This window comes from Eimeria necatrix, genomic scaffold, assembly GCF_000499385.1.
Source record: "Eimeria necatrix Houghton genomic scaffold, Enh_scaff5, whole genome shotgun sequence".
In the NCBI taxonomy this organism is placed as follows: Eukaryota; Apicomplexa; class Conoidasida; order Eucoccidiorida; family Eimeriidae; genus Eimeria; species Eimeria necatrix.
Window position 1 is genome coordinate 27501 of NW_013654378.1, and position 134003 is coordinate 161503.

The window sequence follows — 134003 nt, forward strand, 5'->3', positions numbered from 1 at the left end:
TATAATATTATAAAACAAATGCTTATATTTCTGTACATAACATATATGTATATATATATATATATATATATTTAATATATATAATATATATATATAATATATATATATTATATATATAATATATATATATATATTATATAGAATATTATAAAACAAATGCTTATATTTCTTTACATAAGATATATGTATATTATATCTATTTTTGCATTTATTAATTAATCTCCTTATGTTGAGGTGTTTTCGATGTTTGCGTTTGCTGCTGCTTTGCTGCTGCTGCTGCTTTGTTGCTGCTGCTGCTTTGTTGCTGCTGCAGCAGACACGGCAGTGGCGAGGAAGGCAGCAGGAGGGGCTTGGGGATCTCTGAAGCAGACGCGCAGCAGCAGCAGCAGCAGCAACAGCTGCAGCAGCTGCAGCAGCTGCAGCAACACGAGCTGCTGCTGCTGCACGCCCAGGAGCAGCAGCAGCAGGCTCAGGCCCATCGGCTGCACCGAATAGAGCCGCGGCCCCCGCCGCTGCTGCAGCAGGAGCTGCAGCAAGATGAGCAGCAGCAGCAGCAGCAGCAGCAGCAGCAGCAGCTGGCCACCAAATATGACTTTTTAACAACTCCAGAAGGCGTCTGCTGCTTAAAGACCCCCGCCAGCACCTGCGACAGCGACAGCATCCACCCCGAGGATGAAGCAGCAGCAGCAGCAGCAGCAGCAGCAGCAGCAGCAGCAGCAGCAGCAGCAGCAGCAGCAGAGGGCGAGGGCAGCAGGCTACCAGCAGCAGCAGCAGAGCAGCTCCTGGCCCCAGCAAGACTAAGACATCTTTCACCTTCTTGCTGGGTACTGCCCCTTCACAGTCCGGGGGCCCCCGAGGGGGCCCCCCTGAGGGGCCCCCTAAAGGGCCCCCTGGGGGCCCCCCTGGAGGCCCCCTTGGAGGCCCCCCTGGGGGCCCCCCTGGGGGCCCCCGCCCAGGGGGGCCCCCTGGGGGCCCCCCGGGGGGCCCCGCTGGGGGCCCCTCGGGGGGCCCCCTTATCTCTGCCGCCAAGTAAGAAAGAGACTCTGGCTGTAGTTTTGGTTCTCTCATCTTTCGGTTTTTGTCTATTTCGAGTTTGCTGCTGCTGCTGCTGCTGCTGCTGCTGCTGCTGCTGCTGCTGCTGCTGCTGTTGCATTTAATGTTTTTAGTCTCCTGGGGAGTTTGCTGCTGAGGCTTCTTTGCTCTGCTGCTGCTGCTTTCTACTCGTCTCTTCGCTTCTGCTTCGCGGTTGCCGCTTGCTGCTTCTTTAGTTTCTGCTGCTGCTGCTGCTGCTGCAGGTGCTGCTGCTCCTGCTGCTGCAGGTTCTGCTGCTGCTGCTGCTGCTGCTGCTATGGGATTCTGACGTGGCTGCGATTGCGGGTTTTGCTGTCATCGCTCTTACAGGTTGCGTTGCTGCTGCTGTAGACTTTGCTGCTGCTGCTGCTGCTGCTGCTGCAAGCTGTGCTGCTGCTGCAGACTGTGCTGCTGCTGCTGCTGCTGCAGGTCCTGCGGCTTCTTGTCTCTTCTCAGTCTCAGAAGACGGGGGCCCCCCCTCGGGGCCCCTAGGGTCCCCCTTGGGGGCCCCCGGGGGCCCCCTAGGGGACTATAGGGATTCAGGAACTCTACAAAAAGAAGTAATTAATTAATTAATTAATTAATTAATTAATTAATTAATTAATTAATTAATTTTTAATTTCTTTTTGTCTCTTCTCCAGACTTAAATCCATTTAATGCATTTGCTGCAGCACTTTTGACTCAGGCCAAACAGCCCTAGCGAAAGATTAGCAGCATTGCTGCTGCTGCTGCTGCTACCGCCCCTGCTGCTGCTACCACTACTAGTGTTGCTGCTGCTGCTGCTGCTGCTGCTGCTGCTGCTGCTGGCGTACTGTTGGCTGCGTGAGCTGCTGGGGTGTACGTACAGCTGAGGGCCCGTGTGGGGTGTCTTGTGTCTGCTGCTGCAGCAACTTTGCTGGGGCCTCCCCAGGGCCTCCTCGCTGCTGCTGCTGTCCCCCCAGGGGCCCCCCAGCCCCTGCTGCGGGGCCCCCGGGGCCCCCGGGGCCCCGGGGGCCCCCGGGGCCCCCGGGGGGCCCCCCGGGGGCCCCCCTGATGGGGAAGAAAGTTCAACAGCATTTTGTGAGTCTCCATTATCTGCTGCGACGCGGTGTACGTACAGTCCACCGGACACGCCGTTGACAGCAGCAGCAGCAGCAGCAGCAGCAGCAGACGAAGACGCAGACAGCAGCATTTTCTCTCCCTTTTCCCCCCTAGGGGACGCAGCAGCAGAGGGGCCCCCAGACCCTTTTCCATTCTCCAAAGGGGGCCCCCAGGAGGGGGGCCCCCAAGAGGGGGGCCCCCAGGAGGGGGGCCCCCAGAAGGGGGGCCCCCAGGACGGGGGGGCCCCCGGGGGGCCCCTAGAGGGCCCCAAAGGGGCGCCTTGGGACCTGCTGCAGCAGCTGCAGCAGCTGCCTGCTGCTGCTGCTGCTGAGAGCGGCGAGGAGCCGACGGAGACAGAAGAAAAAGCTGAAAAGGAAAAAGAAAAAAAGAAAATCAAAAAAACAAAAGGAGAGACATTTGACCCTCTTCTAGCAGATTTAGAGCTCGCGGTCCGCCACATGTGCTGGAGTTGGAGGCCCCAAGGGCCCCCGGGGGCCCCGGGGGCCCCGGGGGCCCCGGGGGCCCCAGGGGCCCCGGGGGCCCCAGGGGCCCTGGGGGCCCCGGGGGCCCCGGGGGCCCCGGGGGCCCTGGGGGCCCCGGGGGCCCCAGAGGTCTTGGGGGCCCCAGAGGTTCTGGGGGCCCCAGGGGCCCCCGCGGGAGATGGGGGGCCCCTTCAGTTTCAGCGGTGCGCGCCTGCCAGCTGTACAGACACCCCAAGACATTGCTGGAACCAGCAGCAGCAGCAGCAGCAGCAGCAGCAGCAGCAGCAGCAGCAGCAGCAGCAGCAAAGACAACTGAGCGGTTTTTTCTCCGCGCCTGCTGCTGAAGCGTGGCCAGGGGCCCCCCCCTCCCAGCCTGCTGCTGCTCCCGTGTGGGGCCCCCGTTTGCTGCTGCATGCAAAGGGGGGGGAGGGGGGCCCCCAGGGGCCCCCATTGAACTCGAAGTGGCAGAAGCAAATGTTGGCGGACTGCACATCTGCTGCAGCTGTGGGGCTTTGAAAAAAGCGGCCAGCAGCAGCAGCAGCAGCAGCAGCAGCAGCAGCAGCAGCAAAGCGGCAGCGGCAGCAGCTGCAGCCGTCGCAGCAGCAGCAGCAGCAGCAGCAGCAGCCGCAGCAGCAGCAGCCGCACTGTAGCTGCAGCAACAGCAGCTGCTGCTGCAGCAGCAGCTGCTGCTGCTGCTGCTGAGAATGGGACAGGAAGAAATGAACAGCAAAGGAAAGGAAAGGTTTGTTGCCTTAGAGTTTGTGTCTCTTTTTAATCAAAGACGCAGCAGGTCTTCGTGCTGCAGCAGCAGCAGGGGCCCCTGTGGGTTCGGCAGGGACGGACAGCAAAGACTGCTGCTGCTGCTGCTGCAGCAGCAGCAGCAGCAGCAGAAGCGGCGCGGGCCGCCACAGCAGCGGCGGCGGGACTTTTTCTTTTTGTTGTCGGGGCTGCTGCTGCTGCTGCTGCTGCTGCTGCTGCTGCTGCTGCTTCTGCTTTAATCTCTTTAGTTATCTTCGAAAGTGGCGAGCTGATGTTTTGTTTAGTGCGCTGAGGTGTACGTACACCTGGCGCCTGCGGGCTGCGCCCCGCGAGCCCCCAGCAGCTGCCTCTGCTGCTGGCCCCACACTGCAGCAGCAGCAGCAGCAGCAGCAGCAGCAGCAGCAAGCAGCAGCTCGGGGGCCCCCGGGGCCCCCCGCCCTCCAAAAGGAGCGGCGAAGGGAAAGAAGGCGGAGGCGAGTTGGGGTGTATAGACAGGTCTGGGCGAAGGTCGTTTTTTGAAGTTTTGTGTCTTTTAAATATTTCTGAAACTCCAATTAGTCTTTTTATTCTTCTTTTCCTTTTCTTTCTTTTCCAAAACCCTAAATTAGGGTTTCTCTTTTGCTGCAGTCTTCTTCGCTTTCTCGTTTCGTGCGTGTCTTGCTGGCGGCTCTTGAGCAGCTGCTGCAGCAGCAGCTGCTGCTGCTGCGCTGCTCCCGTAGCAGCAGAAGGGGCAGCAGCAGCTGCTGCTGCTGCGCTGCTCCCCTGGCAGCAAAAGAGCAGCAGCAGGTTCTGCTGCTGCGCTGCTTCTTCGGCAGCAAAAGAGCAGCAAAAGAGCAGCAGCAGCAGCCGCTGCTGCTGCAGCAGCTGCTGCTGCAGCAGCAGCAGCTGCTGCTGCTGCGTCTCGAGCCCGTGCACTGCAGGGGTCGCGCATGCATGCGCGGGCTCGTGGGAGTGTGGGGTGGTTCGGGTGTACGTACACCTCAGCTTCGGCTTGCGTCTTTGTTTCAGCAAAGCCTCAAATTAATCTTCACTTCTTTTTCTAGAATTAAATAAAAGTGTCAGCGCCGCAACCTTTTTAAAACTCCCCACTGGACCAATGGTCCTCAGTGGTTCAATACGCTTTATGATCTTCCTGCTGCCTTTTGCTGCTGCAGCGTCTGCTGCTGCGTTTTGCTGCTGCTGCGTCTGCTGCTGCGTTTTGCTGCTGCTGCGTCTGCTGCTGCGTTTTGCTGCTGCTGCGTCTGCTGCTGCTGCTGCGCCTCCTGCTGCTACTGCATCGCTTGCTGCTCCTGCGTCCTCTGCTGCGTGTCCGGGTGCTGCTGCGCCTGCTGCTGCTGCTGCTGTGTCTCTGTGTCTTAGCTGCTGCTGCTGCTGCTTCTTGCTGCTGAAGAGTAGTTCCTAAACAGTTCTTTTCTAATCAGCTTTCTGCAGCAGCAATGCGGTCCTTGCTGCCAGCACGCAGTGTACGTACACCTCAGAAAGTAGATACAAGACGCTTCAGGTGTACATACACCCCAGCAACTAGGGGCCCCTGGGGGCCCCCCTTGGGGCCCCTTTGGGGCCCCTTTGGGGCCCCTTTGGGGCCCCTTTGGGGCCCCTTTTGGGCCCCTTGGGTCTAATTTAGCTTCGCCTCACTAAGGCAGTTTCGTCTAGAAGAGTCTAAAAGCAGCAGTTTGGCCCAGCAGCAGCAGCAGCAGCAGCAGCAGCAGCAGATAAATGTTCTTTTAATTTACTTTGTTGCCGCGTTCCTGCGGTCCGCGCATCTCTTTCGCAGCTGCTGCTGCAGTTGCTGCAGCAACTGCAGCAACTGCAGCAGCAGCAGCAGCAGCAGCAACTGCAGCACGGGTACCAGCTACAGATATTTCTTTCTGAACTTTTATTTCCTCAAATAAACACTAAAAGATCCAAAGATCTGGGGGCCCCCAGCTTGTCTTTGTGGGGCCCCCCTCAGCAGCAGCAAATAACTGCAGCAACAACAGCAGCAGCAAACGAGTAAATATGAACAAGACTACTAAGCCCTGCTGGCTAACGCCGGAGCAGCCCTGCAGCAGCAGCAAGCAGCAGACAAGCTGCTGCAGCTGCTGCAGCTGCTGCAGCTGCTGCTCTGCAGCAGCAGCAGCAGCAGCAGCAGCAGGAAAGAGAGAGGCGACACAGCCACAGGGCTGTGGAAAACGGCGAAAAGCCCCGCAGCTGTTTCGGGGAGCTGCAGCGGCGCTGCAGGAGGAGTTGAAAAGCGGCGAGCGGTGGAAAAGGGGGAAAGTTGAGGGCAAATGGAGAAAATAAAAAGCAATTAAAAGAATTATAATTCAAAATTAGTCCAAAAAGTCCGAAAAAAGTGCTCAATCTCGCTCCGGCGAGACACCAACTGGCCGGCGGGCAGCTCCCCTACGCCGCCGCGCGGCAGACGGGGCGTTATTTTGGGGCGTTTTTCGCGGCTCTTTGGGGCCTTAAAAGGAGAAATAAAGTTTGAAAATAAAAAAGAAGAAATAAAAATTGAATTAAAAGAAAAAGGGGGGAAAACGCGGGCGAAAAGGCGAGCCGCGGCGTCGCGGTCTCGGCAGGCTGCGCCGCGCCTGGTCCACTGGTGCACACAGCTGCTGGGATTTCTGCTGGTTCTTTCTCCCGCTAAAAGTCCTTTTCGAAATATAAATGCCATTAAATTGATTTTGGCAGTTGTGAAAAAGGGGTTTGGTGCGAATTGCAGTGTCTACACACCTCGATTCACGGCGGTCCGTGCTTCCGGAGCTGGCCGCGAGTCTCGGGGCTTCGCGGCTCTCTCTGCGCCGAATATTCGTTTTATTTTGGGTTTTTCCTTTTGCATTTGCATTAAAAAGAAGAATAAGCTCGGAAATTCCGGAGAAGGGGCTCCGTGAGCGGGTGCAGGCTGCGAGTTGAACTGCGGGTGCCCGGGCACTTCCGCAGCTCCCCCACCGCGGAAAGCTGCCGCAAAACCCGAAATCCTCTTCACTTTTCGCCTTTAATAGCTTTTTTGGCTTCTTTGGCGGCCAGTTGGAGGCCCGAAAGTGCCGGATCGCGCAGTTTTCGGCGGAGTGGACTGCTGGTTCGGGGGGTCTGGAGGTGATCTGCTGCGCGTCGAGGCCTCGAGAGCCGCTCTTTTCGCAGCAGGTGCCTTCGCAGAGCTCGCCTTCACTTTTCTTTTCTTTTTAATTCCAAAAGGAGCTCGAGACGAGCCGTTTTCCCCGAGGATTCCTGCTGCAGCGCAGCAGCAGCAGCAGCAGCAGCAGCAGCAAACTTGCACACGGTGGGCCGCTGGCGTCGCAGGCTTTCCGGCGCCCCCCGCTCTCCAGAGTTGTTTCCGAAGAAGTTTTTTCGCTTTTTGTTTTCTTTTCAGTGCCTTTTTTGCTGCAGCAATGCACACTTTGCTGCGGAGTCGCCCCGGCAGCAGCAGCAGCAGCAGCTGCTGCTTTTTTGCCTTTCTTTGCTGTGTCTTGCTGCTGTCTAGACAGCTCGCGGGGGCCTCAGACATCTCCCCCCCTGTGGAATTAACAGCAGCAGAAACTGTGGCGCCGCTGCAGCAGGGCGCAGAGGGTCCCGCAGCAGCAGCAGCAGCAGCAGCGGAGGACCTCCCTGCAGCGGCGGGGGGGGCGGAGGAGGCTGAAGCAGCAGCAGCAGCAGCAGCTGCTGCTGCTGCTGCTGAAGGGGAGCCGGGGGGCAGCGCGGGAGGCCCTGCTGCAGCAGGAAGCCTCCTGGGGGCAGCTCTTGCTGCTCGTCGGTGGCGGGCGTTGGGAAGCAGGAAGCAGCTGCTGGGGGTGAGTCTGCTGGCAGCAGCAGCAGCAGCAGCAGCAGCAGCAGCAGGCCTGTGGGGCCTGCGGGTGCGGGCAGCAGCGCGGCGGCGGGGCGAGAAGGTGCAGCAGCTGCTGCTGCTGCGGCCGTATGTGGAGAAGCTGGGGGAGTTGTTGGGGGAGGAAGCAGCAGATTTGGTGCTGCAGTTCCCGCTGCAGCTGGAGGAAGCAGCAGCAGCGCAGCAGCAGCTGGAGGAGGCGCGGAGCCCGCTGCAGCAGCAGCGGCTGCTGCAGGTGGTGGACGGGCGCGTGGAGCCGCTGCTGCAGCTGCTGCAGCAGCTGCAGCAGGAAGCAGCAAAGGAAGCAGCAGCACTGACGGAAGTTTCTCCCCTAGATGTGGAAACTTGGGAAGCAATAGTGCAGCGGCCGCTGCGGCAAGCAGCAGCAGCAGACGTGGCAGGGGGTTGTGGGGTGCTGCTGCAGCAGGTGCAGCAGCAGCACGCTGCGCGGCGCAGCAGCCTGGCAGCAGCAGCAGCGGCGCTGCAGGCGCTGCCGCAGGCGCGGGAAGCCGCAGCAGCGGGCGCGCTGCAGCAGCTGCTGCAGCAGCTGCTGCAGCAGCAGCTGCTGCTGCAGTTCCACGCAGAAGAAGCAGAACAGCTGCAGGACTTGTGGGGCAGCGGCCTTGTGCTTGCGGAAGCTGTAGTGCGGGAAAGGTCTGCGGGGAACCTTGGGGTGTACGTACAGCAGCTGCAGGGAGAACTCGATTTGCTGCAGGCTTTTTGCTTCCTTGTTGCTGATGGAATGGAAGCAGCATCTCCTCAAGGAAGAAGAACTTTGCAAAGAATTCTTGCGAAAAAAGAAGCAGTTTTCGCGAAGTTCGCGCTGCTGCAGCAGCAGCAGCAGCAGCAGCAGCAGCAGCAGCAGCGGGACACTGCTGCAGTCGTTGCTGCTGACGCGGAAGCTGCTGCTCTCGCCAAGGAAGTCTGGGCTGCTGCTGAGGGCTGTTTGGCGGAAGTGAAGGCAGCAGAGTTGCTGCTGAGTTCGCGGGAAGCAGCGCAGCAGCAGGCAGTGCAGCAGCTGCAGCAGCGCGCAGCAGCAGCAGCAGCGCTGCTGCAGCAGGCGCAGCAAGACCTCGAAGCTGCTGCGCAGCGCATGCAAAAGGAATTCACAGGCCTCGTGCTGCTGCTGCCAGAGACAGTGGAAAACATCTCCGGAGAAAAGATTGCAATGCAAGTCCTGGGGGAACTCCAGGACTTGCAAGTTTTTTTGGAAAAAGTTTCCGAAGTTACTTTAAAAGAATCCCAAACTCTAAATAAAACTAAGTCTTTTCCTTTTGCATGCAGACTGGCTCGTGGGGTGTTTCAGGGGGCAGCGCGGGGTGTCAAGACACTCGCGGGAGCTGCTTCTTTGAAGGGCAGATTTGTTCTTTACCATTTAATAGAGTCCGACATAGCTCAGAGTGCAGACGCGCTGGCCCACGCGCAGCAGCAGCTGCTGCTGCTGCAGCAGCAGCAGCAGCGGCTGCAGCAGCAGCTGCAGCAGCAGGGCGCGGGGCGGGGCGCGCGCGAACCCGCGGAGCTGCTGCAGCAGCAGCAGCAGCTGCAGCAGGTCGTGCAGCAGCTGCAGCAGCTGCTGCAGCAAGCCAGGGAGGCACAAACTGCAGCAAGCAGCGCCACCAGGCTGCAGGAGTTTGCAGAAGCAGGAACTCTAATGCACCAAGCAGCAGCAGACGTGCAGCTGCTGCTGCTGCAGCACAAAGTCCAGGAGGAGATCAGCGGCCAGGCCGAGGAAGAAGAGGCGCAGCAGCAGCAGCAGCAGCAGCAGCAGCAGCAGCAGCAAGACGAGGAGCAAATGCTCAAGTTCAGTGACATTGAGCCCATCATCACTCCCGAGTTCGTCCAGGGATTAGTCCGCAGGCAGCAGGAGAAGAACTTCATCGAGCAGCAGCAGCGCAGGGAGCAGCAGCAGCAGCAGCAGCAGGAAGAAGATGAAATTGACTTGAAACTTGAAGATGCATTTTCTAGTGAAGAGGATGAAGATGAAGAAGAAGAAGAAGAAGAAGACTCCGACGAAGAAACCAGAACCTCCATATAGCAGCAGCAGCAACAGCAGCAGCAGCAGCAGCAGCAGCAGCAGCGGGAGCAGAAGTGCCAGCAGTAGCAGTAGCAGCAGCAGCAGCAGCAGCAGCAGCAGCAGCAGCAGCAGCAGCAGGGGCTGCTGAAGTTTGGAGCCAGAGTAGGGAGGGTGTAAATGAGTTTCGGGTTTATAGACAGACAGCGTAGGAAGGTCTTAATTTGTTGGATGGGAGGTGTCTGTACACCGCAGCGCAGAGTGCAGAACCAGCAGCAGCAGCAGCAGCAGCAGCAGCAGCAGCAGCAGCAGCAGCAAGGGCAGCAGCGGCAGAAGCTGCGGCTGCCTCACGCGCTGCAGCGAATGCAGCGAATGGAGCTACTCGCAGCCGCAGCAGCCGCAGCTGCGGCGGCTGCTGCAGCTGCTACTACTGCTGCAGCTGCGGCTGCAGCAGCAGCAGCAGCAGCTGCGGCGACAGCAGCAGCGGCAGCAGCTGCGGCGACAGCAGCAGCAGCAGCTGCTGCGGCGACAGCAGCAGCAAACGAAAGCGTCAGGATCTTTAGTAGCAAAAAGAACGAAAATTAAAAGGCGAAGTGCGGAGACAATCTGCTCTGTTGGCCAGAAAAAGTGTACAGAGAAAGCCGTTTTATATATATTTATATAATATATATAAATATATATCTATATATTTAATTAAAAATATATTAAATATATATTTAATAAATATATTAAATATATATTTATATGTCCGGCGAGCGGAACGCATGCAGCGGGCGAGGTGTACGTACACCCCGCTGCATGCGCTGCGCACGGCCGCGGTGTCTGTACACTCCAGATCCGTTTTGAATGAGCTGCAGATAAAAGCACTGTTCATAAATGCATTAATGCATTTAAAATGGATCTTTTCTTCTTTGTTGGACTTTTTGCAAATATCCTTTCCCTGGACTTTCTTTTTAGTCGGGGAAAAGCCGAAAAGTGCCTTTTAGGAGCCTCTCAGCGCGCGGCTGCACTTCGCATGCAAAAAGTGTGAAGTGTCTGTTTAAAAATGAACAAATATGTTTATTTATCTGCATTTATCTCGAAAATGTTCAAAAATATACTTTTTAATTCCTATTTATGTAAATCTGTCTGCACTTCTGCGTCTGTAAGTGTGCGTGGGATATCTGCATTCATGCATTCGGGTGTACGTACAGCGCACTGCTGGTAATGTGAACTGCCCCTCCGCACTTTTTGGAAATTTTTGGACTCAGAAAATAAAACAAATAAAATAAAATGCGAATTTAAATAGTAATAATGCATGCGGGCAAAGCTGGGGGCTTGTGCATGCAAGGAAAAGCCAGAAAAATGTCCCGCGCATGCAAATCCGTGAATATAATCCAAAAGATAAAACAAATAAAAATAAGTAAAACAAATCAATTAAATGGCACTTTCCTTTTGTTTTTGTTTTGTTTGTTTCTGCGGAATGGCAGAGAGAGGCGCGCAGTGAGGTGTACGTACACCCCAGAGTTCGAACTGGCTGTCTTTGTTTACGCAGTTCTTTCTCTTGTTGCTGCTGCAGACAAAAGTGCTTTTCTTTTCTTTAATCTGAAACCATTGAAGCACCTTTATTCTCTGTCTCTGTCTTGCTTGATGATGTGTTTAATTATATATATATGTATATATATATATATATATACCTATATATATGTATATATATATATATATATATATATATATATGTAGGTATATATATATAGGTATATATATATAGGTATATATATATATAGCTATATATATATAGTATATATATATATATGCATATATATATATGCATATATATAAATATATATATGTATATATATATATATATATGTATATGTGTATATGCATGTATACAATATGTATACCTATATGTATATGTGTGAACATGTATACATGTACAAATATGTGTGTGCATATGCGTGCATGTATCCATATATATATAATATATATATGTACATATATAAATGTATATGTATGTATGTATGTTATATTTCTAAATATATGTATGTATATTTATATATATATATATACGCATTTATATATTTGTGAATATTTATGCGTATAGATATATATATATATATAATACATATATATATATATATGTATATATATGGATACATATGCACATATATGTATATGTATATATATGCATATATATATCTATATATATTTGTGTGTATAATGTGTGCATTATGTATATGTATTGATGGCGGAATGCAATAAGAAAAGATATTAACTGATTTATATTTATTTATTTATTTATTTGGATTTGTAAAATGTGCCTTTGCATGCAAATGGCCGGCAGTTTCTTTGTGAGTTTGAGGTGTATGTACACCTCAGCGCCGAACGCGGAGGCGCCTTTCGGGTGTACGTACACTTGAATTGAAGAGTGCATTCTAGGCAAAAGTGCCCTCTAAAGGAAACTAATAAAGAAGCTCGAAATAAATAAATTAAATGCAAATTATTTTCTTTGAGAGGCTTTTTAGAAGAGCCTTTAAAGGGCATTTTCTGCAAATGCGGGGTGTATGTACACTGGAAGTTCGCTTAAATGCTTCATGCTTTATTTGTTTGTTGTCTTCTTTTATTTATGCTTATTATATATTTTCTTTTTGAATATTTTGCTATTTATCGTCCTTAACATTATATTCATTTATTTGTGTTTATTTGTTTCGAACGTGTTGTTTATTTATTTGCATTATATGTTGCATGCATTTATATATATTTGCATGCATCATATTGTGGGTTATATTATGTGATTTATATGTATTTGCATGCATTCTATATTTATGTGTGTAATAGCATTATCTATATTATATATATATGTATATATATATATATATAATATATATATATATTGTATGTGTTTGTGTGTATTGTGCTTTGTGTGTGTTTATATTTATGTCTTACCCATTATATGTATTTATATATATTGCATGTATATATGTGTGTTCAATTTTAGATAATATTATATATATATTATCTAATATATACATACATATATTATGTATATACCACATATATCTCATATATATTTATATATATATATATATACATATATATATGAGGTATATGTATGTATATATATTTATATGTGTATATATAATATACATATATGTGAATGTGGCGCATTCTTTGGAATTTTTTTGAGTTCTTTTTTAATGAAAAAGTGCATTTAATGTTTAATTTTAAAGTGCTTTTTAAAGATGAAGTGCATTTGATGTTCAGTGGACTTGTGCAGAATGTCTTAAGTGAAAAAATGGGCTTTCGGTGAAGTGCTCAGGCGAAGCGTTCGGGTGTACGTACACCTGGGGCGGAGTGCATGCGTTCGGGTGTACGTACACTTGAGACAAGTGGTGTTGTGCATGCAAAAGTGGAGTTATTTGTGGTAGATTAGTAATGCTTTTTATGGAAATAAGTGCAATTAAGTGGTTGTTTATATTTATAATTGCATTTAGAGTTTGCATTTCCAAATAATTTATTTCCAAGTCCATTTATTGCATGCAGCTGCCTCTCTAGTTTTGTTATGGCGCGGCAGTGAGTTAAGTGCTTTTTGGAAGTCTTTGGTTTTATTCTTTTTATTCTTTTCATTCTTTTTGTTCTTTTTATTCTTTTTTCCCTTCATTCTGTTTATTCTTTTTATCCTTTTTGTTCTTTTTAGTCTTTTTATTCTTTTATTCTTTCAGTCTTTTTGTTCTTTTTGCCTTTTGCTCCTGTGTCTTCGCGAGCTTCTTTTGAGGATTTCCTCTTTTTAATTGGACGAGTTTATTTATTTCTTTATTTCTTTTATTCTTTATTTCTTTATTTCTTTTATTCCATTTATTTATATTTGCGATTAGTTTTCTCTGAGGCTTATTAATTATTACTTCTGATATCTTCATTATTTATTTATCCTTTTAGCTTCCCAGGCGCGCGCGACTCGACTTTTGAGATTTAGTTCGAAATCCAAAAAGTTTGAATTCTAAAAAGTTCAAATTTTAGGAATTTTGATTTCGAAAAACCACTTTTTGTTCTTTTTAATTATTTAAATGAATTAGCGGAAGATAAATGCAGTTTCGGAACTTCATTTTCTCGATTCTCTTCAATTCGGGACGGGCCCTTCTTCGGGGGGGGCCATCGGGGGCGGGAAGTTGGGATTTCAGCGGCCAAAACTATTTATTTATTTCTTTTTAATGAATTAGAAAGAATTAAAAAGAAATAAATAAATAGTTTTGAGTGTTAGGGGCTTTAATTTGGAGTTTCGAGGGTTTTTGTCCGGCGGCGTTCGGGTGTCTCGACACTGCGCGGACCGGAGCAGTGGCCGCGGCCGTGCGATCTTCGCGAAAAATGGATCAAAAGAATTAATTTTGGACTTAAAAAGATCGAAATTGAATTTAATTTGCACTTTAAGTTCTTAATCGCGTTGAAAAACGCCGTTTCCGCGGAAGCCGATGCTGCGAGGGAGTCTGCAGCCCCGTGGGTGCCGCCCGAGGCCCCGCCGGCGCCATTCTCTCGATTTCGCGTTATTTTGCAGATCTTTTTTGATTTTGAGAATTAAAATTCAAAAGATTTGAATTATTTGAATTATTTAATCCATTTAGAGCCTTTTTTCCCTCCAGATCCAGGGGCCGCGCCGGCCGGCCGCCCCGCTGCTGGGGCCCCTCCCCACAAGCTCTCTGCAGTTTTGCTGCGCAGCTTCGACTCTTTTTGAATTTCTTTTTTCTTTTTATTTTCGAAAATGGAGTTGGGAGGTCTGAAGGTCAAGGTGAGTTTCAAGCGGCCTCCAGAACGCCTGCTGCTGCTGCTGCTGCTGCTGCTGCTGCTGCTGCTGCTGCTGCTGCTGGGTTTGCTGCTGCTGCTAGGTTTGCTGCTGCTGCTGCATCTGCTAAGGAACAGCTCAGCAACTCGGCGGAAGATCCCAGCAGCAGCTGAGATTCCAAACCGCAAACCCTCGCGAGGGTTTCGGAGGGTTTGGTCTTCCCGTCCTGGAGCCTAGGGTTTAGGGTTTAGGGTTTAGGGTTTAGGGTTTAGGGTTTAGCGGCTCGAAGCCCCGTTTCTTCTCCACCAGCCCGCACGCAGTCGCGCGCGCCCCGCCGAAGCGCAGCAGCGCAGCCCGTGGGCTGGCAGGCCCAGGGTTTAGGGTTTAGGGTTTAGGGTTTAGGGTTTAGGGTTTAGGGTTTGTTGCAGGATCTGGCTCCGGTGCTTTCTGCTGCTGCTCTCATCGACGTTTGCCTCTCCAAGACGCAGCGCAAAACCCCCACGGAAGTTCACAAAAGCTGCAGCATAAATTTAATTCGAAAGTTTTATATTCGCAAAGTCAAAACTGCTGCGCAGTTCTTCACTGAAAAACTCAAGGCCATCACCGCCCTTTTTCCCAAACTCGAGGTACTGCTGCTGCTGCTGCTGCTGCTGCTGCTGCTGCTGCTGCTGCTGTGGCGGTGGTGTGCTGCTGCTGCTGCGGGTGGCGGTGGTTTGGGGGTGCTTTTTCTGCTGCTGCTGTTGCTGCTGCTGCTGCTGCTGCTGCTGCTGTTGCTGCTGCTGCTGCTGTTGCTGCTGCTGCTGCTGTTGCTGCTGCTGCTGCTGCTGCAGCTGGAGGTGGGCTGTGGAGCGGGTGTGTGCAGAGTCTGCATCCGTTTTACGCGGACTTGCTGAACATTTTGTACGACAGAGACCACTACAAGTTGGCGCTGGGCTCTGTTGCTGCAGCAGCAAATCGAATTGAAAAGATTTGCAAAGAATACATCACAATTTCCAAGTACTCCGACTCGCTGTACAAGTCCAAGTGTCTCAAGACCGCGGCTCTCGGCAGATACTGCACAGGCGAGCCGCTTTTTCCTTTTCTTTTCGCCAAATTTATTCTTTTTGTCTTTCACTTTCTTTTATTTGTCTTTGGCTTTTTTTATTTTTCTTTGGCGCGCTTTTATTCCGCTTTTTTCCGCCTTTTCGCGCCGGAGAAACCGCTTTTCCGGCGGGCCTGTTCTTGGCGAATCTGGGGTGTTCAGCTGAGCTCTTTTCTCATTTTTGCACGGCAAATACGGAATTTATTTCGTTTTTATTGTTTTAAAAAAGCTGTATTTGTTGTGCTTTCCTTTCTGGCGCGAAATTCGCTTTTTCCCGCTTCCCGAGGTGCCTGTACACCTGGCGGCGTTCAGGTGTACAGGCAGCTCCGGCATTCCAATTGGAGCGCAGCGGGCGATTTCGAATTATTTGAATTATTTTCGTTTTTCGGATTTAAATTGCGCAGCAATCTTCATTTATTATTCAAATTCTTTTGCACTTTTGCATTTGAGCCGCAGATCGCTGCTGAACAGTTCAAGTTTCCGTCTCGGGCTGCGCGTCCGCAGCTCCGCGATCCTCCGTTTTCTGGACGATTTCTTTGATTTTTTATGTTTTTGAATTGCATTTAAATCGAAATTGAATTAAATTTGAATTAAATTTGAATTAAATTCGAATTAATGGAGGAAATGCGGCGTTTGGGTTGCGTTGTCAGTGGTGAAGAAGCTGGCGAAAGTGCTGGAGTACCTGGAGGAAGTGCGGCAGCACCTGCAGCGGCTGCCGAGCATTCAAACTGCGCAGCGAACTTTGCTGCTCGCGGGATTTCCAAATGTCGGAAAAAGTTCTTTTTTGAATAAACTTTCCAACGCCAACGTCGAAGTCCAGCCCTTCGCCTTCACCACCAAAAGCCTCTTCGTCGGCCACTTCGACCACCTCTACGCGCGCTGGCAGGTCCGCCCTGCTCCGCTCCTGCTGCTGCTGCTGCTCAGCAGCAGCAGCAGCAGCAGCAGCAGCGCAGCTGCTGCTGGTGGTGGTGCTGCGCTGCTGCTGGTGGTGCTGCGCTGCTGGTGGTGGTGCTGCGCTGCTGCTGCTGGTGCTGCGCTGCTGCTGCTGGTGGTGCTGCGCTGCTGGTGGTGGTGGTGGTGGTGGCTGCGCTGCTGCTGCTGCGCTGTTGCTGCTTTGTTGCTGATCTGGGGCTGTGCTGCTGTTGTGCTGCTGCGCTGCTGCTGCTGCTGCTGCTTTGTTGCTGCTGGGTTGCTGCGCTGCTGCTGCTGCGCCTGCTGCGGGGTGGATGCTCCTGATGGAGATCTTGCGGCTCGTTCTAGAGCGACAGCAGCGGCGCTGCTGCTGCTGCTGCTGCTGCTGCTGCTGCTGCTGCTGCTGCAATGAGTAGTAAATAGTTTTAAATAATTGAATTGTTTTAATTATTTGTTTTCTGTTTTTAAGGTAATTGACACTCCGGGAATTTTGGACCATCCTCTCGAAGAAAGAAACTTAATCGAAATGCTCGCCGTGGCGGCGCTGACGCATTTGAATGTAAATTAAATTAAATTAAATTAAATTAAATTAAATTAATAATTTAATTAAATAAATAATTAAAATTAATTAAATTAAATTAAATTAATTAATTAATTGAATGTGCTCATTAATTAATTGGTTAGTTGCGTTAAATTGAGCTGCTGCTGAGTGGTTTGCTGCTGCTGCTGCTGCTGCTGCTGCTGCTGCTGCTGCTTTTTTGAATTTCTTTTTCGATTTTTTTGAAATTATTTCTTTACGAGTTAGTTAATTGACTCTTATTAATTAATTAAACCAATTAAACTAAATAATTTATTTACTAGTTATTTGGTTTATTTATTATTTATTTGTTTTGCTGCTGCTGCTGCTGCTGCTGCTGCTGCTGCTGCTGCTGCTGCTGCTGCTGGTTTGTGCGCAGTGCGTAGTGCTGTTTCTGGTGGACGTGAGCGAAGAGTGCGGCTATTCGCTGCAGCAGCAAATTCAACTTTTCAAAAATGTTTTAATTTTATTTAAAAAAAAACCAAAACTTCTCATTCTCAACAAAACTGACAAACGCCCGCTGCAGCAGCTGCAGCAGGAGGAGCAGCAGCTCCTCAAAGACTTGGAAAAGGGTGCGCAACGCTCCTCCTGCTGCTGCTGCTGCTGCTGCTGCTGCTGCTGTGTCTGCTGCTGCTGCTGCTGCTGCTGTGTCTGCTGCTGCTGCTGCTGTATCTGCTGCGGCTGCTGCTGTATTTGCTGCGGCTGCTGCTGTACCTGCTGCGGCTGCTGCTGTGTCTGCTGCGGCTGCTGCTGTGTCTGCTGCTGCTGCGTTGCTGTGAATGCTGCTGCGGCTGCTCTTGCTGCAGCTCGTGCGTCTGCTGCTTCTGCTGCTGTTGCTTCTGCTGCTGTTGCTGTTGCTGTTCTTGCTTTTGTTGTTGCTGCTGCTGATGCTGCTGCTGCTGCTGCTGCTGCTGCTGCTGCTGCTGCAGAGGCCGATGTGTGTATTGCTGCCACTTCGACGCTGACTGGGGAGGGTCTAGACGAAGCAAAGAATAAGGCCTGCGAGTTGCTGCTGCAGCAGGCGACCAGCCGCTTGCTGCTGCTGCTGCTGCTGCTTCGCTCGCCATCAAGGGACCTGCTGCAGCAATGCTGCATGTCTCTACAGTGCAGCAGCCGCGAAAGCCAAATATACCAGAAAGTGTTTTAAGAGAAATCGAACTCAAAAAGGTACTCGCTGCTGCTGCTGCTGCTGCTGCTGCTGCTGCTGCTGCTGGTAGTCTTGTTGCTGCTGCTCGCGGTGCTTCTGTTACTGCTGCTGCTGCTTCCACTTGCTTTGATGCTGCTGCTTTGCCGGCGGTGGCTTTCTGGCGTTGCTGCTTCTGCTGCTGCTGCCGCTTTTGCTGCTGCTGCTGCTGCTGCTGCTGCTGCTGCTGCTGCTGCTTGAGTGTTTTAGTAGCTTATTTGCTTCTTGCTGCTGCAGCAAGGAGTGGTGCTGCCGCGGCGGCGGCTCGAAAGAGATATAGAAGAAGAAGAGGGAGGGCCTGGGGTTTACAACTACGACGTTCGCAGTCCGCTAAACCCTAAACCCTAAACCCTAACTTCAAAACCCTAAACCCTAAACCCTAAGTTCCAAACCCTAAACCCTAAGGGCCAAGCCCTAGGGCCTGCGCTGCAGGCGGCGGGTCTGCGGGGTTGCTTTGGGGAGCTGCTGCAGCAGCGTAGCTGCCCGCGTCGCTGCAGCAGCAGCAGCTGCTGCTGCTGCTGCAGTTGCTGCTGCTGCTGCTGCTGCTGCTGCTGCTGCTGCTGCTTGTAGAGGACTACATTTTGGAAAAAGAAGAATGGCGTTATGACATTCAACCCGAATTCTTAAATGGAAAAAATGTCGGAGACTTTTTAGATCCCGACATTAAAGAAAAGCTGATGAAGTTGGAGGAGGAGGAGCAGCAGCTGCTGCAGCAGGAGGAGCAGCAGCAGGAGCAGATTCAGGCAAGGGTTTAGGGTTTAGGGTTTAGGGTTTAGGGTTTGGGGGTTCTGGGGGAATGCTTGTCTGCGGTTTTCTCAACTGCTAGCTGCTGCTGCAGTTTCCTTAGTTTTGTTTTTTTGCTGCTTCTGCTGCTTGCTCGTTCTTGCTGCTGCTGCTGCTGCTGCTACTGCTGCTGCTGCTGCTGCTGCTGCTGCTGCTGCTGCTTTTTCTGTATTATTTTCTTGTCCCTTGGTTTCTTTCTCACTGCTTGTGTGGCTGCTGCTGTTAACTGCTGCTGAATCCTCTGGCCTTTCTCGTTGCTGCTGCTGTCCCGCTGCTGCTGCAGCTGCAGCAAAAGACTGCTGCTGCTTGCTGCTGCTGCTCCACCGTGTTGCGCTGTGTGTTGCTGCAAACAAATGCTGCTGCTGGTGCTGCTGCAAGGAAACGCTGCTGCTGCTTGCTGCTGCTGCTGCTGCTGCTGCTGCTGGAAGCAAACGGTGCTGCTGCTGCTGCTGCTGCTGCTGCTGCTGCTGCTGCTGTCTGCAGCAGCAACTCGCGAACTTAAAAGCAGTGAGGCAGAAGCTGCAGCGGCTGCACAGAGGAATAAGTCAAAAGCGAATGGAAGCAAAACTGAAAAAGAAAAAAAATGGACCTCGTTTGCTTAAAAAGACAGTAAGTTTTATTTATTTTATTTTATTTTATTTTGTTTTATTTTATTTTGTTTTGTTTTTGGACTTTAATTCTTTTTGCCTTTTTTGTTTCTTTTTGCATTTCGTCTTCCTCTTTATTCATCTGTTCGCTTTTTCCGATTCTTTTTGGCCTTTGTTTTTATCTTCCTTTTTTATTTTTATTTTTATTTTTTTTATTTTCATTTTTATTTATTTTTTTCTGCAGCTTTTGCTCTTTTGACTCTTTGTTCATTCTTTGGTTCCTTTTCGTCTTTTTGCTTTTTTATTTTCTCCTTTTTGATCTCATTTCCACTTTTATTAATTAATTAATTTATTTATTTATTTATTTATTTGTTTATTTCCATTTTAAATTTATTTAGTTCATTAAGTAAAATGGACTTTTCTTTTGCTGCTTTGCTGCTGCAGAAGCAGCAGCTGGAAGCAGCACGGAGGGCTTTGAGGGAAGAAGATATAAATTTGAATGAAGCAAAAAGACAAAAGAGAAAACGAGAAGCTTCAGACAGTCCGCAAACCCTAAACCCTAAACCCTAAACCCTAAACCCTGATTTCAGCGGCGCGGGCCGCCGCTTTCCCCCGCAGCTCTCAGCCCCCGCCCGCCTGCCGAGGGCCTAGGGTTTAGGGTTTAGAGCCTGGGGCTTAGGGTTTGCTCAGAGCCCGGGCCTAGGGTTTAGGGTTTAGGGTTTAGGGTTTAGGGTTTAGGGTTTGGGGTTTGGGCGCAGGCATGGAGGTGGAGGGCTCGGGGCGGGAAAAGCTGAAGGCGAAGATTCGGCGTTTGGTGAAGTCTCGAGAAAAGGAGTCGAAAGAAAGAAAAGAATTAAAAGAAAGAAAAGGATTGAAAGAAATAAAAGATTTGAAAGAATTGAAAGAATTAAAAGAAAGAAAAGAAGTGAAAGAAGAACTCGAGGAGTCCGCAGTGGCGCGGGGCCAGCGGCGCAGACTCGGAGGTGTACGTACAGCTCAGGCCTTCAAGTTGAAAAAACAAATCGACAAAAAACTAAAAGGAAAAAAAGGAGAGTCCGACAGATTTATAAATGTGAAGAAGCAGAAGTGGATGCTTTCTGGCAAGCGGACTTTCGGGAAAACCAACAAAAGATGAAACCCCAAAAAAGGGTTTTCCGGGAAAGCAAACAAACGGTGAAACCCCAAAAAAGGGTTTTCTGGGAAAACAAACGAAAGACGAAACCCCAAAAAAGGGTTTTCTGCGGACCCCCTTTCTTCCTTTTTCTTCAATTACTTTTTTCCATTTCAGTCGGTGCTTTGTTGGCTTTTTCGTTCTTTAGTTGTTCAGCAAACGCGAGGGTTTAGGGTTTTCTAAACCCTAAACCCTAACGCTCCCAAACCCTAAACCCTAAACCCTAGGGAACCCGCAAACCCTAAACCCTGCGTTTGCTCCCAGTACAAATTAGTCTGCAGGCAGATAGTCATTGATATGTTGCGAATTGCATTTACAAATATGTTTTTGCAATAATTGTATTTATAAATATATTTAGTTTATTTATTTTTGCAATAATTGTATTTTTAAATATATTTAGTTTATTTATTTTCTAAGAACTAGGGTTTGCAAAAAGCGAAGACACAAGACGAAAAAAGTTGACTTCCGCTCGGGTGTATGTCCAGCAAAGTTGTTCATTTGTTTTCTTTTTTTTATTTCTTTTTCTGTTTCCCTGTTGTTTGGACACAAATGAAAGTTTTCTTTTCATTTATTCTTCCAAATCCGAATTTTAATTTCACTTTCCACTTATTGCGCGTCAGCCGCTTTCCCCGCTCCGCCTGAGGTGTACGTACACCCGAACGGGCGGCGGCGGCCGCGCGGCCCGAGGTGTATGTACACCTCAGCACTGGGGGGCGCGCATGCATGCGAATTAAAGGACTGAGGCCCTTAATTTTGGAATATTCAAATGTGTCGGGGCCTCAGTGCCTCGCGGTGTACGTACACTTCATTTGGCCGCGGGGAGCGCGAGGTGTACGTACACCTCAGCTGGCTGCGGTGTACGTACACCTCAGTTCCCAGCTGTACGTACACCCCAGCGCTGCGCCAAGCGCGCCCCAACGAGTCCGCGGCAATTCTCTAAAGACTATAAATCATAAATCACTAATAGATATATATAAATCCACTTGGAAGCAATTGGCAGCAGCAGGGGCCGCTGCAATTGCATGCGCTGCGGTGTACGTACACCGCAGCTGCGCTGCGGTGTGCGCATGCGCTGCGGTGTACGTACACTCAGAGCTCGTCGTGGAGAGGCGAAGAGTCTTTTGTTTGCATTTCTTTAATTGGAGTTTCTTTTAATTTAATTTTATTTATTTCTTTTTCTTTTATTTGCTGCTTTTCCTGCAGCTCGCTTTCTATCATGTCCGGCAGCAGCACCAGCAAAATGCCAGTGGTCCACGAGACCTCATTTCCGTTAATCTGCAAAACAATAATTCAAAATTAATTCAAAATTAATCATTCAAAATTAATCATTTAAAATTAATAATTCAAAATTAATAATTCAAAATTAATAATTCAAAATTAATAATTCAAAATTAATCATTTAAAATTAATAATTCAAAATTAATTCAAAATTAATGGTTAAAAATTAATAATTCAAAATTAGTAATTCAAAATTAATCATTTAAAATTAATAATTCAAAATTAATCATATAAAATTAATCATTCAAAATTAATCACTCAAAACTAATAATTCAAAATTAATAATTCAGAATTAATAATTCAGAATTAATCATTCAAAATTAGTAATTCAAAATTAATCATTCAAAATTAATAATTCAAAATTAATCATTCAAAATTAATAATTCAAAATTAATAATTCAAAATAAACAATTGAAATAAATGATTTAAAACCAATACTTCAAAGCAAATAATTCAAACAAACGATTTTATTAGCATTTCAATAAAACGCATCTTCCAACTAAATTAATCAATTATTTGACTAATAGGTTAATTAATAAATTACATTAATTAATTAATTACATTAATTAATTAATTAATTAACTAATTACATTAATTAATTAATTAATTAACTAATCAACTAATCAACTAACCAATTATTTGATTAATAATTTAATTAACTAATTAAGTACATTAATTAATTAATTAATTAATTAATTAATCAACTAATCAACTAATCAATTATTTGATTATTATGTTAATTAACTAATAAATTACATTAATTAATTAATTAATTAATTAATTAATTATTAAACAGCTAAAGGCACAACTGTATTTTCGTTTGCTTCACAATTAGCTGCGGATTAACTGACTTGGGAATTCCAAAACTGGCTTTTGTTTGTCACTAATGAATTAAAAAACTGCTTTCCAAATTAAACTCTTCAAAGAATTAATTGGAATTAATTTTTGTTTTCCATTTTTTAAATTTATTTATTTATTTTCTTCTATGCTTCTCTCATTTATACTTTCTTTCATGTTTATCTTTAACTTTTAACTTTATTTATAATTATAACTTCTAATTTTCCATTCTTTTATTTTAATTTTAATTTAATTTTATTTTTTATTTTCATTTTTATAAACTGGCGCCGGCAGTTTGCTGCTGCGGCGCCGGGGTGTACGTACACCCCACGAGGTGTCTGTACACCCGCGGGGTGTACGTACACCCCAGCGCCGCCGCCGCGCTCCCCGAGTCCGTTTTTTTTTTCATTTTTATTTTCTCACTTCATTAACTGCTGCCAACTGCCGCTCTTCGTCGATTTGAAGAACGTCGGACAGAAAATGAGACATCAGCACCAGCCTGTTCGCAAAATGCAAAAAGGAAAAAAGAAAAATAATTCTTTTCCCGAATTTTCAAACTTTGAAACTTTTGCATGCAAAGATTTATCTGAATTGAAACACTGAGCACTGCATGCATTCTTGCATTCACTACATTTTATCCATTACACCTGCTACACAATATGTGCTCCAGCAGCAGCAGCAGCAGCAGCAGCAATAGCAGTGGCAGCAGCAGCAGCAGCAGCAGCAGCAGCAATAGCAGTGGCAGCAGCAGCGCGCATTCCACCGAAGCAGCCTGCTCGTGCCTCTCCTGCTGCTGCAGATGCGTGTACGCAGCACCAGCAGCAGCAGCAGCCGCAGCAGCAGCAGCAGCAGCAGCAGCAGCAGCAGCAGCAGCAGCAGCAGCAGGGCTCACCCGAAGCAGCCGGTCTGCGCCTTTTCTGCTGCAGCAGAGGCGTGGAGGTTTTTCAAAACCTCTTTTGAGTGTTTTATTTCGCAAAGGGTTTTCGCCCGCGACAAAAAAGAAGACACAGAAAAGCGGGGGGCCGTGGGGGCCTGGACTACATACTGCAGACAGAAGCAAAACCCCAATTTCCTTTTCAATTAAATCCAAAACCCTTTATTTCTGGCTTTTAGCTGCTGCAGCAGCAGCAGCAGCAGCTGCTGCTGCTGCTGCTGCTGCTGTAGCTACATCTTGATTTTTTTCCGCTTTAATTTGAAGCCAAAATACTTTAATTCGAGCGGTTAGCAGCTGCTGCAGCTGCTGCTGCAGCTGCGGAAGCTGCAACAACAGCAGCTGCAGCAGCTGCAGCAGCTGCTGCAGTGGCTGCTGCAGCAGCTGCAGCAGCTGCTGCTGCAGCGGAGAGGAAGAATATAAAATGAATGGAAAATAAAGCAGCAAATCGAACAGGCAAAGAAGAAATATAAATGGAAAAAGAAATGGGCAACAAAAAAAGAAATACTTCAAATTAAAGAATTAAAAAAAACAATTCAAAGAAAGAAACATTTCAAAATAAATAAAAACCGAAATAAATAAACAACTCAGAAGAGGTCAACAATTGAAAAAAATAAGCAATTCAAAATAAAAAACAATTCCAAATAAAAGGCGAATTAAATAAAAAGAAGTTAAAAATAAAAAAATTCAAAATAAATGAAAATCAAAAAAAGCGAAAGAAAGAAACGGGACAAAAGAAAGGCATAAAAAAAACGCAATTAAACGAAACACTATAAACAAATAAATAAACAAATAAATGAACAAATAAATAAAATAGTCATTTAAATAAATAAATAAATTAATTAATTCATTAATTCATTAATCAATTGAGTAATTAATTAATTAACAAATTAATTAATTAATTAATTAATCCACTAACTAATCCACTAAATAAACACATAAGTGCAATAAATAAATAATTAAATTAATTAACAAAATAATTAAGTGAATAACTAAAGAAATAAACTAAAATAAATAAATAAATAAATAAATAAATAAATAAATAAAATAAATAAATAAATAAATAAATAAATAAATATAAATAGAAATAAATAATTAATTAATTAATTAAAATTCTTTCCTGATTAAAATGGAAATAATTTTCTGTCGCGTAAATTTGCATTTCGGGCGGCAGCGGAAATGGCAGAGTTTCATGAGGCTCCCAAGAAGCTGCAACATCCTGAAAATAAAATAAATAAAATGGAATAAATAAAATAAATAAAATAAAATAAAATAAATAAAATAAATAAAATAAAATGAATAAATTTAAATTAATTAAAATGAATTAATTAAAATAAATGGATTACGGTGAATTAAAATGAATAAAAATGGATAAAAATGGATTGAAATCGATTAAATTATTAATTAAAATGAATTAGTAATTAAAATGAATTAAAATGAATTAAACGGTTAATTAAAATGAATAAAAATGAATCAAATGATTAATTTAGATGAATAAAAATGAATTAAAATGAATTAAATGATTAATTTAGATGAATAAAAATGAATTAAAATGAATTAAATGATTAATTTAAATGAATAAAAATGAATAAAAATGAATCAAATGATTAATTTAAATGAATAAAAATGAATAAAAATGAATCAAATGATTAATTTAAATGAATTAAAATGAATTAAAATGAATTAAATGATTAATTAAATGAATTAAAATGAATTAAAATGAATTAAATGATTAATTAAATGAATTTATTGTTTTAAACTGATTCAGATTTGATGAAAAAGAACTGAAATGGAACAAAAATTAAATCAGAAATGAAGGAAATCGCAATTAAGTGAAATACTCAAAAAGAAGTTCAATTTGAAATTAACTAATTAATTAACCAATTTAATTTAATTTTATTTAATTTAAATTAAAATTAAATTAAATAAATATCAAATGAAATAAAATGAAATAAAATTTAAAATAAATAAAATTAAAACAAATAAAATAAAATAAAATGAAAGAGGAAATGAGTGAAATCAAAAGCCAATTAAAACAAACCAAATCAAACTAATGAAACAAAATAAATTAAATTAAATTAAATTGATTAATAATATTAAATTAAATTAATTACACTAATTAAATTAAATCAAACTAATTAAACTGATTAAACAAATTAAATTACTTAAATCTAATTAGATCAATTAAATCGAACTAATTAAATTAAGTAAATTAATTAAACTAATTAAATGAATTGAATAAAATTAATGACTAAATTAATTGAATCGAATAATTAATTAGGTTAAATAATTGAACTAAACTTAAATCAAATAAAATAAATAATTAAATCAATTAATTAAATTAAAAAATTAATTAAACAGAATAAACAATTGAATCAATTAAATAAAACAAATATTGAAATTAATTAAATTTATTAATTAAATTAAATAAAACAAATATTAAATCAATTCAATTGATTAAATTAAATAAAACAAATAATGAAATTAATTAAATTAGTTGATTAAATTATATAAGTAAATAATTAAATTAATTAAATTAATTAAATTAAATAGACAAATACATAAATTAATTAAATTAAATAAACAAATAATAAAATTAATTAAATTAATTAACTAAATTAAACAATTAATTAAATTAACTAATTAATTTAAATAAACAAATGATTAAATTAATTTAATTAATTTAATTAATTAAATAAATAATTAAATTAATTAAATTTAAAACCCACAGCTCTGCAGCCGTGGAAGTCTGCTGCTCCTCTGGCTTTCGTTTTTGTTTTTTTTTTTATTTTTTTTGCTTCTTCTTTTGCAAACTTTTTTATTTTTATTTCATCCATTTCCCGAGTCACAAACTCCCAACTCAACATCTGCTGCTGCTGCTGCTGCTGCTGCTGCTGCTGCTGCTGCTGCTGCTGCTGCTGCTGCTGCTGCTGCTGATTCTGCTGCTGCTGCTGCTGCTGCTGCTGCTGCTGCTGCTGCTGCTGCTGCTGCTGCTGCTGCTGCTGCTGTGTGCGTCTCTTGCTGCTGCTGCTGCTGCTGCTGCTGCTGCTTGCTGCTGCGCCCGCGGCTGCCTTCGTCGCTGTGGAGGAACTCATCCATCACGAAGTAGCTGCTGCTGCTGCTGCTGCTGCTGCTGCTGCTGCTGCTGCTGCTGCTGCTGCTCAAGTCCAAACTAAAAGTGACATCTTCTGGAAAGCAAGACAAGGGCGCTTCGTACTCCCACGCAGACGGCAGCTGTACGTACACCCCAGGGGCCCCTCCAGACTCGGGGGCCCCGGGGGCCCCCGGGGCCCCCGAGGGGGCCCCCTCGGGGGCCCCAGGGGCCCCTGAGGCCCCTGGGGCCCCTGAGGCTTCGGGGGCCCCTGGGGCTTGGGGGGCCCCCGGGGCCCCGGGGGCCCCGGGGGCCCCGGGGGCCCCCGGGGTTGGGGTGTGGGAGAGGGTTTGGGGTTTGGGGGTTTTGGGGTTAGGGTTTGGAAAGGGTTTGTGGTGGAGTTCCAAGTGGAGGGCCTGGGACTTGTAATGTTCTTTTAAACTCCTCGCAGCAACTCTTACCAGCGCTAGCTGCCGGCCTGAGCAGCAGCAGCAGCAGCAGCAGCAGCAGCAGCAGCGGCAGCAGCAGCAGCAGCGGCAGCAGCAGCAGCAGCGGAGGCGGCGGGAGTAGGGGCTTCCGTTGGGTTTGGGGTTTGGAGGTTGGCGGTTAGGGTTTAGGGTTTAGGGTTTAGGGTTTGGGGCTGGAAGATAGAAGATAAATAAATTAGAAAGCTTTTTTGGATTTCGGAAATAGAAAATAAATCAAATTGAAAAAAAGAAAATTCGAAAAAGAAATAAAACAGCAGCAGCACTTTCTGATTAAAGAAAATCAAATACATAAGCGGACAATTAAATAAATCAAAAACAAACAAATAAATAAAATAATCAAATAGAATAAATCAACTAAATAAATAAACAAATAAATAATCAAATAAATAAACAAATAAATAAATTAATAATAAATAAATAAACAAATAAATAAATAAATAAATAAATACATAAATAAACAAATAAACAAATAAACAAACAAACAAATAAATAAATAAATAAATAAATAAATAGCTTTTGGAGGCATTCCTTGGGTGTCTGCGGTGTACGTACACCTGGTGCATGCGCGGCAGGTGTACGTACACCTGAACTCACCGAGGCCGAGGTAGCTTTTGGCGAACAAAAGAAAATATTTATTTTGCAATTTGAGAAGTTTTAAATCTGAATGGCCTTTGACGGGCAGCAAGAAGTTGCTGCCCCCTTCAGTTTCGGGTGTACGTACACCCGAAACCTGCTGCTGCTGCTGCTGCTGCTGCTGCTGCTGCTGCTGCTGCTGCTGCTCCTCCGGCAGCAGCGACAGCGGCAGCTCGAAAACCACCTGCGCCGAAGCTCCCCCCATTTCAACCATTGCTGCTGTGCTTCTCTTCGTTGCTGCTGCTGCTCCCTCCCCGCTGCTGCTGCTGCTGCTGCTACTGCTCTCGCTGCTGCTGCTGCTGCTCTCGCTGCTGCTGCTACTGCTATCGCTGCTGCTGCTCTCGCCGCTGCTGCTGCTGCTCTCGCTGCCGCTGCCGCTGCCCTCGCCGCTGCTGCTGCTGCTCTCGCCGCTGCTGCTGCTGCTGCTGCTGCTGCTGCTGCTGCTGCTGCTGCTGCTAGTGACCATGAGGAGGTGGGGCTCGAGGGCCCCCAAGAGCTGGTTGAGGGCGAGCCAGCCGAGGGCCCCCTCTTCGTGGCCTGTCAGTACACCGCAGGAGGCCCCCGGGACGAACTTGAGACCCCACAAGTTCAGTTTGCTGCAGATTGCATGCAGCAGCAGCTGCTGCTGCTGCTGCTGCAGCGAACGCAGCCCCGCAGTGCCCCTGAAGAAAAGAAAAGTCTCCGCTCTTTCTGCTGCTGCTGGCACTGCAGCAAACACGAACTGCTGCAGCTGCTGTACGTACACCCCGAGCGAGCGGCTCTCTGCTGCGTCGCTGTGAAACTTCTCTCCACTTGTCGCCACTTCTTTCTTTTCTTCTTTTTCTTTTTCTTTTTCTTTTTCTTTTTCTTTTTCTTTTTCTTTTTCCAACTCCAGATCTTCTTCTTCAGAGTCTTCGAAGTTGTCCACAAAAGCCGTCACTCCGGGGCTTATTCGCTTCGTTGCTGCTGCTGGCAGCTCCACCTGCAGCGCGGGGGGCCCCGCGGGGTGTAGGTGTAGTTGTACACATAGACCCGAGTGCCGGTGCTGCCTGCATCAATTACTACTGCTTTCCTCCTTATAGGAGCAGCAGCAGCAGCAGCAGCAGCAGCAGCAGCAGCAGGAGCGAAGGGCCCCCGGAGGAGCGAAAACAGGAGAAAGAGGATGAGGGGCCCCCAGGTGCGGGCCATAGTTAAGGGGCCCCGGGGTGGCGCGTGGGTCAGCCGTGGGCAGCGGGGAGGCCGCGGGCGCAGCAGCAGAACATGTGTGCAGGAAGTTGCAAAAGGGGCGGAAGGAGCAGCAGCTGGAGCTTCTGCTGCAGATCTGAGGAATAAAAGAAGAAATAAATCGAGGAATACCTTTTGGAAGGGAAAGAGGCGGAGAAGAAAGCGCGAAAAGCCGCGGGCTTCAGCTGCGGTCAGGTCCGCGGGAACGAGGGAACAACTGCGAGAATCCGCGCGATCCTGGGAATTTTCGAAGTTCCCAAGACCAATTGGTCCCAGAAATGCAAAAAGATTCTCTAAATGCAGTTATTTCCTCCGTTTAGAAAGTGGATTTCAGTGACGGGGTGGTGGCGTTGGCCGCAGCATGCTCAGCTGTACGTACACCTCGCGGCGCGGCTGCGCCCGCGACTGCAGCCGCCGCATCTTCACTTTTTAAATTATATTTTATTTCATTTTTTCCGTTAAATTTGAAATTTAATTTCGAATTTAACCCCCGGAAAGCTCCGACAGCCTGCGGACTGCCGCCGCCCGCTGCCCGGACACCCCCCAGGGCGCCGAGTCCGCAGCGAAATGAGTAAATTTGGTCTTTGGGATTATTTCAAAAGAAAAGAATTTCTGAAAACTATTTAAAGTCTTTTAAATGACAAATTCAGCAGCTGCTGCTGCCGACTTCGCCGCAAGACACAGTTCATTAAGTTCAGCTTCGGAAGTTCTTAACAACGCACTTTGCAAAATGAGAAAACAGCAACAAGACACGAAGCAGCAGCAGCAAACGGCAGCAGCAGCAGCAGCAACGCTGCAGCATATCAGCAGCAACAAAGTTGAAAACTCCTTTTTTATCTTTCGGAAATTATCCTTTTTCCTTTTTCTGGACTTTTATTTATTTATCTTTTGCAACTTTTTTGCCTCACAAAACCATGAGGATAAAAGGAAACAAAAAGATAAATAAAACACTTATGAATTAATTGCATGCGCCTCCAGGCCTGCACTAAAATGTGCTATTTGTGTATTTTTAATTAATTAATTAATTAATTAATTAATTAATTAATTTGTTTATTTATTATTTATTTATTATTTGTAATCCTTTTGATGTTCTGGACTTCTAAATAGTCTTTTTGTTTATTTGAAAAGCTCCAAAAAAAAAAATGGAGAAAACATTCTTTTGATTGCAAATGAAGAAATGGAGTGTACGTACACCTGGGGAAGCTCAAAAGCCAAAAGCTCTTCCATTTCATTTAAATTTAAAAGTCTTCTATTTCATTTAAATTTAAAAATAAAACAGAGTTCAAATGAGAAACTTTCTTTTTAAACTGGAAATGAAATTCAAATGAGAAAGACAGTCTTCAGCCGCAGCAGCAGCAGCTGCTGCAGCAGCAGCAGCAGCTGCTGCTGCTGCTGCTGCTGCTTTGTAAGGGTAAATTATAAAAGAGGAAATGAACTCAATTTAAATGACTTATTTATTTACACAAATGCATCCCCGCAATCTGCGGTGTCTGTACACCTCAATTTCAAACAAACAAATGGAACTTCTTCCTTATTAATAAATACATACAAAAATTGTGGCAGCAGCAGCTGCAGCAGGAACAGCTGCTGCTGCTGAAGCAACAGCAGCACTGCTGCAACAGCTGCAGCAGCTGCAGCAACAACAGCAGCAACACGAAAAGCTGCAACGCCAACAACAGCTGCAGCAGCAACACCTGCAACGCCAGTAGCTGCAGCACCAACTGCTGCAGCAAGAGCTGCTGCAGCAGCAACAGCTGGCGCAACAACAGCTGCAGCACGAACGACAGCAGCTGCAGCAACAGCTGCAGCAGCAGCAGCAGCAGCTGCTGCTGCTGCTGCAGCAACAACGGCAGCAGCAAATTCCGTTGGAGAAGCACTGTAAATGAAAATGCAATTACTTTCCGTGCATGCATTTGCATAAAGTCTGTTTGCTGCTGCTAATTAGAAAACGAAGTCAAATGGTTTAATTAAATTCACAATTGAATATTTAATTTGCATTTAATTTGAATTACTTGTCTGTGGTGTACGTACACCCCAGCGCAGCCACCTGGCTCACGAGGTGTACGTACACCTCAGCGCAGCCACCTGGCTCGTTCGCGGTGTTTTCTTTTCGTTCATATTTATTTATTTTCGGCTTTTTTGGAATAAATAAATCAATTTTAAATTTAAATTTAATTAATAATGCAATTTATTCATTTGCAGACTTGGATCTGGTGAATTTGCTCTTCAACTTTGCCAGAAAAGACACTGGAAAGCTGCGGCTTTTTTTGACTTTTGCAGAATCTTCTTTGAAGTATAAATAGTCTTTTTCATTCCAATTATTATTTATTTTATTTTCTTTTGGTTTTAAATAAGTTGCTGCTTCTTTAAAAGCCATTCTTTCTTTGTTCATTTGCTGCTGCGGGTTCACCCAGGAGGCTGGGGGAGGCCCCGGGTTCGTTGCTGCTCGTGCTGCTGCTGCTGCTGCTGCTGCTGCTCCTGCTGCTGTCATGGCGCGAATTGCTGCTGCTGCTTCCGTCCCGCCCCAACGCCCGCCAGGCGCATAAGCTTCTTGTTTTGTATTTACTTTTGTTTCTTTTTTCTTTTCATCTTTTTTCTTTTCATCTTTTTTCTTTTCTTTTTTCTTTTTCTCAATATTTGCTGCTGCATGCAAATCCCCAGCTTCCCCATCTTCTGCAGCAGCCCCCTTCCGCCTCCCCCACCAGCTGCTCCTCCTCTTGGTTTCCTTGCTGCTGCCCCTGTTGCTGCTGCTGCTGCTGCTGCTGCTGCTGTCCCCGTTTGCTGCTGCTGCTGCTCTCCCCCGCGTCAGCAGCTTCTTAAAATCTGCTGAACCCTCCGGTACCCTCCCAAAGTAAGCTTCTGCAGTACTCATATGACGGGGGCCCCTGCTGCCTGCAGCAGGGGGCCCCCCTGGGGGCCCCCCCGGGGGCCCCCCTGGGGGCCCCCCTGGGGGCCCCCCCGGGGGCCCCCCTGGGGGGCCCCTGAGCCCTCCCGCTGCAGCTGCAGAGCTTGTAGTGTAGTAACGCAGGGGCCACAGCTGCTGCTGCTGGGGGCCCCCAGGCTGTGGGAAGCTGCTGCTCTTTCGAGCAGCAGCAGCAGCAGCAGCAGCAGCAGGCACTTGGTCAGGAAAAACGACTCCCCTTGCTTGGCGGGGCCTTGCTGCCACTTTCTTTGCTGCTGCTGCTGCTGCTGCTGCTGCTGCTGGAGGGGGGCCCCCCAAAGGCAAACATGCTGAGGGCCCCTTGAGAGTGCGCACTGAGAAGAGCTGCAGGGGCTTTCCCCTTTTGCTGCGGCGGCGTGCTGCTGCAGCAGCAGCTGCTGCTGGTGCTGCAGCAGCAGCTGCTGCTGAACTGCCTTTTGTTTTCTTTTCGTTGCTTGCCCTAGTTGTGTCTTTCTGGGGGAACGTATCCGCTGCTGCTGCTGCTGCTGCTGCTGCTGCTGCTGCTGCTGCTGCTGCCTCCTGCTCATCCGCTGCATGCGCGCTCCAAGCATCCTCAGGCGGCGCTTCAGCTTCTGCTGCTGCTGCAGACGCTGCTGCTGCGCGTGCTGCTGCTGCTGCTGCTGCACTCTCCGGTAGAAGTTCGCCGCCCTCAATAGCCTGCAGTGGCTGCCAAGGCGCTGCAGCAGCAGCAGCAACTGCTGCTGCTGCTGCTGCAGGGCTTAGGATGGGGGGCAGCGCTGCTGCAGCTTCTCCGTTGCAGCTGCGTAGTCGAGTAAGAGGTGTCCCTGCAGCAGCAGCAGCAGCAGCAGCAGCAGCAGCAACAGCAGCAGAAGCAAAGAGTAAGTATGCACGGCTAATACAGCAGCACGTGTGGGGCCACTGCAGCAGCAGCAATGTGGTTTTTTATTTTATTATTGCTGCTAGAAGACAGTTCCATATTAGCAGCAGCATTATATTGAAAATATAATAATTAAATAAACAAATAATGCAAAATATTATTTGTGGCTGAAGCAGCAAAGAGCAGCAGCAAACAGAAGCAGCAACATCTTTGCTGCAGCAGCTACAGAAAGACAAACCTTCAACAGCTCTGAAGCCCCCCTTCCTAGGGCCCAGGAAGCTGCTGCCGTTGCTGCTGCTGCTGCTGCTGCTGCTGCTGCTGCTGCTGCTGCTGCTAGCTGCTGCAGCCTGGACCACTTCGAACTTCCTTAGGAACTGCACTGACTGCGTGCTGCTGCTGCTGCTGCTGACGTGGGCGCAGACAGCAGCACAAGTTGCCACAAAGGGTACCATGAGGGGCCCCGGGGGCCCCTCGGGGGCCCCTGTGGGGGCCCCCCACTGCTGCGAGTTGCTTAGGGGGCCCCTGCTGCTGCTGCTGCTGCTGCTGCTGCTGCTGCTGCTCGAAGCACTCCGGGGGCCCCTCTCTGCTGCGCTGCCATAGTGGTCCCCCTGAAACAAACAGAAAGATGAAAGCGCTGCTAATTAAATAAATTTTGCTGCTGCTGCTGCTGCTGCTGCTGCTGCTGCTGCTGCTGCTGCTGCGAAATGCATGCAGCCCCGAAAAGTGAGAAAGTGGTTGCGGTGTATGTACAGCTCGCTTCTGCGCAGGCTTCCTCCTCGCAAACCAGAACTTCTATTATTTATTTTAATTATTTTCCCATTATTTATTTTTATTATTCCATTTTAAATTTTATTTTCCATTTTTGCATGCAGCTACTCGCCACTATGCACAAGTGCTGCACTTGAATTGCTGCATACACCCTGTGCCCTCATCGCCCCATCTCCCTGCTGCAGCAGATCTACCAGGCGAGCCTCTCGAAGCCCCACCTCTCCAGCAGCAAACTCCTTCACTGCACACAAAACTTGGGCCCTGGCGCTGTGGCTTTCAACCACAAGTCCCCCGCTGCTCCATCTCACGGACTGCGAGACCCTCAGGAAGCTTCCCTGCGGCTGCAGCAGCAGCTGGGGGGGCCCCCCGCCCCCTGGGGGCCCCCGTGGGGGCCCCCCCAGGGGGGCCCCCCCCTGGGGGGGGCCCCCCCCAGAGGGGCCCCCCCACGCACTTGCTGCGCCCCCCCAGCCACTTCGAGGGTCCAGGGGGGCCCCCAAGGGCCGCAGGGGGCCCCAGGGGGGCGCTATGGGGCCTGGGAAGGTCATGGGGCTGCGGAAAGCTGCAGCAGATGGGGTCTGTGCAGCATTATGCGAAATGGCGGAAGGAGGGGCTCAAAAAGGCACACATGAGCTCCAAAGTTCTTCTTTAATTCAACTTTTTACTTTTAATGTCAAATAAAAGAAATAAAAGCGAGAAAGCAGCAGAGGCGCAGCTGATCGCGGCGCGGAACCGATGCTGTCGGCGGCGGAGGCTGCTGCTGCTGCTGCTGCTGCTGCTGCTGCTGCTGCTGCGCTGTTTTGCCTTCAGCGCAGCTCCAAAGGTAGCTTTTGAGTTTTAAGAAAGTGAAAATATGCTTTTGAAAGAGTTTTAATGGAAAGAAAGAGTGAAAAGCCGCAGGAGGCGACGCGGGCTGAGCCGTTCCAGTGGGCTGGACACACGAGCGCGGTGTGCAGGCCGCGAAATGCGGCAAGGCGAGAAGATCCTCCGCGCCAATTGAATTAAATTGAAAGTCTAATAATTGAAAAGGAAAAAATAAATAAAAAAATTCAATTTAAAGGGAAGATCGCGTTGGCGAAGGTGCCGGGCCGGTGTCGGCGTTCGGCGCAGCGGCTGGTGCCTCGTGGCTGCTGGACACTGCAAGAAGGAGAACATCTTCAACTCATTCTTTTTGTTTAATTACCACTTTAAATCTTCAAAACTCATTCTTTTCGTTTAATTACCACTTTAAATCTTCAAAAAGAAGTTTTTTTGTGTTTAATAATTCCAATTTTCGAGCTTTCAGCCCCCACGCTTCAGGCGGGCTGCCGCAGCTGCGGAATCTTGCAAGTGTCGGCCTCCCGGCCGCTCCTCAGCGCAGCGTTTCTCATTCAAATTTAATTTCCTTTCTAAATATTTGAATTACAAATTAAAAAGCCTTTCGAAGCAGCAAATGCTTTCCGTCTTTGGCGCGGTTCGCCGCTGCGCAGCTGCGGACTCTGCCTGATTCTGCATGCCAGCGGCGGAGTGGCGGCGGCTGATCTGCGGCTTCCAGCGCTCCTTTTTCCCCCAAAAGCTCCCAAATTTCTTTTTTTACGAAGTTGAATTCGCGGGGAATGCAAAGAGCCGCGGATCTTCCATTTTGAGGGGAGTTTGGGGGCTCTCGAGCCGGCTCGAGAGCCCAGAAGGTCCCGCCGGCGAGAAAGCTGCAGCGAAAATGGCTTTTTTCGGAGTCAGCACGAACTTAATTAACTGCGGAACTCCAAGTCCAAGTCAAAATGCAGAAAGCTGCGAAATGAGTCCTTTCCAGGCCCTCCTGGTGGCCCGCGAAGTTCGCCTGCGAGGCGCTGCTGCAGCGCAGCGAAACTTCGCCCGCCTCCAGCTCGAGTACAGCAGCGCCTACGCAGCCTACCAGCAGCTCCAGGTCCGACAGCAGCAGCAGCAGCAGCAGCAGCAGCAGCAGCAGAAGCAGCAGCAGCAGCAGTAGCGGTAGTAGTAGTAGTAGTAGTAGTAGGTAGTACCGGCAGCAGCAGCGCCGTCACCAGGGATAGCGTCAGGAGCAGCAGCAGCAGCAGCAGCAGCAGCAGCAGCAGTAGCGGCAGCAGCAACAGCAGGCGCCCTTGTAGCTGCTGCTTCGTTGCGTGACCTTGGGCAGCAGCAGCAACTAGCGCTAGCGGAGCAGCAGCCGCACTTGCTTGCTTCGAGCTCTTGCTGCTGCTGCTGCTGCTGCTGCTGCTGCTGCTGCTGCTGCTGCTGCTGCTGCTGCTGCTGCTGCTCTGCAGCAGCAACTTTGGGTGGTTTGCTGCTGCGCAGGCCGATGTTGCTGCTAAGGCCGCAGCTGTGGACTCTTATTTCGAAGGCCAAGAAGCAGCAGCAAAAGAAGTTTGCGAAAAAGCTGCTGCAGCAAAAGTCCTGCAACTTAAGGAAGGCGGCAACGACTACACCCACCCCAAATACGCAGCTCTTGTGGCTGGTGAAGTTCTTTATTTATTTATTTATTTATTTATTTATTTATTTATTTATTTATTTATTTATTTATTTATTTATTTATTATATTCTTTTAGTTTGTTTTGTTTGTTTTGTTTCTTTTTGTTCGTTTTTGCGCCAGCTTTCCGCGCATGCATGCAGGGGCGTTCGAGTGTATGCATGCAAACTTAGACTAGCAGCAAATCTGCATGCAAATTTGCATGCAGATTTGCATGCAAATTTGCATGCAAATCTGCATGCAAAAGCACATATTTAATTCAAGTGTCTTAATTTGTATCTTTTCATTTGTAATTAAGATATTTAAATATATATGCCTTGCTTTTTTCTTATATATATATATATATATTTATATTTATGTATATATATATATATATGCATGCATATCTATGCATGCATTTATATGCATGCATTTATATGCATGCATATATATGCATTTATGTGCATGCATAGGCGTGCATGCATCTGTACATTTGCATGCATGCATATATTTGCATGCATATATACATTTATTCACATGCGTATGTTTGCCTGCATGTGTACAGTTATATGCATGCATACATATGCATGCATATGCACATTTATTTGCATGCATGCATGCATGCATTTGCATGCATATCTACTTATATTTGCATGCATATATCGCTTTATATGCATGCATGCATTTGCATTCATATCTACTTATATTCGCATGCATATATTTGCATGCATATGTAGCTTTATATGCATGCATGCATTTGCATGCATATATATTTATATTTGCATGCATATATAGCTTTATATGCATGCATGCATTTGCATGCATATATACTTAAATTTGCATGCATGTATTTGCATGCATTAATACATATAAGCAAAAGTGCATGCATGCGTTGGGGGGCAAGTCTCTTGTGTGTGTCATGAAGTGTTTCTCAGCGGTTTTCTGCGATAAATTGTTTTTTAAAAGCAATTATTTAATTATTTTGAATAAATATTTTCTTTTTGAAACTTTTTTCTCTCAGGTCTCAGCTCAGACCGCCGGAAAGCTGTAGATGAGCTGTTGGTTCCTTACTTGACTTTCTTGAACGAACTGACAAGTGCAGAAGACGCGCTTTGGGCGAAACACGGGGCTCTTCAGGCTGCCCAAGTGGGAGTTTGGCATTTATTTTTTAAATTAATTATTTATTTTTGTTTTTTAATGATTAATAAAACAAATAAATCCATTTAAACACTTCTTTGCATCCTGGACTTGCATGCAGCTGAACTCTTTGCCTATTTGCTGCTGCATTTGCTTTTTTCTGTTTGAATTTGCTGCTTGTTTTGAGTCTATTTTGTTTGCTTTTTTGATTCTTTCTGTCTCTTGTTCACTTTTATTGATTCTTTTCTTTTTAGTTTTGATGCGTTTGCTGCTGCTGCATCTTCTTGCTGCATTATTTGAACTTGATGAGTAAATATGGAGCATTTAGAGGGTGTTGCAGCATTTGGCACGCAGATTGCTGCTGCTTTTGCTGCTGTTGCTGCTGCTGCTGCTGCTGCTGCTGCTGTTGAAGCTGCTGCTATTGCTGCTGCGGGTGCTGCTGGTGCACTGCGCAAACGATGCTGGCGACACCTTTGGTATGCACTAATTTTGCTGCTGCTGCTGCTGCTGCTGCTGCTGCTTCTGCTGCTGCTGCTGCTGCTGTGTTCAGGAAGTTTACAAGTTGTGGGGTGTGGAGCTGCAGGCTGCCGACTGGCAGCTGCAGTCGATGCCTGCAGAGCCGCAGCTTTCTTCAGAAAAAGTGGGTTTTAATTTGGATTTAATTTGCATTTAACATTTCATTTATTTATAATTATTAATATTTTATTATTAATATTAATATTATTGGTATTTATTATTAATTAATTTGTTTTATTTGCTGCTCTTCTTTGCCCCTCTAGGTCAACTCAGTGCTGCTTGAAATACAGTCAAATGCGCAAACTTGCCCGCAGCAAAGTCTCATATATATATTTATATATTTATTTATTTATATATTTATATTTATTTATTTATTTATTTATTTGTTTGTTTATTGCCATTTTTAAATATAAAGTACAGAAAAAGGAAAATATGTTTCATTGTTGATTTAATTTTCAATTTTGGAAATGGAAAAAGCTCTGTTTGTGCATGCAGAGTTTGGCAGAAATTCGCTACTTGGCGCAGCGCGTGGCGGAAATTCGAAAAAAGAAAATCTTAAAAAGAAAAAAAGAAAAAACTGTTGTGAGACATTTAGTGGAAGAGACACAAGTCCAAGACAGCAGCAACGAGCCGCAGGCCACGCAGGTAATGCAAATTTGTAAACTCTACAGTTTTAGTCCAAATACAGCAGCAGCAGCAGCAGCAGATGTAGCAGCAGCAGCAGCAGCAGATGTAGCAGTAGCAGCAGCAGCAGCAGATGTAGCAGCAGCAGCAGCAGCAGAAGTAGCAGCAGCAGCAGCAGCAGCAGCAGAAGTAGCAGCAGCAGCAGCAGCAGCAGATGTAGCAGCAGCAGCAGCAGCAGATGTAGCAGCAGCAGCAGCAGCAGAAGTAGCAGCAGAAGCAGCAGTAACAACGACAAGAGCAGCAACAGCAGCAGCAGCAGTAGCAGCAGCAGTAGCAGCAGCAACAGGAGCTGCAGCAACAGCAGCAAAAATAGTGGCACCTGCTGCAGCAATTCTAGTTTATAAATGCCTATTTAATTTATAATTGCACATTTAACTTATAAATGCATATTTAATTTGTAATTGCACATTCAATTCATAAATGCACATTTGGTTTAAACTGCAAATGACACAAACGCGTGTGGAGTACTTTTGTTCCTTTTAAAATAGAATTAAATGATTGATAAATGAAAATAAAAGTTTTCGAATTAAATGATTGATGAATAAAAATAAAAGTTTTCGAATTAAATGATTTATGAATAAAAATAAAGTTTTCCAAAAGTAATAAAGTGCGAAGTTTTCATTTAGATTCTGCAGACACTCGAGAATTATTGTAGTTGAACAAACACTGCATGCATGCAAGAAATGACAGCAGTTGACAAGTAAATAATACTAAATAATAATAAACAATAATAAATAATAATAAATAGTAATAAATAATATTAGATAATAAATAAATAATAATAACAATAATAGTAATAATAATAAATAACAAATAATTATAACAATTCTAATAATTATAACTATAATGATTAAAATAAAATGTCTTCGGTGAATTGTGTTATAATAATAAATAATAAATAATTATTATAATACTTATAATTATAATAATTATAATAATTAAAATGTCTTCGGCAAATTGTTTCCTTTTTTTGTTCAGCGCTCTTCACAAGCTTCTGCTCCGTGTTTGGCATCTTTTGCGATTTGCAACACAAAAGAAACCAAAAAGAAAAAAGAAAAAAAACCCGACTTCGACGCCAGCAGTTGGCTTTAACAGCTCCTAAACCCTAAACCCTAAACCCTAAACCCTAAGCCCTAGCGCTGAAACTCGCAACAAGCGCGTTGCGTAGACCCTGAAATGGCTAAGCCCTCCCGAAAACCCTTGAAAACCCCAAACCCTAAACCCTAGGGAACCCCAAACCCTAAACCCTGGGGCTTCGGGCTTGAGGCAATAACCAAAACCCTCCCTAAGTGCGACGAAAGATAAACGGAAAGTTGCAAGGAATGAGTTGCACAGTTCATTTATTTTCTTTGTACAGATCCAAACATTTTATTTGGAAATAATTCATTTATTTATTCAGACTTTTGCAACGCATTTTATCTTGAAATGTTCCTCCCGCTGTGCTCTTCCATTGCAAGTGGCATTAGACACATCCCACACATCTGTGTTTCCAAATAAAAAAGAACAATAATATATCCACAGCATTGTACTATTCTTGTTGTACATATATAGTTCCTATTTGGAGGGAAAACTATGCAATAAATTGGCTGAAGAAGCAGAAAACTAAAAGCGATCTGTACAACTGTGTCAGTCATGCAGGAGTTTCTGCACCTCTGCATGCGCAGTTTCTGTGCCTCTCTTTCTAAGTTTTTCCGCCACATCTATGAGAAAATTTACAATAAAAAATATTATCGAAGAGTTTTCAGAAACTCAACAAGTCGGGGAAGCCCCAAACTGCACCATTCAACTTGGCGGCGCATGCAGCTTCGCCTTCTATACATAGCTCGTTCGCCGCAGAACTTGTGGACTTGGCAGCAAAAGGCGAAGGAAATTTCGAGAAAATAAATAAAATAAAATAATGACAGAAAGGTGTTTCCAAATCCGCATCACTTTGGCGTTGTTCCTTCAGACCAAAAGGCTGCCCCAGTTGCTCCGAGACGAAAAGGGTTTCCCCCGCTGTCATAAATCCAAAGAACACTTTTATTACAAGATATAACTATTTATAAACATTTAATAAACCTATCAATAAACATCATTTGCCACTTCGCCAGCATTTGACGCTGCAGCAGAGGCGCACTGAAAGCTGCCTCGCGGAAACCCGAGTCCAGGAAGCAAACCCAGCACTAGTTCATGCCATCTGCTTCCTGCTGCTGCTGCTGCTGCTGCTGCTGCTGCTGCTGCTGCGGGCCCTCTTCCAGTGCAGTGTAGAACCTCGCAACTGCCTCGAGCACCTGCGGCTGCGTCTTCTGCAGCGCCTGCAAACCCGCTTTTAGGGTTTGGCTGACATAGGCAGAAGCTTCTGCTGCTGCTTCGCGCAGCTGCTGCTGCCCCACAGCCACTTTGCCCTTCAGCAGCGCAGCAGCTTGCTGCAGCTCTTCCGCCGTGGGCTGCAGCGCCGTCTTGAGTTGGCTGGCGAACTTCTCAACTGCAGCTTTCACCTGCTCAGCAGTCATCTTCTTGCCTGCGGGCGTTGCTGCTGCTGCTGCTGCTGGGTCTGCTGCTGCTGCTGCTGCTGCTGCTGCCTGCTGCAACGACGCCAGCGCCTCCCCCGGCAGGCCCAGAGAAGCTGCCAACTCCTCGAGGCCCTGGGGCCCCTTCTGCTCCACAAAAGCCAGCAGCCGCTCCAGAGCTGCTGCAGGGGAAGGGGCCCCCTCGCGGGGGCCCCCCAGTTCGGACTGGAGGCCCTTTAGTGCCTCTTTTGCTATGTCTTGAACTCCTTGAAACTCCTCCTCCAGGATCTTCTGGAGGCCCTGGGGGATCTCGGGGCCCTCGAGCTTCGCCCCCAGTCCCAGCAGCTCGCGCAGCGCCTGCTTCCCCAGATCCCCCTGCTGCTGCTGCTGCTGCTGCTGCTGCTGCTGCTCCCTGCCTTCCTCGTCAAACCGTGCTGCAGCAGCAGCTTCTGCTTCCACAAGTCCTTCGAAAAGCCTCCCCAACTCCCAGTCCGGCTCTTCTTCCTCAGAGGACTCCCCCTCCCGCACAACTCTCCTGCGGCGGCCCTTCTTAGCCCCCCTCCTCAAGTTGATGCTGCTGCTGCTGCTGCTGCTGGTCCTCTTGCGTCTGCTGCTTGCTGCCAGCCGCCGCGCCCCCTTGAAGTCCACTTCGTCAAAGAGGGTCCCAAAAAGAGGCTCCTCTTCTTCTTCATCTCCGCTGCTTCCCAAGTCCTCCACGGGCCGCTCATCTCCCCCCGCGTCAGCAAAAGTGGAGGAGCTGTCAGTCACCCCCCTGCTGCCCTCACCACTCCCTGCTGCTGCTGCTTCTGCTGCTGCTTCTGCTGCTGCTGCTGCCTCGGAAGATGAGCTGGAGCTCTCGCCGGAGGAGCCAGACTCGCCTTCTTCCTGGCCCTCTTCAGCCTTTCCCTCCTCGCCCTCTGGGGCCCCCTCTGGGGCCCCCGCAGGGGCCCCTGCAGGGGCCCCCGCTGAGGCTTCTGCGGGGGTAATGAGGGCAGGTGGGGGCCCCGACTGGTCCACTCTACCCTCGGGGATATCTTCCCCAAAGGGCGGTGAACGGCCCCAGGCAAAAGGGTCAGAAACCAGAGGCCTCGGGGCGCTGGAGTCCTCCCTTGAGGCTGCAGCCTCACCTTCAGAGGCCGCCACTTCCTCCGCAGAACTCGAAGATGCCTCTCGTCTTCGAAGAAAACCAGCAGCAGAGTCAGCAGCAGGCTCTTTCTCTGCTGCAGCTGCTGCAGCAGCTGCTGCTGCAGTGTAGGCGTGCGCGAGCAGCACACCACAGACGACGAACTTGAGTTGCCGAGACAGCCGGACCATCTTCGGCGGAAGCACAAAAAAACGCGGGTGATCTGCTGTAAAAAGAATATAAAAAGAATTTGAATTCAATTCGCAAAGTTGCAAACGAATGAAAACAGAATATAAGATCTGAATGATGATCGGCTGATCGCTGCTGCTCTCGATGCTCGTGGAGCGATGCCCGGCGCGCGGCGCTTTGGGGAGGGGCTTTCTAAGAGGCGCTGCTGCTGCTTTTGCTTGTTTGGGCGAGTTTAACTGGACTATTTTCCGGAATTAAAAGCATTTTATCAAAAGTATCTCACTTTAAACTTCAACTCCGTTTATATGGCATCTTTGGGGTCACTTAGTCAGGCCAGGACCACTGGCACAGGCAGAACGACCCCGTGCCAGCAAGCATTCGACACGTTCGCGGGCAAGACAGGATGTTTAATGTTTCTAATTTAGATTTCTAGAGTATTCCAACAATTATAAACAATTATAAATAAGATTTAGCGTTTATTGTTGAGGGTAGGTCTCAGGTGCAGTTTTGGCAGGCAGGAGTGGGAGCCACTCGGGCATACCAGGATTGCACGATGCTGGTTGGATGGTGCTTTCTTCAACAGTTCGCGGGTCTCATTCTTTTTAAAGTTCATTCTCTCTTTTTAAATCCCAATTAATATAATTAATTGTGTCTAAGAAGGAAATTCGGACACAAAGCGTGGGACAAGAAGCAGGCAAGGGAGGGTGTTGAACTCTCATCCGGAGCTTCATTCGAGAAAGCATTTTCTTTACAAATGCTCCAGATACGGAACTACCGCTGAATAAAAGATAATCTGTTTTAAATAGGGGGCACAATGCATTTCATAATGGACTTAGTTGGCGAGGAAAACCCATTACTTGGCTTTCAGACTTTCACACTAACAAGTCAGTCTTCACAAATTGCTAGATTAGATTGTTTGACCCACTAAGTAAATGTGGGATCCCAGAAATCTGCTTTCAATTAGTTTTGCTTCACCGTCAAAACCCTGGTGAAGCTGCTGCGGTTGCAGCAGGCAGAAGTGCTTGGGGGCACACAAAGGACTGCAGTTTACTTTTTCCTGAAAGAGTTAGAGATCTTGTTCATGAAAACTAACCCTGGAAAGTCAAAATATAATTTTTAGAGCGAATTTAATTGATATTGGCATTTCAGACTGCAGCAAATGCACCACCTAAGGAGCTTTATGATGCTGAGAAGTACCGCTTTAAGACAAAGCCTGGAGCCAAAAATGTTAAACCCTTAACACTAAAAGCTAAACGCCAAACCAGAAGTGCTAAACCCTTGAAATTATGTTTCAATAGCTGCTCCGGCATCTGCGTACTCCTCACACGGCTCACAGTTCAGTCATTCCTTTATAAATGTGGCCGGTGTCCTTAAAGCAAGTTCTTCAAAGTCTTGATTGCAAAGACTGCTTGTTACAACGAAGCAGCCTTGCTGTGATTTCACTTTTGTGTTTAGGGTTTAGGGTTTGGGGCCAGGGTTTAGGGTCTGAAGATTGCGAAAGCCCAGCAACAGGCCATCAGTGCCGCCTACAGCCCTTGGGGTTAGCTGCGGTACTGTATTGGCGAGCTATGACTTCTAAACTGATCAGTTTGGATTATTCGTAAGTACTCTTTGTGAAACAATCTGTTGAAACATTCAAATCATAAATTCACTCCCCGGATTAACCAGCTTCAGGACTGATAGGAGTAAAGGCCTGAGAAGCGGCCGTTTATTTCAGGGTTGCGTAAAAGCTTTAGAGGATCACTAGAAGAGAATAAAGACAAGAAATACAAGAAAAGAAAATAAAAATTAGAAAGACTGTCAAGCTGTGATTCGCTAGTCTATCCAGCTGCAATGGACATGAACATCCCGAAACACCCATGCAAATAACAAGGAAGTGTTGAAATGATGATTACAGCTACTGCTTTATTGTTGAACATGAGACAATATTTGCATTAAAACTAAAAAAGATGCAAAAATTAGACAATTCCATTTATAATGCGCAAAGGACAGAAGGGGTTCCCAGGCGTTGGCAGGGTGTGGCACAAGACAAGCAGGGCCTTGTCTGCAAATCCAAATATCAAATGCAGAATAAAACAACAAACTAAATACATGAATTGTTAAATAAATGACAAAAAGCTGGGCATGTTCATGAGAAAACTGGGGATAGCCAGACTCTCCTTCTCCTGTTCTTCCATTTGTTCTGCATCCTAGCCATCTTATTTCTGCACAATTTGCATGCGCGCTTTCGCAGCTGCTCCAGCAAAAGTATATGTGCAAAAATATTTGGTTGAGAGTGTGATTAAAGAACAGCAGTTTTGCATGCAGAAGGCAAGTAGAATAAGGCTAGATCAGAAAGCCTACAGGCTGGGTGTTGGGTGTTAAGATGCAAGATTTGTTACGGAGCTTATGCCCATTTAAGTTGCTGCATTCTCTCTCACAATATACTTTTTCTTCTTTTTAAGTCGCTGCATTCTCTCTCATAAAATACTTTTTCTTTTTGAATTTGCACTGCTGCATGCGGCTTTCTGTCGCTGTCTACGGCCATTCCCGGCGAACTCCGCGGCTGCTCAGCAGCAAAGGAATTGCTCATTCAAGAAATGCCACTCTAGGAAACAGGGGCAGCAAAGAAGAGAGACTTATAAAGAAATAATGTGGCAGTCTAAATGGAGAGGGGCTTCAGGAATATGTTTGTCTCAATTAGAATGTCTTTTAAGAAGAGTTAAGTGCAGCATCGATTGCAAGCCCGTCTATTCCCAGCAGCAGAATGCAGAAGCAGCCCTGAACCACTAAAGAAAGAACCGGCAACGTGACCACTGGTCACATGAATGGGCACCAAGAAGCAAAAAGAATGGACGCCTCTAGAGGCGGCAAAGAAGGCAATACTCCTAAAAGAATATTCCTTAGCCGCTGCTCTGTAGCCTTTTTATCACTGAGACCACTGGACCACTGACTGTTCCTGCAGCCCGCCTCTTGCAGGCAGAAGCGAGCCAAGATAAAAGCAAAAATCAAAAGTCGGCGTTATTTGAAAAGCCTGGCAGCAGCGCCGCAAGCGCAGCAGCAGCAAGCTGCAGCGCGCAGCAGCACCAAGCTGCAGCGCGCAGCAGCACCAAGCTGCAGCACGCAGCAGCAGCAGCAAGCTGCAGCACGCAGCAGCAGCAGCAAGCTGCAGCGCGCAACAGCAGCAAGCTGCAGCGCGCAGCAGCAGCAAGCTGCAGCAAGCAGCAGCAGCAAGCAGCAGCAAGCAGCAGCAGCAAGATGCAGCAAGCAGCAGCAGCAAGCTGCAGCGCGCAGCGTCAACGAGAACAGGCGAAAGGGTACTTTGTAGCTTTTTAAAGAATGCATTTCGAGGCTGGCTGGGCCCCCAAAAGCTGCTGAGAAAGCCTCCAGCTTTCTGAGCCACTTTAGCTTCCCAGTCTTAGTTCAAGCACTTCACTTTTGGCCAGAAAGCTCTCCCTGTATTTCCATTTTGCCTTTTTCCTTCGCCAGCAGCAGCTCTCTGGGCCTGCTGCTGCTGCCAGAGACAAACACGCAAAATCTGCGGGCCAAAAAGCCCTTAAAAAGCCCTTTCGCGGCAACGCATGCAGCGGGGCTTTTGAATTGGCAGAAAGCCCCAAACTGGGGCCTCCGCTGAAGCTTGCTGCTCCCATTTTCACTCAAAAAGACAAAAAAAATGTGCTGGCGGGCACACTGGACCACGCCGGGGAGTAAATTTGAAAAATAATAAAGTCTGGACGAGAAAAACAAAGTCAAAAACGCAAAATTCAGAAAAATCAAAGAAGCCCCTTTGCCCAAGCTTAAGCCACGCTGCTGCGCCTCCCGCTGCACTGGCTCGGGGCCTGTCCTTTTTCTTTTGCTGCTGTGGGGCTTCAGGTCTGGACTGGCAGTTGACCAGTGGTCCACACCGGAGCTTGCTGCTGCTGCACTGCTTGCAGCAGCAACCTTAGAGGCCAGGTGACTCTCGCCATCGGTGGGTATAAATGCCTTTGGGGCAGTAAATGCAGCTCAGGGGATACGCGGGGCGCCCAGAAGGATTATTGGAAAGGGAAGTAAGCTTCTTTTCTGTTTCTGGCGGGCCAGCAGCTGCTGCAGCAGCTGCTGCTGCTGCTGCTGCTGCTGGCGTCGCTGCAGCAGCTGCAGCAGACACAGGGTGTGGGTCAGATGGCCGCGCTTCCGCTGCAGTTCTCGCTCTTGTCTTTTTCTGTCCCTTTGGCACTGAAGAATCCAATTTCTGAGTTAGAGCAACAACGCGGGAATTGAGAGGCGGGAGAGCCGAACGAAGCACCCCCCAGTTGAAGAAGCTGGCCGAGTTGCGCACGGCAATGCCTTCGATGCTGCCGCCCAGCATTGCCTTTTTCTCTTTTACTGCAGTCATTTTCGCAAATAAAAGAAAATAAACCCTTAAAATCGAAGAATTAATAAAAAGATCTCGACTTTTCGCGCCCAATGAGGGCTGCAACACATCCCGCCACTGAAGACTCAGCGGCGCCAGCAGCATCTGACCACTGGACCTCGTCCATGAAGACCCCCCCTAGAACACATGTTTAAATGACTTCTCGCAATTAATTTTTGATTTTTTTTCTAAAATTTAATATTATTTAAAGTATTTATTGCGTTTCGGGGCTCGGATGCCCCTCCTGGAGACGCCGCTGCCTCCCCGTTATGTGTCGCATTCACACATTCATACACCCTATGAAGAAGCCAGATACAACGCAGGCATTTCAGCCTGCAAATCGAGCTGAAGAGCTCTAGTAAAGCATAATTAGGTATAGTTGAGCCTTTTTATGCGGTGTGCTGCTGCTGTTGCTGCTGCAGCTGCAGCTTTTGCGGGCTCTAGAGAGGCTCTGTGAGGTATAAATAAGCCTGGGTGTAAGGAATGCTGCTGTTGCTGCTGCTGCTGCTGCTTCCGCATCGCCTGCAGCGTTTGCTTCCGTTGCTGCTGATTCTCGCTGCTGCTCTGCTGCTGCCTTAATGCCCTTTCCGTGGGATGCCCTTAAGCGACGCTGCTGCTCGTTTCGGGCGCAATCCAGTGTACATACTGGGGAAATGCAGCTGCCTCGGAAAAATTTACTTTTATTTATGTCATTGTTGAGGGCCCATTAGGGGCCCCTGAAGGGCCCTTTAAAAGCCCTTTAAGAGGCCCTTCGAAGGGTCTCTTTAAGGGCCCCATAAGAGTCCAAACATGGACAAATGAAGTTCCAGTTTGCAGAGTTTCTCTCCTACACATGTTTTGCCCTTGGAGTGTATGAACAGCTGCTGCCTTATGAACAGGCGCAGCCCAATAAGTGTAGATAGAAGGATTTCTTTCTCGCTATTGTTGTCTATATCATAAATATATATACATATATGCGTAAATACATATATCCTTAAGTATACACATGCGGATATACGGAAGTATATATAATATATATTATATATGTTTATATATCTTTTATATGTATTATATATGTATAAATATATAATATATATATATATATATGTATACGGAAGTATATATATATTATATATGTGTATATATCTCATATATTATATATATATATGTATACATATATAATATATATATACATTTGTATATATGCGCATATACGAATGTGCAGAGTGCTGTAAATAGCTGCAGCAGTACAAATTTACTCGGAGCTGCATCTGTGCAGTTAAGACAGCCAGAGGCGCTCAAGTTGGGGCTGGGGGTGCAGTCTCAGACTTCTGTAGATCCTTTTTGATTTTTCTGGATTCAAAAAATACTATTTGAGGCTTTTTGTCTAAGTAAGATTGCCCAGAGCACTGCAGGCCACTTTAATAAAAGAAAACGCGCCAAAGCACTTGCACTTGTTGACACGAAGCACAGCCGGGGGCCCCTTGGCTTCTATCTGTAAACCTCTGAGGGCCCCGCAGCCACCCCGGGGCCCCTGCTGCTGCAGCAGCAGGGGCCCCCAGGTGGCAGCAAACCCCAAAGCGCCATAAGTCTGAACTTCAGGGGCCCCATGCGCAGCACCATGAAGGCGTGGGGCATTTTGGGGCTGCTGGGGCGGCTCCGGGGGCCCCGGGGGGCCCCGGGGCCCCCCACGGCCCCTCAGCGCTGCTGAGGCTCGCTTTGCTGCTGCTGCTGCTGCTGCTGCTGCTGCTGCTGCTGCGGGAACCCGTGTCTGTGCTGCTGCTGCGCATGCAAACGCACAAGACGGGCCTCCGCGCTGAGGGCCTCCTCGCGGGCCTTCTTGGACTCCCGCCAGTGCAGCGTCGGCAGCCACAGAGTGTCCAGCAGCCGCTGCGAGGCCAAGCAGAAGCGCCGCCGCTGCTGCCGGAACTCTGAGAAAACCCAAACAAACGGGGGCCCCCAACCAGCTCCAGCCTCTGGGCCCTCAGCCCAGGGCCCCCTCTTACCCTTAAGTCAAGCTGCTGCAGCCGCAGCAGCGGGAGTGCTGTGCTGGAAAGCCAGCAAAAGCCCCACTGGGCCTTCTTGGGGGCCCCCGGGGACTGCGAGGGGGCCCCTGTGGGGCCCCCCGGGGGTGCGCGGGGGCCCCTGTGGGGCCCCCAGCAGACCCTGCGAGGCCCCGTGGGGCCCCTGCGGCCCACTGAGGCCCCTGTGGGGCCCCCGGGGGCCCCTGTGGGGCCCCCGGGGGTGTGTCAGCTGCTGAAGTGGCTAGGAATGGAAGTGAGTGCGCGGGCGACTTGGGCTAGTGCTGTCTCACGGATTGTCTTTCGAAGACAGGCCAAGAAGTGGTCTTGGCGGGCCTTGATGGCGGCCTCTGCGGCCTGCAAAGCCCCAAAGTCGAAGCTTTGCATGCGCTGGGAAACAGCAGCCCCCAACTTGGCCCACAGGCGCGCAGCAGAAAGGCGGGGGGGGAGGCCCCGGGGGTTGGGGCGGCGGCCAGGGGCTGCTGCTGCTTCGGGGTTTCGGTAAAGCATTCTGGTGCCTCTGAAGAAAATGTTTTTTATTTGGAGGGCCTCGGACTTGGGGGCCCCCCGGGCCCCAGGGTCCAGCAGCCCGGGCACTTCGGAGGCCTCCAGCCACAGACGGGGGCCCTTCCCGGGGCCCCCAATCAGCTCGTCCATCTTTTCTGCTGCTTGCTGCTTCGTCAGCACTGCTGCACTCGCAGCAGCAAACGCAGCAGCAGCACAGACAACTCAGCAAGGCAGTGCGGGGGGCCCCCAAGGGCTTCTTGGGGCCCCTCCCGCCTTCATTGTGCACCCAACGGGGCCCCTACAGCTACCAAGGGCTTGTAGAAGCCCCAAACTGTTTTAAACTGGACCCCAAGGGGGCCCCAAGGGGGCCTCAAGGGGGCCCCAAGGCCCCCTTGAGGTCCCCTTGAGGCCCCCGTGGGGCCCCTTGGGGCCCCCTCGAGGCCCCGTAGGGGCCCCCTTGGGGCCCCCTGAGGCCCCTAGGGGCCCCCTTGGGGCCCCTACGGGCCCCCTTGGGGCCCCCTGAGGCCCCTTGGGGCCCCCTTGGGGCCCCCTTGGGGCCCCCTTGGGGCGTAGGAAGCGGCTTTTTGGGGGCGCGGCGCTGGGTCTCACGGGCTTGGCCGCCGCCGGTGAAGAACTGCCACAGAACGTCGAGAACTGCGGGGTGGAGGCCCTGTTGGTTGAGTTCTGCGGAGACGCGGCGGCGGGCCTCCCGCAGGGTCACCTGGGGCCCCGGCAGGGGCTCGGGGGGCAGCAGCGCCCTCGCGGCTTCGCCGGCGGCCAAGTGCGGCGGGGCCCTCCGGCTGTAGGCCCACAGAAACGCCGTCCGCCGCCGCATCGCCTTGCTCTGACGCGCACCAGCAGCAGCAGCAGCAGCAGCAGCAGCAGCAGCAGCAGCAGCAGCAGCAGCATAACAGCAGCAGCACAGCAGCAGCAGCATAGCAGCAGCGGAGTAGCAGCGGTAGCATAGCAGCAGCACGGCAGCAGCAGCAGCACAGCAGCAGCAGCAGCAGCACAGCAGCAGCAGCAGCAGCACAGCAGCAGCACAAAGGCAGCTTGAAGAGACCTAGATGGGGGGGAAACAAGAAGCAAACTGGCGAAACTAACACGCCCCTAGCGCAGGTAGCAGCCAGTTAAAATGCGACAGGGCCAGAGAAAGAAAAATAGAAAAGCAATTAATGAATTCAACTTTTTTAAATGAAAAAATAAGAACAGAAATCGCCAATTGGCCCCACCTGCCGTTTCTTGGATCCTGGCTCCTCTTCAACAAGCGGCAGGCCATGTACTGCTGCCCACGCTGAACGCAAAGACGGCCCCGCAGCAGCAGCAGCAGCAGCAGTAGCAGCAGCAGCAGTAGCAGCAGCAGCAGTAGCAGCAGCAGCAGCAGCAGCAGCAAGTCGTAAATAGACACCGATGCAGCTAGCCCAGCTTGGCTAGCTGCTGGGGCCTCCCACCTTGTGGGGATGCTCAGGTTCCGCTAGGTGCCACAAGGGGGCCCCTCAAGAAACGGTATGAGGGGAAGAAACGGCAGCAGCAGCAGCAGCAGCAGCAGCAGCAGCAGCAGCAGCGAATCCTCTACTCTCGTTGCTGTTGCTGCTGCTGCTGCTGCTGCTGTTGTGGGCCCCCACTACCCACCTTTGCAGAGTTTCAAGTCGAGGCCCTTAAAGGGGCAGGAAGGCTCAGCGGGCCCCCCTGTCCCGTCGGGCTCCACTTCACCTGCAGTAGTTGCTGCAGGCTCCTGGGGGGCCCCCTGGGGGGCCCCCTGGGGGGCCCCCTGGGGGGCCCCCTGGGGGGCCTCCTTGGGGGCCCCCTGGGGGCCCCCAGAGGGGTCTGGAGGAGCTAGAGGGTCCTTTTCAAGTGGGAGGACAAAGCGCCATTCATAGTCAAGTCTTATGCGAAATTGGTCTTCTGTTATTCCAGGGGCGCTGAGGAAAAGTGGGAAATAAAAAGAAGACAAAAACAAATAAAAAGGAACAAAAGGGTAAAAAAGATAAATAAATATAAAAATAAAAGAGAATAGAAGGCAGACAATTGCTGCAACACATGCCCACCCTCCTCAGCGCCCCCTAGCAGCGGCTTAGGGGCCCCAGGGGCCCCCCGGGGGCCCCAAGGGCCCCCAGGACCCCGTACGGGCCCCAAGAAGACAACAGGGGCCCCCGCGTGCCACTGGGGGCCCCCTTGCCAAGGCCTTGGGGCCCTTCTTTACAAAAGGGACCCTTCTTAGCCCCAGAAGTTGGCGGGTTTCCACAAAAGCTGCCAAACGCAGGGAAGGCGGGGGCCCCCAAGGGGACCCCAGGGGCCCCCAGGGACCCCCAGGGGCCCCCAGGGGCCCCCAGGGGGCCCCCAGGGGCCCCCAGGGGGCCCCCAGGGGCCCCCAGAGGGCCTCTGGGGGCCTCCAGGGGGCCCCCAGGGGGAAGACCCAAATGGAGAAGCCAAAGAGAAATAAAGAAAGCAACTGAGGGAGAATATACGGACTTGGGGAGAAAGCGAGGAGGAAAGGGAGAAGAAAGAAATGAAAAGAAATAAAAATGTTTTCTCAAGAAATTGAAAATGTTTTCTCACCGAGTAAAACCCTTAAATAAACGATCTAAGAAAATGCGGCGAGAAGGAGGCAAAGAGGCGTGCGGGGCAAAAGGGTCCCCCAAACGCCCAAAGGCCTTATACACTTCAAACACTTCCGGGGGCACCTGCGCACAAACCCTAAACCCTAAACCCTAAACCCTAAACCCTAAACCCTAAACCCTAAACCCTAAACCCTAAACCACAGCCTCCAAACCCTAAACCCTCAGCCACAGGGTGTGAACATTAAACCCTAAACCACAGGCTCTAACCACTAAACGCTAAGCCACAGGCTGTAAACCCTAAACCCTAAACCACAAGCTGTAAACCCGTAAACCCTCGACGCTGGGGCCGAGCGGCGCCTTGAGGCAGAAGCCCAAACCCTAAACCCTAAACCCTGGACGATAGTCCACAAAGCCCAGATAGCGCACCTGCGCCCCCCTCAAACCCTAAACCCTAAACCCTAAACCCTAGATTTTGGTTTAAAGGCTCAGAAGCAACTCACTAAATCATAGGGAAGCTCTGTGGTGCTCAAGTTTGCTGCTGAGATGTCGGGGTCCTCCTCTGCTGCTGCTGCTGCTGCTGCTGCTTTGCGGGGCCCCCTGGCAGCTGCTGCGCCTTTTGCTGCAGCCCCACCTTCAGCAGCCTTTTTGGCTTTCTTGTGCTTCGCAAATCCCCCCAGCTGCTGCAGCTTCTGCTGCTTCTGCTGCTGCTTCAGCAGCATCAGCTGCTGCTGCTGCTTCTGCTGCGCAGTCTTCTTCTTAGGGCCAACGCCGCCCCCGCCCTTCGGGCGGCCTTTTGCATGCAAAGAAGTCTTTGGGACTTTCTGAAAAAAAGCTTCTGGGGCCAAAGGGGTACTTACGGGGGCCCCTGGGGGCCCCCATAGGGGGCCCTGAGGCCCCCAGGGGCCCCCACAAGTGGGGCATGGGGGGCCCCTGGGGGCCCCCATAGGGGGCCCTGAGGCCCCCAGGGGCCCCCACAAGTGGGGCCCCCTGGGGGCCCCCAGCGGGGGCCCCCAGGGGGCCTCAGAATAGACTGCGTAGGGGTACTCCTCTCTCGCGCAAGGGTACCCAGCAGCCCCTGAAAGGCCAGCTTGGGGGCCCCTGCTGAGCTTGAGACTGCTGCTGCTGCTGCTAGCTGCAGCAGCAGCAGCAGCAACCCCACAGCCCTCGCCGCAGCGCTGCAGCTGCTGCGGCCTTTGAAACACCGGGGGGCCCCCGGGGGGCCCCCTAGAGGGCCCAATGACAACATAATGGCTCTCGGGGGGCCCCTGAACTGGGGGGCCCCCAACCTCTTGGCTGGGGATAGCCTATTTGGGGCCTCTGCAGTGGGGGGCCCCCATCCCTGCGGCGGGCGAGGGGCCCCCGGGGCCCTCTACAGCTGAATTGCCTTATCTACTGCTTGGGGGGCCCCCAGGCACGCAGCAGCAGCCAGGTCTAGGTCTATCCTAGGTATTTCCCGCCTTTATTTTTGAAAATATTTTCCTTTTTTATATTAATTTATGAATTAACGAATATAATCTGCAACAAAAGCCTAGTAGTGGCTCACGGGGGGCCCCCCGTGAGCCTTGAGAGGCCCCCGGGGCCTTTTCCCACCGCCCCCCTGCGGGCGCTGGAAAAGGGTCCTGATGGAGCTTTTTCTTCGCAAAATTTTGCAATTGATTAATTATAATTACAAAATTAAAAATAAAATGAATTATTCTTCCAAATTTAATCAACACAGCGCTTCCTGCGACCCCTCTGTCTTGCTTTGGGGCTGAAGACTCCTCCATAGACCCCCCATCAACACAGCCCACTTGGGTATGTTAATGTTAGTTCTGTTAGCTAGTCGCCGCCACCAGCTAGCCACAGCTAGCTGTGGCTAGCTGCAGACAGCTGCAGCTAGCCAGGCATGGCTAGCTACTATCCGAAGCTGGCAGCAGCTAGCGGCAGCTAGCCGCTGCAGCTAGCCGCAGTTGGCTCTAGCTAGCCGCAGTTAGCTGTAGGTAGATGTGGCTAGCTGTGGCTAGCTGTGGCTAGCTGTGGCCAGCTGCGGCTAGCCGTAGCTAGCTGTGGCTAGCTGCAGCTAGCTAGCCCCAGCTAGCTGCGGCGCTGCTGGGGGCCCGGGGCCCCCCAGGAGGGGAGAAGAGCGTTCAGGTGTACATACACCAGAGGGCCATAAAACTTGAAGGCGTTTCTGTGGGGAGGAGAAATACCCAGCTTCTGTGTCTTTGACGAAACCAAATAAACATAAAATTGTTTTGTTTTTCTTTGTTTTTCTTCTGTGTCTTTGTTGAAACAAAATAAATATAAAAATGTTTTGTTTTTCTGTTTTTCTTCTGTCTTTTGCCTTTGCCTCTCGTGGTCTAACCAACACAAACACTTACTTTTCCGCGGAGAGCCGCAGCAAGCTGGGGGCCCCCAGGGGCCCCCAGAGGGGCCCCCAGCCCCACAGAGGGGCCCCCAGGGGCCCCCTGTTCCCTAGGGCCTGGGTCTCGTGTCTGTGCATGCATTTTGTGTTTCTATTGTCTCTGTGGGGCCCTCCATATCAGAAAGAAGCCACTGTTGCCTCTAGCAAATGAAAACTAAATTAATTTTATTTCATTTATTCCATTTAAACAACAAACCTTAGTTGTGACGCAGCCACAGCCGGCTGCAACCCGCAGCAGGGGCCCCTCACCTAAACCCTAGGCCGCGGGGGGCCCCCAAGAAAACCCGAAAGGGAAACTCGAAAGCTAAGCACAGAATAAAATGAAACAGAGGAGGCCCCAGGGGCCCCCCGGAAGGTTTGCAACAGAGGGGGGCCCCCGGGGCCCCCCCACTCAAGCCAGGGGAGATACAGAATCCAGGGGGCCCCCCGAAAAGCCTCAAGAGTGACCCTGGGGGCCCCTGGGGGCCCCTGGGGGGCCCTTTTGGGTACTAAGGGTTCACTCAATGAGGCCGCGGTGCAGCTGGAGAACCTGAGGCCCACAAGGATATGCAAAGAGTTCAAAGCAGCACAAGTTCAAGAGGCCCTAGAGAAAGAAGCAAACAGGTGGCTTTGCAGCAGCAGGAGCAGCAGCAGCAGCAGCAGCAGCAGAGGCAGCAAAGGCAGCAACAGAAGCAACAGCAGAAGCACCTGGAACAGCAACGGCAGAAGCGGCAGCAAAAGCAACAGCAGCAGCAGCAGAAGCGGAATCAGGCGCAGCAAAAGCAGCAGCAGAAGCAGCAAGAGCAGCAGCAGAAGTAGGAGCAGCAACAGAAGCAGCAAGAGCAGCAGCAGCAGCAGGAACAGCAACAGAAGCAGCAAGAGCAGCAGCAGCAGCAGCAGCAAATGAAGCAGCAACTCACCATGCGCAGCCTAAAAGCCTTCACAGACTCAGGAGAGAAAAACTCCGGAAGGCGCCGCCCGTCGGCTATACACTCCGCCAAGCAGCAGCAAAAGACCCCACAGTCCACTGCGTTGTTTTGCTGCGGCACTCCGTGCTGCAAGCCGCAGCGCAGCAGCAGCAGCAGCAGGTTAGCAGCAGCAACAGCAGGTTAGCACCAGCAACAGCAGGTTAGTAGCAGCAGCAGCAGGTTAGCAGCAGCAGCAGCAGGTCAGCAGCAGCAGCAGCAACGTTGCAGCGGTCGCACGGTAACAGCAGCAGCAGCAGCAAGGTAGCAGCAGCAGCAGGGCAGCAGCAGCAGCAGCAAAGCGGCAGCAGCCACACAAACGAGCAATCAAACAGCAAATCAATCAATGAGACAAAAAAGATTGCAACAGAAGAGGCTCACAAATAAAGAGAAAAAACCAAACAAAGAAAGTACCTCACAAGGACCACACAGCGAGAGCCCACGGCCTCCGGTCTAGGGTTTAGGGTTTAGGGTTTGTAACGAAGGGTTTAGGGTTTGCAACCAAGGGCTTTGCAGCCGACGGTTTAGGACTTGCAAGCAAGGGTTTGCAGTTCGCAGCCAAGGGTTTAGGGTTTGCAGCCGAGGGTTTAGGGTTTGCAGCGGCGGGGGCTGCGAGAGAGGGCTTAGGGTTTGCAAACGAGGGTTTAGGGTTTAGGGTTTACAGGCAGCAGGCCTCGCCAGTCCTCAGCAGCAGATGGCTGCCTTTTCTTGTCAAAATGCTCCGCCACTAAATAGCTGCGCATTTCCTTGTAGAAGCTGCACACAGCCAAGCCCTAAACCCTAAACCCTAACCCTAAACCCTAGAAACAAACCCCAGCCCAGCCCTGAACCCTAGCCCTAAACCCTAGCCCTAAACCCTGGTCCTAATCCCTAGCCCTAAACCCTAGCCCCAAACCCTATCCCTAAACACTAACCCTAAACATCACACCTCAGCTCGAGGCCTAAACCCTAACCCTAAACCCTAAACCGTAGTCCCCTAAACCGCTGCCACTAAACCCTTGTTTCTAAACCCCAGCCCCTAAGCCCAAGCCCTAAACCCTAGCCTCTAAGCCTCAGCCCTAAACCCTAGCCCCTAAACCCTTGCCCTGAGCCCTCGTCCCTAAACTGTGGCTCTAAACCCTAACCCCAAAACCCTAGCCGTAAACCCTCGCCCCTAAACCCTAGCGCCCAAACCCTAACCTCAAATCCTGTCCCCTAAACCCTAGCCCCAAAACCTAGCGTTGCGTCCTAGGCCTAAACCCTAGCCCCCCTAAACCCTAGCCCCCCTAAACCCTACACCCAAAACCCTAAAACCCTAAAACCCTAAACACTCAACAAAGAAAGCAACTCACTTCACGGCGTCTTCGTCGCTACGGAGAGAATCCAAATACAAAATTTTCTTTGGCCTGCGCACACACAGCGCACTGCTGCTGCTGCTGCTGCTGCTGCTGCTGCTGCTGCTGCTGCTCTCCGTCCTTGCTGCTAAGTGCTTGCTAAGAAACATTGGGGCCTCTAAGGAGCTTTGGGGTCCCCTAAGAACCACTGGGGGCCCCTAAAAAGCACTAGGGGCCCCCAAGGACCATTGGGAGTCTCTAAGGACCATTGGGGGCCCCTAAGCTGCCTTGGGGGCCCCTAAGGAGCCTTTAGGGCTTTTTGGGGGGCCCCCAAAAAGCCCTGGGGGCCCCCCAAATGTGTCAGGGGGCCCCTCTGTTGCTGCTGCTGCTGCTGCTTACTGCAGCAAGACGCAGCCCAAAGCCCAATGGGCCCTTTCTGTCACGTGGACAGGCAGCAGCAAAATGTCGTAAGAGAAAATGTCTATGGATCCCCGCAGCGTCCACCGCTGCAGCCACGCAACACAAACCCTAAACCCTAGGCCTCAAACCCTAAACCCTAAACCCTAAACCCTGAGCCCTAGACGCTGAAGGCTAGGACCCGGAGGGGCAGCAAAAGGCAGGAAGAGCAATACCAAGATGTCCTGCAAAGCGCTGGGCTCTTTGCAAGAAAAAAAGGGAGCTGTGGGCCCCAAACCCTAAACCCTAAACCCTAAACCCTAAACCCGAGTCCTCACCCGCACAGCAGAAAACCCGTAAGAAGACAGGGAGCTGTGGAAGTGGGACGGAAGCAGCAAACACCGGGGAACCCTGTACCACAAGCAGGCTGTAAACCCTAAACCCTAAACCCTAAACCCTCAGCCCTATGCCCCACAGTCAGGCCTCGCTGTCTCGTGGTTTAGGGTTTGCAAACCTCTCTCCAGAAAAAAGGGCCCTGTTGTTTCTCTCCTGCAGCAGCGCGAAGTAAAAGTTTATAACTTCATCATCTAAGAGGCCCCCGTAGCCCAAACAAGTAAGAGACTTTCTGAGACACAAAACCCCACAAATGCATGCAACGGGGGCCCTTTGGGGGGCCCCACAGGCAGCAGCAGCTCCTGTAGGGGACCCAGGGGCCCCTGCAGCAAACAGCAGCTCTTCTATGCAGCAAGGGGGCCTCCCCCAGGGGGCCCCCTCAAAAGGGCTCCCCACAGGGGGCCCCTCCAGGGGGCCCCCCCAGGGGATCCCCCCAAAGGGGCCCCTCCAAGGGGGCCCCTACGAGGAGAACCTCCCAAAGGGGGCCCCCCCAAGGGGGCCAGCCCAAGGGAACTTCCCCAAGGGGGCACACCCAAAGGGGCCCCCTCAAGGGGGCCCCCTCAAGGAGGCCCCCTCAAGGGGGGCCCCCCAAGGGGGCCCCCCAGCAGCAGCGGGGCCCCCCAGGGGGCCCCCCAGCAGCAGCGGGGCCCCCCGTGCTGCGCAGCACAGCGAGTTTCTCTCACCTGCTGAGGCAAATACCAAAGCGGGCCTTAACAGGGGCTTCTTCAGGGGGCCCCCCTGAAGGGTTTTCCCCTGGGGGGCCCCCTTCTGGGGGGCCCCTCAAGAGTTTTTCTGCTGCTTCGACTTCCGCTGCAGCAGCCAGAAAGGAAGCAAAAATGATTTCTTTGAATATTCTTGAGGGACTTGGCCAGTGTATCCTGGGAAATATAAAGAAACTACTTGCAAGCAAGCAGCTGCAGCAGATGCAGCAGCTGCAGCAAATTGCAAATCACCAGCTGCAGCTGCAGCAGCAAATTGCAAATCACCAGCTGCAGCTGCAGCAGCAAATTGCAAATCACTAGCTGCAGCAGCAGCAGCAAATTGCAAATCACCAGCTGCAGCTGCAGCAGCAAGTTGCAAATCACCAGCTGTTCAAGGAAAAAAGAAAATTCAAAAAGTGTGGGGCCCCGACCCTTACCAGCTGTCAATACACCGCAGCGCGACACCCGCGGCTCTGCTGCTGGCCGGTGGCCCTCGAGGCCCAAATCGCCCAAACTTCTAAACCACAAAGCAGAGGGTCCACTTGCTGCTGCTGCTGCTGCTGCTGCTGCTGCTGTTGCTGCTGCTGCTGCTGCTGTCCTGGGGCGCGAAAGAGGGGAGAGCGACTCGCGCTTTGGGCTGCTCTCCTCAGAGAGCACCACATGGCTTTGCTGCTGCTGCTGCTGCTGGGGAAGGTTCTCATCTGTCTCTGCTGCTGCTTCCAGCTCTTGCTGCGCCTGCTGCTGCTGCTGCTGCTGCAGCAGTGGGGGGCAGGGAGAAGGCCCTGACTCGCCCTCAGAGTCTGCTAAGGAAACAACCAGAGGGGGGACACAAAAAGGGGTCAGCGGGGGCCCCCTTGGGGGGCCCCCGGGGGCCCCATCATCTGAAAGCACAATCTCATCCCCTTCGAGGTCCAGGCCTTCCCAGCAATTGGGGGGCCCCCCGTGGGCCCCCGCTAAAGCGGTTTCTGGGGGCCCCTCTGAGGGGCCCCCTGTGCCCTTTTCCTCATCTAGGGGCAACTTTGTCATTGCTGCAGCTTCTGATTCAACCAAAACGGCCCCTGAAGAAAGATGCTCTTGCTGCTGCTGCCCCTGTTGCTGCTGTTGCTGCTGCTGCTGCTGCTGATACTGCTGCTGCTGCTGCTGCTGCTGCTGATGCTGCTGCTCTGTTGAGAGACCTTCAGCCTCACTGCCTTGGTCTGCTTCGGCCTCTGGTGGGGGCCCCTCCCTGCAAGGATGCAGCAGCAAAGCAGCAGCAGAACCGCTGGGGGCCCCCCTTCCTGTGCCCTTTTCGCAGTCTTCCGTAGCCGGGGGCCCCTGCAGAGGGTCACTAGAGGGGCCCCCAGAGTTCAAGTTCTCCGTTACTGTCTCGAGCTCTTCCACCCGCTGCTGCTGCTGCTGCTCCTGCACTTCTTGCTGCTGCTGCTGCTGCTGCTGCTCTTCTTGCTGCTGCTGCTGCTGCTGCTGCTCTTCTTGCTGCTGCTGCTGCACTTCTTGCTGCTCTTGCTGCTCCTGCGGCTGCTGCTCTTCTTGCTGCTGCTGCTGCACTTCTTGGTCCTGCTGCTGCTGCTGCTGCTGTGTTTCTTCCGTGTCCTGCCGCCGCTGATTTACCTCCTGCTGCCCCTGCTCCGACTGTTTCTGTGGCCCCCACTGCGATTCCTGCTGCTTCTGCTGCAGTTCCTGCTGCTGCTGGATTTGCTCCTGCTGCTCTTCCTGCTGCAGGTCCTGTAGATCTTCCTGCAGTTCCTGGCCTTCCTGCACTTGCTGCTGCTGCGCATCCTGCTGCAGCTCGTGCTGCTCCTGCGACTGCTCCTGCTGCACTAGCTGCTGCAGCTCGTGCCCCTCCTGCAGCTGCTGCTGCACCTCCTGCTGCGGCTTCTCCTGAGCCTCCTGCTGCTCTTCCTCTGGCTCTTGTTCGAGATTCGCCTGCTCTTGATGCTGTTGCTGCTGCCCTTCTTGCTGCTCCTGTGGCTGCTGCTGCTGCGTTTCGTAGTGCTGCTGCATCCCCACTCGCTGCTCCGGAATCTGCGCAGGCTGTTGCTGCTGCTGCTTCACCTCGTGCTGCTGCTGCGGCTGCTGCTGCAGCCCATTGGCCGCCTGCTGCAGCTCGTGTGCTTCCTGTGGCTGCCCCGCTCCTTGCTGCTGCTGCTCATTGGAAAGCCCTGTGGGGCCCCACCAGCCGAAAACAGTGGGGGCTTCGAGGAGCAGCGGCGTTGGCGCATCGGCTGCTGCCTCAGCAGCAGCAGCAGCAGCAGCAGCAGCAACTGCGCTGCGTCCTTCATTGCTGTGCAAAACCGCGGGGGTCCTCTCAGCCTCCAGGGGGGCCTCCTGAGGCTCCATGGGGCCCCTCGGGCTTGCTGCTTGGGGGGCCCCCAAGAAGCCCGGCGCTACGCAATGTGCTTCTTGTCTGCTGTTGCTGCTGCTGCTGCTGCTGCTGCTGCCGCAGGGAAGCTGGGGCGCTGCGATGGGCTCCGCATCTGAGCCGCTGCTGCTGCTGCTGCTGCTGCTCGAGAGGCCCCAGTGCCCCCGCTGCAGACAAAGCGCCGGCGGCGCGCTGCTGCGGGGGCGGCGGTGGCGGCTAGCTAGTGCAGCACCTGTTGCTGCATTTCCCGTTGCAGCTGTTGCTGCTGCTGCTCGTGCAGCAAGCGCAGCAGCATCTGCTGCTGCTGCTGTTGCGATTCCAGCGGCGGCTGCTGCTGCTGCTGCCGCTGCTTCCTGCATGGGGAAACTCCCAACTAAGGGAGTTTCCCCAGGCTGTCTACCTGAGGAGATAGTGAGGGGTTTACAAGCAGATGCTTCCAGCGAAGCAGCAGCAGCAGCAGCAGCAGGAGCTGCTGCTGCTGCTGCTGCTGCTGCTCCTGGAGGCGCAGATACTCCCTCATCAACGGCAGGAACTGCGGCAGCTGGCTGGTCCTGCTCAGCAGCAGCAGCAGCAGCAGCAGCAGCAGCAGCAGCAGCCACAGGCGTTAGTGGAGGAGAATCCTCCCTGCTGCTGGCTTCATCTTCGCTGCTGCTGTCGCTGCGCAGCACAGCACTTTGCCCCCCAAAGACCAGCCGGCGGTGAATGCGCTTGAGGGCCCTCACAAGTCTTGCCTCATCCCCTTGGGGGGCCCCCCCGGGCCCTTGGGGGGCCCCCCCGGGCCCTCGGGGGGCCCCCCCGGGCCCTCGGGGGGCCCCCCCGGGCCCTCGGGGGGCCCCCTCGGGCCCTCGGGGGGCCCCCTCGGCCCATCTGGGGGCCCCCCCAGGAAAGCTCTGGGTGGCGCGCAAATCTCTCGCTGCAGCTGATCCTGCTGCTCCTTCCGCTGAAGCTGGTGCTGCTGCTGCTGTTGCTGCTCCCGCAGGCGCTGCTGCTGCTGCTGCTGCTGCAGGGGCAGCGGAAGGCCCTTGTCTCAAGGGGAAGAGAGTGCAGCTCGCGCTGCTGCCGAAAGACACATAACGTGGCCGCAGAACAGGGGCCCCCTCGGGGCCCCCATAGGGGCCCCCCTGGGGGCCCCCATGGGCAGTGTCTTGCAGAAGCAAAGACTCATTTTCAGAAGAGGACCCATCAGAGTCAGCGCTCCCTTCTCTGCCCCAGGCAGCAGCAGCAGCAGCAGCTGCTGCTGCTGCTGCTGCAGCAGCGCCGGGCAGCAGCGGCTGCGCGTGGGTTGCTGCTTCTTTCACTGCTGCAGCAGCACTCCCTCGGCGGGCTCCTGGGGCTGCATGTGCTGCTGCAGCAGCATCAGCTGCAGCAGCAAGAGGCCCCTCCGAGTGCCCTATGAGCCGCAGCAGCTTCTGCTGATCTGCTCTTTGCTTCAAAAAAGAAGCAGCAGATAAGTCAGCTGCCCAAACAGCAGCAAAAAGGGGGCACGAGGAGGCCCCCGCCTGCACCCCCACGGAGGTCAGGGGGGGCCCCCCAGCAGCAGCGGGGGGCCCCCTCCCCGGGCCTGAGAGGGGGGCCCCTCCCGAAGGGGCCCCCGAAACCCTAGGGGACTCACAGGGGCCCCCTTCAGGGGAGAGGGGGGCCCCTATGGGGGCCCCAGCAGCAAGAGCTGAGCGGTGGTGACGGCGTCGCTCACGGCGCCTCCTTCGGGCCTTCCCTGCCTCTTGCTGCTGCTCCTGCTGCTCCTGCTGCTGCGCCTGCTGCTCTTGCTGCTGCTGCTGCTGCTGCTGCTGCTGCTGCTGGCGGTGCTGGGGGCGGTGCTTTGGGGGGTCACTTGAGGCTGAGTAGCCCTCCTCCTCGCTGTCTACCCTTCGCCGCCTGGAAGCCTTATGGGCTTTGCGGCGCTTTTCTGGCTGCTGCAGTTGCTCTTCCTGCTGCTGCTGCTGCTGCTGCTGCTGCTGCTGCTGCTGCTTGTGCTTGTGGCTGGGCTGTGCAGCAGCTGCAGTCGCCGACGCGGGGACAGCGAGGCCCCCTATGAGTCCCACAACAAACGAGAAGTCTCCTTCTAGCTCTGCTTGGGGGCCTCTTACTTGCTGGTCCCCTTTAGGCTGCCGCTTCTGCTGCTGCTGCTGCTGCTGCTGCTGCTGCTGCTGCTGTGTCTCCCCCTTTCCTCTTCTTGACGGGGAGCGGGCCTCAGAGGCCGTCGCGTCCTCTGGGGGGGGCCCCCGGGGGGCCCCCTGGGGGGCTGGGGGCCCCTGGGGCCCCTGGGGCCCCTGGGGCCCCTGATTGCTTTTGCTGCTGCGGCTGTGCGTTGGACCCTGAGGGGCCCCTTGGGACCCTTCGCTGGAGCGGCCGGAAGCTGGCCCTCGGGGCTCTTGCTGCTGCTGCTGCTGCTGCTGCTGCTGCTGCTGCGGCTCTGAATGCGGGGATGGGGATCTATACCCTGCTGCATCTGCCACACTTTCCGCTGCAGCAGCAGCAGCAGCAGCAGCAGCAACGGGCTTGGGCGTGCTCTTTCGCACTCGAGGTGGGGCCTCTTCTGTCTCCTTTTTGCTCCTTTTGCCCCCCATCTTTTTTCGTTCTTTATAAGAGCCAGAAAGGGGTACCTGGGGGCCCCTGCTGGGGCCCCCAGGGGGGCCCTGGGGGCCCTGGGGCCCCCTTGCTTTGCTTGCGGGGGGCCCCCCTGTTTTCTGCTGCTTGTCTGCGGGGGCCTCAGGAGGGGGGCCCCCCGCAGGGTCTGAGCGCCTCCTTTTGCCTCTTTTGGATTTGTTTTTGCTTGTCTGCTGCTCCTCTTGCTGCTCCTGCTGCTCTTGCTGCTCCTTCTGCTGCTGCTCGAAGGGCCGCTGCTGTTCCTGGTGCAGCTGCTGCTCCCGCTGCTGCTGCTGCTGCTGCTGCTCCTGCAGCTGCGACGGCGCGGCTGAGTCCTCACTGCTGCTTAGTCTCCCAGTTCCAGCCAAACCAGCTTCAGCAGCAGCAGCAGGTGCAGCAGCAGCGGTGTCATGCGCAGCAGCAGCAGCAGCAGCAGCAGCGCTAGCTTCGTTGTCTGTGGTCCGCTGCTGCTTCCCTTGCTGCTCTGCCTCTCCAGCTAGAAGAGCCGAAGTCCGCTGAAGGGCAAACTGCATCCAAAAGCCTGTACCCAGTCTTCCTAGGGTACGATTAAGGGGTGGAGGGGCCCCCGCGAGGGCCCCGTGGGCCCCCCCTGGGGCCCCCGAAGGGGGGCCCCCAGGCCCCAGCCCCGCAGGGGGGCCCCCCGAGAGGCCTATCACCAGAGGCGCAGCGCGAGAACCCTGTGGGGCCCTCATTGCCTCGGGAAAGAGGGCCCCCAAGGGGGGTGTTTAGCGCGTCAGAAGGGGGCAGCAGGTGAGTGTGTGATGCTGGCAGACAGGGGGGGCCCCCGGGGCCCCCTGAGGCCGCTGGAGGCTCCTAGAAAGCGCACAGCAGCGCAGCAAAACAACAGGTGGTGCAGCAAAACCTCAAGTCTAAGGGGGCCCCCAGCAGCTGCAGCGGCTCGGCAGGTTTGGCCGCCGGTGGGCCCCCGGTCTTCTGGGGCTGCTGGCTGCTGCGTCTATTCCCGAGGCGGAAAACGAAAACAGCAGCATTCAGCATGAAAGAAAAAGCAAAATGCAAATAAGTTAAAACACAAATTAGAGACACGAGGAACCCACACGAGCCCGCCGGCCTCCATGGAGGTAGGTGGTGAGGTTGGTGGGACAGGGCCTGGGGCCCCAGCTGGCTCTGTTTTCGTTTCTTTTCAGTGTTTTTCACCTCAAATTATTGAATTAATAAACAAAAATGCGAAATTGAAAGCATAACAGTCGTTTTGATGACTAGTATTTCCTTGTACCGCATGCGCCGGAAGTGTAACACCTCTCTGGGTTTCCTGTAAACTGAAAGAGCTGCAAATATCTACTCCTCCTCTAAGTGACGAATACAATACTCTTTTGTAACCTTTCTGTGAGGTCTGGGCGCCTCAGGGGCCCCTCAGCCCGGCCCGCAGGCAGAGCAGGGCCCCCAGCCTCCACTTGCTGCTGCGCGTCTTTGCTGCGGCTGCAACAGCAGCAGCAGCAGCAGCAGCGGCGGCGTCTGCCTCGCCCCGGTGTACATACACCCCAGCGCTGCAGACCCGGCGGTGTGCCAGCTGCTCATCTTCCGCAACAGTTCCTCTAGGCATTGAGACATGTTTGCATGCACAAACACGAAAGCAATATCTGCAAGTACTAATAAAAGAGCATAATTCCTCTTGAACTATCTTTTTGCTTTGCTGCATGTCAAAACTGAACAGCTGTTCGCTCACAGCCTCCCCCGACAAACTCCAAGGCGCACACTTGGAGCCCTTGACCCAAAAGGGGGGCCTCCAGGCTGGTTCATTAGTTCTGTTGCATTCAGAAAAGGGCCCCCTTTGCCTGCCCTTGCAATCGGGGCCCCGGGGGGCCCCCTCGGGGGCCCCCTGGGCCCCACTTGGGTACCCAGGGGCCCTCTCCAGGGACTTTCCCCATCAACGAAAGTTGAAAGCTGCAATAAAAAGTTCAAGTTGGCCCTTTCAGGGCCCCTCTAGCGAACAAGTCTCAAAGGGCACAAAACACCTTTTGGGGCCTCCTTTGGGGTCCCGCAGGGGGCCCCCGTAGGAGGCCCCCCACAGGGGGCCCCTCTGGGGGCCCCATTCGGAGGCTTCTTACGGAGGCCCCAAAGGGGCCTCCCTGGGGGCCCCCAGTACCCCTTCGGGGGCCCCCAAGGAGGCTTCCAAAGGCCTTGCATGCAAGAAAAGTTCCTTATTGTGCTGCAGTCAAAGCGAACTCCACCAAAGTACGAACTCCGTAGCCCGTGGCAGATCCCGACTTAGAGCACCACGCCGGGCCTGCGATGTCTATGTGGGCCCACGGCGTCTGCGGCGAAATAATCACCACAAGTCCAAAAATATGGATTTAGACTTTTATGCACTGGCATACATGCCAATACTAAATATATATACATAATATATTTATATATATGCATATAAATACCAAGAGGAGTAGCAAATGAAGCTGCAGAGAGAAGACTCCTAGACACACAGGGCACACGCCGATGCGGCAGCGGCCAGAGCAGTCGGCAGCAGCAGCAGCAACAGCAGCAGCAGCAGCAGCAGCAACGGCAGCAGCGGGGAAACTGCACCTTCTCGACGAATTCCTTGAGGAACACAGCCGCAGTGATGGCGCCTCCTCCCTTCCCCTTGGTCGCTGTGTTGTTCAAGTCTGCACATTTGGACTCCAAGTTCTCTCTGTAACGAGAGACAAATGGCATGCGCCACATCTTTTCGCAGGACCGGTCTGCACTGTACGTACACCCGAAACACACTGCAGCAGACAGCGCGCTGCAGGCGGCGGCTGGCTCTCAGCCGGAACCGCAGCAGCGGCAGGGGGTGAAGTGGTGCAAGAAACAAGAAAAAGGATAAATCAAAGAAGATTCAAGAAGGGAAACTGGGAACAAAGAAGAAGGGAAAACCAAGAGTAGGCCAAAAAACACCGAAGCTCACAAAGCCAAATGCGAAGATTTAGTGAGAGCTATGTACAGCACCCCAAGACCGGCAGTCACAGCACAAAGTCACAGCAGAAACTAACGGCAGCAGCAGCAGCAGCCGCAGCAGCAGCTGCAGCCGCCGCCGCAGCAGCAGCAGCCGCCGCAGCAGCAGCAGCGACGAACCACTTGAGTATCTTTTCTGCGAGTTGGTCGTCGGGGCTGAAGAGCCCGGCGTAGCTTTCGCCAAGGGCCACGACGCATGCGCCAGTGAGGGTGGCGACGTCGAGGATGGCGTCGACTTGGAGTTTTTCGGCGAAGACGAGAGCGTCTGCGAGAGTGAGGCGGCCCTCAGCGTCGGTGTTTCCCACTTCGACAGTTTTGCCGTTGCTGGCCGTCAGCACGTCTCCCGGCCGGTAGGCCTGGCTGGAAACCATGTTTTCTGCTGCAGCAGCAACGAAGTGGACTTCCACGCCTGCAGGCTGCAGCAGCCCCAGCGCCCGCGCCGCGCCCAGCACTGCTGCTGCGCCCCCCATGTCGAACTTCATCAGCTCAATTGAAGTTTCCGCACGCTTTATGTTGTACCCTCCGCTGTCGAAGCACAGGCCCTTCCCCACGAAGGCCAGCTTCCGCAGGGGGGCCCCCGGGGCCCCCTCGGGGGCCCCCTTCGGGCGGTACGTCAGGTGAATGAACTGCGGAGGGTACATCGAACCCTTGCAGACTCCCAAGTAGCAGCCCATCCCCAGCGCCTCCACCTCCGCCTGACCCAAAATCTTGCACTCCAGGCCAAACTGAAGCAGCACAAAAAACCGTAAAACCAGCAACGACAAAAAATTCAATTTAGACAAAAATCTTCTTTTCAATCCAAAAGCGACGACTTCCCGACAGAAATAGATCTAAAGACAAGTCAGAGCTGAATGCCACAGAAAGGCACATCAAGAGCCCGCAGCAACTGGCACAGAGCCCAGAAAAAATAAGCAAAGAGGTCAAGGAAAAAAGCAAAAAGCCGGAAACGGAAATGAGAAAGTGACCTAGCAGCAAACTGTGTGGCAACGCCAGCAGCAGCAGCTGCTGCTGCAGCAAGCCGCTGGTTCTGCAACCCCGGACTTGCATATGGGGCTGCTGAGCAGCTGATTTCTGCCTCTCAGCAGCAGCAACAGGCTGCTGCTGCTGCAGCAGGCTCAGCAGCAGCAAAACCACAAAAAGAATTGGCTATGTTACCTCTGCTGCCAAAGACTCTGCTGCTTTCGCTAATGTCACTGTGGTGCAGTAGTTCGCCGGGGAGTTGACCAGCTCGCGGGCAAAGTGGACTCCGGCGGCCACATGGCGGGCGGCCTGGGCGCAGCAAACCCCCGTGCAAGTTGAACCCTCAAACCCTAAACCCTAGCTCCAAACCCTAGCTCCAAACCCTAGCTCCAAACCCTAGCCCTGAGACGCCGATCCGCCCCACCTGCAGCACAGCTTCAGTTCCTTCCTTGTTAGCTGCGAATATCGTCAGCTGTTCCACTTCACTCGTCTTCAAGTTCTTCGTGCCAGTCCCCTTGAACCTGCGTGCGTAAACCCCAAACCCTAAACCCTAAACCTCCGCCACAGACCCAAAGCAACAGCACCGCCCCCACCAAGAATGGAAGATCCACAATCCTCTGTACGGGAATTGCAGCAAATGCAGCAGCAGTGGCAGCAGCAGCTGCCGCAGCAGCAGCTGCTGCTAGGGGAGCAGCAGCAGCAGCAGCTTACCTGTTGTCCGGGTTCATTTCGACGAGAATGGTCTCTAACACAGACTGCAATTTTCTGAGGAACATTTTGGGGGCCTCAGGGCAGGGGCAGCCTTGGGCCAAGTCGGGAATGAACAGAGCAGCAGATTTGATCTTCGACTTTTCGCGAAGTGCAGCAGCAACAGCAGCACCAACCACTTGGGCATCGAAGGTCTTGTGCTCTCCGCAGCCAACAGCCATCAAGTAGCGGGGGGCTCCCCCAGGCACCCGCACGGACACAACAGACCTGCAGCGAAGCAGCAGCAGCCAGTGCGCAGTAAGAAGCAGCAGCAGCAACTGCTGCTGCTGCTTCAGCAGCAGCAACTGCTGCTGCTGCAGCAAGGGAGAGTACGCAACAGATGCTGCAGCAGGCAATAGGAAGTAAGCAGCAGCAGATGCAATATGCAGTAGGAGGAAACAAGCAGCAGCTACTACAATCTGTAGCAAACGAGCAGCAGCAGCAAGCAATAGGAAACTAGCTGCAGGCTGCAACAATCAATAAGAAACCAGCAGCAGCAGCAGCAATAAAACAAAAGGAAACAAGCAGCAGCTGGTGTCAGCGAGCAGTGAGAACTATGCAGCAGCTGCTGCAACAAGCTGCAGGAAGCAAGCAGCATCAGCTGCCAGTGCGCAGGGAGAAATAAGGAGCAGCTGCTGCAACGAGCAGCAGCAAGCAAGCAACCAGCAGCTGCTGCAACAAGCAGCAGCAAGCAAGCAGCAATTAAAGAACTCCAAGGAAACCAATAAACTGACTTAGTCCACTGCAACTGCAGCAAAGGCGAGCGCAACAGCGCCAAAGGGAATGTTTGGGGAAAAGAGGAAATTGGGAAAAGGCCACAAAAAGAAAAAAGAAAAAATTTGCAAGGAAGCAAAAACGAGAAGCTTATCAACGGGCCAGGGGAGAGGGCGACAGCCAAACACTGCAGCAGCAAATCCCGAGCAGCAGCAGCAGCAGCAGCAGCAGCAACTCAGCAGCGGCAGAGCCAGGGTAATCGCAGCAACACATCGCCCGCAGCAGCAACAGCGCAGCAGCATCAGCAGCAGCACGTCCACAGCAGCGACAAAAGAGCAGCAGCAGCAGCAGCAAAACGACCACAGCAGCAATCGCAAGACCACAGCACCAACACAGACCGCAACAGCAAATCCACAGCAGCAACAACACCGCCATAACGACGATCCACAGCAGCAGCAGCAGCAGCAGCAGCAGCAGCAGCAGCAACCGCATACCCCGCATCTCCCTTGAAGTCTGCTTCCTCAAGGGCCCCAGCCAAGAGGGCCCCCCGCTGCTCATCAAAGGCAGCAGCCTGGGGGCTGAGGGCCCCCTTAGAGACGAAGACGAAGCAGTCGCCTTTGTAGTTTTCCATGGCAGAAAGAGGTTCAACAGAGAATTTAATCTAAAAGAAGCAAAATAAATAAAAAAAGAAAAAGAAAAAGAAGTCAAACAACAGCCACAGACGCGAGAACTACAACTGCAGCCTGTAGCGCCGCTGCAGCGGCGGCGGGGCTGCTGCAGCAAACAGCAGCAGCAGCAGCAGCCAGACGGCAGCGCAGCGGCAGCAGCATGAGGGGAAGGCAGTAGCGCCAGCATCAGCAAGGGGGAAGGGCAGCAGCAGCGGCGGCAGCACGAGGGCAAAGCAGCAGCCACAGCAGCAGCAAGAAGGCAAGGCAGCAGCAACAGCAGCAGCAACAGGGCCAGGCAGCAGCAACAGCAGCAGCAACAGGGCCAGGCAGCAGCAGCAGCAGCAGCGCCCACCTTGTTCGCCCAGCGACACTCCGTTAGAGGCATCTCCGGGGGGTCTGTCTTGACAGTTCGGGGCTGAGGGGGCACCATGGTGGTTTTGTGTCTTCTGGCAGCAAGTAGCGATGAGCTGGGGTGTACGTACACTTCAAATTTGCTGTGTGGCCGCAGGCAGCCGCTCGAACTGCGCGCAGACTGGACAGAAAAAGGAGGAGCAGCAAATAGAGGCGAAAGAACAGCAGAAGCCACGCGAAACGGAGCACGCATTCTCGCCACTGTTCTCCCAGCCCCTGCTGCTGCAGCTGCTGGCATTTGTGACGGCCACAAACCCTCCCGTGCAAAGCAGTTTAGCTGCTGCACCGGAGCGTTTCGCCCGCGCAACTGCGCTGCCTCCAGCCGTGCAGCGAGGCCGGACTGCAGCAGCAGCAGCAGCAGCAGCAGAGGGCCCCTCAAACGACTAGATCTTGTGTGCATCTGTCTACGGCCCACAAGCGCCCTAGGGAGCAAGTGGGGGCCTCGGACAGAAGCAGGGCTCGGGAGCGCCTCGCTAGGGGTTGGGAGTCGACCACACACTCAATGCTAGGGAAATAGAGGGGGCCGCACTAATGGTACTGAGGTCAAGCTGAACACTCTAAGCAGGCCCCATTAGCCTGCAGAAACTGGCGTCAATTGCGCGCATGCATGGCGGTTAAAAGAACAGTGAAGAGTGCGGAGTGGAAAAGCGCGCAGGGGCTGATGCTGCTGAGGGAAACCTACCCGATGCAACCTCGCAGGCACGAGTCTTCTTCTATGAATTTATTATCTCGTTTTACCTTATTTGAATTCACGAAGGAAGCAAAAGCACCATTAATGTGCGTTCGTCCTCACACACAATGCGCACGCCTCTGACTGCTGCGCAGCGCGACGTGTGTACCTACGTACGCCCCCGGGCAACGCAGCGCCCAGGCCAGTGCCACTTCGGAATATTTTATGCGCTAAGTGGAGGCCAAGTGGAAAATTTGGGAATTAAAAGAATGCCATAATTACTTAGAGTGCACTGAAGCCATACGACGCGTAACAACTCGCCACTTTCAAGTGCCGCGCTGAGGTCGGCTGCGTCTATCGCATACTATTAGCAACGAGGCAGTGTCTACGGTTTTCTGAAAGCCGTTTCAACTGCTGCAATTTATTGCTGTTTTATACAACAAGTAACAGCGCTGCTCAGGTCTATGCATCGCTGGCTACATCGTAGGTGGAGTGTAATAGGGATTAGACAAATTACCTTGAGGAAGTTGGCGCGCCACTGTAAATGCCAGGATAGAGCCAGAAACAAATTGGAGGTGCGAGCCTGGCAGCGTCACCACAACAGTGTAAGAAGGAAGATAAGGGGTTGAGCCACGATCTTGAGAATACCCTAAAGGGAGCACTTAGTTCCATTGGCAGAAGCTCTGAAAGCAGTTTTCAGTCAGATTGTCTACATTCCATGTGCACTGAGTCTCTCATGTGTGTCTAAACCACGGCGTTGCCAATTCTGGATCCGCATGGAAAGTCAACGGGCTTCGGCGTGCCTCCTGTTTGCCTCGTCCTTCCAGGCACTGCGGAGGCTCGAATTTCTTGTTGCTGTTGAACTGCTGCCAAGAATAAGAGCCCACCATGCCTAGATCCAATAGAGCTACTTAAAGATGCCAGTGCTTGCTCCCTTTCCCCAACTTTGCCCTCAGTGCGAGACCTAGCCCCTCTCTGCTCTGTACACTAACCTAAATCTCCTCAAAGTACTGCGAAGTTTTTAAACTCATCTAGGCCATACTGCACTAGTTTTGGCTTTATTTTGGGTTGCTCTATAGCCAGCCAGTGCAAGAGGCCCAAACTACGACTGGCTACGGGAACACAATGTGTTCCGCAGAGACGACATTGCCCCCTCATGGCCTAACAATGCACTATTTGTCCGCTGAGTAGCTGTAAAAGGAACACAACTATAACGGTCCATTCAAGAACTATCAAGTAAGGCAGTATTTGTAACGAGGAAATTGGAAAATTGCAGCTACAAGGGGTGCAGGGAGGAGAAAAGGGGAGTCTGAGGATAGTAAAGCTGTGCATTTCAGGTCTCAAATGACAAGTTCAAGGGTTTGATGGCGCAGTAGAAGAATGGCACATAGAGAAGATAGTTCTAAACCACTGTGAATTATTATTGCATAATTTTTTGGGGTCCTCAGTGCTTCAACAACGCTGAGCTTCTGGCACTTCAGTTTAGGAAAAGGTGTAGAATCAAAGTTGGCATGCTCGCCAAATGCACTACAGTGCGCGTTCAAGCACCGACTTCTCGTTTTCTTACAACAATTCCAGCTTCTAGACAATCCTTCTGTTAAACAAAATGAGGGCGTGGGTCTTTATATTACTTTTTAACATGATGGAACGCTGAATTGCTAGCTTGACCTGGAGGTGTCACGTGCAGACTGGCTGTACAGTGTTTACAAACAGGAGCCGCTGGAAGGTACTCGATCGCTTCAGCAAAAATCTGCTGCCAGCACACTCGAAAGCTCCAACTCGCCAAGAAACCCTGAAGCACTGTTTAAAGGTCAAAGCAAAAGCCTCGTAAGAGGAGTGCCCTGCGCTGCGGACTTTCTTGCACTCTCCCGCGGCCTCAGCGTAGAAGGCTACTCTGTTACCACTAGCTTGGCCGCGTATGTGCCTCAACGCATTTCGAGAACCAGCTAGCTCCGAATTCGATAAGCATTTCACCGCTAATCTCATCTCTTCTGCTGATTTTGCTACCTTTGCTGAATTCCTTTGTTAGCAGCAAATGGGCGAAATGGCACACAGCAGCTCAGATTACTAACGCAACCACTTGCATGCCCGTTGCATCTAAGAGCTTCTAGAAAGGTGGGACAGAGGCCGTACCTTCCACATCTGCTTCAGGTGACACCGAATGAGGTGTTCCAGAGTGACCTTGGTCACGCCGTTGCATGTTGAATGTTTGGAACGAGCTTGGTTAAACGTCTACGATTACGGGCCAGGCTGCATCAGAAACAGTTTTCCCAAAGACCCTTGGACGATTATAGAACTTCTGCGTCAGGGACCCCTATTGCTTGTGCGTTTCTGCGGAATACAAAGTAACCATCTCTCTCTGAACGCAGATTTCGGCTACATTTGATATGCTTTCGTGGTGGTACCCGATGAAAGGAAACAGACAGATCGAAAAGGCATATGTGCACCCTCCCCAGATCTTTTTCTGGCACCCCACGGCATGTAGAGGTGCACTAAGGCATCTATGGAGCCCTTAGTACGCTGCAGAGCCTATGAAACACTTTTGCAGAATATAGCAGAGCACCTGAAGGGCACATGTAGGGAATCTTCAGCCTCTGCATACCCCATTTAAGGCGATGGGCAACGGTGCACCCCCCGGGTTTGGAAACGGACAACTACTTTCTAAGTAAAGGTTAAGCACTTTCCTGGCTAGGGGAGCGATTGAGTACGGCGGTGTATTTCATTGTGCACATTCATCAAAGCACGTACTACAGAAGTCGTGTAGATGCAAGCTGGCTGCCTGTGCAGCTTGGTGGAAGCTCTATTGACCCTTCGAGTCTCGGCGCTGTACCTCTGGGATAGAAATAGTCTTCTACGCCCCATTTTTAAGGCATCTGATTGACTATTTTAAGCTTGGCTCGTAGAAGCCGCTACGTTTCGGGAACTCCGTGTATGCTTTTCTGCATGTTATTGAAGGGAAGTCAAAGTATTACCGCGGGCATCTTCGAACACTGCACTAGAACACATTCAGGAGCTCATGGACCGTTTCAGCTCTTTCATACGTAAATTTTAACACTCTGTCACATGTGGAGGTCCAGTTCACGTATGTTTTAACTCCTATCTACGGGAACAGCGTGCTGCTTAGGGCGCATGCGCGCAACAATCCGTCTAAACTGAAGCTAATTAGAATATGAGATCCTTTGTGCATTTGACAGCAACGGGCGCATTCAAATGCAGCCTTCTTTCTTAAGGTGAGTGGCCAGAGCACAAAAGAGTGAAAGAAGACGTTGCGCGGCCGACTGCGGCGTGCAGTGTCGGCGTTGCGCATAGAAGGTGAAATGAGAGCCTTCCTATGTGTGCTTTGAAATTTTTCAATTCGGGCTTGTACAGTTATACTATTTCGCTTTTATTCAACTTACAGCATGCATTCTTACGGCCACTGCTTCTGACTGCTGCTGCTGCTGCTGCTGCTGTCGCTTAAGCGCTCTGCAGCTGCCGCCAGCCATTGCTCCACTCCCTTTGTTCCAGGCTCCTCCATCGCTTTACCCTCTTGTTTTGTCTTAATTAGGAAGGGCATTACTCAAGCACAGCATCAGTGACTCAATCAATCTCAGTATACACGTTAACAGGCGGCCCGTGTACACAGTCCAAGCATTCGGGGGCCCCCCTGTAGCTTTGAGAAGGCACCCAGCAGGGCCCCTACATATTTGGCAGTGATGATGCTTTCAGAGGTCGAATCGTGGGTTCTAGACGAGTCTGATGGCGCCGACGCTGATCTAGGTCCACCTACTGATAGGGGCCCACCAGGAAGGACCTGGGCCTCCCGAGGGGCCCCACAAGAGGGGTCCCCCGGAGCTCCCTCAGGATCTGCAGTAGACTTGGATGATTTCCTAGGGGACTACGAGCAGCCACAGACGTCATTATGGGCTACAGGAACAGATGTCGATCTGTCGCCTCTGGGGCCCGGCACGAATGACGGTGCAGCAGCAGCAACAGTAGCTGCTGCAACAGCAGCCGCAGCAGCAGTTGCCAAAGACAGATCTAGCTGGCCGCTTCTTCAGTCAGAGGAGCCGGCCCGCAGTGGGCTTACCAGGAGGACAGGGGAAGATTCAACTGACCCTCGGAGGCCTCTGCAAGGGCCCAAACCCCCTTGGGCTCCCCCCAGCTTGAACTGCAGTGACAAGCCAGCATCTGGTTCTTTAGGTCCTACGGCGCTTGGGCGCATGCGCTGGGTGGAGAATTGCTTTTGGGACTTCATGTCTCACGGGAGCATCCGTGGCTTGTGTCGCGAAGTATATTCTTCTGTCTTTCTGTCATATTTATATGTTTTTGTCTTGCTAGTTAATGGGTGGGTGTTGCTGCGGTGGCTTTCCCTGGCCCCCGTGGACGGAATTCTCGTTACTGCGGAGACCTTCGTTTCTTTCATGCTCATTTTTGAGGTTACCCTCAGGTCAATTGTTCTGGTGCGCCTTCTCCAAAAGTGACCCCTTGTACACTGCTTGTAATTTCAAAGACAGGTTGTTGAATATGAGTTCAAACAAGCAAATGGTACAGGAGCAAGTGATAAAACATATCACGTAACGTGTTCAACGCAACTGGCGAACGAATTGAGTTTGTTGCACGCAATTCTTCTTTCTAGTTAGGCCATTAGGTTTTGAGGCGGAGCCCAGAGGAGCTTCGTTTCTTTTAAGGTTTCCCTAGTGTGTGTTTTTTGTTTAGGAGGTGCCCTAATGCAATTCATGCATTCTTGTGGGCCTCAGCAAGAGCGCTGTCTATGTACTTTTCATTGCTTGTTTCACCTGTAGTGGCGTTTGCTTCACGCCGTCTTCATCTGCTTGTTGTCACTCTTTTCTTTGTCCCCAATATTTATTTCTTTTCGCCTTTACTTTGGTAGTTTGTTTCACTTTGACATGTTTCTTCTTGTTTCCATCAGGGCCCTGCCTGCTTATCGTCATGTGCCCACATCTTTGACTGTGCCGTCACTGCCATCTCCGTGACCCTCTTTATCAACAGCGGAGATCTCCAGTCACTTTTCAAGGCTTCTCGGGCCCCTCCTGTGCCTCACGGGACTTCTGGGGCCCCAGGCGCCGCTGACGACGTCCTGAGAGAATTTATGACGGCGCTGCGGATCGTCACGCAAGTTGTGCGTCTCGTGCCTCTCGCAATGCACCAGAAGCGAGCGAAAGTAAGTGTTTTTCGCTTGGACTGTTTCGAGACTGTAGCCTTCCATTGTGGCAGCTTATTGGAAGATTCTTGGAGCAGTGCGACCCCCTGAGGCACTGGTCTGAATCCTCAGCATCACCAGAGGACCGAATAGAGGGGAGTGAATGTTTCACATGTGGAGTCGAAAGCAGCGCCCCACACGAAAAGATGCATGCACAGACTTGGCACATTCGTACTTACTGAGATGTACAAAGCTTGTTGCTTCGCCACGGTGTATGTGATGTAGCTGCCGCAGGATGGTGTCGACTTCTCGCGTTTGGACCCTTACGACGACCTCTGATAACCCCTTTTTTCCTTGCCTACAAATGGCGGAGAAATTGTTGAAGTTGTCGGAAACTAATTACGTCAGTATATAGGGCTTGAAGAATCGCACAGGAGCTACACAACGCAAACACCTTTTTAATTTGTGAGTTGTGTCTTTCGAAGTGCTGTCTCACAATGGCGGCAATTAGCACAATCCAATGGAAGTATTTAGTTTTTCGTAGACAAATTTGTTAGTCCATAAGCTGATTTGTCAGTTAGCCCCTAGAGTGGCCTAGACGCCTACCTGTGAGATTAAGTATAAGGAATACTTACTTGAAAGCCACGGATACCGATAGAAATGTGGATTAAAGTAGTGGAGGATGTGGATAGAACGTGGAGGTTGCTGCCTTAGGGCTTCTCTGGTCGGTTTCCTGGGAGTGCTTTCTGCTAATTATCCTCAACGCTATCCTGTCGCAATCTTTCATACTCTATCTTTCAACGTCGAAGCCTATCAAAAAATAATAATATGCGCAGTGGAAATATTAATTATTTAAATCTTGTGTTTTGAGTGTGGATGCCGTCGACCCACCCATCTTCTCAACGTCGCAAGCAGCAGCGAATGACAAAGAAATTGAAGAAAAGCTTGGGACAGACACGGTTCCAGGATTTGCCTGTTGGTTTGCCCGTGGGGTTAAAGGATCCTGATGAAGACCACACTGCGGGACCTGCCGCTCCAGTGCTCTCCAGAGCACCAGTGTCAACAATTCCCTGTAGCTCAAAAGTGGTGTAGCAGCTGCACGCCGGCCTCTGAAAGCCAGTAGGGGCTCGGTTGTGGAGGCCATCTACTGGCCGGAACCATTTATCATGCCTTGCAAGTATCGGCTATGTTAGCAAACAAGTGCCTACTTTGCTAGTTTAATGCTTAGCAAATACTCTTTCTGTAGAGTTCGGGAGCTCACTTAGTGACGTCGCATTCCAGGCAATGGCTCTATAGAGATTCGGACATTATTGCGCACTGCACGGGGCAGACTTGCACGGAACTTTGGTCGGTCTTCTGCTATGGAATTCGTGGGCCACGGTGGCTAGAGAGGTGCACCAAAATGGCAGACAATCTGCGGGCATTATATATGATATTCCCTTCATTAACTCTGCCAATATAGTATAAACGTCCAATAGAGAGCACACCTTAAGAGAATAAGACGGCCGATCGACGGAGGAAACATGCCCCTTTGTGGCAAGGCAGTGGCCATCCAAGGTTCGGGGTAGGCGGTTACGCTCCTACTTGCACCCCTAGGCAATACAAGCTAGCGCGAAACTGCCAATCCAGGAACTGGGAAGGCAAGCGTTTGCAGATTCGTACCAGCTTAGTTGCCAACTGCGCGAACCTACTCTCATGGTGCCTTTACCCGGACTGAACGGCGAGACGCTCCATGGCTGTGTGGAGAGCGTCAGAAGGACCTTGGATGCGGACTTCTCGAGAAGAACAAAACAATCTAAAAGGCGCCCAGTCTAGTGACTCCTAAGGTGGGTCAGACGGAAGCGTACGAGGGATCGCCTTAGCCCGATTGCTGCAGACAATAAGAGCATAACAAACACCTATAGAGGCGCTTCGCGTATTATGTGCGCAGCGAGCCGCTCTTTCTGACGCGATTTCCGTCGGAATGCCGCGAAAGTCCCCTTGAGGCCACTACGTCTCTCCGTTACATGGCAAGCTCCCGAGAGTCGCTCGATGTTTTGGCGATGAGACGCCCCAAAAGCCAAACCCCCACAAGCAAGATGTAGCTACCCGTTCACGCATATATGAATAGACCTAAGATGCCCAGTCAGTTGTGCTTCAAAAGCACGACGATAATTCAGGCGATCAGAAGCTGGAGATGGCGGTTAGCAGCCAGGAGTCCAACGCGCTTATGTGTCGCCCTCAACCTCTCCGTACCCCTCATGCAAGCAATACGACATGCGTTAAGACAGAAAACTAATTCTCTTCTGCGCTAAATTTAAAAGGAGACTCTCCTGAGTTCCGTGCGGCGAAAGACGGCCGGTGGAGGACAGCTTTTCGTTCGGCCATCGATTTTTTTCGAGGACAAGGTTCTGCTTTTCAGCTTCAAGAGTGTCTCAGCTACCACTCAAAAATGCGTCATAACGGGTCTCTACCATTTACTTGGTTACACTGTTACTGCATGCCTGGAAGTTGTGCTGATATACAGCTCCAACCAAGTGAGGCATTCTCATTCAGGCTCACGCATGTATTTCAGCTCAACCAAATGATCTTTCTGTTTACACATATAGAGCGACAACATCAATACCGGCAGAGTCGAAGTGCCCATCGATACCAACCCTAAGCAGGCACTCACACATTAAAAGGAGCCACCTTGGGTGTTGACCGTTGAACCATTGAGGTCTTGGTTCCAGGTGGTTTCATTGACGGCGATTGCAGGCAACGAAATTACTTTGCGAGATGGGCCTTTCTACACATAAGAACGGCCTTACCGTGCAAATTAATATTCTGGAGTCCCAGGACTCTTAAATATCCCACGACACTCTCTAGCGTTCTATAAGTACCAGGCAGCCCCCTTTTTCAGACGTACATAGGAAGAGCACGGTAAGCGCTGCCTTACTTTGTCCGCTGCTCCAAGGGGCAAAAACTAGCAAACGAACGCTGTTCAGTGGCGAATGACAGTGCGCAAAAAAACTAGCGAACGTACGCTGTTCGGTAGCGGGTGAAAGTTCAAAATTTGAGACAACTAAGTGCCTTAGTTTATATTTGGCAAGTCAATTCGATTCAGTCCGTAGATAGTCCCGCTTGACACTTGTAGACGACTGTAGCTCTAACCTTCAATAGCCGAAAACTGCGGCTTGTATCCCCTTGTAACACTTGGATTTCCTAAAACAAACAGAAACAGGGCTTCTATGTCTCTGCAGGGCGTAAATTTGCAGCGTTCTGGCTGTTTTGGTGACAGCCCCAAAGTTCAGTTTTGCAGCTGAGACTCTCAGGCCTGGGCGCCGTAAGAGCTCCATCTTTTCCACACACCCGCACTATATCTGTTTGCAGACGTTTTAAACCTGTTTATATCACCATTAGCGTTGCTACTGAGCTTAATTGTTGTGGCTAGTTCTAAACTAGCTTTACGAGTGCCAACACACGGCCTGGGCCACACATTCCTCAAGTCCGATTCTCAATGCAGAGAACATAAAACCAAAGCTGGGAAAGAAGTGGTGAAAAAAATCTAAAAGAAAATACGTTCAGGTTAGTCGATGGTTTTGATAGGTTTTATGCACGCTGAAAACATTATTTACAGATGAAGTGCTGGGCCGCTTGACCCCACAACGCGGGACGCAGGCTGCAGCTCCTCGCCAACTGATTATTCTGGCTGGCTCTTGATTTAACTGCAGCAAGTATTGGCCACTTGCTAAAATATAAGAACATTTTTTGGATCTTTTAGACTCAGGCCAACAGCCGACCAACAGTAACAGGATCTGGTCAGCTCTCTGCAGTAGTCGCCAAGTCGCCAGCACGCCTCGAACCGGAGCACATCGACGGCCTCTGCTTCCTGGGTCGCTGAGGTTCGCCTTTTTGAGGCGTTTAGATATTTGTACTGGTCTTCAGCGATGAATGAACTATATTGGAGAAGCAAACAGTAGTGGGCTGCCCCCAGCCTTGTAGCTCCCGCGGCTGTCCGCGGCGACACATGCTGGAAAATCTGCATCGCTGGTAGCAGAGGGCATGACCACTGGGTAAGATGCTACAGCAGTTGCACCGGCATCGATGGCTGCCGCATTTGCTGCTTCTACTGCTGCAGCTGGCAGCGCAAGGACATCAGGCTGCCAACGCTTCCTCAGACCGCTCCGCAGAGGCGGAGCTACAAATGCCTTCTCAGTCGGACTTCCACTGGTCTTTTGCTGCAAAAGGTCCTGAGCTCTCAGCAGCAGGCTTCCCTCAGCCGCAACAGTTTTCTTTCTCGGATTATGCGACAGGGGCTGCGGCCGCCTCTGCGGCAGCTGGAGTGGCAGCTGCGGAAGCAGCAGGAGCAGGCCTTTCAATAGACCACACAGCAGCATCTGATCGGGATCTTCTGAGTCGTTCGCCCAGCCGGAACGTATCGCTCCCCCGAAACCGTTACCGGGAGCTGCTGGGAGACATAGGGGACATATCGGTGGAGGCCTCGAGCCCCACCCTGGACCAGCAGAAGGGCAGGATTATCAGCTCGAGGCTATTTAATTGGAGCTTTAAGGATCTGTATGTCTTTTTGCTTCTGGGGATCGCCGTGTATGGGGTGCTGGCGCTGCGGGACAAGCTGGAGGCCGCAGCCGTGGTTAAACAGCTAGTCACCGTGGAAACTGCAGCAATTGAGGCTGAGCAGCTAGGTGCAGCTGTGGGCACGCAGGCTGCTCTAGCTCTCAAGGACAATATTCACAATACAGTGTTTGATGCTGTGGAGATGAGCGAGGAGCTGCTGGTGCAGCAGCAGCGACGCATGGTTGTGTTGCGGGCTACGGAGAAAGAGCAGCAGCTTCTGCAGCAGATCAAGGCGCTCATGAAAGACTCTGTAGATCAGATGCGGGAAATGCTTCAGCTTTCAAAGGAAACCATGACGGAGGCCGCTGCAACCTTCCCCACGGCCAAGCCGCCGGTGACCTGGATCAACTCTACGGGGAACCACCTGAAGCTGCTGATGGGGGCAGATTACACAGCGGCAGTTTCTACGCTGCTTCACTTGTTCGAAGATGAGAACACTTACTTAAGAGCCCGCATCGACGCCGTGAGGGACATTTTCTTGGCTGAGCCGGTCTTCGGCAGCGAGGTGGAGGGGCAGCAGCTGTCCACAGCCCTGCACCACCTGCAGTATGGCTGGGCTCTCAAGAAAGGAGCCAACCTGGGTCTTGCTGCAGCTACGGATTTGCGAGACGGCACTTTCGAGGCGCTGAAGCGCGCCGTCACCAACAGCCTCGAGGCGCAGAGGCAAGGCTTCGCTTTCGGGGTAGAAAGGGTGCGCGCGGTGCTGCGGATGTACGGGGCCCCCGACGACGGCTTTTCTCGCATTCCGGACAAAGAAAGTGTGGAGCGGATGAAGGAGCTGCTTGCAGCAGCCGACGAAGTGCACGGCAAGCTCGTGCAGGCCTCAGCGGACGTCCAGACAGAGGACACGGTGGAAGCTCTGACTGCAGCGCGGCTCTACGCAGAAAAGCTCCAGCCGGAGTGCTCAGAGATCCTACATGAGTGCAACGAGCTCATTAAAACCTGGCCGAGCCCTGGAGAGCTGGTGCTGGCGCAAGACCTGATGCAGGCGGTGGCCAAGGGGCCTGTGTGCTTTGCCGAAAGACAGATAGTGGCTGTGAGGGAAATAGTGGCGGAGGTGGAGGGCCGCATCAAAGAGGGAACTCACACAGAACAGCGGCGACTGCGAGGCCAGCCCTACATTTGCACCAGCGTAACGGAAACACTGCTGGGAGCGCTGTCAGCTGCAGCCGAAGAGGCCTCGGCTGGGCTGGCGGGGTGTGAATCGTTGCTTAAAGAAATACAGCGAGCGAAATCCGTGAAGACCGCCATAGAGCAGTCTTGTAAGGCGCTAAACTACTTTATTCCTGTAGTGGAAGCTCGTCGCAAGGCGGAGGACCTGCGGCTCCAGTTCCTGCTGCTGCATGCGCTGGAAGTGGAGATTGCCCAGAGCCTAACTATCGTCTCTGCCTACGAGAAGATCCCCCAGGAGGCCTCGCCTGAAGCCCGCGCCCAATTAGAGAAGCTCAAAAATGAGATGAACACTGAGGAAGCCTTTGTCGAGGTGGCTCCTACCCTCCTCAATGTAGCCAGAGCCACAGCACGCATGAGGTTTTTGGCTCTGAAGATTCAAGCGCACTCGCATGCTGCGGCCTGTGGCATATCTGGAGACGTCGACATCCATATGAAGCACCGAGATGCCAAGACAGAACATTCTAAGCGACAATCATACTTCAAAACGTGAGAAAGCGGCGCGAGCCATGATTCCGCATTGCCTCCAGCAATATTTTGTGCCGCTGCATAGTCCGCCGCTGCTGCTTCTACACAAACTGCGTTTTACAAGACATATGGTCGGTCTTCACGTGTAGGAACAGCTGGCTAATAGTTACAGTGAAGGGGTTAATGGATCGTTCCTGTGCCAGGGCTTCATAGGGCGGCGGCGGGCTTTGCGGAAGAGACGAAAAGAAACAAGCAGGGAGAGAAGCAAGGAACATGCACCTGGAAAGTGGAGAAGAAATAAATTGACACAGCGGACGCGCAGAAGAGCACAAAGGGAGCCTGACCGCTGCTGGCATGTTGGTGCCAGCAGCCTTCGGTCTGTACAGCGCTAGCGGTCGATACAGTTTTAGAGCGACGGTCGCAGGAACATCACCTGCAGGGGTGCTCGCAGTGTCAAGCTTGGTTTTGCGCGTGGTCGAAGTCGACTTGAGTCCTGAGTCTCCTGCTAGTAATGCCCGCCCGTCATGTCTTGTCCACCTCGCCTCCCCCCTTGATGTTCAGTTACTTTTGAAGTTTCTCGGCTAGCAAAACTGATTGACTGCATCCAGCGGGAGTAAACGGCTGCGGCTGCTGCTGGTACTGTGGAGAGGTGCTTTTATGATGCTGACTATAAGGATGCTGTCGAAAGGCTTCGACGCTTCCAGCAAAGCACCCGTAGCGGGCCCCGGCCACCGTTTTCTACGCTACAAGACGCAGCAGCAAATAGCTTCTTTCGAGGAGGCTCCAAAGGAGACAAGAGATATAGGTTGCCGCTGTACTACGTATTTGTAACACGCGCTCGCCTTAGATTCATGGCATGTACATCTTTGTGCCTGTGTGGCCCTGTCGCTCTTGGGCCAGCTCTGTCGCTGAGATGATTCTTTTTCAGCCTTTTATGGCCTCTTGGCGATTTTCTTTTCGGGACTTTGGGTGTATATTTCAAAAACAAGGGTCTTAGTGAGTCGTCTGACTCGTCAACGGATGTTGTGTGCAAGATGCTTTCTACGCTATGGAAGTTTAGGAATAGAATAAAAAGGAGATGAGCAAAGGGTGTATTTGCTGTTGTTTGCATCAAGTGATGCCAGTAGTTTTCTTTTCCCCGTCGTGGAAGTGTTCCTTCTGAAGCTCGTCTTACGTTTCAAATCTTCTCTTGACTGGCGACTGCGGCGGCAGCGGCACCAGCAAGAGTATGAAAAATAGCAGCGTGTGTACTAGGAAAGAAGCTTTCGAGCGATACTGGCTTGTTTGTTTTACTACAGTAAGAGTCAATGGACGTTGAAATAGGACAGGTACAATTAAGAAAAGCCAGTGGAGTCAGCCGCGTGACCTGAATGAAGAACACATGGAACAAACGCAGCACTATCACCAGCTAAAACTGTGAATGAAAAAGGTGGAATACTCAAGAATGAAAACCTGCGACGTCAGCAATCGAGGAATGGTCTGTTAAACCGAGCAAGCCACTGTGCTCCGAGCAAGAATGCTATTGAATTAAACTTCTGCACACACAAAGACTATGAAACGCGTCTTTGAAGGAATATACAGCCTATGGGTGTGAAGGTAGGACAAACGACAAGATCCCCCGATAAAACAAGAGGAGGTCAGCAAAGCGAAAGTAGCAAATGAGCACAACGAACTAGCAGAGAAGCCAAGTCGGCAACACTAATGAAGCGGAACACGGGAGCAGCCAGCTTGACATGCCACGACCGAAGGCATCTGCGGAGCAACATAGCGGTCAATTGGAGAGGTGAGTGTCAGATGTGACGGCGGAGGAGGCAGCAGCAGTCCTGAGTCAACCCTGTAAGCGGTTGAAGTCACACGCGAGATGGAAGGCCAATTTACAAACAGACACGCACTTTCGGCACGCATGCGCGAGCATGGACTGTTTCAGTGGCTTCACGCAGGAGTTGCTTCTCATAGTGGTTCTATCTGCATGCCGTGAAGAGGTTGCTTCTGATAATGGCTCTATCTGCTTTGAACACTAACGCTTCCCTGTAGCTCTGTCAAAGCGAGCAGAGAGGATTACTGGTGCACTTCAGGCACACAGGCAGGCCGTCAAGCAAGCAACACTGAAGTGCTGCGCTTGTCAGGAACAACAATGAAACGCGTATAATAGGTAGTGGAGTAGGACCGATAGTGCTTTATTGTGGTCATAAAGGTGGCGCACTCAGCGCCCTTGCTTTAAGCCGGTGCACAGGCGCATAGTGGAACTGAAACACTGTAAGACGTAATTGGAGTTACAAAATCTGCCCTTACTCTTTTATTAAATACTCGAAGGTCCAAAATTCCGGAAAAACCCTACTTCGATACTGACTCCTTGTCAACGCGTTCCTCTTACGCAATTGGTCCAGAGATGCCCAGTGAACACTAAACAAACCTAATTTTCAAAGAAGAGGATGCATTCATGACTTTTTACATATGATAAAATTAATGGCCGGCCTTAAAGCTAGTTTCATATGCCGGGACTGGGTATATGAACCTGACCAGCCTGCTGGATCTCTCAAGTTGACCGTAGCAGCTACAATGGCGCCTAGAAGATCCAGCGGGCTGGTCTTCCACGCTGAAGCGTCGGCACTTTTTAAAATTAAATTTACTCGTCTAAAATAGATTGATTTTCTCGAAAGTACTAAAATTCACCTATTTTTAGTGATACTTTGAAGGGTCGTCTGGTCGCAGGGCATTCCTCGCCCGTGCTGTGGAACCAACGAGGCTCTACAGGCGCTCCCATTTTTTCATTTTCCCTTCCCTGTTCACTGCCAGATATTTTATCTCCTCACTTTACTTATTTGCTACTCCTTTTGCTTGTTTGCAAGTTTCCCGTGGTGGAGTTTTCTAAATATGATCTAGGTGATCGAGGGGTCAAAGAAGAACCCCATGAACACCACGAAACTCTAGTATGCTTTTCCCTTTTGTTTTTTTGGCTTTTTAGATGATGCCCACTTTTGCGGGCCTGTTCAGCCTGTGGCTCCTACTGTTTCCGGGGTTACGACTTGAGGGTGTCCTCTGTAAAGACGGAGCTATAAGCCAGGCTCAGAAGGATGCGGACGCACCCACTTCGGACTCTGCAAATCCTCAGCGCGGAGTCAAAAAAAGCTTCATAGGAAACTTTGAGGATATTACTCCTGGCGAAGCGACGGCAAGGCCTCATAAGCCCAGCTTCATTGGGCCGGACGTTGAGGCCATTGGCAGCGGGAAAGACGAAACCACTATCAGCAGAAGCACCACCACCACGACGACCACCAGCACGACCAAAACTACAAGTACGACAAAGACGTCCACAGCTACCAAGGCTCCCACAAAATCATCACCTAATCTGTATGTGGAGGCCCTAAGAGCGAAAGGTCCCTTCAGTAGTTTCGAGCCTTGGGAAGCGGACAATTACCTTGACTTATTAGACCCCTTGCTCAGCTTTTCTACAACAACCACAACAACGTCAACGACGACGACGACGACGACAACAACAACAACAACAACAACAACAACCACAGCGACGCCAGGCGTTCCCGTGGATAGAAGCTACCCCACCGAAATTGTTGAAGTTGGCAAGCCGTTTCAAGAAGAACTGGAGCGCTGCAGATCTACCCTGCCAATAAGTGTAGTTTCACATGGAGAAACTAAATTTCTGTTGAGAGGTGGCTGGAATGTACAAGTGGGAGAAGGAGGGAAGACACTGCATTACTATGCAGTGTCAGACGACCTGCGGCCTCCTCCACGGGGGTTAGTTGGAAAACTCTGGAGGGCTTTCCGGAGAAAGATCAGCATACCATATGAGTTCTTCAGGACTGTTTTGCCCATGCCGCAAGGCTGTTTTTACGCTCCAGGTGATGTTGGGACTGGCGCGGCCGCCATCGGAGATCAGGAAAAAGTCGCAAGCATTCGTGTGCGACTGTCTCCCGAGATCTTTGTCACCTTCGGAGTCTCCTCTGTGCCACCACCTGTTACTCCTGTTCACGCCGAATTCGGAAGGGGAAAATTCTTGGCCGTCGGAGAATGCCTTTTCGCCATGGAGGTTATTAGGCCTGTGACAGCGGAAAGTCTGGTGCTGAGGGCTTCAGGGCTAAGAGCAGTTGTAGAGTCTGTAGGCCAGAATGGGAACTCCAGGTTTCCAATTCAGAATTTTGAAATCCCTTGCACGTGTCGTCCTCAGCGAATGGGCCTGGTCAGCTGGTGGGTGGGCAAGGGCCCCAAAGGCTTCCCTTACGTGCTATTCCACGTGGGTTATGATGGGGACAGCAGGCCCGATGCGTGCAGCAAACAGAAAATTAAGAAAGTGCCTCTTGAGGAGCTAGATAAACAAGTTGTGTACAAAGACACACCCTTTTATAAAATCGAGTAGCGGAAAGGACGGCCGCACCGCAGGTCTTCACCGCGAATGCGAATCGATGAGCACCTTTGCCTGGGCCTGGCCCAGAGGGCATGATTCTTCCGGTCCACTGGCTGTACGAAGACGAGCAACTACACTCAGCATAGAGCAAGTTAGGCTGTATTGCCGAAGGCGGATTGATAAGTGCAGCGAAGGTTGTGGCTGCTGGTTACAGACAAGAGCAAAAAGTAATTCTGTGCCAGTGCCTTTCTCACTTGTGATGGCAGGGCATCAGAACTATACACATATGTGACCTGGTAAATCGTGCGCAGATGGCGCTCGTTAGCTAACTTCGTTCTATCCTTCGCACAATCCAAGGCGAAAGACTATCGAATCCATAGCTTTGCTCTCGTGCCGGTGTCATGAAGATTTTGCGCTCAAGTAAGTAAAACGTTGTGCCCAAGCGGGAGTTTTCAAACACTCATGGTGCGACGAAGAGTGTCAGATGGGCAGAGGCCCCCAGAAGGCTTCTCGTGCTGGTGGCTCCTACCTGCTGCAGTTGACATAGTACACTTTTAAGTGTGGGATCACTATCTAAGATGGAGAAGCTTTACCTAGTTAAAGGTGTTTTACTGAATCTAAACGTACACAAGGACTGCGGGGAGCATGACCGGAGTCGCGCGCCACCGAAAGGGGCAAAGGCTGCACCCTAGAGGTAACAGGGTTTGAGGGACGAAGACAAGAGGCCCAGCACGGAAAAGACTGCCTGAAAAGCCCCTGAGCAACCCAAAGATGCCAGGTGCCCCTCATGCTACGCTCGAGCTACTAGTAGTAGGCCTTGCCACGTGGATGACGGGACTCACTGGTGTGCGCACACAGCAGCGGGGTTAAGGCCACGCAGCTTTGTTTTTTGTTATGACAGAGACAATTACTCTTCGTGACTCATATGCTCTAACATTGCGGGCCGATGCAGACACCGTATGCTGAGGTGAAGGCCTCTAGTTCCGTTGTTACAAACCTTATTTGACGTCATTCGCTCAATTCGAGAGCCACCTGCAGGGCGTTGCTGAATACCGCCTGGTTTGCGGCTTTTTTCAACGACTTTTCTTAATTTTCTTAATTTCATTACTGTTGCCAGCTGCTGTCCTTCGCGGCTGTTAGTAACACTTAAGATCAAGGGGCCAATGCGGCACAAAAGCCTGACCTTCAAATTCAGTCTCACTACTTTTGCAGCAGGTCCACATAATGCCGTCAGCCGTCAGTCTTACACAGTAAGTAAATTGCGGAGATATTTTAATGCGGAAGACGTTTCAAACAGCACAGCCTAGCAGCTAATGAACGTTCTGCAGAATGAATAAGTAGACAGGCAAACATTCCATGAACAATTGGGAGCACAGACGAGACGCTAGTGGCAATTGAAAAGACACAAAAAATGGTTTGTTTGCAAACGTCGATCCGGAGTAGTGCTTATCCTGTTGGTGCGGTCTGAAGTGTTCACACGCTTGGGAGAGCGGGATGCTTTTTGCTATCGTTAGTCGCGATCCCACGCTGTATCTCTGCTCCCGCGCTCGTGCCCACCGCAGCAGTCACACACGGTGCGACCCCTGGAGTCAATTTAAAGACTGACGCTGAGTACGGCGCCCCCTCAAGGATAGATTTTAGAGCCCGCAAATCAGTATCGATGTACATCAGCAGGTCTGAAACCGAAGCGGGAAGGCTGTGAACATCACCCGTACAAATACGACCCGACGTAGCTTCCTAAAACGCTGCACAGCAGCAGGGACAGCAGCAAAGCATTACGTTAAACAGCATCGGCGGTAGCCTAAATGGATTTTGTAGGCTACGGGAACATTAACCATAAACAGCTTACTCATTGCACTCCTCAGCCACAAAGGCAAGGGCTTGGCGCATTGCATCGATGTGACTGCCCAGCAAGCCCGCTGCGGACGGATCCTCCCTGCAGCAGCAATTATAACAGAACCCGTAACGACTGTAGCACAGACAGCAGGTCCCAACTCAGCAGTGCCCACAAGCGCTGCACACGTCTGTGTCAACAGCCGCCAGTGCTCGCGCCGCTGCTTACGAGTGGTCAGCTGCAGCCACAGATTCACGAGTTCTCGCAAAAGTGCTCTCCAGCGGTGCGTCTTTCCTCTTGAGGGGCTCGCGTTGCAGCTGCTCTGGCTGTACGTGAGACTGCAGCTGCGGGGTGTTGATGACGGTAGGGGTAAGAGGCGGCGGCTGCTGGATGAACCGCGGAGCGCCTTTAGAGCTCCTCATTGCCCCCGTCTGGACCGGACTGGTATTGTTGCCCCTGCTTTTTCTGCTGCTGTTGCTGCTGCTGCTACTGCGGGGGTCACCAGAGGCAACAGCAGATGTTGGAGTGCCTCCTCTCCGCACAGCCAGAGACAAAGCGACTATGCACTGCACTGACTCTATGGGGGGGAATTTCAACAGACGGCGCAAACAGCTGCTGAGGTCACTTTCCAACAAATGCTGGCGAATAAACTTCAACATCGCAACAGCGAAGTAATCAACCAGAGGCAGTCGCTCAGAAGCTGCAGCAGCAAACTCCTGTGGGGTACGCGCTGATACTGTGGATTTTGCTGCAGCTGCAGGTGGCGCTGCAGCTGGCGAGCTTGCTGGTGTCGCTTGCTGCTTGGTGGAGAGCCAACTATCTGACAAAAGGGCATCCCATATAAGTAAAGTGTCTTCAATATGAAATTCCCGAGAAAATAGAAGACGCAGCCACCGCAGCAAGAAGAGCTGAGGCTCCACTCCAAGCCCTTCTAGGTGTAAGTACACTGCAGGATCGGCCTTAGCTAACAATGAATTGAACACCCTGCTGCACCTAAGCAACACTGCAGACTGCCCTGTGGTCCTCGAAGGCATCGGGGGGCCTCCCCCAAGAGCCCCGAGGAGGCTGTCCTTGACCTCAGCAGGTGCCGGCTCCTTCTGGGGAGGCAGATACATGGAGCGCAAGCAGCAGCCAGTCATCAAGCCATCAAACAGGCGAAATGCATCCGCTTCTATATGTGCTGGATCTGCTGAAAATATGACAGAAAACGGCGAGTCAGTATCCCCTAATGGTGACGAAGGGACGGCTTCGCGAGCGCATGCAAGATACAGCACAGCCAGCACCTCATTCATGCCTTGTTTGTAAGACACGTCGGTGTTGCTCTTAGCCCAGGCAAAGAGGACCCTTTGCAATGACCGTCGTGTCACCTCCCGGTTGAAGATTTGCCTCTCAGGGTATGTACGTTCTATGTCGCGCCAGATCTCCTCCTGCAGCTCCTCATCAGCCTGTTTCTGGCTCCAGGGATTTCCAGCCGTAGCAGCAAGGGGGTGGAACCTCTGCGGGTCTAGTGCGGCTAGCTGGCTAGCTGAAAGCTGCTGCTGGCGCCGAAGAGACTCGTACTGCTGCCGCTGCTCTTTCACCTGCTCAGCCCACTCCTCCAGTGTATCTCCACTTAGCAGTCCAAGTAGCCTGGCCCAATGCAGCCTCCTAAGAAAAGGGACTACCAAGCGTTCCCCTTGAGCAGGCGTCCCCGAAGAATCGCCAGCTACGGCAGCTTCGAGCTGTCGCTGTAGGCGAACGATGTCTAACTGCTGCCTGTCTACTGCGTCGCCGTACAAAACATGCTCGGCCAGTGTTTTGAGGGGAAAGTTCGCCGTCGAGCGCTCTACTGCCCGCGAAAGGGCCGGCAGCACCTCGGGAGTAAGCTGCAGCAGCCCGACCTCCTCTTCAGGGGCGGTGTCGTCCATGGTTAAGGCTAGCAGGTGAATTTGTCACTCCCTGGTTGTGGATAACTCTTAGACACAATGCAGCCGAAGATGGTAATAGGAAAAATTCCTGGCCCAAAGCGCTGGGGCCGCCTGCCGTGCCCTGTAGCAGCTCGTTTTGAACCAGTAGAACCCTTCTCAAGACACAAATCAGACTCAGGGAAATGCAAACAACACAACACGCGATAGATGGCTCATGTGGAAATGACTCAAGCTGTCAATGAAACGCCTGAGGTGTACACATATTGAAGCGCATGCAGACGGCGAGGCGTTGATTAAAGGCGACAAGAAAAACGCCCGTATTCGTAGCTCAGCGTGCCGAGCTCACGGAATAATTCGAGCCCTACGTAGCCACAGAAGCTGAAAATGAGCAGAGCTCGCCTCAGTTTGGCTCTGGCTGCTGAAGAAGAGGACTTGAGCGACCAGCGCAACCGCGGCGGGTCAACTCTGTATATCCGACCCTGGTTACCCTTGACAAAATTTTCGCCACTTTCATAACTCGTGCAGCGAATTTACACGCAAAAGGGTTGCTAACTGCGGCCCGCGCTGGGCCTTCCTACAACAATGGTGGCAGCGGTCGCTAGAAGGCCACGAGCGTGCATGCTGTGCAGCTGCCTCAGTACCAGAAATTGTTATAAGCAAATGAAGAGGCCAATGCGCGGTATTTCTCTCATGAATTTTGAAGATGAGCCATTCACAATCACTCACGTACACACTCTGATGTAGTATGCTCGCAGTAGATGCTGCCATTGCTCCATGACGTCTTCGCTCAGGAAACTTTTAGTCCTAAGTCACGTCTTCCACAAAAATTATGTACTTGCTGATTTTATGGTCAAGACGACATAAACACTGACACGTGAACCCCGCCTCGTACTCGCTTTATTGCGCATTTGGTTGTGCACTGCCCACGTAAGCCGCCGAAGCTGTGGAGAATGTGATGTCTTGAATAACGAAACACATATTCAAATTTTTTCCATTAGCGTGTCAGGGCCTACTCTACTCATCGAAACGGCACGTAGCCCATGCATCTATAAACATGAGTGGCCTGTTGCGAGACTGCAGGAGGGAATATTGCTATGAAGGCTGATTCATGGCGGTGAAATATCGCCTACGCTGCAAACGGCCATTTGAGATTAGAGATGCCTCAAATGAGTGTCTTATTATAAGTAGCTAGACGATTCGTGGTACTGTTACTAACTGCCGCACTTTCATGGCTCCCGAATTTGCGAACAGCCGGAGGGACGGAGTCCTGCGGGGATAAGGTTTAGTCTGCTCTGCAGTAAGGCCCATGGCTTTTGGCTGGCAAGAAGAACTACCAATTGAGTGCCCAACACGGCACCGGGGGAAAAGTGCAGGGGAGATACCATTGATGCCCTTGGCAAGTTGGATTTCCAAGGAATGTCGTTTGGACCCCGATACTATACCTTTGGTGCGTAATGATAAGTTTGAACCTATCTGGGCAGAACACGAGAGAAGTGTAATAGCCAAGCTCAGCTCAGCTCACTAGATCAGCAGTGCAACAAGCGTTGGCCAGCCAGTTTCTCAACAAGAAAAGGTTGATCCTTGAGGCTGCATGTCTTGATGGCAGTTCCGTTTAAGTGGTTGCCAAAGAATGCCCTAATACGGTACTTTTGTGCTGCGAGAGGCCGGATTCCAGGCAGGTTCCAAAGCAATTTTACTGGTAATTTCTGGCGGCTTTAGTTCGACAATTTCAAGGGGAAAAGTGGAAGGCTAAATTTTTGCATAGCAAAGGAACCACCAGGATCTAATATTAAGTTGATTCGTCCAAGGCCTTAGCACTACAATGCAACAAGCGGAAAGCAGGCAGACCCTTCAGAAAAGGGATGCGGGTGGAGCGAGCAGCTCACTAGGGGTCCACTGGCATCCAGAACGAAGCGACCGCAGCTGGCACTATACAGCCTGGAACAGTACTTGAGCGTAACTCAACTCAGTGATCCGGTTCGGCGGCCTTCTATATGGCTAGCGCCAGCGCCGTTACATGTGCGTTCCCGTGTGCCGACACTTGCTTGATGCTATGCGCGCAAACAATCAGTAGAATGCAGAACTTCTGGGGTGGGCATTTTCGCCGTTTAACCTCTTCGCTGCACATATATGCCTACAGGATTACTACCGCTTTCACTGTGGGCTGCCTTCTATTGACCAGGCATTTTCCTAGCTAGAAGGGAACAGCCACCGGCCACTTAGGCGCTGCTCCCCAGCTGGGTTCCTAGCCCTCGTTTACTGCCTTTCTACAAAAGCAGCATGCAGAACCCGGTGCATCTACTTCATTCCATGATACGATATGATTTCTGTTGGCAGATTTTTGCGGGTGTTGTCAGCTTTGCAGTGTCACTCCTAGCTCACACCTATTTGGAAGGAAGCCTCGATAGCCCAACCCATGCAATCGGCCGTGGACCCCAAAATTCCTATCTAGCCTTTCCTTAGGTCCCACTCCTCTAAGCGTTGCGTCTTTCAGAGCACTGATATCGTGTCTCGTACAATGGAAGTCCCTCCACTGGCAATTCAATCCCTCTTTCAATGCTGCCGAACAGTATAGCCCTTGCTACATTTAGGCCGCTTCCCTGCTGGGTTACGTTAAATTCCGACTTTAATATATCTGAAAAGCAGTATACACTGCCAACTTCATTCTTACACGTTCTGATACTTTTACCCTTTCAGCATCGCCCACAAGTAAGGACTTTCCTTGCTCTCGGGATTTGCCTACAAACCCACTAACCCACAAGGCAACTTACGCGAGTACAGTGTTATCGTGAGTAGCATTGTAATGCTATATACGTTGTTGTTGCACTGGCGCAGCGGGTAGTTCCCCGGAACCGCCCTTGAGCGCTATGATAATGTTCGAAGGGTATGGCAAATTTAAGAGATGCAAAGATGCACGTTCACCATAACTAACCGGAATCCTTCAAAAACAACGCCAAAGTATATTATCTGTTTTCCACGTGTGACTGAAAGCCTTACTGTGCCGTTCAGTACATCATCCACTAGGGGCGTTACAAGTTCTAAGCCCCAGCCGCCAGTTCCGCATTGACATCATCGACTTCCTACGGTGGTTTGGGACTAGGTTACTTTTTTTGCCTTAACATACTTTTGTTGCACTTTCTGCGCTTTTTCTCTAAGTTTCAGACACGTTGTCCTGCCGAGCAGAGATGTGCTAGGCAGACACCCGGACGCTGCTCAAGCAGTGGCGGCGAGCTGTCCTACGTGCTTCAACTCCCCCACTTGCAGAAAACAGTTTGAGCCAAAGCCTTTTTCATTGTGTTTGGCTTGGTAGCCTGAAGCGGTTGAGCTTTGGGACTTGAATCTTCTCAGCTCAGCTCTTGCTTCTTGTTACTGCAGCATCGACGTCATCGTGGCTGGGGCTTTTTATCGCTGTGGGAATACTACTGCGATGGCGGAAGAACAGGGTTTGCCGCAGCTTGTGACAGAAGCAGGCGACAAAACTGATTTGGAAGCAGAGGGGGCAAAGAACGAGTCGGAAGACTATTCCGTTTTCACATCTTCAGAGTCTTCGGGTGGATATGGCACTAACAGGTCTCGCATTAGGGCCAAAAGGCTACTGCTTAACCTGCTTTTGGGACTGGTTGCTGTCACTGTAGTCGCGTCCCACGTTCAACTAATACGGGCCACCTTGCGAAGGCGTCAGGCGTATCGAAGTGTAGTAACCCACGAGCAGCGACCTGGTAAGTGCAGCGCGCATGCTTTCAAGTGTTACGTCCAACTTCATGGGTAACTCCTGTATCCTAGGTTGCAAAGGGGAACGGGATAGACTTACCCGCCAGTGTGTGACTGCCCGTTGCTACTTTGTGGAATCCGTTGTGCTGCGCTTTTAGAGATTTCGCACTATGTAAAATATGCGCCTCTTCCACAGACAGCAGATGAGCCTGAGCAAGCCCATCCTACGTCAGGAGAAGATAGTGAGGGGAGGCATGAGGAGTTGCCTTCCCCCACAGTTTTGCCGATTCCAGAGGCTTTTGACAAAGACACTGGGGATGGGATTTTGATCGCCCGTGTGTCTTCCAAAGAAGAGCGTGAAGATGCCCCTCGGCGCGAAGACAGAGCACCCTTACTTGGGGCTGAAGAGAATATAGTTGAGATTGAAGAGAATGCTGACTCTGCGGTGGAAACTAGTATTACTCCAGAAGAGAGCGCTTCAAGTAATGACGAGGCTGACGTCCCTCCAGTTGAGGCTGCTTCGGCTGACGTCCCTCCAGTTGAGGCTGCTTCGGCTGACGTCCCTCCAGTTGAGGCTGCTTCTGCTGACGTCCCTCCGGTTGAGGCTGCTTCGGCTGAAAAGAGAGATCCATTCAAAGGTTTGGAGGACGAACTAGCTGCTTTGGAGGTTTTGATAAATGACTCGGGGCCCACTCCACGTGAGCCAGGAAGTCCGCCAGCTGACACTACGGCCTCTTCACATGTGAGGGAGCCTTTGGAGACTATTAAGGAGTCTGAGGCAGAGGAAGCATCGGACGAAGCAACAACGGTTGCATGCAAGGAGCCTGCAACAACGGAAAAAGAGGCTTCACCGGAGAGTCACGGTCAGTCTGCCTCTGATGCATTGTCTGGTCCCATGGAGGCACTCAAGTTTCCCCAGCAAGAGGTGCCTCTCCCCGAAATCCCTGTCGAAACAAAGCCTCAGCGGCGACACAGAAAGGCACCGAAGTCACCACCGAAGGAACCACCTCCGAAGCCCCCACGGAGGCCGGCGCCTTCTCCTGAATCTGCCGAGAGGCTGGAGGTACAAGTTTTCAAAGTGTCCGCAGCTGGGTTTTGCTTTTTGTTTGTTCACGTGATATCTGTTGTATCTTCTGGTCTAAAGAAATACGCAAGAGTGACTGCTGTGGATTTCGTGCTCAGGTGCCAACCCTCATATCGACCCTCACAGAATCACCGTTCGACGCGATGTATAAAGTCGACGACAGTGATTTGGAACGTAGGTTCCGCTTGCATCTCTTAGTTCGTACTCCTCATTTTGGGCACCCAGAGCCCTCAAAGTGAAATGAACGAACCATTGAACGTAGTCGAGCCCTGCGCCCCACGATGCTCACTGCAGGCGACTCTGTTTGCTGTCTTCTTGTTTTCCCAGCGTATAGAAGCATGCTTGAGGGGAACCTTGAAGATATAGTGTTTGTCCAACAGGTTCCAGTACCCAAGTGCGTCAAGAACGCTGAGTGGGGTATTTACATGAAGCTGTATTCTCTTTGTTTTCAAGGTAGAGGCATCCCTCTGGTGCTATTTGAGCCTGCCATGTTCATCTTGTTTTGGGGTTGGTTGGTCGTCTCTTCAGGCAGCAGCTGGTGGACTTCACAAGTGGAAGCTGGCTCGATACCACAGTTATGCATATTTACTGCGCGCTTGTAGCTGTACGTCTTAGCCTTCAGCGCCGTATGCTGCCTATAGAGGCTTTGAGTTAGTATTAATTGAGTTCTTCTGAAGTTGCAGATTGATATGGTGTATCTGTTTGTCACTTCTGCGGTGTGTCCGTCTGTCACTTCTTGCAGAAACACATCGATAGTCGGGTTTCGTTAAAGCAGTGAGTTGGAAATAGACATGGATTCCGTACACACGCAAGCGAGCAGCCTACTGAATGAACATAACGCCCAGCATGCGTTCTGAGCAGAATGCAAAGTTCACAGTGAGCCCTTGAAGCGCGTGCACTAACAGTTATGGTCTGCCCATGACAGTTTCGCTTTGCACAGACAGAAGGACGTGGCAGTGCTCAGCCCCGTTGATTACGCCACCATGTGGCAGCTCTTTTTGAATGACCATCGCATTCCGATGCCATCGGAGGTAAGCTCCTGCTACCAGCTGGCACAGCCTCTTCGTCAAGAACAATGCATTCGCGAAAGCTGCTCATTATCCTTGCAGAATAATTCTTTTTTGAAGCCTTTGCATTAGGTTTTTGACTGAACTGTTTCCAGAGCGACATCACACGTTCACAAACGGCTTCAAAGGTGGTTTTTCCTTTGATGGTGCCATTATGGGACTGGAGCGCAAACGAGTATTCTGGCTCTGTGGGGCATTTCATCACTGCAGTTATTGACCGAGAGTGAGTTGCCCTTTTCCCCGTTGTCCATTTTTGGGAGGAGATTGGGGTTAACTGTCGCCACCCATAGGTGTAGTTGACGGATCAGAAGCTTGCTGCTGCATGAGTAGAGCGGTTTTTCCATGGGTTCAGCGGGCATAGGTGCTTGCAAGCCTTGACGGAAGTTACGCGCCAACACACAAGGCTTGTTTCAATCTCCGTGGTATCCTTGCGTGCCATTCAGGAACGCACGCATTTCCGTTGTGGACAGTCTCCCTCACCCTGAACCCTTCTACGGGCCTATTCTCGAATTCCTGCGGCATGTTGCCTTGCAGCTACACAATCCAGCGTGTAGGCTTCAAATATGTCTTCGAGCTTTAGTAATGTTCACCGTGTGGTCAGGTACCCGAGAGTATTCTGGGCGCTGACATTTTTTGTCAGACGCATTTATCGCAGTCCTGGTGTCGCTTGTGCTTTCTGCTTAGCGGGGCCTGTGCCGCAGTACAAAGCATCTCCACACAATCCTGAGGTAAGCATCTCTTCTGTGCGGCTTTCTTTCGACTGCTGGGTCTAGGAGGGGAGGAGCTACCTTGCCAGGACTGTGCTCTTTGTGCTGGACTTCAGCCAGGATTCCCATTGCAAATGGAGGCTTTTGGTGTGATTAACGCCCAAACTGTAAGTCAACAGAGCCGCGTTTAGTGATACCAAAGCTTTATGCTGCACATGCGGTACGCTAGATTACATGGCCCCCACTGCAGCCTTGAGTTTTTTATTCTCCTTTTCAGAAGGATTACAGTAATGCTTGTGGCCCGTTCACCCTGGAGAACATTTTATGCATTGCTGAGAATCGGAAGCCAAACTACTCAATTCGGGATGCCCCCAATTTGCGGAAGCGCTTGGTCAGTCATCTCATAGCTGTGTCCCACCTCAATTGCTCTTTGCAAAACTCTAACCGTGAAAACAAAATAACAGCTTTCTTGTTGTTGCCCAATATTTCGCCTAGTTTTTAGTAGTACACATCAGTGCAGTGCAATTGGGCTTTCCGGTGATTCAAGAGGATCTGGGCATTGGGGCAAGCTTAATGTCTCATTGTTCGGAGGTCCATACCTGTGTATGTCTTATGTGGCAATTTATATTGCAGCTATTGGAACTATTGAGCGGTCTTTGGGATCGTCCTCTGCAGTCAGGAGAGCTACGTGTCTCGTTAGAATGATCGTACGCACAGGGCTCAATTCAAGCAGATCCGCTTCGCCTTTGGAGCAACTTTGGCGGCAAAGATGGTGATTAATGAATATGTGCCTTCACGTACAAAATGTATAGGATATTAGGGCGCCTCATGGATCGTCATCGAGTGCGGAAGATTTTCGCTTTGAATATAGCCTTTAATTTCCCGTAGGCATGCTTGCGCTGCGGGCTTGTCACCTGAACGCACTAGAAGCTCATGCGCAGCACGTATTTGAATCCTGGTAGAGTAAGAGCAGACTGCCATATTCTTGCGAGGCTTTTCTATGCAAGGCAAAACAGGTCATATTGCCTCCGCTCTTGTCGTCTAGAAGCTTGGGCTTGCCTTTGCAGTTGGCGTGAATGAAGGCATCCCGCGGCCCGTTTATCTGGATGTTTTTATTAATGTGGCTGCGATATTCGTTTGGAGAGCCAGTGTGAGGAGCGTTTTACGTATTTCAGCTCCTTCAGTGCCAGAGAGACCACGGTTCACCAGCGCTTTCATTGAGAGCATCGCATGTGCTGCACCACGCCAGCAGCGCCATTTAGAGTCATGCGGACTCACCTTGTCAATACGGCAACGGCTTGTTAAAGAGTTACGCATCTGGAGATCAGCCGAGTGGCGAAACGTGCCTTTCACTCGAGGTCTCTTTTTTCTGGTGCGCCTCTGCATTCTGCTTTCTCGAAACAGGGAGCTGAATAGGTGACATTTTTAGCTTGGTACTTGTACCTTCTAGCTGTGTTGGTCTCTTGAAAGGTAGAGTTGCGCAGAATGCAGCAGTTTGCAGCGGATAATGAGTCTTTGAAACGAGTTGGCCTCGCTCCCGGTTCTCAGAGCAGCCTGACCGATTGTAGCCTGGAGTTTCTGTTAGCTCCTTCAGAGTACGGGAAGTGCCAGCTAGATATATCCCTTCCTTCCAACGGACTTGTAGAGAAATGCTGATCGCCATATGAGGCTTTGTACCGCAGAAAATGCACTCCATCCTAACAGCATTTCGCAACCTACATACTGCTGGACCTAAGCGTGGCACTCGCAGATTCACGCCCTGTTGGGCGGATAGTTTGACTTCCCTGCACATTGGGCAGCATTATGGAGTGAAAGAAGGGCTTGTTAAACGGTGCGGGAAAGCTGTAGCCGGCAACTCCGGCGGTTCGAATAAGTATCCCTTGTGGGAGTATAAGAAGTTTCCTAGAAAGCGTTGCTGCTCTGCGGCCCCTTATACGCACAAGATGTGCAGCACACGTGGAGTGCCTCGACCACGCATTTTGTATGTAGCACTTGTAGGCAATGGGTGACGCTTTCGGACGTAGCTGAAGAAAATAAGCATATGTAAGCGCCGACTGCTCCCCTTGTGTCACGGGTTCGTTAGATAAGCGTGCACTCTGAATTAATTCAACTTTCCCCACTGGTGCAAATATCTGATGCAAGCGCTGCTTCATTCTGTTGCTGTTGTCCAGCTATTTGCTGTCCGACCTCCTTTTCCGTTTCCCTGTATGTGAGCATACTGAACCGTGCCTGCAACTGTCTCTTCCGTCCCTTCGACGCACTGGCCCCTCTGTCTCACGTTTCACCTGCATCAGCAGCAAATCCTCCTTCCGGAACCAGGTCGTGCGAGAAACCGTGCTTCTGTTGCATTTTACTCGGTTTTGAGTCACCCTGCCGCTTCTTCAGCCGCGGCCCTACCAAGCTATATCAAAGCCTAAAATTGCTCCCGGTGTCACGGCCGCAGGTGTCGCCGCTGCTCCAACCAGTAGAGGAAGCGCGTTTTGAGTAAAACACGCCTCCCTAAGCCGCATTGCCTCGTGCACCCCTGACGCTTCACAGGCGAGGGGTCGTTCTAAGGCAGGGCAACCCTGATTGGTTGAGCAGACGCCCTCTAAGGGCAGGCGTCCACAGTAACGTACTAAACATAAGAAAGTAAGGAAAGCAAAGCTGCCCGTCGATGTGCTTCTTCTGCGAGATCCCGCCGAAAATGCAGGCAAGCTTCTGCTGAAGCGAAAATTGCCACGACTTGCTCAAGTTCTGCAGGCCTGCTGCAGCTGTTAGCATGTTCACGCTGCAGCAGTGGTTCAACTGCTGCTGCCGAGTAAATAGTCCTCGTACTGCAACGAAATGTACGCAAGTAGGAGAAATTCTGCTGGAATCGGAGTATATGCATCTTTCAATCAGCCCTCGCAGTAAACAGTAAGCCGCTGATGCTTCAGATGTCAATAGGTGACCAGACGACCCCCAGTCAAACTGCTAGCGAAAATGCTAGCAAACAGATTGCTAGCGAAAGAGCTAGCCAAAGATTGTGCAAGCAGCCTTTCAGGAAGGCTATTCGGCGGCAGAAATTCGGTGGGAACGGTTGGTCCCAATCCGGCGATGCATCGGATATCAGGTACTCCCTGATAGTACTGCACCAGTTGATGCATCATCTGCTGATATATTTCCCCTGCAAATTCCCTCGTTGATACATCAGAGGCACTTGCCAGCGAACGTGTGAGGATCCCTCTCACGGCTTGAGCGTCGCTGTACCTCTACTTATGTGGACTGCCCTTGCCTGAAACCTCCCACTCAACCCCACGATTGAATCCCAATCGTTCCCCTGGGCCCGCTTTTGAGGCCCTGCAGCTGTGTCGCTGTTGCTACTGCTGCTGATGGATGCGTTTGCAGGCACTGCACTCCTCTGTGGAGCTAGCTGTTTCCCTTTGCTCCTGCTTGTGGGAGCAGGTATCTGGAAAAATGCAGCCCTGCAGCATGTGCGTCCTTTCAATTGGCTTCTAACGCTGCACGCAGTCTTGCATATATATGATCGCTGCTGAAGCGTCACTGGTATGCTAATGCTTAGAGGGTGTTGCTGCGGATCTTGTGCTGCTGCTGCTATCGCCGGTGCCCACTGCATTGTTTTCTCAGTTCGGTATAGCAAGCCACTGCATCCGCTGCAGCTGCATGATGCCTTGCTGTTGCTGCTCTCCAGCTGTTAAAAAGTCATCTGGTGACACTGCTGGAAGGAACAGCGCCGGCTGCTTTTGCTGTTGTTCCTGTTGTTGTTGCTGTTGCTGCTGCTGTCGTTGCGGCACGGTTTGCTGTTGGTCAGCTCCGGGCATGAGGATACTCTGCTGCTGTTGCTGCTCCTCCCAATTAAGCAACGGTTGAAATCCCAGGCCCATACTGTTTGATGCTGCTAAGCGCAGTCTTGTCCCTTGCTGTTGCTGTTGTCCTGCAATCCTCTGTGCACTCTGCTGATATATGTCCTGTTGCAGCTCGCCCTGCTGACGCTGGAACTGCTGGTGAAGCGTGACAGCATTCTGCTGATTTTGCTGTCGTTGTTGTTGAGACACATTCGGCGTGAGCTCATGTCCCCAGAGCAAGTTTGTGTCTGCCTGCAGAACGAAATATATATGGAACAGTGAGATGGCTGAGTCCTTTTCTGTTCCCCGTGATAGCACTGACGCGAATAGCAGCAAACTCAAAACTGGACGTCAGCCGCCCTTTTGAATACGTGACACAAGGACCAGACACTGTGCCAAAGCAAGAATTCGATGTGCAGGGACAGACCTGGCGCTGTACCACAGTTTCTGTGAAGCTGCTTGGTGTCCAGAGCTTCTGAAGTTGTTCCTGTTGTGATAGTGGCGAGCATCCCTTAACATCTGGTAGAAGCGGAGAGGACGCCACTACGGGAAGGGGACAATCAGCTTCGCCATACACACGTAGCTGAGGGGGCTGTTGCTGCTGCTGTATATCTCCAGTTACTAGCCCGAGGCCAGGCGGTGTAGCTTCTGTAAAGGCTGGCCGCTGGTGATGCTGGACTTGCTGCCAGCCCGCTGTTGTTGGAAAAGGTGCAATGGATCCTACCCCGACAGCGAGCGGAGCCAGCTCTACGGGAACTGAGCGGTGCTGCCGGTGCTGCAGCTCCTGTTGCTGTATCTGTTGCATTTCTTGCAGCTGTTGTAGCTGCTGCAGTTGATGCAGTTGCTGGTGCTGCTGCTGCATTGGACGCGCATCCATCCACACTTCCTGAGCTAAGCGAAGTAGGTCATTCTCAGATCCATGTGCCTGCTGCTGCTGCTGCTGCTGTAAATGGAACAGCCTCTCTTCCTTCGCTGAAGGACTAGACAGAAGCAGTAGCTGGTCCTGCTGCTGCTGCTGCAGTCTCTCCTTTAAGCGTTGCCTTTGGCAGTGAGAAGGCCGGCCTACCACTGATGTAACTGCATTGACAGGAGTCGATATAGGCTCCGCCTGTGGCACCGGTGCTACGTTTGCCACTGCCGCAGCTGGAACGAGCACACTCTCGTCGGCTTGTCCTTGGTACGCCGATGCAGATGCCGGCTGAGAAGGCAGAACCTGTGGCTGTTGCGCGTGCTGCTGCTGTGTCGTACGAGCCACCTGTCCTCGTTTCTGCTGTTGTCGGTTTGCACGCGAAGTCTTTGCCTGGTGTTGCTGCTGTTTTGGGTGGTGTTTCTGCTGCTGTTCTGTCACATCGCTAAAGAGGTGAAACTGTTGCTGCTGGTGGTGTCGCTCTTCGGCAGTGTCTAAGCTCAACAGACTAAGCCGATGCAGCACGTGATCCTGTTGCGAGTTCATATGGACATCCGCTGACTTAGCTCCTTCCTCCTTTACCCCTGTCATGGGAAGGGCCACGGACTCCCCATCAGTAGCAACGACAGCTGGATGAGTCAGAGGCTTCCCATTAACCCACAGAGGGACTCCGAGGCGCCCAAGGGAATCTAGTAAGGCCGCTCTCTTTGCCGCTGGTCTGTTCTCGATATGCGCAATGACGCAAGTCTCAGTTAGCTTCTTCTGCTGATCCCTCGCGGCGGAAACTCCGCTACGTAGATGCGCTTCCCAAACCTCTGGCAGCAGCTGAGGGGCAATACAGTGGCGACACAGGGCCCCAGAAGGTGCCTTTAGAATAGGACGGGTTCCAATGCTGTAGTGACGGAAACGAGGGTCAATCTGTGTCACACAAGCTCCACGCTCTCAACAAAGTAAGAAAAAGACTGTCTGAGGGGCTCACGAGGCGCATTTCCCCCCAGCATTTTTCTCCCTCCACCTACTTCTACTGGAATCTGCGTGGTGAAAATGGGCGATAACAAACTTTGACGCAAAGGTATTTCTAAAACACAAATGATATGAACATTGCTCTGGGTTTGGCTACCTCGCAGGTCATGCCGTGGATCGCCTTCGTGGTGACCAGACGAATTTCGCTGGTGCAAATCCCCTTGACAGCGCATCCAGAAAAGTCCCTCACTGGCCTGTCGAGCGGCCTAGTCTCGAATGCCCGGATGGTCAAGTCCAGACATCCGCTGCTGCTACCGCCGCCGTTGCTGGTGTTCAACGAATCCGCCTGCTCTGAACTGCGAGATGTACTTACCATAGAGTAGCGCCAGATGTTGTTTTTTTTCCCTGAAATAGTAACACAACGTCGAAAATGCAGAGAAGCACAACTAAGACAGCCACTATTGAGCATCACATCTCCTGGAAACGCATTTTCAGGTAGGACATTGGCTTCTGCTTCTGTGGGCACATCACTTAATGCGTTCTTTCTGCAATAAGAACCTCTAGAAAAAGCAGTAGCAGAAGCCTGACCTAGTGCTGTATGCTGTTGTCCAGTACCCTTGTGTCTTCTGCAGCAGGATGATCTACCCGGAGTTGCAGCTGCCGCGTTGGTACTTGGAGCTGTCATGTTCTCTCCTACCCTCAGCCGCTTGCCATCAGTTTGCTGCTGCTGCCCATAAGTCCTCAAAAGCCCCTCGACATAGTTCTCCAAATGGCGTAAAAAGGCCTGAAGCTTTTCGAATTTTCCGCGCTCTTCCTCCTGTAGATTCAAGGGGATAAAAAGAAAAATATTGCGAGGTGCAGCATTTGATATGTTTCACTGAGCACATGAAGTACTGCACGAGCCAATCCAGTCAACGATGAGGAGATTGTAAGTGGCGCAAAAACAATTATTTTGGTGCTGCATCAAGGAATATAAGGGAGAACAATTACAGTTCACAGATAGATTCAGAGTGGGTGCTGTCAACACAAGAGCAATTTAAAATACGGCTCGAAACGAAAACACAGGGAAGACGGTGCACAATAGACGTCAGAGAGGAATCTTGAACAGAAAAACGGAAAAGGAAAGTAGCTGCGGGTGACTTATTTCAAGGAGCACGTGGCCAGACGTTGCGCGTAGAAGGAGCGATCTTTATTACGGGAGTATGTACGGCTACAATAATATCTGAAGGGCCTAAGAGCTGCGTGCATCAACTTTTCAAAGAGGAGCAACTGCGAGCCATACGTAGAAAAGCATGAATTTCCGGGGGGCAACGAATCTAGAGTATACTTGCTTATGTGTCGACGAAGGCCTGTTGGCAGCTTGAAGGCCTCAGCCCGTCATGTAATGACTCTATAATTGACGGATAGTTTATAGAAGCTGCCCTGAATGCCCCTGCCTGCTGCCTCGAAAATGTGTATTTTATAGCTGTGCACACCAGGCAAATGCTCATATTAGTACAAGCGGGATCTTACTTACACCCTCCACTGAGCAGCTCACGGTGAGAACCTTTCCCCCAAATCTACCGGGTGCATTTCTCTCCTGCAAGCCCCAACAACGGAGTCTCAGAGGCTCATGAAGCTGGGGGAGCAGCTGTTGTCCAAGCGTATTAAAGGCAGCAGCGACAAGAGGAACCAACAGGCATGGAACGTATATAATTGCCAACTCCATTTGCAATGAGGCCGCAAAGGTGTCGCAGATGCCCCCAGCGTGGGAAAACAACGTGTGAGCCGCAGGGTGCAGCGTCGGTGAGAAGATGTAGTAACTCTTCTTTACCCCTAGACTTTGGCTGCTGGTGTTGCTGCTGTTGTTCGTGAATTCAGCTGAAACAGCTGAAGTGCTCGAATCCCCCGACCCGAATTTCAAAATTCGGCCAAAAGGCAGATTCAAAGGCAGCGTTATGAGCAAAGACGTGAGGTGAGATCGATCGCATGTACGCTCCCAGCCTGGCGCCAAGGGTGGTAAAGAGGGCGGAAGTCGCGGCAGCAACAGAGAAGCCCGTTTAGCTGAGTTCGCCACTGAAGTCTGCTTGGCAGGCTCATGTCGTCCTTTGCACAGACACCCCTGCTGCTGCTCGTGCTGCTGCTCTTCCTGCTGCTGTTGCAATCTGGGGGCCACCGCCCCTTGTTGTACGCAAAGACTGCTGTCACGGTGCATTTGGTGCCCAAGCAACAGCAACTCTTCCAGCTGCTGCTGTTGCTGTTTCGGGTCCTGCTGCGAACGGAAAATCTCCAGCGAATCTTCTGGCAGGTCTGACTGCTGCCTGTTTGGGGGTTGCAAATGCTGCTTTAAATGCTTCTGTTTGGATGCGAGTTCCCTGTAGAATGCAGTCCTCTCTTGTTGCTGGCGCTGAAGTTGTTGGTGTTGACCGTCAGTCGGGCCCCAGCATGTAAAGGCTGATGCGAGCTGGCTTTCAACTGGACAAAGAAGCTGCCGCTTGAGCTGCTGCGGTTGTTGCTGCTGCTGCTCTTGCGGCTCTTGCTGTTCGGTTGATTGCCAAAGATCAAGCCTTGCCAAGGATACAATAGGTGTAGCAGTATCTCTTTTTTGCAGTGCCGTTACTGCTGTGTCTGCTGTGGTGGACGGTAGCGGCCAATCTCTGGATTCCTCAAGGCCTCCCGCTACGGCGACGTCTCCAGGCGCCCCACCACAAAGCTTTACTTCCGGTCTAATTGCTGTCGAGGTGAACGTCGTCCCGTCCGGAGGCGTCCTTATTGATCCCTTGTTATTTCGAACAGCTGGAGTGGCTGGAGCAGCAGATGCAGAAGTAGAAAACGAGTCTTCAAGGTTACTTGGTTCACCCAAGCTGCTACTGAGTGATACGCTACCACTACGACACAAAGAATGATCTAAAGGATCATCTGGCCAGGATGTTTGCCAATGTGTTGCGGCAGGTGTTGCTGCTGCTGTTGCAAGTGCACCAGCAGCCCCTGCCACAGCAACGACGGAAGAGTCTGACGGTTTCGCAGGAATGTCGTCACCCACGCACGCAGCTCCATGGGAAACCTCGCCGCATTGGCTGCTGGTGCTGCACGGAGTCTGCGTTTCCACATTGGGCAGTTGTAGCAAGCTGCTGTCTTGCTTTCGGTATTCTTGTGTGTTTCCTGCCGTGGCAGCAACTGCTGTAGGATCTGCTGTGTTCGCTGTGTGTCGTCCCCACTCGATAAACTCAAGACTGGACCTGGCCGTATCTCCATGCTGTGGCGGTAGAAACGGCAGGGGCTGCTGCTGGCTTTGTTGTATACTTCCTTGTTTTACGGCACTGTTCTTGGCTGCTGCCGCAGTGGCAGCGGCTGCATCAAATCCTAGCTCGCCTTGTGGTGTCTGCGGTGCTGCTGTGGATCCCTGAGACGTTGGCGAATATGCATGGGACAATCCCGGAAGAAATGCTAAGACACACGGACTATCTCCAGCACCTGATCCTGCAGGCGCTGCTGTAGCGGTGGCTGCAACGGCAGGCAGAGCTGTTGAGGTGGTGGAGGACTCCCAGATAGGAATGGTGGCATTTGCCTGCAAGCGCAGTTGTACAGTAGACACAATGCTCCCTACCATTAGTAGTTGAAGCGCTGATTGTACGTTCTGCTGCGCATTAGCGGGACTTTAAATTTCCACTTACAATTTCCCGGGCCGAGATTCTGTGCATCTCAGGTGGGACAGGTGCATGCCGCTGCAGCTGCTGCAACGGAAGCTGCACCTGCTGCTGCAGCAGCTGCTGCTGCGGCTGTATTTGCTGCTGCTGCTCGCAAGGGTCCGCCAAAGGCTCCTCGCTATCGGCAGCCTGTCGCTCTTCCGCAATCTGCGTGGGCTGTGTAGGAGGTGTGGCCGCTGGTGTCTGCATTGAGATATGATGATGCTGCTTCATCTGCTGGGCCAATATCTGTTGCCGCTGCTGTTTGTCCTCACTATCCCCTGTGGCTGGCACTTGAGCCACTGCTGTTTCGTCCTTTTGCATCGACCGTTTTATCTCCTTCAAGACTTCACCCAATACATGTGGTGGATACAACGTGTCCCACTTCTTGTTGCAGAGGTGGGGAGTGAGCCCTGCTGCGACAGGTGCTGGTGCTGCGGCTTCTTGCAAGGGCATAATCGTGTGTTTATTTGCTCTCCGTTAGCTGAGAGAATTTGTGAAAAATATGCTGCGCGTCCGCGCAGAGGAACTTTCTATATGGCGTGGATCCAGACCGAAATGCGGTCTGCATGTGCAGTTCGCCCGGGGCAACAAGCAGTCATGCGACACACGCGGCGGATCGGAGCACGCAACCCATACATACGGAAGCAGATGTCTCTGTCATATAGTATAAATTGTCACAAATATAGGCGCAAGCATACACATGAGATCAATCATGTAAACGGGCACTTATGCAGGTCCGAAAAACTCTAAGACGGCCGTCTCCTTTCCCTGTCGTTTGTCCGGGATTACGTTTGCTGCTGCTCTTCGTGGAACGACTTGTGAAACCGCTGTTGTGGCGATTACCTCTTCTCCAGGCGAAGATGACAACTCTAATATTACGGGGCCTTAATCCACTCAGACATACCTAGGGGCACTGCCTGTTGCTGTTCCGTGAGTCGTGGTGGCAAAAGCTGCTTTCTTGTTGCCTCTGCTGCACGGAACTTGCGAATGCGTGATGAAGTTACCAAACGTAAGCAAGTTTCTGGAGGAAGTTCAGTCGATTTCGTTGTGGAAGGAAGGCGTATCCTGTGCGTCTCTCTCCCGCTCGCTCCACCGAGCACGGAAATAAGAACAACGGGGTGTTGCTGTTGTTGTGGCTGCTGCTGCGTCCGCTTCAACAGTCTTTTCCTTCTTCTCAAGCAAAATGAAATGTTAATTTTTGGAAGAAGGCAGAAAATTAGCAACGGAATGGCAGGGTAACCGAGAGGACCTGGTGGCCCGTGCAAGGGGCCACGGCGGGGTGCGCAACTGGTGAAGCAGCACGAACAGCTGTTTACAGTTATGGTTTGGCAAGTAGAGTCTAATATTCAGATTTTAGGGGGCAATATATGATTGAATAAAGAAAAAAAGGTTGCCCTCAAACCATCAGAGGCTGGAAACGGAGCTGGAAGCCTCACTTCTCCCCCCAAGTCAAAGGTCGACAGTGCTCGGCGCTGCCGGAATTTAGCGCCTAGAGGCTCACAGCCCAGCGCTAGAGCTAAGAAATCCTAGAAAAACCCCCATTTATTTTGAGTTTATGAAACAAGTAAGAGACAAATCAAAGAAGCCGTTGCCACAGCAATACGAGACAAGGGCAGCACGGCACAAGTGCTCGTGCGCAAGGCCTGCAGTAACGAGCGGCTTTTGGGCGTATGAACACCCCAACAAGGGCATCAACAAGACACAAATAACCATGGTAAAAATAAGACTGAATCATCACTCGATGGAGGGGCAGCGAAGCGGCGGGGCGCTTTGATGTTTGGGGGGCGGGTGTGTGCTGCCGCGGCTGCTGTCTCCCGCTTCTGTTCGTGCTAGTGCTGCGGTTTCTGCAAATGCATAGAACTCTCAGCACTGTACTTAGATTTTAGCTCTAACTATGAAAAGTATTTCAAAAATTAAGTGTTAGAGTACAATAAGTTTTATACTGAGGCGGAAGATGGCGGTGCACGTAGTCATCACTGTGGCTGTTTTAGGGTCCCTCTTGCAACGATGCTGGGAGCAGCCACGGTGGTTCTTGAATAAGAGCCCTTTTTTATTTACGTATCTGTCCGAAATTAAAACGCATTGTCGCCGCTTCATGCACACTTTCATCCTAAACGGTGCAGTACACATTTCACATCTACGAGCAAGATCTCCACGTAGACGAGCACCAGCTCTACCTGAAATGTCCCCTTTAACCCCAAATACTTTTGAGCCTTATCAGAAGAATTTTAGACAAATCCTATTACATTTCTAGTGCTATACGGTTGCTGCTACGTTTTGCGATGCGCCCAGAAACGCACAACCATAGTCGTCCAGGTTCGTTGGAGAAAAACAGCTGTGGGATGGCAGGAAGTAATCGTCGAAGCAAAAACAATAGTGAAAGAAACACATGACCGTCTAATAGCACACACTTTTAACACGTACTGTTGCAGGAACACGTGCTCGTCCAAATGCATACGTGTTTACCGTGCGCAGCTGTAGTTTGTTAAGAAGTGCTCGCTCTGTAGTTGAAAAGCCTGCACCGAAGTTGCGTAGCTGGCTGAATCTTTTATGATACAAAATTATGGTAGTTGCATGACTATCTGAAACGTTTATGTTCCTTTTACTGTACTGGCGTGCCGGCATATTGAAACCATCCAAAAAGAATAAATTCCTTTTTTTGGGCTAGCTCCATGTTACAGTGTAGTGATGAAGAAAGAAACGAGGATATACCACAGCCGCTAGGTAGCACTAGGAGTAGGCAATAACACGAAGCGCAAATGCCGTTTTGAGGTGGGGCAAAAGGCAGTCTCAATAGATCTTAGCTATAAATAAGCCGTAGTGTGGAGTAAAGAGCGCCTTGCGCAGCGCACACCCGCGATCTGCTGCAAGGCCTGTTTTTGGAGCTTCCAACGGAACAGCCAGACTGCGTCCACTCCGTTGTTCTAAGCACCGCTGTATGAACAGTTGATACACTAGAACTGGTGTTTTATTCCTAGCCGCATTAAGACGAATTTAATTTCCACCATTGCAGTTCGCCTTCAGGTGGTTCGAGAACTTCACAACTAGCGAATTAGTAACTCTCTGCAAGTGTATGTTGCTGGCCTACAATTGTAATGGACTGCATATATATTTAAAGTTGCTTAGCGACGTTCCCAGGTGAAAGGAGGCCAGTAGCGTAAAACACCAAGCTCAAGCGATGCAACGGAATATTAGCGGTTTTCAATCGTTCCATAAGATGAAGACGGCCACCGGCATGCTCGACCGGGATGCATACGGGAGAATGGGACTCCGCTGCACTGATAATTTTTTGTGACCTTTTGAAACTCTCTAGAAGTGTCCATAGACTACGGCTGGGTTTTGAATATCTAAAGCGCTGCACATAATTGACACGCGCGGGTGCACTACTGAGCATTCCTTCAGAGGTCAGCCGACAAACCAACTTGGGCTCTTCCCTAATTGCAGGGCTTCTTGCCAATCCATGAAGAGTATACTCCAGACATTTTGTAAAGCCCGAGCTATGAAGCTAATTTTTCAGGCAAAGCGTGGCTGATATGTTCATCGTTCTTGCGTTGACGAATATAGGAGAGGCTTTTTGTACGGTGCTAAAGGGAGATAATGCCGCCCATAATGTTGTGTGCGCCTGCCGCAGCGGCTTTTTGATGGACACCTTATCTTTGATTCTGCGAAGTTCCTTGCACTCTTTGAGGGCAGAGAGAAGGAGAATAGCAACTCTTCCTGGCATTATCCGGGACATCAGTTCCGGCTGCGTCAGTGTTTCGTAGGCCTGCTCTGCAGCGGGCCGTGTTAAGGCGTTCTGAGGCCGCCTTTCCTGTTCTATGGGTTCATTTGATCTTTTCACAGCTAGGTTATACCATAGGCCTTTCACGTAGGTTCGCGTTTTGTCGGACTGGAATTACCAGGCTACCCTATGCTCAGTCAATTAATCTAATCCTAAGACGAGGAAACACGGTATAGTCCCACTAGGAAAACCCCGATAAGCGTTCGCTCCCGCACTGAACAGTGGGTCCCGCCACTACGCGTTTGATATGTATTGCCTCTTAACGTGGCTACAGTGCGTTGGTACGCCTTGCGTAAATGGCGCTGAAGGGCTACCTACTAAACAACGGCCGAGTTAACGAAACTTAGGGATGCTCTCTTGTCAAGGAGCCCGTCACGCCTAAGCCTTAGCATCTCGAAAGCAAGCACTGCCACCATGCCCCCACCGTAGAGTGTAACTTGGCCGTCGGTCACCATCTCCGCACTCAGAAGCTCCCATCGACACTCCGCGAGGGCTTCGATTCCCTCAATTTTCGTTCCTCTCCCCACACGCACACATACACGAACACAGAGACAGTGCAAATGTAACGTGGAATGTGCGCGCTTATGTGTTTGCTTTGCTTTGCATAGGCAACGTAGACGCCCGCAACGGATCGACCCACGTGCAGATTAGATGACCAAGCGCCGCTCGGCTCTTGCGCTCAGCAAAACAGCTAAGCCGATTCGGCACGCGCCAACAGAGTTGTTCACCAGTGGAGCTGCAATGTAATTACGTCGCATAGTAAAACAGCTAGGCTACTAATCATAGTTACCGGTAACAATAAAGCCTCATACGTAATGCCGCTGTCGCCGTGCTCGCGTGTCGCTTCACTGCCGAGTTCGTTGCACTTTGCGTGCTCGATTGTGGTGACTTGGTGAGCATTCATGGTCCCTAGCAAATCTGAATACGAATATGCATCTAACAGGTTGGACATTGACCATTCATTGTGCAAATTCAAAAACATTCCTACTCAGAAGACACTTTTTGCTTGTGACGGTTTCCCTGTCTCCATCTAGGGGCTCAACACTACACTCGACCGACCTTGAGTGCGTTTAATGTAAATGCACAGTTCTTCAGGACCTCTATAGTATAAACTTTCACAAATTCGCAATTTGAGCGCCTTTTAGAGACGTCTTGTAGCGGTCGTTTGTGGTACCGCAGTGACTTCAGATTCAGTGTAGCCGAAGCCTACACCGCTTTGCTGCAGTGCTGTGACTACACGAGCGCCCTCTAGTGCAAGTGTTTGTTAATCTATTCAGTACACATGGAGACGGATAATGAAGATCTGACGAACGGTAATTCGACAATTTGCTCCCGAGTTTTTGTGCGTCGGTGTTCACCCCCAACCAGCCCCTATCACCCTTGGTGGCTGGCCAGAGCCTGAAGATAGCAATAACCTGTTGTTCGACTTAAAACTTCTTTACCTTTTGCAGTCTTCTGTTTTATATAATTGAGGCCTCATCAGCAGTCCTAGTGCTGTGAGCGAAGGCACTGCGGCGCACTGCACATCACTCGAGACCTCAGGCTCGTCCGCGGCTAGGCCTGCTGCTTCTGCAGTTCCATAGACATTCTGTACTCCATAATAGCACTTTATACAGGATATTAGTGTCATAGAGCTTCTGAAAGTCTCAACGTATCCTCATTTGCAGTGGAAGGAGCGCCGCAGCTGCACCATCGGCCATTGCGGCTGCTGGTGCTGCGGCCGCGGTATGTCACCAGTGGTCCTGGGACTTCGTATCTCCGATTTGGGGGGCCTCACAAAGGGAACTGGGCTAGGCTGCTGAAGCCTTTGCCCCAGCTGTTGCCCTTGCTCCTGCTGCACTCCGCACAGCAGCAGCAGCAGCAGCAGCAACGAAGGAACAATAGCAGTCAGCACATAGCAATGTCAAAGGAAAACCAGTCCTCTGAGTCGTCCCCCCCATCCGAAAAGGTATCAGAAAGAGATGAATCTCCTGCGGAAGAGACTCGTGAAGAGCCTGCAGTGCGTTATTCGCGGGGCTGCTGCTGCTGCATCGCGGCTGCTGCCGCTGCTACTGCTTCGCCTAAGAATTAATGGCGGGTGACAGCGAACCCTCCTTTGTCACAATTTTCAGGAGTAGCTACTTATTCTTGAGCCTTATTGCGCCGCATTCTGCGGCAAAAGCGGCAGCTGCAGCAACTCGAGGAACTCTGTGGCATGCGTTTTCCACTCCTTTACCTGCTTGAGCTTGTGTGCAGAGCTCTCCGTGGTGGTCTTTTGGACTAGTTTCCGCGGCTGCAGCAGCTGCTGCTGCTGCAGTGACTGGCTCGGACAGGGCCAGCCCGGGGAGCCCTGCAGACGAGGCATCGGGCGATGAGCAGGAAGACTCAGGAGCAGCAGACAGAAGAGGAGCGGCAACAGGAGATGCAGCAGCCAAAGATGGGGAAACCGGAGCCACTGTACGGTTTCATCCGGAGGCGACGGCGGGGGGAAAGGGAGCAGGAAGGCGACGGAGGGTGCGAGAGGACGCAGTAGCCAACATGGGCTTCGTGGAGCTAGTGGAGAACTTGCTGCTGACACACGACAGCAGCAGCAGAAGGAGCTACAGGAGCAGCAGCGTCGGGAGCATCATAACGGAGGCCAGCGAGCCAGACAGTGAGGTTGACTCAACAGAGCCTCAGAGAGAAGAGGTGACCTACCACACATCCCAAGCTGCGCAGCGCAGCCCTTTTAGCTATTATGAGCGGTGCAGGACTCTGGCAGCCACGCACAGAAAGTAGCTGAAAGATTTTGTAGGGTAGGAGTAGGCCTTGACTGATTTGTGAGCCATGCGCATGCGGAATGCGTCTCTTTAGTTTCACATGGTGTGGATTCATTTATATCCACGTGTGCGAACTATATCCGGTGCTTTGGCTAGAAATTTCAGAGTTTTTCCCCCTGTGCTCAACGTGGTTAGCTCGTAGCAGTGGTGTTTTGCTGTGGCATTGTGGACTAGTGCTAGCTTCTTAAAGAGGCACTAAACAAACACACACATAGTGGCCGCAGGCAAAGTAGGAAAGCGCATATTTGCCTCCAGCGGGACCGGCTAAGACCCGCCTCCCAGCACCAGCGGCGAACCATGCGTCTAGGCCCATACACTTGCCTGAGCATCTCTAATGGCCCTCTGGCCACTTGGTTAGATCTGCTTAGCGCAGTATATTTTTGTTGCTTTGCGCATGATGCGTGCCTTAGTCTCCTGCTGCTTCGTTGCGCCCAGCGTGAATTCTCATTTTGGAAGTGTAATACTGTGCAGTACGCGATTGAACGGGGTAGGGCAACGGCTTCAAGGTGGGGGTGAGAAGTGTGCATTGAGATCTCCGTGTGTTTGCTGTCCAGGAGGGTTTGGACCAGGAAAGCTGGGAATGGGAAGCGGAGGAAATCTCGGCCTTTGCATCCCAAATTCACATGAAGATGAGGCAGCAGTTAGAACAGGAGGCGGCCTTTGTAGAGCTAGGTTTCAAAAGCGGCATTGCTGTAATGACAGGTGCACTTGGCATCGAGGATGATACCAAGGTGTGCCCACGTCGTAACTAGATGCAAGCTTTTTCTTACAGGCCCTGCGTAGTAGTCTCATTTATTGCATTTGTATTCTATATGCCTGTTCTAGGCTCTGCAAAGTTCCTTGTGGCACTCAGCTGTGCTCTAACAGGCGTTGCTGGCTGCTGCATCTCGACCGCACAGAGGAATAGGGCAGCTGCTGCCCTAAGGAGCATGCATCCCATGTCCTGTCAGCAGCTTGTGAACCCATTAGCATGTGCCTCAATTTGTAGTTCTACAAATACCCCAGTGGGTATATGGCGGCTATGTGGTAGATGTTCCTACGCGTATGGTCCAGTCTGTAAAAGTTGTGCTCAGATGCTGTTGCGGGAGGGCCGTCTCGCGGGGCTTGGTTTGACGCCTCTCGATGATGAGACACAGACAAGCATACAGCGAATAGACCTTAGCATGCTTTTGACGCTTACTCCACAGAACTACGGTAAGCACAAAACGTGACATGTGAGGGAGGATTCCTGTATTACCAGTGAGGCAAGCAGAGGCAAGGGCTATAATAAGCACTTAGATTATTTCATACGGGATGGGGCTTTGCTAGGTTTCGGCGCAATTTTTGCTGTCCCTTTCTAATGTTCTAACCTGCCGCTTTGAACCCCAGTATAACGCTGGGTTCCAAGGTCATTTGAACTACTCACTACAGGCGCTGTAATCTTCCCCCGAGCTGCGCCTGCCTCTTCATGCCTTCCTGAGTCTTTTCAGCTTCCATTGCAATATCTTTTTCCCACTTGTGCTTTTGTGCAGAGCAATGGAAGAAATCACTTTGCCTCGTTCCCCCGCAGCCCGTGCTCAGTGTTCGCTCTTCTCACCGTCATTCCAACAGTAAACCGAAGCCCTACACTGATGCTTTTATTTTATTGAAAAGCACTAAAATAATGGTGCTACGCAGCGTGTACGCGGGGGCGTTTAGCCTTTCAGCGCGACTTTATCTTGCAGCCTAGCTCCAACTCAGCCTATGGCTGCCGGGGTCAGGTTTCAAAGGGTTAAGGTTCCGACGCTTAGAGTTCTGCATTGCTTTTCTCAGGAAGCCGTCTAGTAAGCCCTACTGGCATCTCGGACCAACTGCGTAAGACTGCGCAAAGCTATGCCCTGACGACCAAATCCTAACATGCACAATACACGCGTTATAGTATCGGGAAGTAGTAGAGCTGCCGAACATAGACCCCTAGAGCCCTTCGTGGTTGGTTGAGAAGTGCAGGTTCAATTTTGGTGATTTTTTCCCAGGATCCCCTCTGTTCAAAATGCACCGCGAGTTGGCGCGACTGGGAAGTACTAGCAGCGAGGACTCTGTCTCGGACTCTGATACGGAACAGAACAGCAGTGCAGTGAACAGCAGCAGTAGCAGCAAGCACGTTGACCTCCCGTTAGCCGCAAATGCAACAAATCCATCGGGGGGCGCCAAACCCTCTTCCCAACGCACTTTGGGAGTCCCTGGAGGGGTCAAGCCTGAGGTACCCCCGCTGCCCACGGGGGTCCCTCGGCTGCACTTAGGTCCCACTCTTTCGGTCACTGTGCCATCAGGGGATTGCCCGTCTCCCTCTTCTGGGGTATCCTCTAGCCTGCCGCCTGCTGGGGGCTCGAGCCTGCAGGTGGGGGGGCCCAGTTGATGTTAGTTCCGTTTCACGTGGGTACCAAGTTAGGAGAGGGGTTGTTGTCAGCCTTTTGAGCTTATGGGTTTCCTTTAGGTAGTTTCTTTCCGAAGACCCTCAGCACTCCAAAATGGGGATAGGGTCCCAATGAACCTTTCTGCATTCTCTCTTCTGAAATTTGAAAACCTGAGTTGGTGTTGTCTGTCTGCCAGTTTTATCTTTTCTAGCTGCAAACATTTTTAGCATCTAAGTGTAGGGGGCTGCTTTTCATTTTTATATGACACAAAACGGACTCCAGGCAGTTGGCAGAAACGTGCTGCCTTTCTCAGTCGCGTCGGCATTTGCCGAGCTTTGTCTTTTCTGTCCGTTTTAATGCTTTTTTGTGTCTTTGCTTCTCCTTCTTCAGACTTCTTTATATTTTTGTTTGTTTCTCGCGCTTACGTCCAATTGTTTTTTGTTCAGCTTTCTTCGTCTGTATGTCTTCCTCGTTGCCTTTTTGTGCCTCACTCTCTAGGTTTTTGTCTTTTCCTACGTCTCTTTGGCTCTTTTGTGGCTTAGTGTACATTCCGTGCTGCACCTAGCACCACTTCAACTTTCTTGTGGTGCCTTTCAGCTTTTGCGAGTAGTTCTGTGCAGGTGTGGTACGGGCACGGTACGAAGACTCTACATATTTCTTTGGTGCCATTGCGCTGCAGTTTCCTTCCTCCCGCAAAAGAGGGAAGCAAAGGCAGTGCTTTTGCTAGCGTGTTAAATTAAATAGCAGCGAATGGGCCTTTTGAAAAACACGGAAGCCATAGAATCTAGTGCGGTAGCTGACGACTAACTGCACAAAGCTGTGCAAATAGATCTTGACGCGGAACTCTTCACCTGCAATGCGTGTAGCAAGGATAGGAGCTGCAACGACTGATTTATCAGGGCCTCTGGTTTAGATTCGAGGGCAAAGGGTAGACTGGCTTAAGAAACACCTCTGCGTTTCACACATGCCAGCTACAATGTGCTGCTAATGCAACGAAAACTTTTGTAATTATGTAATTCAGTCAAGGGTCTGTCTCTGTGGCAATGGGGCTCAGCCATCCCCACGACTCCGCGCCATCAGGGGGCTTTCGCCCGTCCTCAGGACTGCGACTGCCGCCGGTATTTGGCGCACTAGCAAACGCCTCATCGGGCTCAGAAGAAAAGACTGACAAACAGCGGAGGCTGCCGCGCTCCTTGCTGGGGCCCCGGCTTTGGCTCTGCTGCGTTTGCTGCACTTCCTGTAGCATTTCTACCCCTACTTCTGTGTCTGTTTCAAGCAGCTGATGCTCCTGTTGCACCTCCTCTAGTGTTTCTTCAGGAATGGCTTCTGTGGGTGATGTATGTACCGGGGCTACAGATAGTTGGGACGGAGGGGGCACCTGCTGCTGTTGTGCTTTTTGCTTCTCCTCCGCTGGCTGCTGCTGCTCTTGCTGGTCCTGCTGCTCCTGCCCACTCTCCGCCTCGCAGGCATGGGGCTTTCCTTTGTCTTCTTCTGCACGTTGCGCTATCTCACCAGGAGGCGCCAACGGGAAGTCCCAAATTTCACTTTCAGTCGAAGGTTCGGCAACAGGGGTCTCAGGCAAATCTCTTTTCGTATTTACTGGGGTTGTTACTTCCCCATTCAAACCGGAGCAAGACAAAGGGCCTTCCAGGCTGGGTCCCAAAGGTCCATTCGTGAGCCTTTCCCGCAGCTCACCAGGAGCTAGGCAGCACTCTCGCAAGGGGGCTATCCGAGACCCTGAGCCTTGCAGCCTTTTGGGGAATTCGTTGGGACTTTTTGACCACACGGAGCTCATATCCAGGGCTGTTTCTCTTGTGGGGCCACTGTACGGCCCCTTGTTATTTGTTGCTGTCAAGTCCTCGGAGGAGCCGGAGCGCAGTCTAGGCAGTGGCTTGGCCTGGGGTATCTTTTCTGCTGGTGAGTCGCCGCCTACAAAGGCTAAGAGGTTTCTAGACGCCATCTCCTTCAAGATTATGTTGCACAGCCATTCCTGTTCCTCCGTGTGCAGACCGTAAGAGCGGCAGAAAGACTGAACCTGAGCTCCAAAAACCCCAAACCCTAGCTGCGATGGCGGAACTAGCTGCAGGAACTCTGTCTGCTGGGGTGTCTATTTTCTATGCGCTACCTGCGCTACGTGAACGAAGATAGCACTTTCGTTATTCATTTTTAAGCAGAACTTCCAGGGATCAAGCCCTGGCTACTGTTTTTACTAAGGGCCTGGGGTTCGGGTCCAGGGTTTGGGCGAAGTGCTTTGTAGGTTTCTTCAAGAGATTAGGGTTTGTTACCGCCGCCCTGGGGTCTTCTCCCTCTCTAATCGAAATCCGGACTATCTTTCCCTTTTGAACTTCGACGGAAACGCCGAATACCTCAGGGGCCAACCGCAGGGTGTAGTGCCCCTCTGAGAAGCTAAAGGGTCCCCCTTTCTTGGACGCAGGCGAGGGTGGCTCCACCAGCCTGAGTCACAAGACCCTCGAGCTCGTGAAGTCCAGAGCTAGATGTGAGGGTGACGTATTCTGGTTGGGTTTACTTACTAGGCTCATGCTATAACTTAAGGGAAATAAGGGTTCGCTTGATTTGCAAGAAGACAGTGGCAAGCTTGGGGGATTGAGTTTGAGGGCCTCCGCCAGGGGAGTTTGTTCTGAGTCATGGCTGTGAGTGGGCTTAGGGTTTAGGGCTTGCCGGTTATGGTAAAACCTGAAAAGACGCTCCCTGTCTGCAGCTCCTCGCCGGAGCCGTTCTATGGCTGCTCCAAAGCCCACAGGGGGAGGAGGGCCCGGCCCAAGGCCTCTGGCAGCATAGGTTCAGCAGCACAACAAAGTTGCCTTTGCAGTTTGAGAGGAAGACCGAGTTCAGATAAGCTCACGTGTACACAAAAGCGGACATCCCAAAGTGCATTTCACGCGTTTTCACGACTGCTGCCAGTTGCATGCAGCATGCAAAAGGCAAACTGCGTGAGTGTGTACAGAGGCACACATTATAAATGCACCCTTCTGTGCAAACCCGTGAGCACTGGAACATCCAAACCGGCTTAGCGGCCAGCCAAAACATGCCAACAAAAACACGGGAACACAATGACAAAATTACGGAGAAAAGGCGGACACGCGACGAAGTCCAAAAAAACAAAGTTAAGATTGCACCCATTCGCACAAACGGCTGGGTACCAGACAAGAACTAATACAGAGAAGCACACAACTGGGCAGGCGTGCAAGAATATAGCAACCGTTTATACACCGCAGGAACAGCCGAGGCGCAGACTAAACGCGGTATTGAGCTGGGGTAAGGGCAAAGAGAGAAAAACGAGGTCCGGCAAAGTACAGGTTGAGAGGAGAAGAGGGCTCTGTGGCTGTGCATTTACCGAGGCGCTTTATGAGATAGGCCTAAGTCAGGCCTGAAAGTGCATTCCTTCAAGTCATCTTGCTGCTGTTGTTGCTGCCGAAGCTGCTTTTGCTGTTCTTGCTGCTGTTGCTGATATTGCGCCAGCTCGAATAACTGCACGTGTCGAGACACTCCTCCTTTCGTCTGCGAATTCGAAACACCAGCTCTCTTTGCTCGAGCATGTAAGGTAGATTTCGAACTGTATATGTTTGTTTCCTGTTGCCTACGTTCTTGCGCGAATGCATATTCTGGAATTTCCTGGGGGCAGCTGCGGTTTGCATACACCTACATTTAAATTGCATGGTCGCCTTACCCGCTTTGGCTGTTTCTGAGCCGCCGTTGGGGGCCCCCAGGGGCCCCCCACTGAATTTCCCCTTGGTGTGCAGGAACGGGGGCTTCCTGGGCACCGCTGCTGCTGCTCCTGCTGCCGCTGCTGCTGCAAGAGCTCCCTTCGAGCCTGCCGTTGCCGCCCTGTGCGCAGACGCCATGCGTCTAAAAGCTGATGTGGCAAAACTTGAACTGGAAGCTCCAGTTGGCGAAGCCTACAGGAAGCTGCTGCTTCTGAAGTGCATCACTTCATGGGGAGAGCTCCCAGACCAACTGACTGCATTAACAAACGCCCTTTTCGCTGGGATCTAAACTTTCAGTGCTACACTGAGCCCTTTGGCCTAGAAAACCCCTAGAAAACCCAGCTTTCTGCCTGACCGCGTTCAAGAAGCCTTTCTGTGACTGCTGCAGAGCTGCAGCGCACTTTTGGCTGTGCCTCCTGTGGGGGCGCCTGGCCTGCAGGCAAAGCTCTTGGCCTTCAAGTCTAGGTCTTTAGCCCAAGCCCTTCACCTTCAACCCAGAGCGCAGAGCCTAAGGGCCTTCTCAGTGCTATAACTAAGCCCCATCTACAAGACTGGCACTGAAACCCTGCGCCCCCGTGCTGCGAAACTCTAGTTCAAAACCCAAGTCCTAAACCCTCACGGAGGCTTTTGTTGCGGAAGAAGCAACTCCTCTGGCGGTTCAAAAGCAGCGGCAAGAAGTCACGACTTAGGCGCCGCAGCTCAGCGTAAACTGCAAGAGTTTCCTGCAAAGCCAAACGCCAATTCAGCTAAGCTGCATCCCTGGGCCAGAACCCTTATCTTGAACACCAAACCCTAGAGTGTCACCGCCTGCATTTCGGCGCTGTAAGCCACTTAGCAGCGACTGAGAGCCAGAGGAATTAATTGCCCGGCAAGCAGAAACAGGATCAGCAGCAGCTACAGCAGCAGCAATTGCAACAGGAAACGAGCCAGGGAACTCAGTACAATGGCGCAGCAGCTACAGCAGCAGCAATTGCCACAGGAACACACGTGAAGAAACTGCTTATAGGGACGCAGCAACTACAGCAGCAACAATCGCTACGGAAAAACGCGTCAGGAACCTGTTTATAATGGCGCAGCAGCTGCAGCGGGTACTTGGCTCACTTGCTGCAGCTGTGTTGCTGCGTGTGCACCTCTGACGCTGCTGACTCCTGCTTCGCCTTCTCTGATTCCTATATCCTCAAGTCTTTTGGTCGCTGCAGCGAGTTGAGGGCAGGAACATTTGCTGCTGATTCCGCTGCTGTCACGGGCGGGTTCCTTGCTGCTGCCGCAGTGACCGCTGCAGCAGCTGCTGCTGCCACTCCAACTCCTGCTGCAGTCCGACAAGAGCCCAGCAAGAAACTGGAAAAGACGCTCTCGCTGTATCTTCCCCGAGCCCTCAGGGTCCAGAAGGCTGCAGAGCCGGTCTGCCAATCGCTGCGGGGGAAACCTCATTCAATTAATGGATTTGATGTGAAGCTTTAATAAATTCTTAACTCTCACAGCCTCATGACTGGCTCTTAATTGGCAGAGACCATCTGCTGCAGAGCTTTGCAGAAGCTGTTTAAGATTCGGATTTCAGAAATGAGCGTGTAAAGTTCAAGATGAAGAGTAAGAAAAGCCTCACGAGTTCTTTCTTTGTGGCTTCTTGAAAGGTCAGTTGCTTCCTCGCCCTGATAACGGGGTCGGTCTGCTGCAGCTGATGCTGCTGCTGCTGCTCGTGTTGGTGCTGGAAAATACCCAGCAGCTGCAGGCAGTCAGGGAGCAGAGGCGCCGGGAGGGCAGAGGCGTCTGAGGCTTGCTGCTGAAGGCTGGCGTAGGCCTGCCTGCATGCATGCACAGCAGCAAGAGTTTGCGTCTTAGGGTTTGGAGGGCTCGGGGCAGACAGTAGCGAAAGGATTTCGCGTTTGACTTTACTTGAGTTCCTTGGAGAGCCGCTGCTTGAAGACTCTGAGCGACGCAGCCGTTAGCTTGGATGAGCTACTGAGGTGCTGCTGCTCTCGCTGCAGCAAGAGAAGCTGCTGCTGCTGCTTGCGCCTCCTCGTTAGTGCGTCTTCGTAGAGCTGCTGAGAGATAAGCAGGCCGCAAGAAGCGCTGCTGCTGCTGCTGCTGCTGCTGCTGGCGGTTACTGCGCTACACCGCGACCGCTGTTGCTGTTGCTGGCGCAGCAGCAGAATCTTTTGCTGCTGCTTTTTCCGCCTTGACTCGAGTCCCTGGTAATACAGGCGCAGGTGCACACTGTTGCAGTTCCCTACTGCTGCTGCCTCTGCCGCTGGTCTTGCCGCTGCTGCTGCCGCAGCAGCAGCAGCAGCAAGGACCTGCGACTCCGCAGATATTCGAGGCCTGAAGGAATACTTGCTCTCGTCTTCTACAGCAGCAGCACCAGCAGCAGCATCCGAAACAGCATAAGACCGGGCTGACCACAGCGCCTGCCGCAGCGCCGCGCTGTGTTGCTCATCTGCATATTTCAGACACAAGAAAAATTGGCTCTTCGCCTTAAAACTTAAAACCTAGACCGGAGGCTCTGAGCTCTCTGTTGCATTTTTGCTGCATGTTGCGAAATCTAGACACCTTGTGGCTCGCAGTCGTTGCTTGGCATCAGCCTTTTGCTCGGTGACCTGCGTGGGTTTGCCCCTGCTGCTGCAGCTTGCTGCAGCCTGCTGCAGCCTGCTGCAGCTTGCTGCAACAAGAGCCCTCTACTCGTTACTAGAGGAAGGTCCCCAGAAACAGAGGCTCGGCAAAGCCTGCTCACAAGGATGCCTCGCTTGCTTCAGGCGGCAGCAACAGGAGGGCTTAGCAGCAGCCACAGCAAGGCTCAGCAGGGCACATGCTGCTGCTGCTGCCGCTGCCCTTGATGCTGCTGCTGCTTTGCAGCAGCTAAAAAGAGACGGCGCAGCAGCAATATTAATAAGCAGTGGACGAGAAAGTACACGCTGTTGCTGCTGCTGCTGCTGCTGCTGCGTCGGGTGCAGCAGCACTACGCACAACCTGGGTAGCCCAGCGACACCCTGAGTTTCAGCGTTCTAGGGACTAGATATTTGAAGGCCAGCAGCCTCATTTCACTACTGTCTTTAGTGCCTGGTGGCCTCAGCAGTTTCAGGCGGCTTCGAGCAGCAGCTGAGGTTTCTAGCGCAGCGGGCCAAAGGCCCACATTTCCTGCCTGAGGCTCAGGGCTTTTGCTCTACGGCTATTTCTCTAGGCCTGAGGGCTCAAGGGCCCCCCTAAAACCTGCCTGGGGCCCCCGGGGCTGCTGTTCTTCTTGCCCAGGGATATAAGAGCTAGGGTCAGTGTGCTGCGGGCTGTGTGGCTGGGGCCCGCAACCTGCGCCGACCAGGCCTTCGCGTCTATCAAAACAAACACAAATTAATCTAAAATTAGTAAATTAAGGGACAAAGACAGATTGAGACAGTACAATCGCGACAAGTCGGCACACTGCCTAGATGTGCCGACTCGCGTGGCTGCAGCCCCAGAACACCGCAGAACCCCTGAAGGTCCCCTGGGGGCCCCCCTTTGGGGCCCCCTGAGGCCCCCTTGTGTACCTATTGATTTCCCCTCCACTTAGGCCTGAAGAAAAACAAAAGAAGCTCCAGATTAAAAAGAAATATACAAATACAACAGAATGCGTTAGGTGTGCATCGAGGCTGGCCTTCTTCACCCCACGGGGCTCGCTGGTTGCTCGAAGATCCGAAGGTCCTTGAGGATAGTCAGGATAGTCAGAGTCCTTCTTTGCAATTTATGAATCTATATCATTGCAATGGTTTAATTAAACATAAATTGCATTGTAACTGAGCCGAATTAAACATCCTTCGGTCCGGGCTGTGCTCGCCGTGGCCTACTCCCCAGGGCTTTCATTTGCTGCGGGCGCCTGCGGCAGGGCAAAGGGCTTAGAGGGCACTACTAATAAGAAGCTGAATGAAGCCGTGAGGCTTTCTGCTGCTGCTGCTGCAGTTTGGGGGCTTTGAAGGCCCCCGCAGCGCTGCTGTTTGGGAGCTCTGGGTACAAGCGCACTGCCGAATGCAGCAGCTGCTGCAGCTGCTGCAGCAACAACTGCTGCTGCACAATAGGACGTACTGGCGCCTTCAGGCTTCTCGTTCTCTTGGAGTCCTGGTGAGGGAGAAGCAAAAGCGTCAAAGGGTCTACAGCCGCGGCGGCAGCAGCAAAGGCGGCGGCAACACGAGCTGCAGCAGCGTCAGTAGCACTAGTGGCAGCAGCAGGAGAAGCAGCAGCAGGCCACTGGAAGCAGCGAAGCACAAAGGGGGCCCCGCAGCGAAGCAGCAGAGATTCGGGTATGAGATAATCCCGGAGGCGGCGGCAGCAAACCCTCCAAGGAGCAGCAGCAGCAGGCACTGCAGCAGCAGCAGCAGCAATAGCAGTAGCAGCAATGATGGCAGCAGCAGTGGTGGCAGCAGCACTCGCTACGGCTGCAACAGCAGCAGCAGCAAGAGCCTCTTTCCAAAAAGGCAAAGAGCCTTTGGCTCCAACGGAATAGCCGCAGACAGCAGCAGCAGCGAAGAGCCGCCAGGGGCAGCAGCTGCTGCTACCCGTGTGGCGCTTCCAGCAGCTACGAAGCGCCCGCAGCAGCAGCAGCAGCAGCAGCAGAGACAGCGCCGGCAGCAAACAGATGCAGAAGAACACAGCGAGGAGTATTTGCTGGACTCTCTTCCTTTCTTATCCCCCCAGCAGATCTGCCTAGCAGTCTTTAGACTCACTGGCCCCAGCAGCAGCAACAGCAGCAGCAGCAGCAGCAGCAAAACTGGAGCAGCCTCTGCATCGCATGCTGCAACGCTGCGCAAAGTTGCTGCTTACTGCAGCCCGCTTGTAGACTTATGGCCTCATAGAGATGTTGCTATGCTGGGGGTCAGCCTGGCTACGCACTACAAGCAGCAACTGCAACGGCAGCAGCAGCAGCAGCAGCAGCAGCAGCTCGTGCTGCAGCAGCAGCAGTACGAACAAGGTGATCCAGTGACGCAGTTTCTGCAGAAGGTGGGGCTGCATGTGCTGCAGCACGCAGCGCAGCACGACCCCCGTGACTTGCTGCGGCTGCTGCCGCTGCTTGCTGCTGTGCCGCCGTCCCCCAGAGCAGCAGCAGCAGCAGCAAAGGCAGCAGCAGAAGCTGCTGCTAGTGGAACAACTGCTGCTGCTGGGTCTCCTGCGTCAGTTCCTCATCTGCTTGCTGCAGTGCTGCTTCCGCTAGCTGCTGCAGCAGATACTCTCGCTGGCCCTGCTGCTGTTGCTGTAGCTTTTGCTGCACTCACTGACAGGCGCTGGGAGCTTCCTGAATGGGCGGCAATTTCGCTGGCGCAGCAAGCGCGCTGCTGCTGGCAGCAGCAGCAGCAGCAGCAGCAAGAACTGTCGCCGCAACAGCAGCAGCAGCAGCAGCAGCAGCAACACGTCAGAGCTTGGCCCACGCTGCCGGATGCAGCAAGGACTGCATATGCATTTTGTCGCTTTGCTGCTTCGAAGCTGCAGCCATCTGACTGTTTGCAGACACGCGATGCCGTTCATAGCAGCAGTGACAGCAGCAGCAGCAGCAGCAGCAGCAGCAGCAGACGGGACAGTAAGATATTTTGGTTGGACTGGCTGCACTGGTTCCTTGGGGAGCTGCCTGCTGTTATTTTAAAGGCCGTGCCTCCACCTGCTGCTACTGCTTCGCCATTGTCTTCTGCTGCTGCTGCTGCAGCAGCCCTGCCTCCTGCTGCAGCTGCTGCTTCGCGTGGTGCTGCTGCAGCGCAGCGAGACCTTTCAGCGTTGGCCTCTTCTCTGACGCGGACATCACAGCTGCTGCCAGCTGCGCATGCGCCAGTGTGGCGGGTGCTGCTGCCGCAGCTGCTGCTGGCGAGCAGCAACAGCAGCAGCAGCAGCAGCAGCAGCAACGGCAGCAGAAACAAAAGAGCTGGTTCTGCTGTTGCTGCTGCTGAGCCTTCATCTCTTCTTAAGGAAATAGCTTTAGGCTGCGCTGCTGTGGCGCGCTGCAGCATCACTGCAGCAGAGAAGCAGCAGCTGCTGCAGCAATTTGCGCCCTGCTTGCTGCGGCTGCTTCACCAGCTGCTTCCAGCAGCAGGCGAGCCCACGCAAGCAACTGCAGCAGCATGTCTTGAAGCAGCAGCAGCAGAAGCTGAAGAAGCAGCAGCAGAAGCCGAAGGCGCGGCGGCTGGGCATCTCGCCCCAGTGGCTCCAGTGACAGCCAAAGTGCTGCTGTCTTCCTTTGCTGCTGCTGCTTCCAGCAGCAAGGACGCTGCAGTTGAGCAGCTGCTGCTGCTGTTGTGCAGGTACTTGCGAGGATACAGAGAGCACTTCAGCCTCGAACTTCTGGCCTATGCAGCAGCAGATGCAGGCCTTCTTTCAAGTGTTTCACCTTCAGCAGCAGTGCGGAGTGAGGCTGCTGCTGCAGTGGAAGCAGGGTGTGACTCCCTGCTGCAGCGGCTGCAGCAGCAGCAGCAGCAGCGGCGGCGGCAGAAGCAGCAGGAGCTGGAGGCGAAAATCCCTCGACAAGCAGCAGCAGCGCTGCTGGCCATATGCAGCAGGCTACCCACAATCCCTGTAAGACTCGTCGAAGCACTGCAGCAGTCCATTCTCCAACCGCAGCAGCAGCAGCAGCAGCTGCTGCAGCAGCAGCAACAGAAGCAGGCTGATTCAACTGTCTCTCAGCTGACTGCCTGCCTCCTAGCGCTGAGCCGCTTCCCCCGTCGCCTCCTTTCGGAGCAATGGACAGCAGCAGAGCAGCAGCTGCTGTATCGGCTGCAGAAGCTGCAGCAGCTGCCGCAGCAGCCACAGCAGCAGCACATGCAAACGGAGCTAGGACTGGAGGAAGCAGCGCGAATTCTTTCAGCCTACGCTGCAGCGCTGCGGGAGGCCCCACATTTGCTGCTGAAGTCAGTACAGCAGCTTGTGACCCCACAGCTCCAGCAGCAACGCCAACAACAGCAGCAGCTGCTACTGCAACATCAGCAGCAGCAAACAGATATATCGACGCTGAGCCTCAGTGGCTGCATGCATATGGCGCGCCTGCTGGAAGCTGCAGTGCTCCTCTCGCTGCACCTTCCCTCAGCCAGGCAGCAGCAGCAGCAGCAGCAACGGCAAGAGCTGCAGGATATTCAGACGACAGGAGCCTTCATGTCTCTCCTAGTGGATTCTCTCTGCGACAATATAGCGTTTCACAAGAGATGCCTCTCCCTTTTGTTTACACGGATGCCGTCTGTCTCACCCGATAGCAGCGCTAACCAGCAGCAGCAGCAGCAGCAGCAGCAGCAGCAGCAGAGCGACCAGCAGCAGAAAGCCCACCAGAAACGCCTGCAGCAGCTGCAGCGGCTGCAGCAGCAACAGCGCGGCCTCGTGGGCATCACAGCCATCTGTGCCACCCACATTCAGCACCCTCCACTGTTGGCTGAGGCGCTGCAGCTGCGTCTGCTGCTGCTTTCAGAAGCTGCAGCAGCAAAAGCGGCAGCAGCTATGCATGCGGCAGCAGCAGAGCCAAAGCAAGCAACTGAGTCTATACCTTTCTTAGCTCCGTCAGAGGAGCTGCAGGTTGGCCGATTTGTTGTTTCTTTTCTTGCGGGCTGCTACTATCCCATCCAGCTGCAGCAGCAGCAGCAACAGCAACAGCAGCAACAACATGACCAAGATCAGAAGCAAAGGGCGTGGGATATGCTGGTGTCTTTGTTGGGGGGCCACGAAGCGGCTGCAGCAGTAGCAGCACGCGCTGCCCTTCACGCAGCAGAAGCGCTTGAATGCCGGCAGCAGCAGCAGCAAGTACTGCAGCAGCAGCAGCAGCTGTGGACCAGCGAGCAGCAGCACGGGTCCCGCCCTTCGCTGCGCATGCAGCTGGAAGTGGAGGCAGCACTGCGCAGCAAATCAGTGCAGCACGAAGTGCGGAGCTGTCTGTACACTCTAGACTTGCTGCTGCCCCCGCTGCCGCTGCTGCCTCACTGCTGACAACACAAGAAGCTGCAGAAAGTTCTTGTCTTTTGTTCTTTCTTGAAGCAGCTAGCTGCCTTGGATCACAGCTAGCTGCTGCAGCAAGCTGCTGCAGCTGAGTCTCACTTCTGACAGTTAGCTGCGACGCGCGCGAGCCGCCCCGGCTGCACCACGGCTAGCCGTGGCTGGCTACTTCTACTCACAGCTAGCTAGATTTAGCCACAGCTAGCCATGGCTAGCTAGAATCAGCCATGGCTAGCCACAGCTAGCTAGAATTGGCCACGGCCAGCTACGGCTAGCTGGACTTAGCCGCGGCTAGCTAGACTTAGCCGCGGCAAGCCACGGCTAGCTAGAGTTAGCTGCAGCTAGCCACGGCTAGTTAAAACTAGCTAGAGTTGGCCGCGGCTAGCCACGGCTAGCCAGAGGAACCCACAAAACATAAATAGAATAGAAAGTACCTGCTGCCTTCGTGGCCGCAGCAAAGCCTGCATTTGCCTGGACAGCTCGGTGTGGGGCCAGAAGCTGCAGCAGAAGCAGCAGCAGCAGACTTGTTGGAGCAGCAGCAGGGCTCTGCTGTAGCAGCTGCAGCAGCAGCAGCGCGGCAAGCTGGCTGCATTTAGCTGCGAGGCGCCTGAGCTCCTCGTGCGCGCTTCCTAAAATGACTTAATTGACTTGAAGACATTTTTAAGCAGGTGGAACTTCCACTTTCAATTAAAACAATTAAAACAAACTTGAAAAATAATTTTCATTTTTCATCACAAGCACTGCAGCTTGGCCCCAGACTAAACCACTCTGGGGACCCACAGGGGCCCCTTCAAAACGAAATTTTCTTCTTTCTTTTTCCTCCAGAATTTATTAAAACGCAAAAGAGACTTTTTCCCAAGTCCTAAATAAGATCTTTAGTCTCTTGAAGCTGCAGCAGCAGTGCATTTTGGCCATCTTCCATTTCAGCAGCCACAGCCAGAGGCCTTTGGAGCCTTTGGCTTTGCTGCTGATGTTATATTAGAACAATTTTCTCAAAAATTTGACTCAAAAGGAGCTAAAAGGCTTTTAATTAAACAATCTGGGGCAGTGCAGCACCCAGGCAGACTGTGGCGGCAGAGAAGCTGCAGCAGCAGCTGCAGCAGCTGCAGCAGCTTCGCTGCAGCTTTCTGCTGCTGAAATCTGGAGTGTCTATACAGCTTGCAGCAGCAACTAGTGAGGCCCTCCTAAGGGCTGCAGGTCCTCCAGACCTTAGTGGGGCTTCTCCTTCTGCAGAAGCCAATTGGGTGCAGCAAAAGAGCTTCTGCAGCAGCTCTAAAGTGCTGCTGAAGGCGAAAACTGCTGCAGCAGCAAACTGCAGCCTCCCCATGGCCCCGGGCTCCCCCCAGCTCCTGGCCTCGTGTGCCCAGCGGGCCAGCTGCAGGTCTGCAGGCCTGCAGCAAACTAAAGAGCCCAAATGAATTTCTTTTTGTGATAAAGTTTGACTTTTAATGTTTCTTTAGAGCCCTAGACGTGTCTTACAGTCGGGGCAGCTGCTGCACGCGCAGCGCACACACAGCCCCCACCCGCAGCAGCAGCAGCAGCAGCAGCAAAGGACCCAAGGGCTGCACAGACTTGCTGCACCCCGAGGTTTACGCATTGAGGCTGCTGCTGCAGGTGTGAGCAGCAAGGAGCGGCTGGGGGCGGTGCAGCAAAGAGGACCCGCGCCAGCCCGGCGCGGCCCCCGCTGGAGCTGGCCTGCTGCGGCGCCGCCAGCTCTTAGCCGCAAAATTTCAAAGGAAAGGGAGAAATTAAATTAAATTAATTCTATTGTTTAGCTTTATTTCATAGGGAGTGCTGCTGGTGCTGCCAGAAAGACGCACACACTGCGGGCGTGGGAGGACCGCTAGCTGCGTCTGCTCCGCGGCTGGGGAGCTGCTCGGGTCACTGACACGCGTTTTGCTGGAAATAAAGAGCGCAATAAATTCAAAAAATAGATTAAAAAGGTTATTTCGAAATGAAAAGCTCTAAGAAATGCATTTAGAACGGCAAGAGTGAACCGGTGCTGGTCCGGTGCTGCAGCAGCGGAACAACCGCTGCTGCAAGGCTGCCCATTGCTTTGCGTACTGCTGCAGATACGCTGAAAACACAAGAACGAAATGCATTATATAATCCTTTTTGCTGTTCCTTAAGCACATAAAAAGATACAAAACATAACAAAAGGCGTGGGCCGGTCCGCCTGCTGCTGTGCGAGAGTGAGCGTTGCAGCGCAGCAGCAGCAGCAGGTAGGTCCGCTCTTGCTGCTGCTGCTGCTGCTGCTGCTGCTGCTGCACATATCGTGGTACCTTGCAGCGTTCGTCGTCGATTCTTTGGCGTATTTTTAAAGTCCTACTGCCACATTTTTTCTGTCTCTGCGTCTTTGTCCTAACCCCTTTCCTGCAGCAGCAGCAGCAGCGGCGACAGCAGCAGCAAGATGGGTTGCGTTTCCAGCAAGCAGGGAGCCACGCCTGCACAGAGGCAGCCCTCTGCTCCCGGTAAACAATTCATACCATAAAAGCTAAAACAACCCTAAACCCTAAACCCTAATTCAGTGGTTCCGCGCTGCCCAGGCCTCCCGCCCGCGGCCGACGTCCCGCTGCGCCCCGCAGCAGCAAACAGCAGCAGCAGCAGCAGCAGCAGCGATAGAAGCCTAAGTGACGCTCCAAACCATTGCTGCGCATTAAGCCTGCGTTTGGGTTTCGTTTACGAACATTGGTTCCGCTGCGGTTGCTGCTGCTGCTGCAGTAGCAGCAGATTTACGTGCCTAAACTCTGTGTGACAGCAGCGCAGCAGCACGTTGCTGCTGCGCTGCTTGGCGCTCAACTGCAGCACATTTGACTTGTCTCTAGGGTTTCATATTTGCTGCAATGGAGCTGCAGCAGCAGTTTACGGGTGTGTGCGTTCGTGTGTGTCTTGCTGCAGCAGCAGCTGCTGCTCCTGCAGCAGCACCTGCAGCGCCAGCTGCAGCACATGCTTCTGCAGCTGAAGCCGACAAGAAAGCCGCCGCTGCAACAGAAGCAGCTGCTGCCGATGCAGCAGCAGCAGGTAAGTCGGCTGCCGCTGCTGAGAAGGAGATAGCGGGCGCAGCAGCAGCAGCAGAACCAGCTGCTGCTGCTGGGGGAGCAGCACCAGCAGCAAAACCTGAAAACAAGCAAATCAGCGTGGAGCTGTCTGCGCCGCCCCCGCTAAAGAGCCCCCCTCCTCCTCCCCAGCCCAAGGCGTCGCTGCCTGCTGCTGCTGACGCAGCAGCAGCACCAGCAGCAGCAGAAGCAGCAGCACCAGCAGCAGCAGCAGACGCAGCAGCACCAGCAGAAGCCGAGAAGCCCGCCGAAGCCTGAGCCCCGCAAGCGACATTTTTAGGGCGCCCCACCCCCCGGGGCTTCCCGCGCACGCAGATGATGAGACAAAGAAGGTGCTGCAGCAGCAGCAGTTGCTGCAGCAGCAGCAGCAGGAACTGCTGCTGCAGCACGGCCCCCCCACAGCTCCACAGACAATGGCTTGGCGGCCCCTCTGCAGCAGCGCAGCTGCTGCTGCTGCGCCCAGCAGCCGCCGGAGCCCCCAGGCAGCTGCAGGGCGACTGGCCCTGTGCGTGTATGCGTAGTTAAGTGATTTGTTGCTGCAGCAGCAGCAGCAGCAGCAGCCGCTGCTGCCACGCCGCTGCGCTGGTGCTCCGCGGCTCCAACTCTTCTGGCGGCTCGGGGCTTCCCCTCTGTCTCTGCTGCTGCCCTTTTCTTCCTTTCTCGGTAGCGTTCTAGGCGCAGCACCTGCTGCTGCTGCTGCTGCTGCTGCTGACGGCAGCAGCAGCAGCTGCGGGGGCAGCAGCGCTTGCTGCTGCTGCTGCTGACGGCAGCAGCAACTGCAGCTCCTGCTGCCCCCTGCAGCCGCCGGCGGGTCTAGAGCCCGCCAGTACTGCTGCGCAGCAGCTCTTTAGTTGCTGCTGCGCATGCAAACACTGAGGGACTAGGGAATATTTAAGCGTTTGATTTTACGGTCTTTGTGGGGTCCCGCTGCTGCTGCTGCTGCTGCTGCTGCTGCTGCTGCTGAGCTGTCATCGAACAAACAGCTGCAGCAGCAGAGCGAAATACTTTCTCCTGCTGGGGTGTACGTACACCGCAAATTGCAGTGCAAGCCGCCCAGCAGCTGCACAATGGTGGGGCTGTTGCTGCTGCTGCTGTTGCTCTTCGTGCTGCTGCTGCTGCTGCTGTTGCTCTTCGTGCTGCTGCTGCTGTCGCTGTTGCTGCTGCTGCCGGATCGGCCTTTGCACGATCATTCTCTTTGGCGCGGCTGCATGCCTCGGCCTCCGCTGGAACACATCGCCGCTGCAGCTGCTGCTGTTTCAGCTGCTGCTGCTGCTGCTGCTGCTGCTTACAGCAGCAATTTCCTTGCTGCTGCTGCCTCAGGGAAGGCCAGAGCCGCGAGGGCCAAATCACAATCTCTTTGAATAGCAGCGACGAGGTGGGCTGAGGTGTACAGACAGCAGAACAAAAAACAGCGCAGTGTACATACAGCTTTGCTGCAGCTGCTGCAGTAGCAGCAGCATTAGCTGCAGCTGCTGCAGCAGAAGCAACATTAGCTGCGGCTGCTGCAGCAACACCAGGTGCTGCTGCTCTGAGTGCCTTCTGCGCAGCTGCTGGGTCGGTGCTTCAGGGTTTAGGGTTTAGGGTTTAGGGTTTCCATAACTTGGATTTAAAAAAGATAAAAGAGACAAAAAGAAGCAAAAGATAAATGATAAATGAAAGACAAATATGAGACGAATAAAGGTAAAAATGAAATACAGAAATCGATTAAAAAAGAAAGGACAGAAAAGGGATAAATAAAAATAAATAAGAACAAATAGAAGACAAATAAAAGACAAGACAAAACAAGTGAGAACAAAAACGAAAATGAGTAAAAAATGAAAAGCAAAAAGAGACATAGACGGACAACAAATAAATAAAAGACAAATGAATAACAAATAAAAAACAAACAAAAATAAAGGAGAATAAGAAGCAAATAAAAGGCAAATAAAAAACAAATAAAGAAACATAAAAGACAAATAAAAGAAGAACAATAAGCAAATAAAAGCAAAACAAAAAACAAAAAAAGAAAAATAAAAAACAAATGAAGGCGAAAAGCTGAAGATACACTCGAGCGGCCTGCAGCAGCCAAACGCCGAGAAGCCAAAAAACAAAATAAAAAATAAAAAAAGAAAAGATGAAATAAAAAGGAAATAAAAGGAAACTGAGAAATAAAGGAGAAGGGAAGAACGAAGAGAGATTGAAGATAAAGAAAAAGGAAAAGAGAAAAAACATTTGAAGAGTCAGACAGCAAAATAAATGGAAAAAAGAAATAAAAGTAAACAAAAGGAGAGACAAAAAGAGACAAAAGAAATAAACAAAAAGAGAAAAGAAAAACAAAAAGAGATAAAAGAAATAAAAAAGGTAAATAATATAAACGAAAAGGGATAAAAGAGAAAGAGATGAAAGAAAGAAAAGAAAAGAGATGAAAGAAAGCGACAAAAGAAGGAAACAAAAAGAGATAAAAGGGGGCAAAAGAAAGAAATAAAAAAGATCAAAAATGAAAAAAAGAAAGAAACAAGAAAAAATAAAAGAACAAAAAAAGACAAGAGAAAGATGACAAAATAAAGGAACGACGAGAAACAAAAGAAGACCAAAAAGGAGAAAAAGTTCTCCAAATAATCAAAAACTAAAATTAAAAATAAAATTAAAAAATAAAAAACTCACAAAAAGAAGCAAATGGAGCTTCTGCCCGCACAAAACCCCACAAAGAAATCTTCAATTCTCTTCCCCTAATATCCCCCACATCTTCAGCCAGCAGGTGCGGCTCCTGAGCAGCAGCAGCAGCAGCAGCAGCAGCAAGCACAGGCTTCCACTAGGCAGTAGCAGCAGCAGCAGCAGCAAGCACAGGCCTCCTTTAGGCAGCAGCAGCAGCAGCAGCAGCAGCAGCAAACACCGGCTCCATTTAGGAAGCAGCAGCAGCAGCAAAAGCCACCACAGGCTCCCTCTTGGCACCAGCAGCATCAGAAGCAGGGCAGACTCCCTTGGAGCAGCAGCAGCAGCAGCAGCTGTTGCTGCTGCTGCAGCTGCAGCAGGGCAAAGCCCAGCAGCATCGGCAGCAGTAGCAGCGAGGCGCCCGGCAGCAGCGGCAGCAGCGGCAGCAGCGGCAGCAGCGCAGCAGCAGAAAGATAAGACTCCAAATTCAAAAGGAAATAAATAACGAGACAAATAAAAATGAAAGGGGGCCCCCAGCTGCTGCTGGGGGCCCCTCCAGCTGCTGCTGGGGGCCCCAAATGTTTGTTGCTGCTGCTTCTCACCACAGTAGCTTTGCTGTTGGCGAAATAAGGATTAAATCCAAAAGACAGAACTGTCTTGTAAGGACCTTGTGGCAGCTGCGCCCCAGCCTCAGGCAGCAGCACCGCCCACCCGAAGTAAACCCCTGCAGCAGCAGCAGCAGCAGCAGCAGCAGCAGCAGCAGGTGCGAGGAGCGCGCGAGGCGGAACTCAGCAGCAGCTACACAGCAGCAGCTGCAGCAGCAGCCACGCCAGCAACAGCAGCACTTACCCGGAACCAGTGCGAGGTCTACGGCAGCGTCGAAATCCTGCAGCAGATGCTGCTGCTGCTGCTGCTGCTGCTGCTGCAGCAAGAGATTAGCCGTAGGGATTCCCAGTAAAGAGCTGCCTCTGCCGAAGCCGCGAACTACAAGGCCCTGCAGCAGCTGCGGCTGCTGCAGCAGGAAGCAGCTGCCCCAGCCGCATCTCAGGAGGCTTCGCCGGGCCTCCGCTGTCACTCCTGCTGCTGCTGCTGCTGCTGCTGCTGCTGCTGCTGCTGTGCTGCTGCTGCCCTTTGACACATTCTTTAAGGCACGAAGAGGCACAACGCGCTCTCCATAAACAGGCGTGGCCTCGTCGTCGTCAACCTGCTGCTGCTGCTGCTGCTGCTGCTGCTGTTGCTGCTGTTGCTGCTGCTGCTGCTGCTGTTGCTGCTGCTGCTGCAAGGGCTGCATTCCATAGGCTTTCCGCAGCGAGATGATGTCCAAGGACTCGAGGCACTTCAACAGTTTTACTTGCTGCTGCTGCTGCTGCTGCTGCTGCCCTGACTGCTGCTCAAGGGTTACCAACTGCTGCTCTGCTGCTGCTGCTGGCAGCTGCGGCGCAAATACACTAAAGCCTGAGAGACGCAGCAAAACGCACAGCAGCAGCAGCAGCAGCAGCTATAGCTTCCGCGCAGCAGCACAAACCACACAAGCAGCAGCAGCTAGCCAGAGGGAGAACGAGCATTCAAATATGGCAGCAGCAGCAGCAGCAGCAGCAGCAGCAGAAGGGATTTGCTGCAAAGACGCACCTGCAGCAGCAGCGAGATTTGCGAACGGCACCGTAGCAGCAGCCACGACGACTGGGATCTGCTGTTTTTGCTGCTGCTGCTGCTGCTGCTGCTGCTGTGGCGAGCTGCAGCAGATGCAGCAGTAGCAGCAGCAGCACGTGCCGCCAGAGCAGCAGATATCCCCCGCGGCTGCTGCGGCAGTAGGCGCAGCGGACACAGCAGCAGCAACCCGCTGCACAGCAGCAGCAAAGTCTTCTGGGCTGCTGCTGCTGAGATGCATCAAATGGCAAGAAGGCAGCAGGGGCGTAGCAGCAGCAGCGGGTGCTGCTGCTGCTGCTGCTGCTGCTGCTGCTGCTGCTGGGGCTCCTTGCGAAGCTGCCGCTGCTGCTGCAGCATGCGCGTTCCGTCCCAAGTGCAGCTGCAGCGGCAGCAGCTGCTGCAGCAGCTTCCCGTTGCTGCTGCAGCAAACCACTGCCATTTCGCCCCCAGAGCAGCAGCGGCGCAGCTGCCTCAGGGCCCCCACATGAGGCCTTGTGCAAGGAAGCAGCCGCTGCAGCAGCAGCCTGAACCCTTCTAGTGTTGCTTCTGCTGCTGCAGCTGTCTCTGCTGCTGCAGCTGCGTCTGCTGCTGCAGCTGTGTCTGCTGCTGCGGCTGTGTCTGCTGCTGCGGCTGTGCCTGCTGCAGCGGCGCTTCCTGATGCGTCTGCTGCTGCTGATGAGTGCTGCGCAGCAGCATCATAATCAGCGGCCCTGCTGCTGCTGCTGCTGCTGCTGCTGTCCTGCACGCTGCTGCAGGTGCTGGTGCTGCTGGCCTGCGGAGCTTCTGCTGCAGTCTTGAGTGGCCCTCTGGCCCAGCAGCAGCAAGTGCTTGCTGCCAGCACACCTGCTGTTGCTGCAGCATCTGCTGCTGCATCTGTTGCTGCATTTGCTGCTGCATCTGCTGCTGCTTCGGGGCCCTCTACGGTGGCTAGCTGCCCCTGGAGAGACTGCAGCAACTTTGCAACCCTTTCCCGCCGTGCTGCTGCTGCCGAGGCTCCCCCCTGCTGCTGCTGCTGCTGTTGCTGCTGCTGCTGCTGCTGCAGCACACCTAAGGCGCAGGTTGCTGCTGCCTTCTCAAGAGGCACGCCCGGGAGCAGCATACCCTGCGCTGCAGCAGCAGGCAGCTGCTGCTGCAGCAGGCCCTGCAGCAAACA

General features: G+C 51.6%; 27 protein-coding genes across 27 annotated transcripts in view; 13 read left to right on the plus strand and 14 right to left on the minus strand.

Moving 5' to 3' along the window:
* The window catches only part of ENH_00065390 (hypothetical protein, conserved), a gene marked incomplete at both ends in the record, with an annotated part of 3935 nt that extends 786 nt beyond the window's left edge, over positions 1-3149 (plus strand). The window contains 3 exons of the mRNA XM_013581823.1: positions 317-1029; positions 1501-1631; positions 2013-3149. Of these exons, the coding sequence (XP_013437277.1) occupies positions 317-1029; positions 1501-1631; positions 2013-3149 (1981 nt within the window). The remainder of the gene's footprint in view (positions 1-316; positions 1030-1500; positions 1632-2012) is intronic.
* Positions 3150-7936: 4787 nt separating this feature from the next.
* Positions 7937-9229, plus strand: ENH_00065400 (hypothetical protein, conserved; the record flags this gene model as incomplete). Its single annotated transcript, XM_013581824.1, has 1 exon — positions 7937-9229. The coding sequence occupies one exon, from the start codon at positions 7937-7939 to the stop codon at positions 9227-9229; it is 1293 nt and encodes a 430-aa protein (XP_013437278.1).
* A 207-nt stretch (positions 9230-9436) lies between these two features.
* On the plus strand, positions 9437-9790 carry ENH_00065410 (hypothetical protein; the record flags this gene model as incomplete). The annotated part of the gene is made up of 1 exon (XM_013581825.1): positions 9437-9790. One exon carries the CDS (start codon positions 9437-9439, stop codon positions 9788-9790), a length of 354 nt encoding a protein of 117 aa, XP_013437279.1.
* A 4184-nt stretch (positions 9791-13974) lies between these two features.
* ENH_00065420 (hypothetical protein) lies at positions 13975-16453 on the minus strand (the record flags this gene model as incomplete). Its single annotated transcript, XM_013581826.1, has 3 exons — positions 13975-14084; positions 14566-14902; positions 15725-16453. 3 exons carry the CDS (start codon positions 16451-16453, stop codon positions 13975-13977), a joined length of 1176 nt encoding a protein of 391 aa, XP_013437280.1.
* Positions 16454-17617: 1164 nt separating this feature from the next.
* On the plus strand, positions 17618-20219 carry ENH_00065430 (nucleolar GTP-binding protein, putative; the record flags this gene model as incomplete). The annotated part of the gene is made up of 5 exons (XM_013581827.1): positions 17618-17698; positions 17952-18039; positions 18285-18463; positions 19529-19625; positions 19843-20219. 5 exons carry the CDS (start codon positions 17618-17620, stop codon positions 20217-20219), a joined length of 822 nt encoding a protein of 273 aa, XP_013437281.1.
* Positions 20220-26130: 5911 nt separating this feature from the next.
* ENH_00065440 (GDA1/CD39 (nucleoside phosphatase) family domain containing protein, putative) lies at positions 26131-28680 on the minus strand (the record flags this gene model as incomplete). Its single annotated transcript, XM_013581828.1, is given in 3 exon segments — positions 26131-26870; positions 27475-28438; positions 28444-28680. Coding segments are annotated over 3 exon segments (1941 nt in total).
* Positions 28681-30904: 2224 nt separating this feature from the next.
* On the minus strand, positions 30905-33808 carry ENH_00065450 (hypothetical protein, conserved; the record flags this gene model as incomplete). The annotated part of the gene is made up of 3 exons (XM_013581829.1): positions 30905-32442; positions 32734-33103; positions 33482-33808. The coding sequence occupies 3 exons, from the start codon at positions 33806-33808 to the stop codon at positions 30905-30907; spliced, it is 2235 nt and encodes a 744-aa protein (XP_013437283.1).
* Positions 33809-34956: 1148 nt separating this feature from the next.
* ENH_00065460 (hypothetical protein, conserved) lies at positions 34957-38403 on the plus strand (the record flags this gene model as incomplete). The annotated part of the gene is made up of 5 exons (XM_013581830.1): positions 34957-35163; positions 35553-35712; positions 36725-36849; positions 37391-37480; positions 37852-38403. The coding sequence occupies 5 exons, from the start codon at positions 34957-34959 to the stop codon at positions 38401-38403; spliced, it is 1134 nt and encodes a 377-aa protein (XP_013437284.1).
* Positions 38404-40202: 1799 nt separating this feature from the next.
* Positions 40203-41843, minus strand: ENH_00065470 (hypothetical protein, conserved; the record flags this gene model as incomplete). Its single annotated transcript, XM_013581831.1, has 1 exon — positions 40203-41843. One exon carries the CDS (start codon positions 41841-41843, stop codon positions 40203-40205), a length of 1641 nt encoding a protein of 546 aa, XP_013437285.1.
* A 3920-nt stretch (positions 41844-45763) lies between these two features.
* Positions 45764-46195, minus strand: ENH_00065480 (hypothetical protein, conserved; the record flags this gene model as incomplete). Its single annotated transcript, XM_013581832.1, has 1 exon — positions 45764-46195. One exon carries the CDS (start codon positions 46193-46195, stop codon positions 45764-45766), a length of 432 nt encoding a protein of 143 aa, XP_013437286.1.
* A 1695-nt stretch (positions 46196-47890) lies between these two features.
* Positions 47891-52225, minus strand: ENH_00065490 (hypothetical protein, conserved; the record flags this gene model as incomplete). The annotated part of the gene is made up of 7 exons (XM_013581833.1): positions 47891-48123; positions 48507-48902; positions 49330-49564; positions 49953-50014; positions 50353-50642; positions 51280-51404; positions 51782-52225. The coding sequence occupies 7 exons, from the start codon at positions 52223-52225 to the stop codon at positions 47891-47893; spliced, it is 1785 nt and encodes a 594-aa protein (XP_013437287.1).
* Positions 52226-54231: 2006 nt separating this feature from the next.
* ENH_00065500 (hypothetical protein) lies at positions 54232-54483 on the plus strand (the record flags this gene model as incomplete). The annotated part of the gene is made up of 1 exon (XM_013581834.1): positions 54232-54483. One exon carries the CDS (start codon positions 54232-54234, stop codon positions 54481-54483), a length of 252 nt encoding a protein of 83 aa, XP_013437288.1.
* A 1473-nt stretch (positions 54484-55956) lies between these two features.
* Positions 55957-63090, minus strand: ENH_00065510 (hypothetical protein, conserved; the record flags this gene model as incomplete). The annotated part of the gene is made up of 6 exons (XM_013581835.1): positions 55957-56014; positions 56342-56448; positions 56677-56749; positions 56853-56963; positions 57415-57541; positions 57870-63090. 6 exons carry the CDS (start codon positions 63088-63090, stop codon positions 55957-55959), a joined length of 5697 nt encoding a protein of 1898 aa, XP_013437289.1.
* Positions 63091-64557: 1467 nt separating this feature from the next.
* ENH_00065520 (cytosol aminopeptidase, putative) lies at positions 64558-68863 on the minus strand (the record flags this gene model as incomplete). The annotated part of the gene is made up of 8 exons (XM_013581836.1): positions 64558-64671; positions 64937-65096; positions 65465-66069; positions 66500-66613; positions 66729-66825; positions 67016-67279; positions 68260-68426; positions 68786-68863. The coding sequence occupies 8 exons, from the start codon at positions 68861-68863 to the stop codon at positions 64558-64560; spliced, it is 1599 nt and encodes a 532-aa protein (XP_013437290.1).
* Positions 68864-73209: 4346 nt separating this feature from the next.
* ENH_00065530 (hypothetical protein, conserved) lies at positions 73210-74996 on the plus strand (the record flags this gene model as incomplete). The annotated part of the gene is made up of 3 exons (XM_013581837.1): positions 73210-73956; positions 74427-74678; positions 74943-74996. The coding sequence occupies 3 exons, from the start codon at positions 73210-73212 to the stop codon at positions 74994-74996; spliced, it is 1053 nt and encodes a 350-aa protein (XP_013437291.1).
* A 3700-nt stretch (positions 74997-78696) lies between these two features.
* On the plus strand, positions 78697-80916 carry ENH_00065540 (hypothetical protein, conserved; the record flags this gene model as incomplete). Its single annotated transcript, XM_013581838.1, has 1 exon — positions 78697-80916. The coding sequence occupies one exon, from the start codon at positions 78697-78699 to the stop codon at positions 80914-80916; it is 2220 nt and encodes a 739-aa protein (XP_013437292.1).
* Positions 80917-83856: 2940 nt separating this feature from the next.
* On the plus strand, positions 83857-85263 carry ENH_00065550 (hypothetical protein, conserved; the record flags this gene model as incomplete). Its single annotated transcript, XM_013581839.1, has 1 exon — positions 83857-85263. The coding sequence occupies one exon, from the start codon at positions 83857-83859 to the stop codon at positions 85261-85263; it is 1407 nt and encodes a 468-aa protein (XP_013437293.1).
* Positions 85264-86724: 1461 nt separating this feature from the next.
* Positions 86725-88992, minus strand: ENH_00065560 (TBC1 domain family member 5 homolog B, related; the record flags this gene model as incomplete). Its single annotated transcript, XM_013581840.1, has 3 exons — positions 86725-86947; positions 87101-87187; positions 87314-88992. 3 exons carry the CDS (start codon positions 88990-88992, stop codon positions 86725-86727), a joined length of 1989 nt encoding a protein of 662 aa, XP_013437294.1.
* Positions 88993-92419: 3427 nt separating this feature from the next.
* ENH_00065570 (hypothetical protein, conserved) lies at positions 92420-96266 on the plus strand (the record flags this gene model as incomplete). Its single annotated transcript, XM_013581841.1, has 13 exons — positions 92420-92711; positions 92862-93766; positions 93886-93961; positions 94115-94181; positions 94316-94391; positions 94530-94561; positions 94728-94818; positions 94950-95077; positions 95298-95404; positions 95539-95582; positions 95678-95728; positions 95839-95952; positions 96195-96266. 13 exons carry the CDS (start codon positions 92420-92422, stop codon positions 96264-96266), a joined length of 2055 nt encoding a protein of 684 aa, XP_013437295.1.
* A 2900-nt stretch (positions 96267-99166) lies between these two features.
* On the minus strand, positions 99167-102145 carry ENH_00065580 (hypothetical protein; the record flags this gene model as incomplete). The annotated part of the gene is made up of 4 exons (XM_013581842.1): positions 99167-99640; positions 99816-101213; positions 101416-101663; positions 102016-102145. The coding sequence occupies 4 exons, from the start codon at positions 102143-102145 to the stop codon at positions 99167-99169; spliced, it is 2250 nt and encodes a 749-aa protein (XP_013437296.1).
* A 599-nt stretch (positions 102146-102744) lies between these two features.
* Positions 102745-105379, minus strand: ENH_00065590 (hypothetical protein, conserved; the record flags this gene model as incomplete). The annotated part of the gene is made up of 2 exons (XM_013581843.1): positions 102745-104805; positions 104912-105379. 2 exons carry the CDS (start codon positions 105377-105379, stop codon positions 102745-102747), a joined length of 2529 nt encoding a protein of 842 aa, XP_013437297.1.
* Positions 105380-110607: 5228 nt separating this feature from the next.
* On the plus strand, positions 110608-113879 carry ENH_00065600 (hypothetical protein, conserved; the record flags this gene model as incomplete). The annotated part of the gene is made up of 7 exons (XM_013581844.1): positions 110608-110706; positions 110943-111374; positions 112060-112236; positions 112579-112699; positions 113017-113094; positions 113297-113338; positions 113497-113879. 7 exons carry the CDS (start codon positions 110608-110610, stop codon positions 113877-113879), a joined length of 1332 nt encoding a protein of 443 aa, XP_013437298.1.
* A 1019-nt stretch (positions 113880-114898) lies between these two features.
* ENH_00065610 (hypothetical protein, conserved) lies at positions 114899-115837 on the minus strand (the record flags this gene model as incomplete). The annotated part of the gene is made up of 1 exon (XM_013581845.1): positions 114899-115837. One exon carries the CDS (start codon positions 115835-115837, stop codon positions 114899-114901), a length of 939 nt encoding a protein of 312 aa, XP_013437299.1.
* A 499-nt stretch (positions 115838-116336) lies between these two features.
* Positions 116337-120177, minus strand: ENH_00065620 (hypothetical protein, conserved; the record flags this gene model as incomplete). The annotated part of the gene is made up of 9 exons (XM_013581846.1): positions 116337-116664; positions 117233-117396; positions 117566-117723; positions 117958-118035; positions 118222-118324; positions 118704-119015; positions 119206-119404; positions 119496-120036; positions 120150-120177. 9 exons carry the CDS (start codon positions 120175-120177, stop codon positions 116337-116339), a joined length of 1911 nt encoding a protein of 636 aa, XP_013437300.1.
* A 1415-nt stretch (positions 120178-121592) lies between these two features.
* On the plus strand, positions 121593-125510 carry ENH_00065630 (hypothetical protein, conserved; the record flags this gene model as incomplete). The annotated part of the gene is made up of 1 exon (XM_013581847.1): positions 121593-125510. The coding sequence occupies one exon, from the start codon at positions 121593-121595 to the stop codon at positions 125508-125510; it is 3918 nt and encodes a 1305-aa protein (XP_013437301.1).
* Positions 125511-127926: 2416 nt separating this feature from the next.
* Positions 127927-128830, plus strand: ENH_00065640 (hypothetical protein; the record flags this gene model as incomplete). Its single annotated transcript, XM_013581848.1, has 2 exons — positions 127927-127987; positions 128415-128830. The coding sequence occupies 2 exons, from the start codon at positions 127927-127929 to the stop codon at positions 128828-128830; spliced, it is 477 nt and encodes a 158-aa protein (XP_013437302.1).
* Positions 128831-129857: 1027 nt separating this feature from the next.
* The window catches only part of ENH_00065650 (hypothetical protein, conserved), a gene marked incomplete at both ends in the record, with an annotated part of 4263 nt that continues 117 nt past the window's right edge, over positions 129858-134003 (minus strand). The window contains 4 exons of the mRNA XM_013581849.1: positions 129858-129952; positions 131715-131927; positions 132053-132658; positions 132833-134003. The exon at positions 132833-134003 is cut by the window's right edge and continues 117 nt beyond it. Coding sequence (XP_013437303.1) covers positions 129858-129952; positions 131715-131927; positions 132053-132658; positions 132833-134003 — 2085 coding nt within the window. The remainder of the gene's footprint in view (positions 129953-131714; positions 131928-132052; positions 132659-132832) is intronic.